Source organism: Cyrtonyx montezumae, unplaced genomic scaffold, assembly GCF_038088225.1.
Source record: "Cyrtonyx montezumae isolate F1298 unplaced genomic scaffold, pur_monq_1.0 scaffold_10, whole genome shotgun sequence".
In the NCBI taxonomy this organism is placed as follows: Eukaryota; Metazoa; Chordata; class Aves; order Galliformes; family Odontophoridae; genus Cyrtonyx; species Cyrtonyx montezumae.
In genome coordinates this window covers 1,287,506-1,429,259 of record NW_027071826.1, presented here as the reverse complement: position 1 = coordinate 1,429,259, position 141,754 = coordinate 1,287,506, and the positions used below count along the sequence as shown (strand labels likewise).

General features: G+C 41.2%; 6 protein-coding genes and 1 non-coding gene across 11 annotated transcripts in view; 5 read left to right on the top strand and 2 right to left on the bottom strand.

Annotated features, from left to right (window-relative positions):
- Positions 1-1,372, top strand: part of ACTR10 (actin related protein 10) — an 8,398-nt gene extending 7,026 nt beyond the window's left edge. The window contains exons 12-13 of the mRNA XM_065747769.1: positions 1-121; positions 1,139-1,372. The exon at positions 1-121 is cut by the window's left edge and continues 81 nt beyond it. Coding sequence (XP_065603841.1) covers positions 1-121; positions 1,139-1,320 — 303 coding nt within the window. The 3' untranslated portion in view covers positions 1,321-1,372. The remainder of the gene's footprint in view (positions 122-1,138) is intronic.
- A 528-nt stretch (positions 1,373-1,900) lies between these two features.
- Positions 1,901-1,973, bottom strand: TRNAK-CUU (transfer RNA lysine (anticodon CUU)). The gene has a single exon. It is a non-coding gene; the product is annotated as a tRNA-Lys (tRNA).
- Positions 1,974-2,099: 126 nt separating this feature from the next.
- Positions 2,100-11,368, top strand: PSMA3 (proteasome 20S subunit alpha 3). Its single transcript, XM_065747936.1, has 11 exons — positions 2,100-2,171; positions 2,410-2,492; positions 3,600-3,723; positions 4,156-4,257; positions 4,389-4,462; positions 5,211-5,283; positions 6,169-6,234; positions 8,287-8,333; positions 10,429-10,496; positions 10,633-10,697; positions 11,190-11,368. Exons 1-11 carry the CDS (start codon positions 2,151-2,153, stop codon positions 11,232-11,234), a joined length of 768 nt encoding a protein of 255 aa, XP_065604008.1. The 5' UTR covers positions 2,100-2,150; the 3' UTR covers positions 11,235-11,368.
- A 10,217-nt stretch (positions 11,369-21,585) lies between these two features.
- Positions 21,586-62,609, top strand: ARID4A (AT-rich interaction domain 4A). 5 transcript variants are annotated; one of them, XM_065747861.1, is made up of 25 exons: positions 21,586-21,705; positions 22,255-22,326; positions 23,439-23,549; positions 25,906-25,971; positions 26,829-26,919; positions 35,856-35,935; positions 36,040-36,134; positions 36,751-36,883; positions 38,157-38,236; positions 40,058-40,134; positions 41,650-41,816; positions 48,368-48,440; positions 50,557-50,651; positions 50,800-50,897; positions 52,337-52,565; positions 53,566-53,816; positions 55,759-55,956; positions 56,804-56,888; positions 57,060-57,255; positions 57,463-57,525; positions 58,346-59,473; positions 59,657-59,761; positions 60,117-60,332; positions 60,858-61,004; positions 61,556-62,609. In XM_065747861.1, the coding sequence occupies exons 2-25, from the start codon at positions 22,321-22,323 to the stop codon at positions 61,657-61,659; spliced, it is 3,894 nt and encodes a 1,297-aa protein (XP_065603933.1). In that variant the 5' UTR covers positions 21,586-21,705; positions 22,255-22,320; the 3' UTR covers positions 61,660-62,609. The 5 variants fall into 5 exon arrangements, with proteins under 5 accessions (XP_065603933.1, XP_065603898.1, XP_065603916.1 ...); XM_065747826.1 differs by lacking the exons at positions 21,586-21,705; positions 22,255-22,326 and adding an exon at positions 22,539-22,715; XM_065747844.1 differs by lacking the exons at positions 21,586-21,705; positions 22,255-22,326 and adding an exon at positions 22,540-22,715 and having other exon boundaries at positions 57,060-57,186.
- Positions 62,610-68,391: 5,782 nt separating this feature from the next.
- Positions 68,392-71,123, bottom strand: TIMM9 (translocase of inner mitochondrial membrane 9). The gene is made up of 3 exons (XM_065755648.1): positions 70,907-71,123; positions 70,499-70,594; positions 68,392-68,580 (listed from the first exon to the last, which is right to left on the bottom strand). Exons 1-3 carry the CDS (start codon positions 70,943-70,945, stop codon positions 68,446-68,448), a joined length of 270 nt encoding a protein of 89 aa, XP_065611720.1. The 5' UTR covers positions 70,946-71,123; the 3' UTR covers positions 68,392-68,445.
- A 4,053-nt stretch (positions 71,124-75,176) lies between these two features.
- KIAA0586 (KIAA0586 ortholog) lies at positions 75,177-106,948 on the top strand. The gene is made up of 26 exons (XM_065747375.1): positions 75,177-75,215; positions 76,377-76,452; positions 77,524-77,590; positions 78,264-78,441; positions 78,811-79,044; positions 79,306-79,474; positions 81,139-81,259; positions 82,134-82,278; positions 83,279-83,320; positions 84,020-84,246; positions 85,005-85,077; positions 85,393-85,653; positions 86,066-86,240; positions 91,606-91,791; positions 92,502-92,689; positions 93,592-93,696; positions 94,930-95,010; positions 100,057-100,253; positions 100,456-100,574; positions 101,138-101,322; positions 102,055-102,214; positions 102,784-102,997; positions 103,528-103,769; positions 104,230-104,297; positions 105,061-105,195; positions 106,757-106,948. The coding sequence occupies exons 1-26, from the start codon at positions 75,198-75,200 to the stop codon at positions 106,946-106,948; spliced, it is 3,858 nt and encodes a 1,285-aa protein (XP_065603447.1). The 5' UTR covers positions 75,177-75,197.
- A 2,019-nt stretch (positions 106,949-108,967) lies between these two features.
- On the top strand, positions 108,968-136,084 carry LOC136055893 (TALPID3 protein-like). Its single transcript, XM_065747763.1, has 3 exons — positions 108,968-109,101; positions 113,571-113,652; positions 135,902-136,084. Exons 1-3 carry the CDS (start codon positions 109,000-109,002, stop codon positions 136,045-136,047), a joined length of 330 nt encoding a protein of 109 aa, XP_065603835.1. The 5' UTR covers positions 108,968-108,999; the 3' UTR covers positions 136,048-136,084.
- Positions 136,085-141,754: the final 5,670 nt, after the last annotated feature.

Genomic DNA, 141,754 nt, shown 5'->3' with positions numbered 1-141,754 from the left:
AGACTCATGGCTGAAATCAAGCACCTGGTAGAAAAACCAAAATACAGAGAAGTCCTTGCCACTAAAACCTTCAAAGTTCACACTCCACCTGCCAAACCCAACTACGTGGCGTGGCTGGGAGGTAAGAATGAAAACAACTTTTGAGACACGGGTACAAAGTGGAAAAGAAGCTTTCCAAGCAGGATCTGTAATGAATAAGTAGCAGTGAAAGTTAAGTGAACTATTGGAAGTAAAATGCATCCGACCTCTGTGGAATGAAGTCCTCCTGGAAGAAATGTCACAGACTGCAGCTGCCTCAGGGGCGTTCAGGTGCAGAATGGCATCACAGGGTTTGGGATCTGTAAACAGGTGACTTGCAGTTTGAAATAGCAGTGTGGGAGCTGGTGCAATTTGTGGCTCCTGCCATGGGGTGGCACAGTATAGAGGAATTAGAGGAAGCAGAGACCTGCTGCGTGCACAGCAACCTGCTTGTTTGGAGTGCTCTGATTACTGATGGGGAAGGCTGAAAGCTGTTAACTCCCCGTGCTGTCCCAAAGTGGAGCAAATAGTTCAATTCCACAATGGATTTTAGATGCACTAATGACAAGGTAGGGGAAAAAAGTATGGTCAGAAATGGCTTTATGTTGGTAGCAGCTTCTTAGGAGGGCTCTCTTTCTGGAAAGAGCTGCTTTTCTAAACTTTTCGGTAATGTGTGATTTGTCTGAGGGAGTAACTTTGATTATATTCCCATATGCTGTTGCAATTTAGTTACACAACTTAGAGTTTCATTTTAGGATTAGCAAACAGAACTAGTTGGGTGCACCAAGACGCTTGCTGTCGCTGGCTGTGCTGGGCAGGCTGCTGCGGTGTGGATCTCCTCACAGCTTGAGTGAATGTGGTTATTGTGGTACACTTTTCTATGGGAGGAAATATCCAGAAAATGGTTCGTTTTGATTTTAAACAGTTGAAGCTTGTAAGAAAGTTTGTTGTGGGGTCGGGAGGGTGGATTTTGTTGTCAGTTGTGGTGATTTTTTTTGTTTTCAGTTACTTTCATGGGATGTAAATGGGAGCAGTGTGGTACAAATGGGGCTGCTGCAAATGAAAATAACTAGATCCTTTTGTTCCTTTTAAAGCAAAACTCTTTTTTTCTATAACATAGGAGCCATTTTTGGAGCACTTCAGGACATTCTTGGGAGCCGATCTGTGTCCAGGGATTATTACAGCCAGACAGGGCGTGTTCCTGACTGGTGCTGCCTCAGTAATCCTCCACTGGAGATGATGTTTGATGTTGGGAAGGCACCCCCACCGCTGATGAAGAGGGCTTTTTCTACTGAGAAATAAGCACCTGAATGCTGCTCCAGGATTCTTCTCATCTGTTTCAAGTATATATATATATATATATATATATATGAATAAGTAGGATTTTTTTGATATTAATTTGTGTGTAATGCCATTAAATATAACTGATGTGGATGTTTTGGGGGGGGGATTGCAGTGGTAGGTACTAACACTATTTAAAACTGTTCATTAATTGCTTAAAGAGTCACTCTGTTAACTACTATGCTACTCTGTCATCTTGAAGGCAGTGGTTGCAGTCAGCAAGCTTCAACTCGTGAGTTCTGATATTTATCTGTGCAGTAAATGGTATTGTTAAAGTCTTTTGATTTAAGACACTGATTTAAAGTATTCCCTGCTTAAGATGCTTTGCTGTTAGCACTGGGGGAGCCGTTGGGTAGCTGGCAGGCTCTGTGGAAAAAAAAAGGACTCTGAGGAGCCCTGTGGAAAAAAAAACAAATGCACTTCAGTGCAGTTCCGTGGCCCGGAGCGCTGCAGCGGTGCTGGTTTAACCGCGGGCCGGTGGGATGAGCGCAGGAGCAAAAGCAGTGCCGGCGGTTGTGCTCCCTGAGAGCAAAATAACTCCCGCCCAACGTGGGGCTCGAACCCACGACCCTGGGATTAAGAGTCCCATGCTCTACCGACTGAGCTAGCCGGGCGCTCTAGCATTAGAGCTGAGTTCATTCTAGCTGACTTGCGCAACGGCCGAAGCCCCGCCTCCAGAAAACCGGTTGGCCCGCGAGCGGCCAATGGGATCGCGCGTTGTTGGACGGTCGTGAGCGCGAGCGAGGCCGGGCTGGGAGGAGGGGGCTGCGTCCGACTGAGGCAGCGCCGCCATGAGCTCCATCGGCACCGGGGTGAGTGCGGGCTGCGCGGCGGCCGCGGGGCGAGGCAGGGCGCTCCGGGGCGGCGGCCGCGGGCTGTCAGCTCCCCTCGGCCGGAGCGGGGCCGCGGCCGCTGCTGAGTCACCGCGGCCCGTCGGGCCGAGCGCGGCGTGCGGCCCCTGGAGGCTGCGGGGTTGGGGGCGGCCGCGCGCCGCCGCGTTGTGCGCGGGCACTCGGTGCGCCCACGTCGGTAACAGCTCTTCTTCTCCAGTACGACCTGTCGGCGTCGACGTTTTCTCCGGATGGCAGAGTGTTTCAAGTGGAGTACGCCATGAAGGCCGTGGAGAACAGTAGGTGAGACGCGCGCCTGCGCTGCTCTTTGTTGGAGGGCTTTCCTTCGTGGCTTTGCGGCTGGAAGTCGTTTTAACGGCGAAGTTCGGAGCGACAGTGCCACTGCCCTCATTTTCTGAGGCTCCGTATAGAGTAAGAGCAGTGCGATAGCTTGGCAGCTCGGAAGGAATGTTGTGAAGGATGCAAAGCAAGGCTGTGATCTTACCCCTGTGTGATAAGGCAGTGCATCCTAGGCTGTGGGGCAAGACCTGACTGCAGAGATGGTTACTACGTGTAAGCCCTCTTCTGCTGAGGGAGGAGAGCTGTGGGAGTACCTGAAAACTCATCTTGTGGATGTGCTCAGAGCCACGTTATAACTTATGTGCAGTCACTGAGAACCTGAGGATGTCTGAGTTCAGCTGGAGCTGCTTCAGCTTCTCTGAGCATCGTTTTTCATTCACTCATACCTGAGTCAGGCACAGCTGTAGAGCAAACATCCCAGCTGTGCTGTAGTAACTGCAGTATGGCAGATAAGGAAGGCAAGGACTGGCTCACCTGTGTTCTCATTGTGGCTGCCAGATGAGGATCAATGAACTGTTTGGTGACATGGTTCGTATCATACTTGGTTATTTCTGCCTGACAATGCACATCTGGAGGGTTAGAGGAAGAACTGTCACATCTGGACCTATTGTGAATCTACAGAAGATAAAGTTAAGAAAAATGTGCTTCTCTTGTTGGTACTGGTCAGGGTGGTGGAGGGGCAGTGGCACTGCAGTCACTACAAACAGTGCTTCCACTGCATGCGTTCTGCTCTCCATTCTTTGGGTAAGGACTCCTCAGCCTCTTCACCTTTGATAACGTTTATTTGTGTACTCCATGCCCCCATTTGTTTCCTTCAGGCACAAAGTAGAGTGCTGTAACAGGGCTACTTTGGTGGACATTATGTCATTGTATCATTCAGTGTAGTGGTTGGCAATCCAGCCCTCACAGACTGCTGGAGCTCAGTGATCTTAAAGTCCTTTCCAACCTAAGCTGCTCCATGATTCTGTCTGGTATTGTGTTAATTCTTTGTTACTTGCCTTTTCAGTTCTATTCTGTGTAAGAGAAACTGCTGTTTATCTTGTCTTTCAGTACAGCAATTGGGATAAGATGCAAAGATGGTGTTGTCTTCGGAGTAGAAAAATTAGTTCTGTCCAAGCTCTACGAAGAGGGTTCCAATAAACGGCTCTTCAATGTCGATCGACACGTTGGGATGGTGAGCTGCTGGTCCTTCAGGGAGGAAGGGGACTTCCTACTCAAAAATAGGAACATACAGATCTGGGAATCCATAACAAAGAGACTGTGAAAGTTACATTAGGCTTTCTGCATGTGTAAAACACAGAGTTGGTTGGTTGTTTTTTTTTTTGGACTGTTTTTCTGCAGTTCTTTTTGACTGCACACACACAGGATTTCAAATTTAAATTAGAAGACATGCACGTATTTTGAAGCTGTTTAAAATTTCTTGGAAGTTGTTCAGACTTTTTATTGGTTATTAATTTTCCTAGAGAAAAATTCACTAATGCATTGGTACCTTATACCAACATGTTGTAAGCTGATGTCTTCACTTGTGAAGGCCTTGATTAAGCCATGTGATGGGGCTGTGTTTATGAGCAACGTGTGCACTGGCTGATGGCAGTTCTCCTTGCAGGCAGTGGCAGGACTGCTGGCAGATGCTCGTTCGTTGGCAGACATAGCTAGGGAAGAGGCTTCTAACTTCAGGACTAACTATGGCTATGATATTCCACTGAAGGTAAGAAGTGGGTGCTGTTCACTTCAAGTTTTCAGCTTTCTTAATCCTGACACTGATCGTTAAATTGAATTACTTGAGGTTTACTTAATTGGACACCTTTATTTACAGAAATACTCTTTTTTTCCACTCAGCATCTTGCAGACAGAGTGGCCATGTACGTGCACGCATACACGCTGTACAGTGCTGTCAGACCTTTTGGTTGCAGGTAGGTCTTCCCAACATACACTTGTGTGTAAGGACCTTTTGTTTCAGAAGTGCTGGGGATATTGATGTTTTCTAAAGTCATTTTTTCAGTTGAGTACGGGTAACCTAGAAGTCATCTTGGGAAGAGATTACTGTTTTGTTTTTTTTTAAATTGTGTGTGGAAAACTAGGTGAAAAATCCCCATGTGTGTAAGTGTACACTAGGCTCTGCTCAGATCACGTGCCTATCCCTCAGTTTTAAAGCTGTGTTGATGCTGAATGCGTGTCAGTCTTGAAAGCAGAACCTTTCACAGAGTTGCAGAATATCCTGTGTTTACAGGGACCTCAAAAATTGAGTTCCAACCCCCCTGCCGTGAGCAGGGTCACCAACCACTAGAGCAGGCTGCCCAGAGACACATGCAGCCTGGCCTTGAGTGCCTCCAGGGATGGGGCATCCACAGCCTCTCTGGGCAACCTGTCCCGGTGCTTTTCTCTGTGATCATCCTTTGAAGAATAGTTAATAACTGCCACACAGCTGTAGTACAGAAGGACTAACAAACCAAGACCTGCTGTCAGGTTATAGATCAAATAAAATGTTCCTGGCCACTTGCAGATCCTCAGGTGGTCACAGTAACACTTAAGCTCTTCAGACAAACTTGCTTATACAGTGTAGCAGGATGGGAGGAATGTATGAATTGTGATTTGATGTAGCTGTTATCATTCTGTGTGGGTCAGTGGAACAAATGCTTGATTTCACTTTTTCCCACCCAGTTTCATGTTGGGGTCCTACGATAATGATGACGGTGCACAACTGTACATGATTGATCCATCAGGAGTTTCATACGTGAGTCTTCCCAAAATATTTCTATCTTGCAGTTCCTCTTTTAAAAGTTCCAAATTTGGAAAACAGTGCCATTCCAAAAGAGCTGTTAATTTTTGCTCCCTTCACTGAGAGGATCTCCAGGGAATCACTGCTGCTGATGAGGAGAGCTGGGCTTTGGTTGCTTACATGACTTTGTTCAACACACACTGTGCGTTTCTTAGGATTCTTTCTATGAAACTAGCTCTTAAAGCTTGTCTGTCAGAAGTTTGGGAGTTCACTCCACCTGGCTGTGCCCAGTGAGGAGTCCCATATATTGCCACAGAGGTGTGAGTGCTGCAGTGATACTCTGTACACAGAACACTTGGGTACAGAGGTTTAGGTAAGAGGGCTGCTGACAGCAGTTCAAACCAAAGTAGATATTTGTTGTCTTAGTGCTCCCCCTTCAGCTTTGTGTAATGCACAGGGTGACACAAACACACTCCTGCTTTTATTATTTTTATTTCAACATGTCTAACACCTCTTCTGTTGAATTAAAGTGTTGAGGTTCATGTGCTTATACTTCAAAGTATTTTCATGGTAGGGGGGCTGTTGTGTTGTTTATTTCTTTGTGTGTGTTTCGTACAGAACTTCTCTAATTTTAGTTTGTTTTTAGTTAGAGTGAAAGATTTATTGCAACAAACTGAGCAGATATGTTTCTGCCCAGAGGAACTACTGAGCACTTTTCTGTTAAGGGTGGTAGTGCTTAGGCTAGTGATTTGAGAATCTTGTCTGACAGAGAACAATACCAGTGTTTGCCATGTATCTGCCTTCTTGTTACAGGAGTGAAGGAGTTGTTACATGCTATGCAACAGTAAGAAATGTAGAGGATTTAATGCGAGTTTAATGAAATACTTTTTCTTTTTTTAGGGTTATTGGGGGTGTGCCATTGGTAAAGCCAGGCAGGCTGCAAAAACAGAGATCGAAAAACTTCAGGTAGGATGTTTTTTGCATTGCTTTCAGGACAGATATTTCTACATTATGATACTACGTTTTTGGATGCCTTAAATACACAAAGTACAAGAGAAGCAGTAGTAGTATTTCCTCATACATCATCTTAGCCTCTGCAGTACCTGTTTAGGTATCCTGTTGTTGGCTGTAACGCACCCTCCAAAAACATTTTACGTCTGAAAAATGGACTTCAGTGCTGAGAATACTTGGAAGGATGCAACTATATGGCACACGGTCACTGAAATCCAGAAGAGCAGTTTCTGTCTGGCATTTCTTTTTTGTCCAATACTGTAATTAATCTTCTGATGTCTTACAAGAAATTCTGTGAACGAGTGCACACTGAGAAGTTGTTCAGTAGCCTTCTGAATGAGCATGTAGGCATGCAAAACCAAGACATTACTAGGCTTCTCTCCATGTCCAAGTGTGCCTAAGGCCAACTTAGAATTAGGTTAGAATCCTGAAAGACTGCTGTCCCTGTGTGTTATAATATCTGAAACACTTGGAACTGGAGACAGTTAGCATGGAATAACCAGACACCTGGCCTGGGTCACTTAATTGTTACTTCATACTCCACCTGCACCTTATTTACAGCTTTCACCTACATACAAACACCACAGCTGTGCACTGACAAGCTCAGTCCATCTGGTAGACTCTTAAGAGACTGGTGGTGGTGGTGAAGAATCACAGCTGAAAAATCACAGGAAAAGCTAAAATAGAAGACTCAAATTTAAGTCTTGAATCTGAATTTCCATGTTTGCAAATTGACATAAAGATACTGTGTTGGGTAATACCTAATTTACCAAAAAATATTTTCTCTGCAGTTCTGTAATTTTTCAACAACCGTATTTTTTTTTTTGGTAGAGCTAGTGTCTGTATTCCTTTAACTTTATAGCAGGACCTGTAAAGTCTGGTAGGTGAGAACAGGAGTGTGCTGTACAGTACAGCTGCACTGATCTGTGTAATGGTGTGTTTGCAGATTGCCTTCAGTGTGATCTTGTCAGAGTGCTGAGGAGCAAGCACAGTCTTGCATGCTGATGCTTCTTGTTAACTGTAGGCTGGACAGGTTCCCAGGTCAGAGTTGATTTTGTTCAGATGATAAAACTGAAATGGGAAGAAGATGGAAAAGCAAAGGCTTTTGTGGGGTGATACAGCTACTAGGCAACTGTAGGCTGTGATTCTGTCCTGTGAGATGACTATGGATGGAAAGGAGGAAGCAGGCTATCATTGTGACCTTGAAACCTGTCTGACAGGTACTGGATGTGGGAGGGGATGCAGTACACAAATTGATCACATCTGCTGCATCTTCTGCAAACGTTTATCTTCTGTTGCGGGAGAATCTGTAGTCATGTGGACTTCAATCTTTTCATCTCTTCTACAGTGCTGCTCACGTTATTTTCAGATACTATTTAAAACTTTTTGACCTATGGACATAATTGTAATTAACTCCTGTGATTAAACCATTACAGTGTTTCCTATTACTGTCTGCAAAATTAACTAGAGAAAAGAAGATAAATTTACTTCAAAGCTTTGTTTTGTAAACATGCATGACAGTAACAGACTTTTTGAGAGACTGTTTCACTACTAACTTCATATTCATAAATACACATAGCATCTGTGTTTGTGTGACACAGATTGAACTTTCAAATACAAGTCAGTGCTGTGTTATGGATTGAGTCACACATGTTAAGGGCTGGGACAACGTGTATCTGTTCAGGAAACTTCTTGGAATGCAGATGTGAGAGCATATGTACCTAAGCAGGTGTTTCTTTTTTCTGTGGCCCATTGCTTACTTGGGTGTGTGCCTTACAGCCCAGGAAGTAATGTGAGACTCAACATGAATAATAATATGCTAGACTATTTTTTCCACTACTGGCCTCATCAGTAATGACAGGTACGTTTTTGTGAGTGGAAGATGCATTGCAGGGAATAAATTCTGTTCCACTCCAGCTCGCTATGCACATCGCAGTCACTTGCTTTCTGACCTCGTGGAGATGCAAAACAGGATGTTCTCTTAAGCTGTGTGCTTTGTGTCTACAGATGAAGGAAATGACTTGCCGTGACGTTGTTAAGGAGGTTGCGAAAATGTAAGTCTCCACCTTGTCTTTCCAACTCAGCAAAACTGTACTGGTGAGCTCGTTATCAGTTTGAACTGAAACTACGTTCCCTTGACGTTAGGTACCAGGTTTCACTTTTTTAGATGAATGCTTGTGCTAACTCTAGTATGTTGTGCTATTACTACTTTTATTATGGTAACAGGACAAGCAGCTCAGTACTGAGAAATGACAAAAGATGCAAAAAACAAGATTACAGTCATTACATCTGTATCACAGAGCAGTTAGAGAATTAATGCTGAGATGGTCTGAATATAGTTGCTGGTTTTCCAGTATATAGACCTGGTGATAGATGGGGGGAACTCTTCAGCATGTTGATCCTGAAGTAAGAGATGCATGCTTTGTTGTCAGATTGAATGAACCAATGCTTAGACATGAAGCAGCAGGCCAAAAATGATGCTGAGATTGGACTGAGCCTTCCTCTTTGCCTAAAAAGATTCAAGCACTTCAAGGGTTATACTTCATTTTCTTCTTTTCATTTAAATAACCAAGTTCATACCTCATGAAAAGATAGGAAGTACTGAATTTATTAACCTAAGCAGATAGTTTATTTACTGTTGCAATTTCAGATGACACAGCGGAGACCTAATTACCAGAACTCTGACTATAGTGTACTTACAGGGCAAAACCATGTCATTCAGTAAATCATGTAGTAAGGGGGAAAAAGATACCAGAAGACTTCTGCTAAGGCTGAAAATAAATTGGTCAGTAGTGATCTTGAAAATACTTGGAGAATTAACATCTCTTCAAATAACTACAAGTATCCTTTCAGCATTTGCAATACTTAATGCTTTCAGGGATACTTCTGTGCTTGTCACAAATCTAATAATATGCAGCTGTAAAAATAATTTCTAGCCTTTTATGGCTGTTACTTAGAGGTTATAAAGAAGTAATAAATGCTTCCATCAATGGTGTTGCAGCAGGCATGTTTATTTATGAGTGTGTCAGAGGCTATCACGTTAACTGCCAAAGGAAAGAATGTGTGGGCTCTCCATTCTTGAAACCTAACAGGGACCTCAGAATAATTCTGAAACTGCACAAATGATGCACAAGCCTTCCAATGCTTAGAAACCTTCTGTTCTAATGTTCTGCCTCAGCTCAAAACTTAGCAGCAGCAGTTCTGTTTTCTTTGCATCTTAAGCCCAAGTCCTGGTAGCGCTTAACAAGATAGCATTTAAATCATTTCTTGATACTAAAACAATTTCCAGGTTCCAAAGTAATGCTGTTACAAGCCCCTGAAGAAATCATGTTGCTACAGCTTAGCACCTAACAAAGACCTGTAGATGGACTTAATCATCATTAAGTCTAGTCTAACAGTGACAGACAGGTTTCAGAAGGTACAAATACAGTATTTCTTTGGATGCCAATGCTAGCTTAGTTCTCCTGTATGTTTCACAATACCTTTATCAAACATAAATGAGAAGCACTTGCTTTTTCACTGAAGATATCCTTTCTACTATCCCCAGACTTCCTATGTTGGCTAGAAATAGCTGGTGTATTTCAGCTTTTGTCTTTTTGAAGGAACACTATCCTTTCAACACAGGCTGTAAGGTGTTGTAGGCAGAGTAGTCAGCTCTGGAGAGCTCTGTGCAAGCTGCCCGTTAAAAGACATTATGGTGTTTGGATTTACTCTCAGATATAAGCTAAAATAAGATTTGCAGAGGAAATACAGGGTGTTCCTGCCATGCTATGACTAATTCAGCAGAAGCAGGCAGTGATGTCAGAGCCTTGGTTCTACAGTAATGGAATCTTAAATAACATTTATTGTAAAGGTGATGTTCTGTATAGGGTTACTCAGCATCTCGCCTAGATCAGTAACTTGCATCTTTTCTGTAATCATACAATATACAGTTTCAATAATGCTTAACTCTAGAATATTCTCTGGTGTAGTCTTTTTCTCTTGAAATGGGAAGGACACAGAGGAAAGATTAAAGAGAAAGAAGGGAGGAAGCTTCTATTACATGCAAGAAATGGTATTTCAAAAGAGTAAGAAATCTGTGGAAGGAAGAAAGTATACTCTGCCTGTCAGCAGATCTGTTCTAACCTCTGCTCTCTCCCTTCTTTCCAGAATCTACATCGTTCATGATGAAGTAAAGGACAAAGCTTTTGAGCTGGAACTCAGCTGGGTTGGAGAAAGTAATGCATTTCTAAACTTCTAAGAACAGTATAGAAAGCTGCTCATTTTCTGTATTTAAGAAAAACACAGAAGGAATGTTTTACTTATCACAGTGTTGCATGAATTCTGCCTAACAGGTGCTCTTTTTATTTGCAGTTACCAATGGAAAACATGAAATTGTTCCCAAAGACATAAGGGAAGAAGCAGAAAAATATGCCAAGGTAAGGTCTGACATCACTGGTGTCATCTCAGTGCTCTTCTGGACAAGTCTGGAATAGAATGAATGAACAAAGGAGCAGGATTGTAGCACTGTGATGACTAGGAAAGGCACAGTCACACAAATCACTTCTACCTAGCTGATATCTTGAAGAGAGAATTGTGATCTCTCTCATGGAATCCAGAGATGGTTCTTACTTTTTAAAACAGTGCATGTCAGCAGGCTTGCCCACCTATCATTTCTCCTTCAGAAATAAGTGTATTAAAAAAGGCAGTTATGTCATGTTTAGTTAAATACCTTTTTAAAGGTAACCACGTGAAGAAAGTTAGTCCTCCAGGATGTGATAGCTTTGTATTTGCTTTAAAAGTAGTGGTGCCTAGTATTAAACTCTTAAGCAGAAACCAGCCCTGCTGAACATCAGTCTTTGTTTTACAATTCTGTCCATGTATACAATAGCAGAACTCCCTTTTTAATTAAACCTTTTTTTTCTAAATAGGAATCTTTGAAAGAGGAAGATGAATCAGATGATGAAAATATGTAACACATTGTTACTTCAAGACAGGTTTGACTTAGTACAGGTTCGTTTATAATATGTTAACCATGGGATGCTCCTGTGTACTTGCTGGAGGAAACTGAGTGACCAACTTGCACTAATAAATTTTCCATTTTACTGTCTGTTAGCTTTTATTTCAAAATAATTCTGAACCAACATAATCAAGAACATATGTCTTCTAAACTGTACTAATATCAGAACAGTCATTAAGATGGAAAGATTGTATCAGGCTGGTGTAGCTGCTTCTTAATACAGCACAACTTTTGAATCAGGCTAGACACAGGAAAGCCATCTGCCTAGGAATCTGACAGGTCTCTTGTTTACAGTTGTTCCTGGATTAACCAACCAGTGTCCTGACTTTCAGTTGTCATAGTAGTAGTTTCCAGTTCTTCTTAGCAGAAGAGATAACCAGCTCCTTTACAATTTAATATGTTAGCAGTAGAGTGATGTACACAGCTGACAACTTCAACCAGCCTCCAGGAAAGCACTTTAATTTGTAAGTATTATGCCCAGAATAGGACCACTTTAAAAATAATTCAAAGTAGTCCTTGTGATAAATGTTTACTTTTTGCTACTTTTTTTATTCCAGTTCTACAGCTTTACAGATCCCAGCTTTACATTTATCAACAGCTTCTCCACTGTAGCTTCCATAAATCAGTTCTGAATCCATTGTTCCCCTTCCGAGGAGCTAAGAATAATCCTTCATAGTTTCCTCTTCCTCATTCTTAGGAAAACAGGCTGCATTTAGGCTAGTCACTTAAAAGTCTTGAAATGCAAGGTACCAAACTCATCTGTTTACCACTTCAGAACTCAAAATGGAGGTCGTGTGCACATAACTAAAATTCTAATGGGATTATAGGACACAAGTTCTGTTTCTTTTTGGTAGCAAGGCAAAGGAAATGGAGATGGATGGGTCTCTGTCAGTGCTTAATGGCTGTCTCAGGCTTTAGCCTGGGCTAGAATCAAGCCACATGGAACTCTCACCTCTCCAGCTAAGCACAGCTGTCAAACTGCTACAACTCTCTCTCAGGCCTCCCTGAAATAAGATTAATCATGACTGATGAACAGCTTCCTTGAGTGTTGTCTCCTGAGGCAAGAGCACAGGTGCAGCTGAATCAGGCTTTAGTTTTGTGATGCATTCAGTTTGAATTTACTGCTGCAGCTTATTGCCAGTCCAGCCCTTTTGAGTCAGTGAAAGCAAGTCAGTAAAATAATCAGCAGCATAAAGCATTTCCCCTTGTTTTAAGCTGACAACATGACACCTTGATCTTAAACCTGAAACCTTGCCTACAAACTTCTAAATGAAAATAACCAGCTATCCTTAGAATGGTTACACCTTTCAAGCCATTCTGGACTAGGCACAGGAAACGTTAACAACCTTACAAGTCACATCACTGGGTTGAGAAAAGGGCAAGTCCAGCTGTATTTACGTAATACTTTCTTACCCTTCAGGATTAAACAGTATCTAGAAGTCAGACTTAAACTCAGAGATCAACAGCCAGCCAGGTATCTAAAAGACAGAAAGCTTCCATCCAGCTCCTGCAGCCTCACACCTAGGGCACATCTGGGAAAGGACACATGCTCAGCCTCTGCAGAGTAGGCCTGTTAGAGCTGCTACCCAAGGCAGAGTGCTCACATGCTTCCACCTCTGAACATGCCAGGTGACTGGGGCAACCAAATCAGGGCAACCAATTCAGAGCTGACTGAGCCTGCTTCTGTTCCAGTGTGATAAACTCAACAGACCTAACAGTAGCACTTTGTTACAGTGGCCTCTGCTTCTGCTGAACCAATGTCTTCCTAAAGAAATAGGGCTCGGATCCAAGGGAGCTTCTAAGGTTGGCTGGGAAATGGTTGTTTTCAGTTGAGCTTGACACTGCAGTGTAAAAGTTATCATGCTGCAAGGCCAACAAACATGCCCTTAGTAAGACAGAAAATGTCTGAATAACTGATTTCAAGAAAAGTTGATTCTTAACATTCATTTTTATTATTTCTGCCAAGAGTACTGTGAATTTTTAGTTCTGAAGCTATCAGGAAGGCATAATTAGCCCATTAACCATGGCACCATTTCTTGCTTCAGGCTTAACAAGTTAGTCTGGGCTCTGGCCATTTATGGGAATACATAATAGAACAGAAAGTCACATACCCACTTGGAATGCACAAGTGCAGTTCTTGCCATGCTGGAACACAGTTTCTAAGTACTGAAGGCAAATACCACTGCTTGAGACCCAAAGTACATGCTCTTACATAACACAAAAAGAAAGCTGGTCTATACAATTGTTTCTCTCTTAGCTTGAAGAGATTCTCCCCCCACAGAAAGTTTTAAGATATACACAAATCCAACAACAAATAAGGGTAAAACTTACATTAAAATCTTCCCTCTACCCAGTCTCACTCAGCCACTGATAGTTATTTAGCAGCTGAATCACTACTCAGTAATATAAACACACACACACACACACATATATAATATATATATATATATATCACATTCCCTGTTACCATTATTTGGTTACTAAGTCCATATATAGAGGTGTTATTCTAGAAAAATCAAAAAGAAGACTAAGGTAAACCTCAGTTAAGAAATTAAATAATAGTCCAATATCTAGTTTATATCCATCTCCATGACTGTACTAAGACAGCTTTTAGAACCTGCAGTGTTCAAAAAGAATCACATTTAAACTGCAGCATCAAAGTAATCCATTTCGACAGACTACACTGCTTTTACTGTATTTTGGATCACATTTCATTCAAAGTTACAGTACTAATTGAATTATTTTTATGATCAAGCTGTTTGAATATCACAGAAGTAACCTGTATGTAAAGTTTCTGGTGTGACAGGTAAACGTAAGGATAGCTCTACAATAAATACTACTCATCTGTAGTTGGTGCTGACTCAAAGGAAGCAGTTCAAACAATAAATTCCAAGATCTCAGCTATGCCAAGCACCAGGTCATATATCACTTCTCATAACCAAAAGCAGCTTGATGGCCTATGGTTGAAAGTCTCCCCCCATGCAGGGTCCACTGCCCAGAGATGCTGTTAGGGATAATAGCCCAGGTCAGCTCTAAGGAAGGGGCTGTAATACAGCTACAAGTGATAGCACTTTTCCTTAACTGTTAACAATAGAAAGGTACAGAAAACAAATACTTAAGATACACTGTTGAATTAGCAGCAAGAAGGTGAGATGATTATAACCCTAGACTGCAGAACTTCAGGACTCTGAAGAGAAAAACAGAATTTTGAGTCTGAAACACCACCAAAAAACACAGTGAAGAGACTCTTCTTTCTGTTGCATGCAATGACTAGGATGACTGGTTCTTACTCCACAAGCCAGTTTTTCCAAGTTGTGTGCAGTAAGGAAGTTACCGTTACCTACAGAAGGACAGCTATTTTCAGACATTTACTGCCTCTAACTTTCCTATTAGATGAGCTCACCATCTCTTATTTCCAATTACACAGAGTTGCAGGAAACAGGCTGTAGAAGAGGTAAGGCTGTAGCCTTACTGTCTGTCTATTAAATAGATGACAGTATTTGAGAACACAGGGTCTACATCCAAGCTCAAACCGAGTCTCATTTCCAGATGCAGCACTCTTTCATCTTCAGAATACTGCTATTAAAGGACTCTGAAGCAGTTGTTTAAAAATGGTTCTTAGATTGCTGTGCAAACCAAAAATGGACAATGAGAATAAAGCACACAGCAGCCTTGCATAGTTGGTAGTTCAAACACATGCATGTAATCAGATACAGGAAAAAATTAAATCCCCTGAAGTTTCTCCTAAAGGTAGTGTAAGAACTACCCACAAAAAAGTAAATTCACACAGAAGCCATTCCAAACACACACAAAAAAGCAGCAATGCCTAAATTAAAACCAGAGAAAGTTTGAATGTAAAATGTGTCCTGTTTGCAGGGATTTTAGAAAAGCAGGAATCTGCTACTTTCATTATTTGGGGCAAGGCTGAGACACATGAACAGGTTTTGGCAAACACTAGACGACTCTAACATCAAGCTTACATAAAACACTATCTCAGCTCTCTGTGTGTTTCTGTACTCTGCAGAGCGCCACTTCTGGAAGTGGTTTTTCCCCCAGATCTATTCCTATACGTACCAGGAATAGAAGAAACCTGAAATTCTGTCTCAGGAAGTGGAATCCAAGCACAGCATAACATGCTTCCAGTAGGAAAGTCAGTTTAAAAAGTAACTTCTTTCCCCAGCCAAGTGAGAGTAGAAATGATACTCATACCAGTTTGTTACTCCATTTTACTGCCTGCAAGAAAGAACACACTGCCCCCCTTAATAAAAAAGGGCCTTTCACTGATTCAGAATAGTTGTAACTTGCTCAGAAGACATGCATTTTGTTCTGGAAATAACAGAACACCGCTGTTTGCTGTACTATTGAGGAAACAACACACAGAAGAACTGCAGCTCCTGACAGGAAGAAAAAAACCCAACAAAACACATCCCTGAAGATACAAACCTCCTGTGAGCAGGGCAGTCTTGCAACTAATTCACAGCTTGGCTGTGCTAACAGTGCCAGCTGGTCAGCTGCTTCACAAGTGGGCAGAGAATCAGCTACCTGTAATAACAGCCAGCAAAGAAAACAGACATAAAAAGTAAGTTTTAAAAGAAGGCTTGAAAGTAGGAAAGAGAGTCAGGATGCAGTCACCAACTAAGCTGTAAATTCTTACTAACAGCAGCTGTTTATAGCTAATAACATTTACATCAGAAGACTGAGGGCATTAATGCCTTCAGAAATAATCAATACCGATGAACTCCAGTCTTGTTGGCTGAGGCTGAGAAGTAAATTAACTGTAAGTAATTGAAAAAATTTAAGACAAGCAGAAGCCCTAGAAGAAAGATAACCACTGCCCTCACAAGTCTCCTTTTGCTGAACATCCAGCTTTGCTTTCCAGTGCTAGGCTGCATGTTAATAGTGGCACACACATTGCTTCTGGCAAATGCTGTGTCTCTACCACACTGACCTGGGTCATGCTGCTCTACAACCTGCACCTTTACCAATCCATGGTTTTAATTAACAGCTTATGAGCACTGACAAGCTTGAAAGTGACAGCTGTGCTGTGGGTGAAACCACGTTCAAGGACTCAGCGTTAGAACAGTATTTTCTTTGTCTACAAGTAGGGAAACATGTCTCAGTACTAAGATGCAAAGCAAGCAAGCCAGCTATGAGCATCTCAAAAAGCCACCATCCAGAGCTGAAACTAGACTTGTTTAATTTCAAGTGTTTACCTGAAGTTTTGAAAGACAGTCTGATCACTTCATTTGTGGTAACAGCAGTCAAAATCTCACACACGAACTGTAAATACTGAACTTCAGCTTCTGTAGTACTGCACTACTGCTTTCCAACAGCACACTGAGGACAAAAGAATCTGCACCTGCTTCCCTAGTATAGTTGTAACAGCCTCACTATCATCACCAAGAAGAATTTAGTCATTAAAATACAGAAAATTAAATGGATCTGTAATTAGACTCTTTGCTAGGTAAGCTTTTATATCCAGATACTGTAAAAGCACATGACAAAGTATGAAAAAATTGGCTTTAAAATCCAGTTTGGTCAACTCTAGCAACAGGCACCCTTCAGCAGTTGCTCTTGTCACAGAACTTTCCATGCCAGAAAAAACAAAAATCCCTTTGAATACAGCTCTTACAGTGCCCAACCATGACAGTACCATATCAAACCTTTAAAAAAAAAGTTTTACATCTGGAATTAAAAGATGGCATGGCAAATACCAAAACACCTCCCCTGGGCTAACAGCCTAGGCCTAGGATGAGAGCAGCACTTCTATCACGTGAAAATTAAAACCTCTCATAGCAGGCTGCTAAGAATTGCAGTTGTAGGGGTTGGAAGGGACCTCCAGAGATCACGGAGTCCAACCCCCTGCCAAAGCAGCTCCCAGCCCAGGGTGCACAGGTAGGCATCCAGGTGGGTCCTGAACGTCTCCAGAGAAGGAGATCCACCACCTCTGTGTGCAGCTGCAGTGCTCCATCACTGCACTGGGAAGAAGTTCCCACACACAGTGGTGCAGATCTTCCTATGCTTCAGTTTGTGGCCATTTTCCCTCGTTCTATCACCACACACTGCTGAGAAGAATCCGGCCTCATCCCTTTGCCTCCTGCTCCTCAGGTATTTATAGACAGGGATCAGATCCCCCGAGTCCTCTTTTCTCAAGGCTGAACAGCCCCAGGTCTCTCAGCCTCCCCTCATAAGGGAGATGTTCCACACTCTTCATGGCCCTCTGAAGGACTCTTTCCAGGAGGTCCCTGTCTTTTTTGTACTGGGGAGCCCAGAATTGGACACAGTAGTCCAGGTGAGGCCTCACCAGGGCAGAGCAGAGGGGGAGGATCACCTCCCTTGACCTGCTGGCCACGCTCTTTTTAACACGCCCCAGGATCCTATTGGCCTTCTTGTCCACCAGATCAGTTCAGAACAGATCAGATGATGCACTACTACTTCCTGCACATCTTAAAGCGCATAGACTTGTAGTTTTAGGAACTGCAGTTGCATCCTCAAAGCCCAGACATCATCTATTCTGTAAGAGGGGGACTGCTACTCAGACAAACTAAGCATTCATCACTTCACTCTTCTTACTGGGAGAAGCAACTACAGGCTGAGCACAACTGTCATGCACAGAGCTAACAGGAAACTTGATTCTCCTCATGCAAAGCACTACATTATAAATACTTTTGTGATTACTCATATCCATGCACTGCTGCAAAACATACCCACTCCTGGTTTACAGAGCTACTACTAAAATGCAGGGAATCAAATGCACTAATTCATTTTCCTTAAGGGTTGCTACACTTTCTCCAGCAACACTTCAGGAAGTGCCAGAAGCAGCATGCAGCCATGTTCAAATAACAGCATCCATCTCTCTGAACACAAGGACAGGAATATTATGGCAGCACTGGGAGAAGTAAGCACTAAGCAGGGATGGTTTTCATTTGGTTTTAAATACACACTTTTTATAGCTACCTCTATTTATATGTAAATAAGAAAATACAAAGGCACTTAGAGCTGAGACTTAGCAGTAAAGCACTGACTAGGACAGAAGAATTAACCTTTTGCTTTTATAATCTTGCTGTTACTGACTGAACTTTATGTTGTCAACTTCACATTTCTCAGGCTCTGTTGGTTTTGTTTTCCTTTATACTGGGGTACTAAGTACTTCAAAACAACCTGACACTCATTTGAGCAGTTACATATGAGAGTTCCACAGCAAGCACACACCTGATGTTCATGTGTATGGAAACATCACATAGACATATGCTGAACCACAAGGCAGATGTTTGCTCAGCCACCACTGGAAAAATACTGCTTAATTCCTGACAGAACAGAAACAGCAAGGGGAGGAGTATCTGCAAAGGCAGAAGTAAACATCAGAAACAGGAAATAAGAGAAACATGAAGTCTCCTGAACATCTGAAGTCTGACATAAAGCACCACAGTATTTTATTACACACAAAGAAGCTCCACCGCAGACCAAGAACTGCCTCATAACTTAGTACTGAATGTTTGTTTTGTAAACATGACAAAGTGGTTCATGACACAGTGGCTCCCAAGAGGAAATTCTGCTGCTCATCTTTTTCACTCATGACAAACGTTCCCCTGTAAGAGATCACATTCTGAGGGAAGAAGCACAACTGCAAGGATCTGAAATAGACAAGCTATCTTTAATTCTCAGAGCTATTTAACACCAAAGCCAAATTTCAGTATCAGTGCAACCCCGAGTTCTGAAGTTCATGCTTCAATGAAAAGTTACTTTAAACCAAAATTAGTAGTTGTCCATGGCTTGCCAAGAATACAGCTTTTTCATTCCATTATAGCACACATCATGCCCAAGTTGTGTGTGAATGTTTACGCTACTTGGTGTGCTGCTCAGCTTGACATTCTTAGGTACTTTAAATGCCATAAAAGAACAAGTCACCTCTCCTGCTGACTCAGTATGCAGGAAAAAAAATCCTTTTGCTCATAGCAGTTAGATGAGTGATGCGTCAAGGACTTCCTGTGCCAAGAACAGCTACACCCAGATGGACAGATTTTTTCTACTAGAAATCAGAAACAAGACTGATTAGTTTTGTCAGGAACTAATATTTATTGAGTGGTATGCTATTTCATGCAGAGATACAAACCAACCTCCAAAATCCCACAACCTCAGTCACGATTCAACTGTTACATCCCAGAGAGAGATCATAACTTGATGTTCAAGCAAACTTTGAGTTTCACTAACTCCAAGGTTAAGTTCAACATGTTCTAATCAGTTTCTTCTTCAGTTCATCCACTGCACCAACTGCAACTATAACACAGAACTGAAGTTAAACCAGCATTCAAACAAGCACCTCAAACCTTAATATATCTGATACACATCTTAGCATTCACAAAGGAGACCCAAAGGCCAGGGGACTGCAGCTGTGCTTTATGTCCTGTGCTGCACTTCCAACCGTGTCCTGCAGTCAGCTGCAAGCATTCTCAGCATACATTAACCCTGTGAGAAGTAGATTGTGTTTTTGCAGTGGAAATCTCCAGTATTTCTGCATGTAGCATGAGTAAGTTGTCGAACAGAGTAAAGCTGGATATGTAAGTTGAAAGATAACCCTCTTTTCCACAGTGATAACATCTCCTTGGTGTCTGCCTTGGCTGTGGGGGGTCCAGGAAATGACCTCCCCACCACTGTTTCTATTACTCTGCTGGATTTCAAAAGCCTTAGAAAATTTCTGGGTCCAAGGCACTGCTCCCTTAATTTCTAAGATTATCATTTCTCAAAACTCCCTCATACAATTCTGTCATTGTCATTATTGCCATCCCATCCCTGGCCTGCTAATAGGTACAGCACTCCAGCTGGGATTGCATCGGGACCTGGAGGGTGCCTTTTTTTTATTATTATTTTTCCATTCTTGCATGGCAGCTCATCTAATCATTCCTCTTTCTTCCCTGTTAAATAACATACTCAAAATGGACATCACCTCATCCCATGAGTACAAATTTGGACCCAAAAACTGATCAAGCTACTCTGCTTATCCAACAAGATCTTCCATCTGTGAAGAAAGATTTAATTTCCCTTTTACAATCCCTTACCTCCCCACAACCCTCCCTGAGGATATTACTTCTGCAGAATCCCTACAGCTGTCCCTTTGTGCACCACTTCTGAAAACATCAAGTTCAGTACAAGTAAATAATTAGAAGGACAGCAGCTCGAAGTTAGATTTCACTTGGCGACTAAGGTGAGCATTCGCTTCTTTCAAAGAAACATCGACAGGTCTGAAAGGATAGATAAGCTAAAAATTCATCTTGCAGCTGGAAAGGAGCTACCGAAATCAGCTTTCCGTCGCTTCGGAGAAAAACAACGCAGCAGCGCGAAGCTCAAACGCAGACTAAGCTTCGAGGACAAAGCCAAACCCTCGAAAGCGCAGTTAAAGGCCCCAAGACGGCTTCTTATCTCCGTCAGCGCTGCCCCGCAGGGCCGCGGCCTGCTCGCGGCTCGGCTCCTACCTGCAGCCCAACGAGCCGCCCCAGCGCCGTCCCGGCCCGAGCGCTTCCGCCGAGCGCCGCCAGAGGGCCCGTCCGCCAGCGCTCCACTTCCGGGGCCGCCCGGGCACGCTCCGCCATCGCGGACCGAAAGCGCGGCCGTCACCGCCATCACTCGAGGGGCCGCGAAGACGAAACAGCGCGCCGCCTCTTCGGAGCGCTGCGAGAGCATGCCGCGGCTGTGAGGGCTCGCTGCCAGGGCGCGGCCCCGCGGTCCCCCGCCCCGCTGCCGGGAAGGAGCCGAGCGCTGCCGCCGCTTCCCTGCCGCGGCCTAAAATGGGAAAGCGCCTCACACAAAATGGCGCCGGGAGGCTGACCGCCGCGCATGCGCGTCGTGCTCCTCAGTCCGCCCCCCACTCTCCACCCCCCCTCCCCTTCGCACTTCCCCTCGTCCCCGCCCCTCTGCGTTTCTAAGAGACGGCGAGCGCCAATAGCGTTACGCCGCTGCTCTTCCTGACCCCCGAACGTGGCCAATCGACGCGCTCACGGCTACATCCGGATCCAGCTCTCGCCAATCAGAGGTACGGTAGCGCTGACTTCACTTCAACCGCCGCCAATCGACGGGCGCTTCAGCGGAGAGCCAATCAAAAGTCTTCGTGGCTCTACCTGCGTCTATGCCTGACCAATCGCTTCCTCCTGGCTCTTAGCGACCAATGGCGACGCTGTCCGCGGCGCCCAATCCGGGCGGGGCAGAGCCCCCGGGGCGTCACGAGGGGGCCAATGAGAGTTCGAGCAGGACCGATTCTGCTCAACAGCTTGTTATTGGGCTCGTCGCTGGCGATCCGCTGTGAGTCCGGGCTGAGAGGAGGGGGCGGAGCGGGGCCGCGCTCAGCGCCGCCGCTCCCGGGGCTGTCGTCGTCGCGGAGGGGACTGCGGCTCCGAGCCGGGCCGGGCGCTGCCCACTTCGCTCCGACTTTCCAGGTAGGAACGCAGCGAGGGCGGCTCAGCAGCCGCAACTCCGCCGTCCCGGGGGAGCGCCCCGGGCCCCGTGAGGGAGGGCCTGGGGCTGAGCGGAGCGGGACGCCCGCCTCTCCCTTCCCCCAACCGCGAGGGGGGCAGCGGGGACGGGGACTCCGAACTCCGCCTCCGTATCCCTCAGTACGAGGGGAGGGTGCGTGAGTGTGTGTGTGTGTGTATGTATATGTATGCATGCGTGTGTGCGTGTGTGTGTGCGTCCCGCTCCCCTCCGCCACAGCCGCGGGTCCGGCGGCCGAGGGGGGCGGGGAGGAGCGGCTCGGCGGGCCGCGGAAAGTTGCGAGGGCCGGGGAGGGGCGGGGAAGGCGGGAGGCAGGCCGGGCCCCGCCGCCCCTCCGTCGGGAGTTGCCGCCTCGGGGCCCTCCCCGCCCCGCAGCCGGGAGCGGGAGCAATGGCGACGTGACGCGCACCGAGCGGCCCGGGACGGTTGGAGGCTCCCGCCCGCCGCCCTCTGACGGACGCAGCCCCTCAGCCGCTCCCGTTCTTGTGTTGCAGCGCTTCCCTGCTTGGCTGCGGCGAGGAGACGGCTCGGAGCTGGAATCCCTCACATAAGCGGTCAAAATGAAGGTAGGAACTCTCTCAGCTCTTCCCTTCCGGGAGGTCATTTCGTTTCTCACCGCCTCTCTAGCTGCAGTCGTTTGGAAATGCCGTGTCTGAGTTGCTGTCCTCGGAGGGCTGCCTTTAAATGCTTCCTGCATCAGCAGCTGCTATTGCAAGTTTGCAAAACCACAGCTTTTGTCCCGCCTGTGCCGCTGCTGGGTTTTTGTTGGGTTTTTTTTGCAGTACAAAGGCTCGGCTTCAGTGGGGTAATGCACAAAAGGGAGAGAAACTTTTCTTGCCTTCAATTAAACAGCAGCGAAACAGTTCCTCAATGTTATGCGCTGATTTCCTGTCTCGATGAACATTTTGGCATGGTGGTTCTGTCCTTGTTTACCACTTCGTACACGCCCTATAAAGTGAGGTTTTAAGTAATAAAGTCCAGATTAAGGAATACACGAGGAGAAATATTCCTCTTAGCAAGCTTGAGGCAGTTCAGCTTTCATAAAGTATTTCAAGAAAAAAAACAGTACTTAACAACTGCTCAGAAGATGAGAGTAAATCTGTCTAGAGGTCTCCGTTTGCTCAGCAGCAGGAAAAGGTCCTATATATAGAATGCTATAGATGTAATTGCAGGTATTGGTACAATTGCAGTCACAAATGCTTGAAATAATCTGCCCCACTGAATTACTTTCAACAGGAAAAAGCGCTTTTACCTTTTATGCTGCAGTTGAAATACTTTCCTTTTTTAATTCTTTTGAATTAAGTGTCATTTTTATTGGCTATTATTACCCTTTTTCTAACGAGGCGCTTTAAATATGACTAAAACACTCCGAGAGGTATGCCAGGCATACCACAAAAAGTAAAAAGGTGTTTTTTGTTGGTCCTTTGCTCTGAGAGAGTAATTAGGCTGACAGAATCGGGGGTCAGCATCACTGTGTGAAACAAAGCTTCCTCTAACTTGTTTCTTAGCTCTTTTAATTTTATTTTTTTAAAGAGCAAACTCACTGCAGTTCTGAATGCATATGTTGTTTGTCACATAGTGATCAATAAGTTGAGATGAAAAATCAAATGTACGGTGTTATAGCTGTAAAAATAACTGAGAACTAAACTTTGTTCCTGTTTTTTTTGCTCCTTAATAGGCAGCAGATGAGCCTGCCTACCTGACAGTGGGGACGGATGTCAGTGCCAAGTACCGTGGTGCCTTCTGCGAGGCAAAGATTAAGACAGTGAAAAGGCTTGTGAAAGTCAAGGTAGTACGCTCTGGTTTTTGCTGGCTTTGTTAAAGCGCTGTGTTGAAAGATCTGACAGAGAAGATCAAAATCCTGAAGATTAGGGAATGTTCGTTGCCTAACTGTTTGGACTTTAAGGCTGTTTGAATTTTTGTGTGGTTATGATTTCCATGTTTTTATTTTTCCAAATTTTTGTTTAGGAGGATGCTGAAACAGGACTGGACTTAAGCATTACCTGTTTGTGCTGCTTTCTTCCTGATTACAGTTCTCTCGTGTTTGTGAATGCATCAGCTTTACAGCAATCAGTTTGAAGATTCTCACAGAGGCTTATGGCTTTACATGAGTAATAAGGAATAAGGGCAGACTGTTCAGGAGCAGAAATTCCCTTTCGTTCCAGCTGATGTTGCCAGTTTTACTTGAGAGGCGATGCCATAGTAAATCACAGTAAGAACAAAATAGATGGCAAAAGAAGCTTTTCAGGTCAGGATTTTGGAACGTCCAGGACAGCATTTATTATTTTTCAGCATCTTGCTGCTGCTTCCAAAGTAGTGTGCTTAACTGTAGCTAAGTTTCTGTACAAGTGTAGTACTGACACTTAGCATTCATTTATGTTTATAGGTCTTATGACAAAAGAAGCAAAAAAGAAGGTTGTTATTGTCATCACACCTATAAAAGTTATTTCAGTGCTGCAGTTCTATTGTTAATGCTAATGTGCGAAAACAAGAGTCAAACTTAGTTCAATAAAAGTTAAGAATGCAAAGTAAATACAGAGCTTGCTTTTGTGCTTTGATCCCTTAAGTTCTTTCCACTTTGTACTTTCTAGACAACTGTCCAGGATATGTAAATAGTGCCCTAGTGACACCCAAAACCTTACTAAATAGAGGTGAAAACTTATTTTTATTACTACACATCTAAGTTCATGTGCTTAGATCAAATAGAACAAGCTATCAGCCTCTTCAGTTGCATATGTAGAGCACATCACTTTATATCAGAGTTCTTGTCATGATTTAAAAAAACAAACAATTCAGATCTTTCAGTCTTTTCTCCTGTTCTTAGTGAGTACTTCTAGAAATCCATGCTGTTACTTGAAATTTGTGTGAACGAGTTGCTTTCTAGAAGCCAGTGTGCTGCCCTTTCTAGTCTAACCTCCTTGAGACTGTTTGTAGGTGTGAGTTCCTTTTTCTCTACCAAATGATGTGCTTTATTACTCTGTGATAAGACTTGTAGATACATGAGGCTGCTCTGACTTGGTGGAAGTTCCTGTCACTGTGTCTAAACTGTAAAACAACAATTGAAGTTGTAGCAGTAAGCCTGATATTTTAATGAGGAGTGTATGGGCACACCCCAGACTTCCTAAGTGCAGATCAGCCATCAGTATTTTCCTGAATAGCAGGACTACTTGTATTCATCTCAATACTGGTACAGAATAGTAAATAAAAACGAACTGCACCGTGTTCTTGTGAATTCATGTTACTGCAGACTGCATTTTAGCTTGCTCCTAGTTTTTATAAATGCAGCTGCAGTGCAGGCTATGCCTAAACGATATGGGAGCACAAAAACTGGACATCTTTATTGGTGGAAAGGAAATTCCTTGAAGTTTTCATTCCTCAAATGAGTTAGGAATTTTGGAGTTTTTGGTTAGTACACCCTGGGTACTTAGGTCTTTTTGCTATAGAAAATGGCAGTGAAACAGTTAATCCTGTTAACATCTAAATATTCATCTTTTATGTTGCTAAGCTGAGTCTGTGCAAACTCAGGGATTCAAGTTGCACAGGCTTATGTTCATTCTGTACCATCATTCTTATTCTCTCCAACATAAGATTTTAAAGGGAAAAGTGTTTTACTTCCTCTTTGACGCTGTCCTTATTTTAATCACACTTCTAGTGGTCCACATCTTTACCGTGGAAACTTTCTCTTGTTCCTGTTAGTAGCAGTGATGGTATTGTGGTCTGTTTAGTGATTTCTAGGTAAGTTTTTAACATAGAGAGCCTTGTATTTTGATTGCAGTTCGGTACTCAATGTGTTGTTAATGAAGTGCTATTGGTAGAGAAAATGCACAGCATCTGATCTGCAGGCCCAGTTCCAGGTGTACTCCGGTTTGCATCAGTATCTAAAGTCACATTAAAAACTGAAGTTCTTTTCCTTGGAACACCTGATGTTTTATTTGCCCTCTTTGCTAACTACAGTGTTTCAGGTTGAGTGTTCAGCATCGTACGTGGGGCTTCCTGTGAACAAAACCATCCACGCCAAGGGTTTTGTGTTCAGTAGTGTTTGATGGAGAAAACCTTTACTTTCTGAGTTACTGTTACTGTTCTTAGACTTCTAATGTACCATTACAAATACATAACACATAAACAAGTTTATGAATGTCTTCCAGGTGGTCCTGAAAGGGGATAACTCAACTCAGTTAGTTCAAGATGATCAAGTGAAAGGACCTCTAAGAGTATGTATACTGCATGCCTTTGATCATTTAATCACATAGTAGATCAGCATGAGGAAACCTGTTGCTTTTGGTCAGATTGATCCTGCATAGTTAAGTCTTAGCTCTGGTAGCTTTTGCAGGCTCTTTGTGCATCTCCATGTAGCATGTTTCATATGCCAACATCACTGCACATGCTATTTTTGAAACTTCTTACAAGTAATGGAGATCCTGATTCTGAGAGGGTGAATTCATTCCCATTAGACAATAATAAAGATGATTGTTCTAGAAGTGTTTTTAAAGTAGTTGATGTCTTTTATATAAAAATACATGTTGATTTGTTTTTACAATAGCTGAAAGTTGTCTGCTAAAACAGCTGCATTATAGAACACTTATGCAGATAGACCTTTTTAGAGATGATCTTTTTCTTTTCATTTTAGCTACTGCGTGAACACTGTCTCATGTTACTTAAAGTCTGATCTAGCTGATGGTACAACAATACATAGAAATGTTTAGAAGTGTTTTAAGGTGTAAGAAACAGTAATGATTGTACACACATCAATAATGAAATGAGTTACTTTGAATAGCTGAATATTTATTTCCAATTTGCGTTCTATTATTTCTTGTTACAGGATAAGTCATGCTGAAATTAGATGCTCCAAGATCCTTACTACTGTATTGTCTAACTAGATTTCAACTTAAGAACCTTTGTACTTGACAGCTATGTAACTACATTTCACAAAGTAACATTTAGCTAAAGTGAATCTTAAACAATCCAAATAAAAATCCTAGCTTAGAAGAAGAATTAATGCTTACGTGAGTTCTGTCTCCCTTATTTGTGTTCTGGATTATGTGTAACCTTGAGATGCTCCGTTCTGCAGGTTGGTGCAATGGTTGAAACCAAAATGCCTGATGGATCCTTTCAGGAAGCTGTTATCAGCAAGTTAACAGATGCCAGTTGGTATACTGTTGGTAAGTAGCCACGTGTTTTCGTTGACAGTCTCTAATCTTTGAATAATACGTTTCTAATTATAGATAATAATGCAAGTAATTATATTCTGTTGTGTAAGAGCTGAGGTTTTGTAGGGAACTTTAAGTCTTCCAGATCTTGTTTCCTTTTCCATTAAAAATAGAATAATAATTATTTGATGTAGAAGGGGGCTGTAGCAAAGGGCTCCATGTCCACGTGCTGATGGTGGTTTCATTCAGTGGAATGGGTTTTGCAGGTTTTAAGACATGAACTTCAAAATATCACTTCTGGCTGAGTGTGACACGTATTGACTGACTGACTTGCAGGCATTCTTTCACTGTATGCAGTCTCATCAAAACAGCAGTAGCACCAGTAGCTTCTGTACACTTGGAAGTGATTCCTGTGTTTTGTGTAGAGCTGAGGGTCGTGTTCTGCATGAAGTAACAGAAGAAAGGAGCTGTTTTGTTTTTATTTTGGATAGGAATTGCTATTACAACTAAAAAAAAAAAGGGGGGAACTTTTTTTGTAACTTAAAATCAACTGTTGCCTTAAATCTTTTTCAAATAGTGATTCTTAAAGTAAAGTAGAAAACAAATTTGCTTTTTCTGCAAGAGGCTACATTTTTTAATTACTGACACAAACCTCAGAATGCAAAATCATCAAAATTTCAGTGTTGTATAAGGATTCACTGCGACTTCATTATTTTGAATAAATGGAGTTGCTTGTTCTGATATCTAGAGTTTTCTGAAATAGCTTTAGCACTAGAAGGGCCAGCAACATTCAGGCAGTACTATATAAGTAAACAAAAACACCCACAGTAACTGGATCAAGCAGCTTTGCAGGTATCCAACTTGGAGGAAACACACTATTCTTAATTATACTGTGTATTCTGCCATTCTACTCCACTGCTTTTGAGATTGGTGCTTCTATATTTGTTTCTTCTTACCATCCTTACATACAGTTCAGGTTTTACTTGATGTTCCTCAGTACCCTGCTGAAGAGTATAGCATGGGATATCAATTACTTTTATTTTGGTTTTGTGTTGTTTGTTGTTTTTTTTTTTTTAAGATAGAAGGTCCTTTCAGTAATCCAACTTTTCCATTGTGAGTAGGTGAGATTATTTAGTCTTTGGGATAAGGATAAAACTGTCAATGGAAATAGTTTTTTATCACTAGACGTTTATCATTATTGCATGCTATAAATACAAGCTGGTTGATTTTCCAGTTGACATTGCTCACTGCTCTTTGCATTTATAATTTTAATTGTCAATATATCATTAGCAGATATCAGGAAAAGCTTATTTGTTGTGCAGGTGACAAAGCACTGGCACAGGCTGCCCTGAGGTTCTGGGGTTTCTTCTTTGGAGATCTTCAAAAGCCATCTGGGCATCCAGCTGTGGGTGGCCCTGCTGAAGCAGGGCTTACACCGGGTGACCTCCAGAGCTCCTTTCCTACCTTAACTATTTTGTGATTCTGTGATCTTTTTTTTCCTACATTTCAAGTATATACATTGTTCTACAAAAGTTGTAGTATTCAGGTGGAAAAGGCAGGCTTGTTTCTGAGTGCAGAACACGCTCAGTCTCCTTGGCCTTACACTATGATGTAATGCACTTGATTGAAGATCTTTACATTTACCTTTACATTTTCCTTTTTTCCCTCATGGTATCTTTAGTAAGATAGAAAAGAGGAAAATAAGATTGTGTGTTTTTCATGTGCAAATCTATTAAGGCTGCTAGGATTCTGTAAAACTTTGGAGCTGCTGGGAGTGAGGTTGGATTTAAGTAATTCCATGATAATTAGCATGTAATATGGCATAGATGCTATAGGTACCTATCCATCTGAAAATGCAATTGTTACACGCTGGAATTGCATTTAGATCTTTCTAAAATTTTCATGAGTAGTATGTGGTGTCATGTTTGTTGATACTGAAAGCAGAGGTAATACTGACCAAGGTAAGCAGATTGACAGTTTTCTGTCTCTTATCTATTTCTAACTTGGCTATTTTAACTTTCGTAGCTGTGGAAATGCTCTAGCTTGAGTACAGGAACATTGGAGTGTAACACATAAGCCTTATTTGTAGCCTGCTTTTCCCGTTGTAATTTTGTAGAAAGCTTTGGATAAGTATGGAGTGTATGTTTATGTTGCTGTCAACTAAACGAGAGTTGAATGGGTTCCTCTTTAACAGACGGTGGCCCTGCTCCTTGGCAGACTTACTGACTGATTCAGTCAAAGCTAAAAAGTTGAAAGGGAAGTGGATTAAACAGCTTTTCCAGTTCTAAAATGAACTGTGGTCAGGCTTGAGTTGGAAAGCACGAGAGAAAGCTTGCTATTAGTATGTGATTTTCCTGTACCATTTATTTTCTGTTTATGTATCATCTCTTTCTCTGTGATTTAAAAGTACGACCTATGAGGGTAGAGAAATCAGTAATATATGCTGGTTAATAAATAAATAATGATTTGATTTTGTCCCCAGCATTACAGAGCCACAAAACCTATTTTAACAGTTGTTCTCCTGTCTGTTAGTGACGTTCATCTCCCCAAAATGAGTAAGGATCTTTTTTTAGCTGCTATGGAATTGCTTTTTCACCTGTTACTACCTATAGTAATGGTGTTATTGTAGCCGTTTAGTTGTGTTGAAATTTTCAACTGCAGTATTTGAAATGCCTTCAAAAATCAGCTCTCTGAGAGCATGAGTATGTGAAGAGACAAAGCTGTTAGAAGTGAAAGCTTACCAAAGTCTGGAAAACTCAGTTGCACAACTCAGCCCTCTCATCTGCTCGACTGAATGTGAAGAGAAATGGTAGGACTGGCAGTGTAAGTTCTTCATGTAACAAATGGCTCAGTTGTGTTTTTGGTTTTTTAAAAAGTAATTATTTTAAATGAACTTACAATTTTTTGAAGTGCTGCATTGATGCTTTTGAAGGGCTGGGTATACTGCTAAGTGATAATTACCTGGCATTAGAACAGTCTGTCAGATCTGTTTTCAGCTGAGCCGTGTTTGAATTACTGCTTACTTAGCATACATCCACCTGATTCTCTGTTAATTTGTAAAACAGGTCACACGTAACACAGCACCGAGTTATATTTTCCTTCTGTAGTCTTCTCTGGAATTTTACAACCATTACCAGAATTTCACAAAACAGAGATCCTTGTGCATAAGTTCATTAAGGAAACTCTTCTGTATAACTTTGTTTCCGAGCTGAGAGCAATATGGTTTCTATGTAAAAGTACAAAGCAGTATTTCAGTTCTTTGGTCCGAAGAGTTGCTGTTAAATCAGTCTTGTTTCTTGCCTCATCAGAGCAAATATCAGCTTCCTTTTGATAAGGCCAAGAACCTGAAAGCTTAGATCACTTGTTGAAGATGTGCAATTAAACCACTGCTACAGCTTTAAATGAAAGTAAAAGCAGACCATATACATTGAGACTTATGTCTTGTCTTTTGAAAGATAAAATCATGGAAAAGTTCTTACAGAGAAAGAAAAAACATAGCTCACATTAGTCATTTTACCTCTGAAACATAAAGGAAATATAGAAATTAAAAGTGTTGGTGAGCTCTTGTGGTTTCTAGTAGACCTTGCTGTCGCAGTAGAGCTTATTATACCGTTGGAGTGAAAAGGAGGGTGGTTTTTTATTTCCCTGAGAACTATGGCTTTCAGGCTTTTATGTAAGATACCTTCTTTTATAATTATCTTGAAATGGCAGAATATTTTAGTATAAATAGTAATTAATCTTGCTCATTCTTTTCAGTGCAGTGTAAACTTTCAAAGCCAACAGGGTTTTTCTTTTTGGCTCCGGTGCAGTGTTGTACACCAGCATGGCCCATCTGATTGTGCAGTGGGCCAGACACTGCTTGTGAGACCTCTGTGAGCTCTCTGCCCTTGCTTGGGCTGCCCTGCAGATGCACATGGGGTAATTTCCTCCACTCTTGTGATCACTGTGGCAGTTTGCAGGGCATGCTGTTACCTGAGTGTGTGTGCTTGGGGGGCATTTGGTCAAATCCCTGTCTGCTCGTCCAGATGCAGGTGAAGCTTGGGCTGGCCTGGGTTGTTGTGGAAATGAGGTGTAGTCTTGGCCACAGGTTGTGTCTCTTTGGGGTATCACATTTAGGAAATGATGGGTAGTGCATGTTTATGCTGTGTGGGTTCTGAAAATGTTTCTCATAAAGTGAACCCACAGTGGTGCCCTAGGACTTGCAGGAATAGGATTGCTAACAGGAGCTGTTTGTAGCAATATTTTCATATTGTAAAATACTTTTATCTTCTGATGTTTTGTGGGGATATCACTGCTTACAGGAAAGAATCCCTTGGTCTCCAGCTTGCCTTATTCCTGTCTGAAGAGTGATAGAGGCTGTCAGTCACTTGATTTCATCCATTCCAGGGGCTTGCCTGTTTGTCTCTATGTCAGCAGCAGGCTTTTTGTAGTACGTGCAAGGCTCGAGTCATGTTTGTGTGGCTGGTTGGACCAGTTCTTCTTCCCAGCATCCTGTTGAGTTGTACAGGCCAGAAGCATCACTTCATCTTGTTCATGGCTGTGTGTGTGCGTCACCCAGGAATCCTAAAGGACAAGTGTGACAGGGGAACTGTCCAGTCACCCCTGCTTCCCTGGTGCTCCAACCTTCCCTGTCAGTTTCTTTTTGTCTCTAAAATGTTTCTTGCTTTGATTTTGAAGAAACCCCATATTTACCAGAATCACTCCATGGGACACATCATGGATCAAGCATGCCTGTGGCACACACAGAAGTGTGCCAGAGCTGTGTTGGTTGCTTGCTGAAGAATCTGGGAAAAAAAAAAAATGAGCAGCTCAGGGTTTTGTGCTCAGACAGCTGCAGGCAGAGGAGCACATGTGGGTGGGGAAGTAGCCAGCTGAGCCTTGTTACAAGCCATGGCATGGAGCCTTTGCTTGTAAACCATCTTTGTTACAGTGTAGACAGCACCTTACAGAAAAGTTATTGTGTATAAATAACGGTGTAGAGGAAGTCTTCTTTGCTGAATGAAGGGAGGTATGTTGGGTTCCTTAAAAATCTGTGTAACAATAGTCATGTTACTATAACATCTCAGAGAAAGGCTTTCAGACAGTAGGCTTTTATGAGGTGTACTGGAGGAGTCTCAAGGTTCATTCTTTTGTGATTTCAGCAATATTTTGTATATTCTTAAGCAGAAGAACAGTTCCTCTAGCATTTTTTTTTAATCTCTAAATAACAGCGTAACAGATCACCGCATTGTGTGGTCTCTGGAGTAGCACAAAACATTGCAGCATCTCGTTACAAAGATGAGTCAGTGATTGGTGCAATTCTTATCTGCAAGGTTATTCAACAAGTTGAGCCTGAATCCTGGAACTTTCTATATTGTTTCCACAGGTGAAAAACAAAAAGCTTTCACACATTCATAGATGTATTCATGGATAGCATCTCTGATAGCTTGCAAATTACACCTTAGGCAGCTAGAGAAATAGTGACACAGTTTTTACTTGTTGACATTTACTTTCATTGTCTTGGTAGACTTAGAATAGGAAAGGGAATAAAATAAAAATGTTTGCTTGCTATGCAGAATTGAACCTCTTTTGGGCAAGGACAGTAACGTAACTTGTTGGATTGGAAGTTAGCAAGATGCAGCCTGGAGGGTTGCTTTCCGTATTCACTTGTCTATTACAAAACTGCCTTGTTCTGGTAAGACTGATTGCTCTGTGTTCAAGTAATGTAACTATTACAAGGATGTTATCACTGCACTCCTGCTTTGTTCTCCTTTTTTCTTTTCTCTTTTCTTTTTTTTTTTTTTTTTCTAAACTTGGTGATATATATGAATAAGATGTTGAGCTGACCTGCAGTAGCTTGGGGTGAGTTTCTCCCAAGTTTTTAAACACTCTTTGGGTTAGTTGACTCTTTGATATTTCTTTTAGAAGTAAACAAGAAAGGATGTTGAGATGGTATTTTTGTGAGGACAGGGTTAGGATTAGTGTTACTTTTGTTAATAGTTTATAGAGACATTCACAGGCCTGCTGCAGCCAGGGGATGGAGGATAACAGCTAATCCATAGTGAGTAGGAAGCTACAGTGTTAAATGCCTATTTGATGCACTAAACTTTTAAAAGAGTATTTTGAGGTTTTTTTTCCCAGCTCACTGGAAGTACTGCATTGATTCCCAATGGAGAATTTTGCTTTTCTGTCATAGCTTTGACTTGCCTAAGCTTCCATGAATCAAGTGCATCCACTTCTGTTGGTTACCTGTTGTTATTGACGAGGCTGGGCTGCAGTGAAAGTCTGAAAGTTTCCATTTTGTTTCTACTGTTTAAGGGTGCTGTATACAGAACATATTGAGCTCCATATAGAGCATTCTTGGGAATAGAATGAGAACAAACAGAATAGAGACTGTTCCTCCAGTCTGTGCTGCTTAGTCATCTTTATTCTCCTTCTGTCAGTGTTCTTGGTTAAATAACATGCCTTGGAAGAAAGGCCTCTGGCCAGCTTTTCCTCCTGTCATTCCTACTTTGTCAGATTGACTCTTAAATAATAGAGTTAGTTTCCTGGCTAGGAGGTATCACTCTTTTCCCAGAAGTATTTGCTGAAGCAGTCAGCTGGGACATGGCTGTTGCCCCAACGAGCACGTGCCCAATTCAGCATTAGGCAGCAGTGGCACGTAAAGGGCTTCTGCTTCTATGGAGAGATAGGATTGTAAGTTCCTCTTCTATGATAAATATTATGATGCTCTGAATGAGTCTTTCAGTGGCTGAATTACTGTGTATGGTGAGAGCCCTCCCTGCCTTCCCTGTTTCCTTCCCTCCTTTAGGAAGGTGTGTATCTGTAAAGGTGCTAACAATATCAGTGCATATTTCTGGTTGAGTCGGATTCCTTCCAAGAGGTGGAGTTGTTTTGTTTGTGGGAGATATAAACTTATAAAGGTAATACTCCTGGAAGTAGGGTAAGGTAGACTGATTGTACTTTTTCTTTACTGCCAGCTATCAGATTCTGTTTTCTGTTTCCAATAAAGTTACCTACTGCTAATCACCAGCCTTCTGTTCCCTCAAATCACGTTGGTGAAATATGAAGCCTTTGACTTCAGTTCTGAATGTGTTTAGTAAAGCATAATGATGATGATCTGCTTTTAAACCTCTTCAGAACAATGACAAAATAGCAAGCACTTGTAGGGTGCCTAAAAATGTACCACTGAAATATTACTATCAAAGTATGTGTATGAATAATATGCACAGATTGGGTAGTGATGATCAAACATCAAAGGGCTGGAACATATATAAAAATGTAAACATCTGGCAGTGCTGAGGAGGAGACCTCCTTCTTTATTTTGCCTGTTAGTCCAGAGTGTATCAATACTGATTTCCTTCAGCTGTAAGCCAAACTAGAGGATTTGGAGAGTAGTGTATTGACACTGAGGTTGACATGTCTTCATGATATTCATATTTTAAAAGCTTTGGAAAGGTTACTGACAAATATGACTAATTAGGCATTTATCTCTCTGCTGTTCTTAAAATGTTAGGGTTCAGGAGGGGAAAAAAGTGATTTGCTTCTTGTGTACTACATAATGACATAAGTCATTGAGATAATTCAGTATTGGAATGTACCACAGCACTATCTCTACTCTGAAATTCTAAGAATCTCAATGCTTATCTTATCAAGCTTAACTAAGTTTGTATTCATATGTTATTATGTAGCTGTTATTGCAGTATTATCCCAGTCGGAGGTTTTAATCTAGGATTCAGAACGTGACTGTTCTGTTCAGTTGACAAATGAACTAAATGCTTTTCTTGCTGTAACTATACTGTATTTTTGCTAACAAATCACGTAATTGCATACGTGTTTGTTTGTTTGTTTTTTAACAGAAGTATGCCAAATCGCCACATTGATGAACTTAAAACTTTCTTTTTCTTAAAACTTTTCTTTTGCTTGAAGTTTGTTGTGGGACAAAGCTCATGTCAAATAGTTTAAACACAGAATTGTATTCTGCCCTTTGACCCATACGAATAAACTTTTACCTTACTGGACTGTCAGACTGTAGCCACCTGGTCTCTGCTCTTTGAAAAAAGCCTGCTCTTATGCTGAGGCAGTGGGATCTGAACCAGAACCTGGGAAACCAGGATTGCCAAAATATTGTGTGTTCCTTAAAATACAAGCTATTTCTGCGATGTACTTTAAATAAAAGGAGTAGTGTTGCTGACTACAAATTGTAGGTACCAAACCATTCAAAGTAAAATTCAGCAAGTGGGGAAACTAGTAACTTTTCATACCTTTTCTTAAAGGAAATCTTGGTGAAAATGTTTTATTTAAACTGACCAAAGAGCAGATGTTTTCTCAGGCAAAACTTACAGTGATCTCAGAGTGCCCTAGACTTCTTCAGCTGCATTTTGGAAAGTGGTGGAACTTCCTTGCCCTTAAAATCTTTATTTGTCTATGAACTCTTCTTTCTGAATTGGTTAAACTTTCCAAGGCATGTTTCCAGTACTCATGGGCTGTTGGTAGCGTGGTATTGATGGTGTAGAAGAAACCACGAGACTTGTACTTCTTTCCAGTGATTTCTCTTTTTGGGGGGTTGTGTGCAGCAGGAGAAAGAGAATTAAAAGACAGGGAATAAATGGATAGTTTAAAAACAAGAAGAAGAAAAAAGAGAGAACGCTGTTAGATAATAGTAACTTGGTATACAGGCAGTAGCTGTGGTTTGAAGAAGTGCAATGTACTGGTAAGATAGACTTCTAAACTAAACTAAAACTACGGCCTCCAAGAGCCTTACTGGGCACTGATGTGAATTTGAGTGAATCTGTTACCTCTCCTGAAACCTAGTCTTGAATACCTCCCTTCCTTGTTGACGTGAAGGTCTTTGAAATCGTTTTTTAGAGAGTAATCTACGTTGTATGATAAACAGTAGACTTGTTTTGTCAGTTTGGCAAAGAGATCTGATCATTTTCTGCTAATGTGTTTTCTTGCTTTCGATCTAGTTTTTGATGATGGTGATGAAAGGACCTTGAGGCGAACTTCATTATGCTTGAAGGGAGAAAGGCACTTTGCAGAAAGTGAGGTAAGAGGACAGGCATACATTGAAAACTAGGTAGTAGAAGGCTAATTCTTTTCTTTTCATATAAGAAACTGCAAATTAATTTTGTTTCCTCTTCATTCATGTAGACACTCGATCAACTTCCACTAACCAACCCAGAGCACTTTGGAACTCCAGTTATTGGGAAGAAATCTAATAGAGGGAGGAGATCTTCTCTTCCTGTGTGAGTTTTGTTAGTGCTCTGTTTCTTTCTTTTCCTTTAATGTCCTTGCTAAAATTGTACTCTAATGAAAGCTGTAACAGTTTGAATGGCTTATCATGAGAGCTGCATACACAGATTATGGACTAAGAAGTTCAGTTCATGCATACGTGTTCATGCTTTAGCAGTAATGTGAAATTGATGTTTTATCGTTGCTGTTTCTGTCCCTTGTAGCAGCCTTGAGAATGTTCATACTTTCAGATATTATGAATTCATGTCACAAAATGTAGGGTTTTTAGGCTTCTTGATGAAGTAGGAAAAAAGGTGCTTTTATATTGTAAGGGTAGAGATTCTTTCCCTTTGTTTCATGTCAGCGCAGAGTCAAATGCTCATTTGTGTCTCCAATTCCAACGTGATCCTGTGGTAAAATACTACTACTTGGAAAGAATTTCTATAAGAGTCCTTTAAGTCAGTGCATTTATTATTTAGGAATATTTCCAGCAATTTCAGTTCTGAAAATTATAATTTTATTTCTGAGTCCTTGCAGAAAAGCAGGAAAGATCTGGCTGGAAGGTATTTTTGCTTTCAAATATTCACCTCAAGTGGAAACTTTAAAATACTGTATGTTTTAATAATTCAGAACTGAAGATGAAAAGGAAGAAGAAAGTAGTGAAGAAGAGGATGAAGATAAAAGGCGTCTCAATGATGAGCTGCTTGGCAAAGTTGTGAATGTGACTTGTAACTCTGAGAAGGCAGACTGGTATCCAGCTTTGGTAAGTTGTTTAAGATACTGAAACCTTGAATTTCGCACTGTTGTTTGTTTGATTTTTGACAAGAATATTACCCAATTTTTTGCATTGTTCCTACACATTGCTCCTGTGGTTCTCTTGGGTAGGACAGTTTGCACACTTCTGCAGCAAAGTTATAACCCTAAATATCCAAGTGTTCTACAGTGACTGTGAATAGTAGGAAAGCAACGACGAATATTTGTGTATAACTTCCAGTTTAAGGGCTTTTAAGTCTGCCTATTTCACTGTTTTCATTTGACTACATTGATTGATCCTGGTCATTGCCTTTTCTAACAATAAATATTGAATAAATTCAAGTGCCTAGGCTTGTACTATAAAGGTAGAAACTTTATAAGCCCCCAGAAGTTCTACAGATACATATCAAAAGTTAACTTTCTTGAGCAGACTTTTCTAATATTAGACAAGCTGAATATGCATCTTCTTTCACTCAGTAGAGGTACAACTGTTTGGGGAAAAAAAATATATTTGGAGCATTGAACAGTGGGACAAGTTTTGTTTGCTAAGTTTTGCAAATTTAATTTAGTCTGGGATACGTAGTTGACTCTGAATTAGCCAGTTTTACCTCAGTTTAAAATGTGAAATGGTCTACTGCTGTATGCCTTCTCATTGCTGTATATTGCTTTATGGATGGCAGATTTTAACTTCACGTGGTTCCAGGTAGGGGATTACCTTCCTTAGTGGCTGTGTACCTGCTGTGTTTTCTGTAAGCTGAGGAACAGTGATGTCTTTTTGTGGTTCTGCCTCGTCTGAATGGGGTGGTACACCTTCCCCTCCACTGTATGCTGATAGATCCTGGAGTTTTTCTGCAGTCAGTGTGTTTTTGTCCACCTGTATGGTGTAGAACAAAACCTGAGCTTGCTTGTGGTAATACAAATACTGCAAATGAATTTGTATCAGCTTTTTAGACTTCTGGAGTTAATAGTACTGTGGAGGAAAAAAACCTGAGTGCGTGCATAGGATTCTGCAGTGTCAGCTCTGCAGAGGAGTAGTTTGAGTTTACAAATGAAATAGTAAACTTTTCCAGCTTGTATGTGACAAGTAGAGTAAATAGCTTGAGATAAACTGCTGCTTGAGATTTGTTATTTTTGGCCCTGATATTATCAATTGGAGTATGATTCTTTTCTCTGAACTGAAAGTTATGCTAGAAGAAACAAGGAAGCAGCTTTTTTCCTGCTGTCATTCCTTTCTATTTCATTTTCTTTTCTGCTTAAAAAAAGTGTTTTATTTGAAACCTCAGGTTGTATCTCCCAGCTGTAACGATGATGTCACAGTGAAGAAGGACCAGTGTTTAGTTCGATCCTTTGCAGATTCCAAATTGTAAGTAATAGCTTACTTTTATTACTTACTTTTTCATTCTTTTCCTACAGAAGATATTGCTTCTGGTGATGCTAACATATTTTTCTAAAGGTGCAGGGTCCAACTTTGCTTGTGTGCAGTTGCTGTCATCAAAAGTGCAAATAAATGAGTCTTAAGAAAAACACTTGCAGTACTGTACATTTTGAGTAACATGCATAGTTACTGCTTAATTCCAACTTAAGGGAATTTATAGATATAGTTTTTAACCTTTGTCATTTGTAGTTCAATTCCAACTAATTTCTTCGTGCTCCCTCTGTTTCCCCCTTTGCATTGTATTTGTACTACGGATTGGTACAGAATTTGGTGTCTTCACAGAGGAAAAAGAAGCCAGCAACTTCAACAAACAAACAACTGAATGTTAATTTCTGGTGATTCCTGTTCTGGAAAGTGTCAGTTTAATGAAATATCCTTAATGTCTTAACTATTACAACTTTTACGTGTTGCTATTGCAGTAGTTTTAATGCCTGATTGACCCATTACCTCACGTGCCCAGGTGTCCTTTGCAGTTTAAATAGCAAAGCTAAAAAAAAGTGTTGAAGCAACTCTTAATTTTTTTTAAGTGGATGTTAATTGACTGTTTAATTAAAATATTTATATAGTTTTAATCAAGAGCTCTGGGAAAAGAAAGAAAGGTCCTTTTAACCAACCTTTTCTTTCCTGCCCCTGTACTCCCTTGAAAAAACTGTTGGTGGGTGAGTGGATGGGAGGGGAGAGAGAGATGTGTGTTACTTAAGGAAAAATATATTCAAAAGTATACCAAGTTGGTTTTTCAAAGCTGTTTCCCCTTACTTGTCATCTTTCTCATGCAGTTCTAGTGCATCTGTGTCAGTATGTTGTAACCAGAAACATCTTTGCTGAAGGCCACCTGTCAGCCTTCCTCAATTTCTGAGTGCACAAGTTGTGATTTGTAGTAGCTGTGATGCTGACTAGGGTATGAGTATTTGGTTACTGAAACACATTTCAGGTAGCAGAAGGCTGTATTCAATTTTGCTTCTTAATGTGGATGTATAATCAGCCTTCTAGATTAGTTTGGCTCTTTAAATAGTGAAGGTAGAATGTTGTTGGAAAAACATGCAGCCTTGCTCTGTTTTACTCTTCTTTTTCCCCATAGTATTATGGCTTTAACTTCAGAAAATGGCGGCCTCCAATTCCTGAGGTTTTACTCCAGTTTTTCTGAATATAATGAAAGAAGAAAAAAAATCTTATAATAATAACTCACTTGTAAGGCTTTCCTTGCAGGTTGGTTAGCATTTCTATTGTAGTAATTCAGTAACTGACTATCTTTTTATAACTTTCAAATAGAGCAATTTCCATTCATTTTGCACTGAGGACAGTTTGTCAACCATGTATCAGTGCAGATCTGTGAGTTTGCCTTGTTGTTCTGTGCTGGTAGAAGTGTGTTTTGAAAATAGGATGCCTGCTTCCTTTTAACTCAATTGCTGTTCTGGGTAGCAGCTATTGATTGGTGTCTTTTATATTTAGAAAATATTTTTGGCCTTTGTAGAGTACCTTAACGTTGCAGATGTGTGCAGGCTGAACATCTGACACATGGAAACTTCACATATTTTTCTTAATCATAAGGATTCCTTAAGCCTCTGAATTTCAGATAATGAGTATTGGAAACTGGTTCTAAATCTTGTATTAGTGCCCACAGTGACGAGTGCCTTACACATTTACTTGTTGGAAAAGGTCTTGAAAGTGAATGTTTAGAAATCTCTATTTGTATCAGTCAAATACTTTTTCTCTTTTACAAAAATAACAAAACTTTTTTTCTTTTTTCAGTTACTCAGTGGCAAGAAAAGACATTAAAGAACTAGATGCTCTAAACTTACCAAAGTCTGAGTCCTCCCCTAAGAAAGGTAAATTTGAGTAAATTCTAAGTGTTTTAAAAACAGTCTCATACAATAGCAGTGTTAACTTCTGCAAATGAACTACTGTGTGTTGGTTTGAAGTGAATGCTCCTGGCTATCTACCCTGCAAACAGTTTTAAATGTGATAAATAAGAGAAGCTTTGGATGCAACAGCCTTATTAATAACAGCAACTATTAGAAGTGTTGCTTATGTGGTTCTGTTTCCTACTTTCATTCCACACCAAATTTATGCAAATTAAAAAGATGACTTTGAAAGTACAGTATTTGAAATGTCATTGAACTATGGCATGTAGACTTACATCTCTCCTAAAGCCAATGTTTTATGCTATGGTTGGGACGTTTTTGTCTTCAAATGAGAAGTACCTGGACATGAAAGTGTAACCTTTATTAAAACAGCTTATGTCAATAGCCTGAAATTAATGTTTGATTGAAGAGTATCATTACAGAGGTGATTTTCTGAATGGATGGATGTGACTGCAGTATTGTTTTTCTTCAGCTTGTGAAAGGCCAGTTTCTCAATGTAAATAATTCTTAAACTTTTAGTGCTTCTCATCCCAGTCAAAACACATCATTTTTAAAGGAGAGATGTTAAAACGTTTATTTAAAAAACAAATATACAAATGAGAAAAAAATACCACCAAGAGTTCCTTTGTTTTGAGTAATGGTGTGGAACAGCTTCTGTACAAGTAAGGTTTTACTGTAATGCAAGTGAAAAAGCTTGAGGTGATTCTTATTAAGGTTTCCCATATACTTCCTTCTTATTAATTATTCCAGAGTCCAGGAACTCCACCAGCAGTTATTAGGTTCTGGTGCTTTTTCATCTCTAGCACCGTTGTGAATTGTGTTCATTGCTGTGTGTCCCTCTTTTGGGGTATTCCAACTGCACAAGTGTGACTTTTCCCCATACCATTGCTCCCTTATTCATTAGAGTAGTTTATTTCTGATCCAGACATGAATGGAACATCTCCTTAGGCAGCTTTCTTAAACAAAAATATTGGTGATGGTTGTTTTTGTTTTTACAGTGTAAACTTTATGATATGAAGACCTTTGAAAAGAAGAAATAAATTCATGGTGCCTTAACTGTGATGGTGTGGGGGTTTTGTTTGTTTTTAATTGGTTATACTGCAGTATTTGTCACTCTCATGCAGGAGCACAACAGCTTCACAGTTGTGTGGGAAATATGGATAAGTAAAGGCCTTTGGTAATGAGTAAATAAACATTGCAACTCAGTAGTGTTCTTGAGGACACATATCTAGGGAATGTGGATGGATGCTCTCAAATCTAAGCTCCTTGAGTTTCTGATACTCAATTTTTAAAATCTTATCTTTAAATATATAGTACACAGACTGAGTGTTTAAAGCTGAATTATCCACTTCATCACTTACTGTCATTTTTGGTTTAGATTGCATTGTTAATTTACAAGAGTATGGAAACACAATTGAAAATGCTTTCTGTTTATGAATACTTATGAATGAGGTAAAACCAGGGCCCTTTCTTCTGCAGGGCTTCAGGAAGCAAGCACGTTTCTCAGCACAAAGGTTGTGCCTCGGAACTGGAAGATGGACATAAGTGAAATTATGGAATCCTCTAGCAGTGATGAAGAGGATGGAGCTGCTGCAGAAACAGATGAAGAAGAAATAAAAAGAGAAGAGAAAAATGAAGAAGTAATGGTAAGTCTGGGCAATTTCAGTTACTCTTCAAAGATAACAGAGTACCATGAATATCTAAGGGTATTTTGCTTCATAAATTTTGCTTCTGACGACTTAACTTGTTTTTTTAGACCTGTGCATCCTCCTTTGCTCCTAGTCAGAAGTAAAGAATTCAAGGCAGAAAAGAGTGATGGAAAGAATCTGGGTGAAAGAGAGAAATGAGCAAATGGATGCTGAGCCAAATAGCAGCAATCCAATATTCTATAAAAATAACTTTGTACTTTTCTTTTGAACTTCCTATGTAGTTTACTTTCAGAAACAGGCTTTCTTTGTAATAGTTTGATGAAAAGACAAATTAAACTACTAAAGCAGAATTACAGGGCTGACAACGTGTGAGGTAATGCACAATGCCTGTTAGAGCTATTTGCTGCCTAAGACACTAAAAGCAGTGCAGTACTTATCTTTGTGTGTGAGTCACAGCATTAGGGTTTTTTTGATCACTGATCGGACAGGTTAGGATTGGTACCAAGAGGATGGAGGGCAATACTCAACTGAAATCTATGGCAAAATGTCAGCATTATTTTGAGTGGTTCCTTTTCCACAGAGTGAGGCAATTTCTTGTCATCAAAAATGTGCTTCTAATTTTTCCTTTTATATCTGCTACCTGTTTTTAGTGTTGATGTGAAGTTAGTAATAAAGTTGGAGATGGGGTGGGACTGCTGGTGGGATTTGTTTGTTTTTTCCTTTGTTTTTCGCCATCTTCACGATCAGCTTGGCGACGTTTGGCTCTTTATGCAGAAAAATAAAGTGAAGTTGGTCTCCAAAGGAAGGTCAAATATCGTTTCCCTTTCACTTCCCCTGCAGCAGTGTGGTTTTGTCACACCGAAAACAGAATGGCTGTTCATACTTGGAGGCTGCCTACGGTGTTGCCACAGCAACGTTCTGTTGGCGTGGAGTGAGCATGCTCCAAAAGAGAGGAAGATTTAGCAGAGGCTTGGCAGCCTGCCAGGGGAGGCTTGCCAGATGCTTTGAAATGGGCTGTCTCTTTCTTTGCCTTTCATGTAATGTCTGATTTTATTTTATTTTATTTTTTTTATTATTATCTTATTTTTATCTTTTATGTGGAAGAGAATGTAAGTAATGCTGTATAACTGCGGATGCCGTGCGGTGAAAGAAAACAAATATTTGGAAGTCAGGCTGAGATGTGTCCAGGCACTGGGCACGTTAGGCAGAAAGGAAATAAAACCATTTAACATTTGAAAGAATGCAGCTCATAGGTAAGGACTCTGTGTTTTAATCTGTAACGTTAGTGTGTTTGTTGGGAATGTGGATTCGAGGTGGATCTGTAGATTTCTGATCTGTGAACTGTCTGGTGGAGCATGCAACCAGGCTAGAGCTTTCCACGTTAAAAGGACAATAAGAAGCTATTTTTAGGTGTTAATTTTATGGCTTAGTAACTGTTCTGGAAAACAGAGTGGATATCTTTATGAAAATAGTGGTCTGATGAGATAAATGTAAGGCCAAGTGTGTGTGGAATATAAAATCCTTTGGGGTTTTTCCTCTGTTTCCAGTGAAAAGGACTGAATAGGCCACATTTTGCAGGGTGTGAACTGTTGCAGTCTGTATTAGTCTGTTTGTATTAATGTTGCCTAAAATTGCTGAATATCAGCACTAAAAATTAAGAATTGATCTACTGCTTTTTTAGTATCCTTTTTTAATGGCATTTTTCGTGGCTTTTGCAGAAAAGTGCTGTGTGTTTTAAACAAAGAAGGGGGAGGGAGAGCTTGTTGGTTTAAAAAAAAAAAGGAAAAGGAGAAAGAAAAAAAGCATTCCTATAAAAGAAATAGGACTATTTTTAAGTAATAATCTGAATGTAAAGAGGTGAAGCAAAAGATTACAGACAGGCAGATGTGTTGGTATGAAAAGCTGTGGAATCCATTAATTCCAGGTGACAGGTAGAGAAATAAAAATAAGGCGAGCATCTTCATGCTGAAGCTATGTAGCAGAGGAAAGATAGTAATCTATTTTGATTGTCTGAGCAGAATTATCATTCATTATATCCAATTTCTGATTTGACTGTTAGAATATATACTTTGTTTTAATTGCTGGCCAAGCTAGCTACTGCAGTTAGAGAGCATTTAGAGAATATCATTTCTCCCTTTTTTTTTTCCCCCTCAGAAGTGGGGATATAATAGTAATACTATTGGCAGATATAAAGTAATAGTAGTGGCAGAGAGAATTGATGAACGAATGATGCTGCCTTGCTGTCATTTCACTGCAAATGTTGAATTGCTCAGGTTTTGCATTTACGTTCTGTAGAGCTCCTAATTTAATAGTCAAGGTCAAAATAGCTTCTGTGCACCCTCTGCCAGGATACCTTCACTGTTTTGTTTTTGGAATGCAGGTTGTTGTATTGCTGGAAATGGGACAGAGGTTTACAAAACGATCCTTTTTCTTCCACACCCCTCAGTCCCATGTTCTGAAATGCAGAGTAGCTTTGCTGTCACGGCTTGGCCTGCTGCTGACCTGCTGCGATAGGCCTTCCTTAAATCAATCAAATGGCCTCAGACCTACTTAATATGTAATGAAAGTGTCAAGTCAGTCAGAAGAGTCTAATTCTGAGGGTGAAAGGGATTCTATGTTTCTGAAGTAGGATCTTTTATAATGATAAAGGAGCAGAGACCTGCTGAAGTTAGTGAGGATAGACCCTACCATTTATCCGATAGCTGAGTTAGAATCTGTGACTTTGTTTTGACGCAGACTGTCTTTCTAATTATGCTGTCTTTCATCAAATATTATAGCACAGTTAGAATTACTCTTTTGGGGGTTTTCATGGTTGTTCTGTGACGTCTTTCACACTCTGAGGAATGGGAGCAGTGTGGTGGTGGTGAGATGCTACTCCTCATTGCTGGTAACTGACTTGTGTGGTCCTGAGTTGGTTGTAAAGGAGGAAAATGTGGAAACTGCTTGTCACTGACTTCAGCAAAGGTTGTGTTGGACTGTTAGCTCAGCATGTTCAGGTGGTTGGATTTTTGGCAGCAGGTTGCAATGGGTAACACAACATGGAGTTACTTCTGATTCACAAGGTGAGGTTTGAATAACAGAATGGATGTTGCTTGCATCACAAAGGATGAGAGAAATTAGGAGATGCTGTAGAAAAAGATTCTCTGTCAAATGAAATGAACAAAAAAATCACTCCATTGGTTTGACTCCACGTAAAAGTCTGGATATTTCTTTTGGTTTTTATCTAATTTTCAACATGACAGAATGAGATGACTGTGATTTAAGGGTATGTTTGGCAGTCAAAGAACATAGTGCAGTGAGAAGGAAGGAGAACAGAATCTCAAGTCCTATATCTCCACAGACAAATAGAAGCTTTTCCTGTGTTACCTAACCTTTATTAAAAACCTCATTATGTATACTGGTGTATTCATTTGTATTTCAGTTGTTCTGTGAGGGGTGAAATCATCCCATGTTTGCTTCTCAGGATGAAATAACCAAATACCTGCAGTTTCACAGGAGAACATGTGGGCAGTGTTTGCTCCTTTCAGTCTCCCTGTGTAGACCTTTCTGATTCTGAACAAATCAAGATTTCAGTGTGCAGTTGGTTGAGATGTTCTTGATAGGTATGTTAATTGTGAGGTCCCAGTAAGAGCAAGGAATTTGCTTTTGGTTGGAATTTTGCAAGTGTAGAGGGGTTTTTCTCTTACTGGTAGAGATGGCTTTAGTACCATCTTTGAAAGACCCCAGCCCTTTATTCTTCTACTTTTATTTTCCTCCCTAATCAAGCATGCAAAACGTGGTCAGAAAAGAAAATCCTAACAACTAGTTAAGATTAAAATACTTCAGTTCTGCTACAGAGTGATGTGCATGCCTGTAAGCAGTCCTTGTTCCTCTGTGCTCCTGCTCAGCTGTACAGGACAGCATCCACAGAAGCTTCAACATTGCTCTGTGGGGTAAACCATGAGTCAGGATAACTGAGCTGTACTCCTTCTAAAGACCAGGCAAAAGATAGAGGGGAAAACTCATGGTAACTCATGGGCTGGAAAGCAAATGAAGCAAAACCAGTCAGAAGATTTCTGCAAGTTCCCAAGTTTTGTGTTCTGCCAATTTGTGAGAGTGACAACCACCAAATAACGTGTGCAAAATGTGTAAAAGTACTGTCAGTATTTTTGGAAAGGTAATATGACATGGAACTGGGAGACCCATCATACAGAACTCCTGTGTTCATTGCTGCTTTTTACTGTTTATAGTATTTTCTAAATGATGTGACCCGCTCGTAACAAAGAAGAAACAAGATCTCAGACACCCCCGTGGTTGGCTTTTCAGTGATAAGGTGTAGAGGGCATTCTGGGGCTTTATTTGTTTATTTTGAAAATGAAATCCATTGCCTCTCCCTGAAACAAAGCACATTTTGTCACATTGCATCTGCTTCTGGCTGTTGGATGGACAAGAATAAAGGTCTTGGGTTTGAATTCTTTGCACTCATATTGGTTTGCTTCTCATTTGAACTTACCTTTGGTACAGTCTCTTTTCTTTCAATCTGTTGGTATGGAAAATGAAACGGAGGGACAGAACTGTCTTTAAGAAAGCTAATTTTGAAGACTTCTCTCTTATAAACTTACTTATGCCCAATCTAGAAAACGGGCATAAGTGTCTGAATACAGAAATGAGTTTTCAGGGGGTATTGTAGCTCTCCATTCCCTCCTTGGTGGTGACAGCAGGTTGTGGCCTCAGCATTCTGTGTGTCATATCGAGGTCACTTCTCAGAAGGAGTTGCTGCCTTCCCTGGTGTGGGTGCCAGGCACGATGCAGACTCTCCGTGTTGAGAGGTGCCAGCCTGACTCACACACAGTCCTCAGGGAGAAGTGGGTATGGAACTCGGGATCTCACACAGGTGAATGAGCATCGCAGTCAGGTTTCCTGTCCCCATTCTGTGAGCACATAAAAGCTTTCGTCTTTCCTTTTTGCATTTTCTTCAAGTGGGTGTCAGTGAAATGGTTAACGTTCTGTCTGCAAGAGTGCTATTTCTAACCTACATTCTGCTGTTCTGACCTACAGTTCTGGTTTGGCATTCTGCCCTTGTAAAAGAAATGCTTGGAGTGCAGCTCTTCAGAAGTATTCCTGAATGCTTAGTGTTATTCAGATCAATTTGGTTGGTATATAGAGACGTATTGACTCTAATCAGTAAATATGACAGTAGGTGTTAGAAATTTCTCGATCGTGAAGTTCGTGATTTAGCTTGTTAAGAGAGGAAAAAAAGCTGTGGTTTCTATAGCAATAATTCATTTGCTAACCTGAGAGGACGTAATTGTATAGATAACTGTTCCTCTTTATATAATCCCTGTAATATGCAACGTGAGGAAATGTTGTGATTTCTCATTTAATTTCCTGAATTATTTCCAAAGAAAAAAATGGGAAAATACGAAACAGATATCATCTCTGTCTGATTGTAGGTGATCCCTGTTGGGCTTTGAAGCCTGGAATTCACTGAAGCAGACAGGGCTGAAATTCATACTGATGCTTGGCAGATTGCTTTCTGGTTAACAAGGGAGTAGCATACACATTTACATTTCACTGCCTGTCTTCCTGCTTCAAGTTTGTAGAACACAGAGAAGGCTGAAATTGAAATCACTTCCTTCTGGAGCTGTGTGTGACTTTTCTGGGTCTTTTTGTTTTTGCTTTTAATAATGTAATGGTAATATTTTTGACAGGTACTGTAGGTCTTTCTCTCAAGACAGCTGCGGTCTTCCCTGCACAGACTGCCTGACCAGCAGTCCTGTGATTACCAGGCTGGCAGGAAGGATGTGGCACGCATAAAGTGCTGCAGGGAAAAGATTTGGTTGGACTCTGCTAGAATCTCAGAATTCTGTGAAGTTTATGTAGATGCATAGAAATGGATTTTTCTCTTTCCTTCCCCCCAACCCTCCCCCAGATTTACTTTATTTTCACGGTAAAAAGAAGGAAAGCGGTATTATATAATATGGACTCTTACCATCATGTTCCTAAGTGTTTGTCTTTCTAAGAATGTAAGTATTACAGATAAAAATAAGGAACTTATAATAGAAAATATGGGAAATATGTGTTTATGGAATCGTGGAAGTGACCGTAAAAGCATTTCCAAATGTGAGTTGAAACCAAGCAGTGGTGCTTAATCTCAGAAGGAACTATGTCTTGTGCGTCAAAGTAGGAGGAGTTGGAGAAAGCATTGCTCACCAACCTCAGCTGCAGTTGGAGTGAGGAGGATTAGTGAAAACCAAACCAATACCAGTGTTCCTGTGAACTGCTTTGGACTTGCACGACAGATCTTTTCTGTATCAGAATGATGCATTAAATAATTAATATTTTCGCTTTGAGGATCACACCTAATGCTCTCTTGCATTTTCTTTTTCTACTCTTGAGGTACACACTGCGACCCCCGAGGAAGGTTTGTCTTCTGGATGTTTCACCATTTTAGGCATGTAGGGCCAAGTGGAAAGTGGTTTGGGTTTAGTTTTTGCTGTTAGCTTCCGTACGAATAAAGTGTTCCTTTGCATACTGTGTTTTCATGGTGACTGCATTTGTTTTCACAGCCCGAGGAGGAGCTTGATCCTGAAGAGAGGGACAACTTCCTCCAACAGCTCTATAAGTTTATGGAAGACAGAGGTAATGCCAAATGGATTTTCTTTTAATCTTCAGTCCGCTTTTCCAATGGCTTTTAAATGTGTAGTGGATGTTATTACAAGCACGTTCTCACATCAGTGAACAGGGATAACAGTCTGGACAAGGGAAAACACTTCCACCCATTTTCATATGGCAGATCTGCTTCAAGTTCTTAGAAGCACAATGCACAAAGAAAATTCTCCTTGAGATGTTATTGTTTTGCTTCTATAAAACCTTTTTGTGTGTGCTAACAGTCAGTGTTAAATGAGCTCTTGGTTGGTTTCTTGTAACAGCCATGGCTGGGAACTCTGCTGCTGTTAGTCTGAGGCTGGAACCTGAGGAGGCTATTGGTGGATGGTGAAATTCAACCAGCAGATAATGAGAGAAGTGCCATCCTCAGCCTCTTGTCTTAATCTTGCACAGATGTAGTAGTGATACTCACCTGAAGAGACGCCATTCTGCTTTGCCCAGTAGCTAGAACAAGAAAATGGCTTATTTAAAATAGTTTTCCTTACAGAATTAGGTGAGACTGTAATGAATTGGATCAGTTAAAGTCCTGGGGTGAGACATCCATTGGAAAGTTGTGTGCTACATTTACACAGTCAGCAGGTACACCTGCTCTCTGGAGAACTGTTGCATAAGCCATTCATATGTGCAGGTATTAGGAGACTGATACTATACGTGGTGTCAGAATATTTCTGTTATATCCTTTTAATGTTAAATAAAAAATAAATAAATTTGGGTTTTGTAGTAAAAATATATTAGAAAAAATGAGCTTACCTTTTGTTAAAGGTGCCCTGCATTACAATTAATTAATGAGGTGTGTTTTTAGACCAGTGAGTCACAAGAAAACGTTCCAAGTCTTTTCAGTATTGCCAGTGCTTATCACAGGCTTAGAAACTGATCAAGTATTGTGGCAGTGTGCTGCAGAACAGCCAGTATCATTTTGAGCCCGTCTGTGTGGAGCTAGTGTTTCTACAGATAACCTGCCTTGGAGGAGTAAGAGGTTCTTAGTGAAAAAATAAAAATAATTAAAAGTTGTGGGAGTAATCCAAATAGTTTCACTTTTCTTGTTGCCTGGTTCCTCCCCCTTCTGTTTTCTTCCTTTCCTTCAGCTCTCTTACTAACCTGCTGTGAACCATGAGTAGAGAGGATATCAGTGACTTGCACAGGAGGTGTTTGTGCACTTAATTTGAAGACCCAGTCCAGTAACTGTTCCTTAATCCGTTGTGTTGACTGGGCAGCATAGAGGACTTCTCAGGATGGTCTTTCTCCCTGCTTTTTGTTTTTGTTTTTTAACCTGTGCCCTTATAGCAGTATTTCTATTCTTGCCAGATTTGTTCTATCCTCTCTTCTCTGACTATGGATGCTTTCATTCATATAATCATGGTAGTATTCCTGAGGTCCAGTGGAGTTATTTTCATGATTCCGAATACAATTGCACAGTGATGAAGGGAGATGAGAAGCAGCAGGGAAATGGGGTGATACCCTCCACGCTGGGAGGGATGCTGTTCATGTGCAGCCTGTAGTCACTTTGGTTTTTCCTTTTGTCATTAATTATTCTTTATATCATTGCCACTCATCTGAATGAAATTCTTTCTTTTTCCCAGAGCGATCCCAAATATTCATGTCCTATTAGGAGCCTGTGTTTTTCACATTCTGATTATTTGTCTGTGTGTCTTTCTGTAATGCAACATTTCAGCCTCTTTCCCATTCCTTTCAGACCTCAGTGCTTTGAGTTCATCTCGTTGCATGTTGCTATATTCCAACATTCATCAGACACTCTGTAGAGCTTGCTGCAATTCTGGCTACCCCCCACCTCCATAGAGGAACAGTGGGATGCAGCCAATTGGATAAGGGATTATTTCTCAAATCATAGTTATCAGGGAGATGCTGCCAGCATGCTAATCAACCACCCAGAAATTTGTGATGTATTCAGAAGGGGGTGAAACCTTGATTATTGGTGGGAAGCTGCTGACTCATGACACATCTTCAAGTTATTAAATAGAGATGTTAAAATGTAGAAGAGTATTAGTTACTAAATATGTGGTAAATGAATGGAGGAAGCAGGTTGCTGTTCTGTGTGATGATATTTCATTTCTATTTTTGTTTTACTTAGGTACTCCTATCAATAAACCACCTGTTCTGGGCTACAAGGACCTTAATCTCTTCAAACTTTTTAGACTGGTATATCAGCAGGGTGGGTGTGACAATGTAAGTGTCGGGTGTTCCCTGAACTAAATATGTCTCATTGTTCTTAAAGGCTGTGACTTGTGTCTGTGTTAAGTGTCATTCCTTAATGTTCTTGATTAACAAAATGTGACAACTTACATCTTTTGTGTTTTTTTTTTCTCCCCCAAAGATTGAGAGTGGTGCTGTTTGGAAGCAAATTTATATGGACCTTGGCATTCCTATTTTGAACTCGGCTGCTTCGTACAATGTAAAAACTGCTTATAGAAAGTAAGTTCTGTTGTGAAATGCTGAAAACATTGCTATTTTTTTCTCGTTGCTGTTAATAGCATGTACAATATTAGAGCAATTTTTGATAGTTTAATGGAACAGTAGTCAACATTCTTCAATTAATTAGCAATTTTGAGCATTTTCCAGTGCCAAGGATTGAAATGATGGAGGAAAGGAGGAGTGCTCGGGGCTGCATTAAAATTCTGCTCATTTTCTTTAGTCAAGGAGCATTCATTTTCAGCATGTGATGATGCCATTTCAGCGTACAACAACAGAAGTTATTAAAAAGTACTTCTGATACTTTTGCAAATTCAGCTCTGCAATTGGTGTTTATTAATCTGAGTTGCATGCTGGTGAAATCTGTAGATGCTGCATACAGTGAGCAGATTTTGTGGTTTTATTTATCTGTTTCTTTGACTTCCTCACAAATGTTGATAGAGAAGGATATCAAACTGTGTATTTAAATGTCATCTGTGTTTGAATTGTGTAAAGTAATAGATGCAGAAGATAATGACTGTACGTTGCTGTGGTGGTTGTGACAGTGTTGCGTGGTAGAACTGCTGTAATAAAAAACTGCCTGAAATTTTATTCTAACACCTGGTTTTGTGTTTATACTTTTGAAATGGAAACCTTTGGGGATTTACATTTTTTGGGCTCACTTTCTAAATAAAGATTATTTTTATTATTTATCCTCCTGAAAGTTTGAACAAGAAACAATTGGGCTTTTTGAGTAAAAGGGAAGAATGAGGTTCTGTTGACTCGAACCTAAGGAAATTTGGCTGATTGAATAGGGATGAATGACTAATGACTCAGCTCATGTTAATGTTGATGAAGATGAAAATGTACAGACTATCTTCAGTGGCATTTGAACTGGGCACATATTTAAGGTCTGTATTGTACAGAGAAGAGTATGTATCTTTAAAAAAGTAAACATGTGCTAGGTTGCTGTTAACATGAAAGTAATTGTTGTATGGACACATGACAGTGTGTTGTGATTTGCATTTTTATTCTGTGAGGGACATGCTAGGTCACATTTCCCTCACCTGTAACTGGATTAGTGTGTGTACTCGGGCAGTTAACAGAGAACAAGCTGATGCATGTCAGTTTGTTACCATGTGGTAACTTGTTTCTATGCCCATATTCTAATACTAGGCTGATCTTTGCTGTCACTCTGTGTTGGCAAAACTGTGTATATGTTCTTAGGCTTCACTGTCACAAGTTCTTATTTGTAGAGGGATGAGGTTAAATTTGTGGGAAGCACCTTTGTGTACATGCTGAGTTGTCTCCTTTCACTGCTTGACTTGTTGTTCAGAGTTGCTTTATTTCAAAAGCTACTTGTTACTGTTTTTCCCTATGAGCAGGAAAACAGTTTTCTTTGCCCTTAGATAAACAAAAATAAAAGCTGAAATGTAAATGGAACTCTTACTTGTTTCTTACAGGTATCTTTATGGTTTTGAAGAGTACTGCCGTTCAGCAAACATTCAGTTTAGGACCATTCATCACAATGAACCAAAAGTAGTAGAAGACATACAGAAACACGAGGAGCCAATGGAGGAGAGTGCGAAAGAGGAGCAAAAAATGCCTCCAACAGAAGTAAAAAAAGAAGCAGAAGAAAATTATTCCAGCAGTGAGAGTGAAAAAGAAGAAATAGAACTAAAATCCCCAAGGGTGAGTAGTTCAGACGAGTTTCTGTTTAGTACTTAAGCCCTTTGTATATTGAACAGTTTACATAAGGAGTTTTCCCTTGCGTAGCAACTGTACACTTGAATTTGCACTCTTAGAGAGCAGCATTCAGTGAACAAGAGTTGGTGTTCAGCTGTTAATTATGTTTTGATTATTTCTTCACTTTCTAAGCCTTCCGCAGGATTTGCTAAGGCTGTGTTGGTTGTTGGTTGTGTTTCTGTTTGAATATGGTTTGAGAGCTACTGAGCACTGTATGTCATCAGAACAGTGTGAACCAGGGGGATAGTGGGTTGTGGGTGAGAATTTCCACGTGCACGTGGAACATGGAGCTTTGTGTTGAGAAGCAGGCATACCAAGGGACTCTTAAAGCCTTAAGAATCAAAGTAAAATCCGTTTCTTACCACAAAAAGAGCTGATTTTTATCACAGTATCTCTCTTCTTAAGTACTTACATGTTCTGGCTGCTGTACAATATCCCTATCAAAGATATCTTTAGTAGTAAAATGGTAAAACTCTACTAGATGCCCAAGAATGAAATGGAGGAAGTCCTAAACAGCAGTTGTCCCACTGCTAAAAATGTCTTTAAAACATTCAGTGTTTCTAAAGCTGACAGGTGAATTCAGTGAAGTCAACAGGTTGCTGTTGGGACTGGTGACACTAAAAGGAGGCTGCCTTGTCTCTGTCCTGTACAAGCACTTGAATAATAGTGCTGTTGTTGTCAGGGACAACTGACCTTGCAGGTGTCCTGAAATTCTCCCAGAGGTTAACCACAACCTGATCTTCTTTATTCCAAATCAAGCAAGATTATTTTGCTTACTTTTTTCCCCTTGATAACAAAACTGCTTAAGCTAACATGTTAAGATTTTAGAATATTTTGCATTTGGGTATTCTCTCCAGCCTTTCTTCCATACAGGAGTGTGTATTTGGAGAGCCTGTACAGAGAACAAGTGGCAGTAGATTTGAACCAGATTTTATTTCTGTTTTAGGGACGAAGACGGGTTGGCCGTGACACAACCCCTGCTAAAAAAGATAGTGAAGATGATAAAACACAAGACAAATTAAAAGACAACAACAAGGAAAACAAAGATATAGAGGAAACACTTGAGAATGCTGAGAAGAAAGAAAATGAAACTCTACTAGGGAGGAAAAGTACACCAAAGCAAAAAGAGAAAAAACTTAAAAAGCAGGAGGAGTCTGATAAAGAGTCAGATGAAGATGAAGAGAGGCAGAGGGAGAGGTAAGCATTAATGTGTATCACCTTCTTAGCAGTGTATCTGTGTCAGTACAGTATGGGGGTTGCTCCAAACAAGGGTGTCCACAGAATCTGGAGATCTGACTAGTTTCTCAAGTGTGAAAATCAGAAACCTCATTCACTCACCTGGGAAGGAAAAGGAAAATGCTATTTCGTGCTTGTGGAGTATATTATATCTTAAGGAATTACTTTTTTTTTTCTGGTAGATGGCAGGCAGTATTTTTCAGTTCCATCTCCCTGAAGGTCCTTGACAAGGTCTTGTTTTATCACACTGCTATATAGGCAACCAGTAGGACAGGCTGCTGTATGGATGCTGAGCAACTGGGCAGTTCCTCTCTTCTCTGGTTTTAGTGATGGCTGGTGAAGGTACAACTCACTTGTTTTCATTGTTACTTAGTTGTATCACTGGTAGACAGAAGGTCAGCTAAGAAAGCAAAGGAGAAGAAAAGAGGAAGTTTGAATGAATCCTGAAGATGGGTTGAAAAGTATTGGATGGAGAGATGTAGAAGTGCAAAGACAGACTGACTGAATAGTGGATGGGTGAGGAAAGAGTAAAGAAACGATCTTCACAAGGAAAACACTTCCCAGGGACAAAGTTTGACAAGTTGAAGTGGATTTGGTCAGAAGGAAGCTGTGACCAGGTGTCTTATGTTATTAACAGAGTAGATCTCTTCTTCACTAACCCTGGCTGTGGTTAAGGGCAGTATCTTAGCTGTTTAAGCTGGCCTTCGTGCCTTGTTTTCTTGTCCATGTGTCTGAATTGTGTGGGACACAGCTGATACTGAAGAAAGCCTGCTAGGGCAATTTCATGTTTTCTTTTGAAGAGGTTTCAGGAGTGGGAGCAGCACACAGTTATTTTAATGTAAGTGTCACTGGGCAGCCCAAAGAGAAATCTTTCAGCAGACCACAGTATGTAAGAATCCTTCAAAAGGAGGTGCAGTGTGGGTGTGTGGCTGGTTGCAGAGTTATGTCAAGTGGCTAGGACATCAAAGATAGTTTTCTTTTAAGGGATCCAGGTGGTGCTCATCATCTTCATTTTTATTCTGTTTGCCACAGCAGGATTGTTCATATTTTGCTGAAGGATGGCAAATACATTTTATTAAAAGTCCTTCAAGATTTCCTCTTTTTGTAGTTTAACATTCTTCTAAGTTCACCCTAACAGCAGAATATGATTGTTGGAACTGTGCTTATGTATTGCGTTTCAAGGTTGGATATTGCAATAATGGTTTTAAAACTAAGACAGGAGATTTATGTTAGATATTAGGAGGAAGTTTTTCACTCAGAGGGCGGTGATGCACTGAACAGGCTGCCCAGAGAGGCTGTGGATGCCCCATCCCTGGAGGCTTTCAAGGCCAGGGTGCATGTGCTCTGGCAGCCTGCTGTACTGCTTGGCAATCCTGCCACAGCAGGGCTTTGAAACTAGATGGGATCCTTTTCAACCCAGGCCATTCCATGACAGCTAAGTATAGCTGGAAGAGTCGTGTAGACAGCTCTGATCTTGGTTAAAAGTGTGGTAATCAGTATTTGTTTCACTGCAGTGGTGTCTATATCTGTGAAGGGATCACTGCCCTCCCAAATTCCATGTGCTCTTATTAAATTTCAGGCTATCAAGCACTGTGTAGAAGAGAATATATGTTTTTTAAACAGTGCATCAAAAGCAATTATATTTTAAAAACTGAAGTTAGTTTTTCCTGCCTTAGTTAAAAACCAAACACTAAGTTGATTTATTTCTCTTTCTGAATTACCTAAATTAAAAATTCTCACCCTGAAAAGTCACGTTCAGGCTGCCTGCAGAGGAAGGGTGTGATGCAGAAAATGAACGTTTTTGTTGCAGTCTTTTTTTTCTTTGGTAGCAGCTTGGCTGTGCCAGTTAAATGTTAAAACTCTGTCACTAATTAGTGGATATTTAAAATACATTTTACTGCAGGGAGGAGATTGAGAACAAAGGAGAATCAGAAGGTGAAGAGGATGAGGAGGATACAGAGCCTTGCCTGACTGGAACCAAAGTAAAAGTAAAATACGGACGTGGAAAGACTCAGAAGATTTATGAAGCCAGTATTAAAAGCACTGAGACTGATGATGGAGAGGTTTTATATTTAGTGCATTACTATGGTTGGAATGTAAGGTGAGGAGCATGCATCACCTTTCATGTCTTGATTTGTTAAAATGATTATTGCTTCCAAAAGAGATTTTGTTTTTAAGAAAAAAGAAGAAAATAGTCAGTGGCTTGGCTGGAAGTGAAGTACCAACGTGGTAATATTATCTGGCACTTATGTTTTTCAGTGGTAGTAATTTTGGTCATGGTACGATGCTGTAGTATTGAAATCTCAGAGTGCATCCTGCTTACAGAGCACGATCCTCTCTGCTCACTGAAGTATCCCTGCAGTCACTGGGAATAGTGAAGGTGTCTGCAATTAAAAGATACACAGGCACTGAGATTTTGGCTACAGAATTTATTCTTGGATTCATTGTTCCATGTGATTATAAAGAATGGTTGTTACATGTACTGAGGTTAGGAGAGAGCCCAGCAGCAAAGAACTACAGAATAGAAATGATCAAATGCTTCTCTTGGCAGCCATGTTTTCTATTCAGTACAGCTGTAGGAATTGCTGGGTTTTGTTTTTGGGTTTTTTTTTTTTTGAAAACGTTGATTGCATAAGCCAAAATAGCACAAAATTAATTTCTTATGCTAAAAAAGCTTTATTAAAATATATAACTTTAGATATGGTAAGCCCATGAATTTCTAAGTAAATTAAACACGTTCCTTTTTGAGGCAACGTGAAGTTTGTTTGTGAGGTTGGTATCCTCCAGACTGCTGTGTCCCTTTGTGTTGTTAACAGATAGTTTATTAACTAAAGGTCTGTGCTCTACTTTGCTACCTCTCCTTCATAAATGCTTTCTGTAATTCAGCCTTTTAAACATTGTACAGCAAGCAACCTTTTTATACGTAATATGTTGTGACTTGCTTTTAGATACGATGAATGGGTGAAAGCTGATCGGATTATCTGGCCTGTGGACAAAGGAGGACCAAAGAGAAAACAGAAGAAAAAAACAAAAGTAATATTGATTATTTCAACAAGTGTCTTTTGGTACCACGCTTAGGACTGTCAGTGTTCCTTATTTCAAAAAACATTAGATGATTCAGTTTATACTCCAGCTTCCTAATAAATGCACAGGGATAAAGGAGAAGAATCTGCACGTTAATAACATGTTAATTTTCTCCCTCAGAATAAAGAAGACGGTGAAAAAGATGAGAAGAAAGATGAGGAGAAACAAAAATCGAAGCGTGGGCGACCTCCTCTGAAATCTACTCTTCCATCCAACACATCTTTATCCAAAACACCTAATAGTGAAGGTAAATCAGGAGCCAGAAGTGCACGGAACAACTTGTCAGATTCCCCACCTTTGCCAAATGGAACAGAAGGTACATCTGATGCACTCTTGTTCTGGCATGGAAGTGCATGTGAACAGTGATGTAATGCTGTGCATTAACACATCTTCAGTGAACAGAGTGCTTTCAGAAGCTTGAAAGTCCTGCTGAAGCAGTCAGTGTACAAGCAGTATGACAAAAACACGTTTTTGGTGCAGGTTTGACTCTGTGGAAAATTAATATTTTCAATTTTGATTTTAGCAACACCTCGCAGGCAGACAAGACGTAGCTCAGGAATGTTTGATTCTGATAGAGGATCAAACGGTGAGTGACCTCAGTCCTGTGTATGTTTTTGAGGGTTTTTTTAGTACCTTTCTCGAGAAGAGGTTTGATTTTTTTAATTATTATTATTTTTTTTATTTTTAATTATTATTTTTTTAATCTGCCTGTGAATTTCATTGAGGAAGTAGGTGAACTGAAGCTGCTGGAGGACACAGTTTGCTCACAGGAAATCCATGGCACGGAAGTGACAGGGCAAGTCATCTCATATTCTTTAGCCAGGGCCTTCCAGTCTTAATCCTGAACGGACCTAGTGGAATAATAATAGTGTTTACAGTGGAAATTAACTCCTCAGCCTCAGTACTACATCATCCAGTAAAGCAGTTAATTATATACAAATGACAGTGATATTTTTGGTATTTCTGAGCCTTTGCAAATGAGAACTGAAGTGAAATTGCCATCTCGTTTTAGTGCAGGTCCCCAGATAATCTTCTGGTAACACAATAATGCTAAAGTTTGATGTGGTGTGTGTGATTCATACAATAATTCAGCAATGTCCACGTGGGAATCTGTAAAATTACTTTTGCTGCTAGAAACTGTGCTACAGTTATAGTGGATAATTTAGTGCTAAGCAGTGCTACCTTCACTACTACTGTTGAACAGGGCTTTGGGATTGCAGCAAGAACTGCAGTGTGTTTCTTAATGTGGGTTTTTTGGTGTTGCTTGGGTTTGTTTATTGTCAATTGATTTTAATTGCAGAGATTACTGGAAAAGAGTTTGTGTGTAGCTGGAAAAAGGAGTTGTTCTGTAATGAGTGACCTAGGGTGGCGTTCCCTTCTATTTCTTTATCTCAAATTTTTTGCAGACTCTGGTTCATCCGACAGTGAGGCAGACGAGTCATCTGAGAAGAATTTGAATGAAGAATTTTCTCCAGAAACTTCAGAACTGGAAAAAAATGAAAAACTAAGCGATGAGAAGCTAGATGAGGAGAGCCCAAAGATTCCTCACACGCTGAGAGAGAACGACAGGACTCAAGCACAGCCTTTGGAAATCCTGAAACTGGAAGTTGAAGAAAGTGAACACATAGTTCAGATTTTTGGAAATAAAACAGAGCAAATGGAAGAAATCAAGAGGGAAGCTGAAAAATCACCTAAAGGGAAAGGGAGAAGGAGCAAGACAAAAGATCTCTGCTTAGAGAATGCAAGGGTTTCTCCGGGAAGTCAAGAGGTGGCTAATGAGTCTCTCACAGAGAATGAAAGATTGGACATGTCTTCCTTGGATTGCAGAGATATTTCTAGCACTACTGAAACTGAAACAGAACCTTCCCCAAAAGATAAGAAGCTCTTGAAAAGGAAAATTTTGGAGCAGGCATCTCCTGAGAAAATAAGCCGACGAGAGAGTGAGATGGAAGTCCCAAATATTGTATCTGAAGAGAGGACCAATGAATGTACTGCAGCACAGGAATGTAGAGGGCTGAATACTGAAGAGTCACTCAGAACTGAGAATGAAGAAATGCCGTCGCTCGTGGCAGAATCGGTTCAGCACAGACAGGAGCTGAGGGGTGACAACCTCCAGTGTCCGTCCGTAGGGAACGAGAGTGTTCCCCTGAAAGATGAGGACGACACAATGCCTCAGATTGGTCCTGAAACTTTGCTCTGTCACGAAGTAGACTTGGATGACTTGGACGAAAAGGAGAAGAGCAGCAGTGAAGATACCATGTCAGAAAAGCCAGACCCTAATACTTCAAATGCTAATCCGTCTGCCTTGCCCACTGCTGCCCAGTCGAGCTTCTCAGTGGCCTCACCTCTCACACTTAGTCAAGACGAGTCCCGCAGCGTCAAGAGTGAAAGTGACATGACTATTGAAGTGGACAGTGTGGCAGAAGAATCTCAGGAAGGGCTCTGTGAGAGTGAGTCTGCTAATGGGTTTGAAGCCAGTACTACATCCAGCAACTGTAGTATAGCAGCGCAGGAAAGAGACGTGGGAGAGAAGGGTGAGTGAGTGCTGTGGGAAGTCAGTCTCTGCTCTAATGATTTCTGGTCGTCTTTAAGTCTGGTATTACACTGCTAAAGCTCACTAGTTTGCTTTGCCTTCTTGCTTGTAAAAAAAAGAGCTGCCTAATAGCAGAAAGACTTGAGGTGCTTTTTTGTTTTGCTTTTTCCCCTACCTGAAATAGGTCAGAAAAGGCCCAGTGACAGCACCAGTGGAACACTGGCAAAGAAACAAAAGCGTACTCCAAAGCGAACAAGTGCTGCAGCCAAAAATGAGAAGAATGGAACAGGTACCTTCCTGAGGGAGATGAGGGGGAGGTTGTGCTGTCATATAAACGTGCAGGGGGCCTGCTGTTTTCATTGTGACACGTTATTCCTGTTAGAACTTGTGTTCCCATCGCTCATTTTTGGTGATTAGATCAAAACTGAAAAGGCTGAATTGAATGAGTCAATGTATTTAGGCACTGCAAGAGCATTGTTAAAGTTCTGAAATACCGAGCTAAAATGGTAGTGATCTCACATGAGATATTCAGACATATTTAACTGGTTGTGTGGAATACTGTAATTACTGTGGGAATCCACAACTGCAATTGTAGAAACTTGAGCATATTCATTTGACGTTCAAATACATTTTTCTCCCTGCAGGACAGAGCAGTGACAGTGAAGACCTTCCTGTCCTGGACACTTCCAGTAAATGTACTCCTGTGAAACACATGAACTCATCAAAACCACAGAAGATTTCTCGATCACCTGCAAGAGTGATTTCACCTCACATCAAAGATGGAGAAAAGGATAAACACAGAGAGAAACACCACCACCAGAATTCTTCGCCTAGAGTATACAAATGGAGTTTTCAGCTCAGTAAGATTATTGCTTGTTTGTTGTTCTTGGTTTTTTTTTTTAATATCAACCAAAATTGTGAAAGACAAACTTTATTGAGGCATTGGACCCTTGGTGTTTTAGCAGAGCTTCAGCAAAGCCTTCAGAACAATCCTGAAGTTTCAGAGCTATGTTCACTATTTCGTTTAAAATAATAATAAATTATCTGATTTTTTTTTTCTTTTTGTTCAACCATTTCTATTATTTATTTTACTCCTACCCCACTCCCATGTTTCTCTGTTCATTTGATCCCAGAGAATTCCTGTCCATCTTTCAGTAAATTTGGGATTATGGAGCCACCATACTGGAATCCCAAGCCCCCTGTGTTCCTCTTAAAAGCAAACACAGTGTGAATTTTGATATTGTAAATTAAGCACATCCCTTTTTGGTGTAGTGTTAGAGAAGTGTGTTGTCTTTCATGCTCCATCCTGTATACTCGAAGAGTCGCATTCATTTCTTTAAGATCACCTGGATGAAGCTGTTCTCCCTTTTCTTCCTACTTTTAAGATGAACTGGACAACATGAGCAGCACTGAAAGGATCTCCTTCTTGCAAGAAAAGCTACAGGAAATCCGAAAGTATTACATGTCTCTGAAGTCAGAAGTAGCCACCATAGACAGGAGAAGAAAGCGGTTAAAAAAGAAAGACAGAGAAGGTAACCTTCAGATTTGCTTTATGGCCTTGGATGGTCTCCACAGGTCCCTTCCAGCCCCTATTATTACTCTCTGTGATTCTCTGAGTGCTTCCCCTGAGATTTCCAGCTTTTTTCTTGATAATACAGAATCTGAAGCAATTAAAATTTGACAAGTGTTTTGAGGGAGAAAAAGTGTTACCTGTTCCTTCTGGTCACGTATATACACATTTAGAAAGAGCATCTTTGACTTTTTGGAGAGTGAACCTAGCAGAAACGTTTGCTAACTGTATTATAATTGCCCACTGGAGATTGGGACTTCTGAGGGAAGTCAGGTGAGGGTTTTGAGTCAGCAGAGTGTCCCATCTAACTGGTGGTTGCAGTTGGTCTGTGATGCAGGAATGGTAAGGTTACCCATCCAGTTTATGTGAATGTAGCAGTGGAAAGAGTGGGCAAAAAAATTCGCATCTGTGAAAAGCCAAATCTCGGAGGCCTTTTTAATACGTATTAAGTAAAGCACCTTCATTCACACACGTACTTTGGCTGTCTGATGCTGATGTGTTCTCTGTATTCAGTGTCTCATACAGGAGCATCCATGTCATCTGCTTCATCAGACACTGGAATGAGTCCGTCGTCGTCCTCTCCTCCACAAAACGTGCTTGCTGTAGAGTGCAGGTGATACCCGTTGCTCTGCCTTGCCAGCAGCTTGCTGCCATGGACTTCAATCCTGACATTCAGCCACAGAAAGCACTCAACTGGTTTGACATTGCCAAGTACATCCTGTACACACTTCCACTGCTGGACTGTATCTGTTCTCCCCTCCTACCCTCTCTTTTTTTGTTGTTGTTGTTTTGTTCTAAGTTCCTGTTCGGAGAAACTAAGCTCACTGAAGGTCTGTAGGCACAACGTGACATGCTTGTCATTGTGTTCGTTTTCGTTTTGTTTTTGTTAATGCAGAGCAAGGGCACTTATCAAATTCGAAAAGTTCTGTCCAATGAAGCATTCAGGTGTTCTCGGGTAATCTTAGAAAAGCAAGTGCACCAGGTAGAGACCTCAGAGTGTCATCCAGATGAACTGAGCAGCTGCTGCGCTCCCACCGAGCTGAGCGTCCCCTCGGTGAGGAGTTCCTCTTTGTGGAAGCACTTGCATTTCAGAACTGCCAAAGTACGTGTTCAGCAATGTGCCCAGTTTTAAAGGTGTAAATGGGACAAAATAAATTGTGAAAGGAAGTGTAGTTGACTGAAAACTACCGTTGTAATAAGTCTTCCACTTTTTATAGGATTTTTGAGCACACGATTATGCAAATATTTTAATGTTTATTAATGTTTACAGTGGAATTGTGAATAGGTTTTCAGTGGACTATCTTATCCCTTGACAAAAATATTTTGTCTTTTTTCTATGTAATTTCAGAGTTTTTATTTTGTTACGAAAAGACGAAAAATGAATATATAACAGCAATGAAGTTATTTAACAAGATTTCTAAAGCTGAAATTTTTGTGTAAAATAAGGTATCTTGCAACTTGTTAAATATATTTATTCAGACATTGGATGTTGTATTTTTATGTATTTTTTAAAATATTAATAAAATTGGAAAAAAAAAAAAAACAACAAAAAAGAAAAACCAACCAAGCAACCAAACTAGGTTAGTTCACTCCTTCAATAAACCATCCCTGTCAGCTGTGGCTCTCACGGGAGGACTGAGCTGTGCCCCCTCAACGCGGGCCCTGCTCTGCGTCCTCCACTGCACAGATGTGTAAGCGGGCATCTGGATCCAGCTAGGACTTTGGTTGGAAACTTTGGCAGTCCTACTCGCATTGTTTTGAGGAACAGAATTGGTTGGGTTGCCCTTCAGATGCTTTGTCACGAGTTCTTCTGTTTGCTGCGCTGCCGAATGAATTTCTATCTCCCAAAGTTGAGATGCAACGATAACGTAAAGCAGCTGTGTATGCTTTGTCTGTGGATTGTCCCACGGGCAGGTAGTCTGTAAATAACTCTTCCAAAACCATGTATTTAAAGCAGTCTGCATATACATTATGTATAAAAGTGATTTTTTTATCGATTTTTTTTATCCATGTTTGTACATTGGAAGGGGCTCTCGGCCCCTTTTTCTGTGTTTAATATGCTGTAGGCTAATAACATAGATGCTCTAGGCTGTATATCGGGGTACTCTGGTTCACACAGCAGGAAGTCAGAACGAAACACTAGTGATGGAGTAGCATTACTAAAATCGATGTTTCTTAATCTCATTTTACAGCATTTGTCAACTTGTGATTCCAACTCCTTCCATTTTTGCAGAAAATTAAAGAAAAAGTACTCTTGTAAATGCACTTTTTCTGTCTTTTCTTAAGCAAAGCAGAACTGTTTCGATGTAAGATAAATATGGAGCTCACCAGACAGCATTAATAAAGGCCATGTTTTAAACATAGGCTTTACATCCTATTTTCATTCAAGTGACTGCTCTGTAAACGCCTGAGCTTAACCTGGACAGGAAGGTTCACCTCCGTTGATTGTTGTGAAGCCTTTTTTCTTTTCAGAGCTAACTTTGGCTGTTACTCTTCCAGTAGCTGTGGATAAAAAAGCAATACCGATCTCAGGAAGGAAATGGGTGGCAGTTTTTCAGGTTGCCTTCCAGGAGTGCTGCTGGCAGTGACGATCTCTCTATTCACATCAGGTCAGTTTTCTGATGCAACAGAGCACGTGGAAGTGATGGATGAGCTCTCAACTGTCCCTCTTTCAGCAGAGGTTCTCTGACAGCTTCTCCTCATCTCCCTTAGCAACATTTTGCCTGCTTCCCTCCCCCCACAGCTCCTCAGTTAACGTGACTGTCCCTGCAGGGAACGGATGACCTCCTGCCACGCCTGGAGTGTGTTCCTGCCCTCCTGCTTCTGTCCTTCTGGTAAGTAGTACAGGAATATTTTTAAACGCTGTTAGCAACTGCAGTGAAAGGAGCACTATACAGCATGGTACTGCACTGCTTTAAAATTGAAATCGACCGGGGTCCCTCGAAGGCCTTTTATTTCTGACTTCACAATCCCCTCATTTCTGTGCTGCTGCCATAAAGCTAAAACTCCAGAGTGCCTTTCAGTGCCTTCAGTTACCAATGTTCTGAATTGGGGATGTTTTTTAAGAGCGATTAGAAACCATGTTTGCAGGAGCAGTGAAAACCAAAGCACCCTCTTGGCAGACCCCCCCCGCCTCCTGAGCTCCAGGTTGTGTCAAGACAATAAGCATGATTTCAAGCTTAGTTGGCACGTAAAATAAGTGGCAGGGGATGATGGGAGGAGGAGCTGAGGAGCTGGGCTCGAGGAAAATTCAGACCTTCCCCTGCCACCTAGAGTTGATAGGAAGAGCTGTCTGACTCCGGGCAGGTGTATTACTTGGGGTTGTGTTTGGTAACCTGAGCATTAGAAAGCAGCAAGGTCTGTGTGCGAGGACATACGGTGAGGAAATATTTGTGCCCTTACTTGTTTTAGGTTCATAGAAGCGTACATCAGCTGTGTGTGTATACTGATGAGCTTTTATTTTCTCTAAGGTGTAAGCGAAGCAACACGTGGTTCAGTCTGCATCTGAGGAACCTCTGGGTCAATCAGTGCTGCTTCTGTCTTCCAGAGACAGAACGATAACAAAGCATTGCTTCAACAGGAGCTGTGTAGAATCACAGCAGTAATTAAAAGCACAAGAGCAGGTAAGTCACATCCTCATGAAGCACTTTCTCGGGGAGCAGTGTAGGCCTTAAAGCTGCAGGGTGGCAGAGAAGACAAAGTGCACTCAGTCCTTCACTGTGTGGTACTCTGTGTAAGTTCCCCTCAGATTCTGGATTCACTTTAACACACAGTGACAGGTTAATCTGGGCAGCAGTTTTTGAGGTGGAACTGCACAGGGTGGGGGTGGGGAGGACGCACGGGCTCTGAGCTCACGTGTTGCTCACTGCTCCCTCCTGAGTGCACCTCCTTTCTGCAGATAGCTTTGTCAACCAGATGGAATAAGTCAGTGTCAAGTTCTTCTAATAAAATGTTTTCCTTTCCCATGTTAAAAATGTTTTCAGCTATCTGAGGTGCTCAGATGGGTTTCTGGGCAGCGTGTCCTGGAATTCTTTTACAGCTGAAAGTCTGAGGAAAGCGGTTCTGCTCTTTTTTAAGAGCACGTTTGGTTTGCTCACTTGGACACAGAGCTGACAGGGGAGTGATTTACAAGCTGCAGCAAACGAGGAGCACGTTAACAGAAGCATGTCGAGCTGTTGCCTTCACAGTGCATTTTGCAGATGCACTAAACCTCATTTGGCTTTAATTTAGCCTTACAGCTCACCCGTTATGACACAGAAGCATTGCAAACCTTACGTACCCCCTCTGCAAAACACAGTTAGCCAGCACAGAAAACCAGCAGCTGTGGCAGCCTGCAGGCCATGGAGCAGCCGTGCATTTGCTTTGCTCACGCTGAGCTATGTTCTGGGCGGGCAGTCACTGAGTGTTGTTGGCTCCATCTCTCTATTTCCCAGGTTTTCAGAGTCACGCAGAAAAACATTGCAGCCCCGACAGTTTCTTCAGCTGTTTCTAAAGCACTCCGTTGCTAATCCCTCATCTGGGTACAGCTTGACCCAATTTGCACCATCCTGGTTATGTAAGGAGGAGCAAGACACGGCGTTTGTTAACACATAGTTTATGTCATGCAGCAGCCAATTGTATCTGTTCAGCCCCCACTCCTCACTGATAAGGCAGTTCCATGCACCTCGGGGCTGAGGATTGAAATCAGTCAGCAGCAGCTCCTGGTGTGCTGCTGGAGCCCACTGTGCACCTGCACACAACACAAGCTGGGGCAGAAAGAGGGGATGGGGTCCCCAGCTCCACCTCCTAGTAAGGTCAGGGTCTGTCGAATACAGATCTGGATTTCTGCTTCCATTGTTTGAAGTCTGGCTGATGTCCCCTTTGCATCCCAGAAATGTCAGCAGGGAATGACTGCCTTGCTATGTCTTTAGTCAGCCTGGCTCCCTCAGCACTCCTGCTTTCCACCCGCAGGCAGTTCCAGCTTCTGAGTCCAGGTATTAAAGCCACGCTCCATCTCGTGGTGTTAGGCGTTCGGCCCCTTCTTTTCTTCATCCTTTGCCTCCCAGCCACGAGCCCAAGCACTCAGCAGGACTTGGAGAAATCAGACCTTGCTCTTATCCACGAGTTAAAGAAGCCCCGGTTACAGTCTTCCCACTGATGGATGTGATGGAGGCAGGCCGCACGCTGTGGGAAGACGGCTGCTGTCTTTGCTTCCCTGGATAACAGTGGGTTAAGGTGACTGGAGTCTTGGAAACCTGAAAGTAATTTATTAACTAAGTCTCTCTAATACTTGCCTAACCTTTAGGACAATAAATCTATTCTAACAAATATTTACACTCCTTGCCCTCTAAGCCCAAAACGTGAGGGGGGAAAAAAACGTTTTTTAATCTTCTTCAGCCTCAAGGAGCTTGGCCCAGAAGTCCCATCCACTCCCATCACCTCAGCTCTTACAGTCACTCTTCGAGTAACTGTTCTCTTTGAACATCTAAAATGCAATGGAAGAACGGGAGCATTTCAATTATACATTACCTTTATGTGATAGCAAGAAGGCTGTTTTAAATAAAGCCTTAAATATCTGACATGATACCTGACTTCTGAGGGCTGGGAGTAGCTGTGGTCTGACTGTAGAAAACAATCTGGCTGTTACAAGTGTGTTATTCCTTTGAAGAAAAAACCAAAAACCCAGGCCACTGCAGACTGCTGCCTTATTTGGGCACTTTTTTAGCCTTTGCTATTTTAGAATGAGCTCTTAACCATCTCCAAGGTAACGAGGCATGGGGGTACGTAGGAAAAAGCAGCCATGTGGGTACTGCAAACACGTCAACGGGACCATAGGAGCACACTTGTTTCTTCCACCTCTGAAATCCACGGAGGCAGATCTGTGTGGGGAGCTGGGGCAGCTCTGAAGAGCAGCAAGCAGAGCAGAGTCCAGTGGCAGGTGTACTGGCTGCAGCCAGTAACCCACACCCTGACAAGGGTAATAAAGGAAAGCTAAGCCAACAAGAAAAACAGAAGACAGGTTTTTTTTCTCTTAAATCACTGCTGGAAATCAAAAGCTATCAAGAAGCCAACAACAAAAGAGCACGTGGGCTCACCTCCTGCTGTTTCTGTTCCTTACTGCTGCTTCTAACAGCAGCTATTTCATCTCAGCTGCCAGGTTCTGTTTCAGCCCTCGCTGCTTGGTATTTCAAAACCTGCATGCTAATCCTGACATCCAGTTCCATTTGTGATGGTATTTTATTAGTCAGAACTGAAGTAAAACGTGCATGTTAGCTCTCAGGGCATCACAGTGGTTACTGATGCAAGCACACTGTATTTTTCTCTACTCTGCATTCCAGAACACAGCTGTTGGATAACAGAACAGCAGTGAGGTGGCATTCCTCTGTACCAGCAGTCTGAGTGCAGGACCTCAGCTATCAAGATCCTTTCTAAAGAAGCATTGTTTTTTCCTGAGCCAGAAGTACATCATCAGAACGGTTTTCCCAGACTTGGCTCTGCACTCATTCAGAAGGCACCGCCTTGTACGCCTCGCTCGTGCTTCAGGGTGGGAGTGCCAGCAGAAAGGAGAAGCCTGCCAGCAAGCTCAGTGCTCTGAGCAGCAGTGCAGCCACCTGTGCAGAAGCACTGAGTCCCTCTCCCAGGGAAACAAAGAGGGCAGAGAAGTTTGCCTTTGCCAAAGGTGCTGCTGACACATTCCTGTCACTTGGGAATGACCTCGTGAAGCGTGAGGCAACGTAACCTAGGGATAAGCTGGCAGGCACCCCTGCCTACCTGAACTCATGAGTTACAGCAGCTGACTGCTGTTTGCAGTACTGTGGTGCTCCAACAGGCAGCAGCCAGCACTCCAGGACAGTCAGAACAGCTGGCAACGAAACAGAAGTCCTTCCCAAGCTGAGACGTAATGCGTTCACAAATCCATTAATTCACTCATCTATCCATCAGCAACTTCAAGCAGCAGGGAATGAGTAAGACTCTGTAGGAGGAGGATGAGGAATAAAGCTGCAAACAAAACGTGGCTGTCACGCAGCATCCTAAATTATCTTTGGAAGAAAGCATGCATACAAGTGTACGGCTCCATTTATTTTACTTGAATTAAATTAAAAAAAAAAAAGCAGATTTCCATATTACACTCCTAACAGAAATAAAACTCTCCCACTGCCCTGAAATTTAAACACAGCAGTCTGTGGGCCCTGAAAAAAACGTGTGTTGGTATTATTCCACCGTGGAGTGATGAGGAGCTCAGAAAGAGACCCCTCTGTCAGTCAGCACTCACTCACTCTGCATTACCCTCCGTGGTTTCCAGTTTCCAGACAGCATCCAGAACAATCTTCAGAGCTGCTGGACTTCATCTTGACAGTTGAAAATCCAAAGTGTGCTCCTGCCCAATGAGCACTGCTTATGGAGTCTGAACAGGATGCTCTTGTCTAACGAGGCTGGCTAAGCAGTCCTGCTTTGGCTGCCAGGGCTTCGTTCTGCTGGATATGGTACTCCTGAAATCTCATGGAGATCCTCTGTGTCATTTTCAAGTACTTCTGTAGGCAGTGTTCTGAGCAAGTTATCTGGAGGGAGAGGAAAGCAGACGGCTTCAAAGGGTGATGAAAACACCTTCCCAAACAGAACCCCGAGTGCAATCCAGGTATGTAAGATCAGACAGCTACACCTCACGCTCCGTGTTCAGCTCAAAGCTCTGGACCTAATTGCTCACAGTCCCTCTGTGCAGTGGAAAATGGGAAGCTTGGCTTTTGAGGAATGCATGAAATGTCTTTTAATTTCATTCTCATAAAGAAGTCTTGAAGGAAAACATCTTAGAGTCAGGAGATACTAACATTTCATCCTTGGGCTGCTCTTGTGAAATGGAAGTACACGCAGGATTTTATTTCACAGTAAATCCTAAACCTAAGAGAGATTTTTTTGTCTTTCTCCCCCTCTCTTTTTCTGAATCCTGCTTTGCAAACACCTGCTTCCGACAGCCAAATCTGCTCTACGTGCGTTAGCTCAGGTTAGTCTTTTTTTGACCCTGTTCCTATTAGCTCCAGCAGTCATCCTGTAGCAGCCTGGTTCACCCTCACACAACTACCAGACAGCTTGCTGGGTCGGGGCAGGAACAGCACGGCCTATCCCACAGCTGCTGACCTTTTTTTTTTTTAAATTGAGGGTATTTGTACTTTTTTTCCTTTCTTTCAATAATTGTAGAGAAAAAGCTATGAGGTCTATTTGGGAGTTACAGTTCTACCAGTCGGATATTCTGGTTGCAGACCTTTCAGTCACTGTGAAAGTCACCACACTTACACACAGAACGGAGATGACCACTTTGCACCATTACCAGAAAACCAGAAACTGCTTTGATTCTGCAGTATAAAGGGAAAGCAGAGGGGCTGGAAGAGAAGAAGACAAAGAACCTGCAATTGCAAGCTCTCTCCATTCCACTCTCTCTCCCTGACCTGGCATCAGTTACAGTAAAACCTGTTAAGCAGCAGTTAAGTCTGACTGGGAAACAAATCCTGCTGAATTCAAGAAGCACCCCAAGCCACATCTCCTGGAGGGCGTGGTATTGTGACACAGTGCCTGGGGAAGTCTAGACTTGCAGGAGAGTGCTGCATGCAAAGAGGTCAGCAGCTGCTTCCACAAACATCGAATCTCAAAGGAGATCCATGAAGGCATTTGTCTTAATTATTAAGAAATTACAACATGAAATAGGAAATTAGGATCAGAGCAGACAGGTCATCCATCTAGACCAATATTCTGTATCCATGGGGGCCACAGCCAGGTGCTCTGCAGGAAAAGCATCTTGTACGGGTCAAGCAGTTAAAAAATGAGTTGGTAAAAGACAGTGGCAACACCTTATTCTGAGCAATCAAGAAAACGTCCAACAAAGCAAACACAGAGAATATCATGGGAATAAGGAACATTGTCTTGGGAAGTTAGGAGAGCTTGGTTCAGTGCAGCAAAACAAAAGCTGAAAGGAGAGATGATTTTTGCCTTCACGCAAGGGCAGCTGTTAAACTCTAAAGAGGCAGAAAATGCTCAAACACAATGATTGGTTTAAACCTTTACGTGTGCTTTGGTTTCTTTCTTGTTATTTTTTCCTGGTAGCAGGAAAGCTGGAGTTAAGCAAAGTCATTAAGACTTGTAACCAACGTGACACGATTCTGAAACAGCCGCCCAAGAAGCGATGAAAGGCAAAGAATTCATCCTGAGCCTTTTCTAATTACTATCACTACTTTTATTTTTGCAGATGAGAACATGATGGAGCTCCCTGCAATGCAGGCAGCTGGACTGCACAGCCAGAGCTTTGGGGGCCTATGTTTCCACTAGCACACATCCTTTCTCATTTGGAAGCTGCATGCCAGAACACCTCCACTCCTCCAGGGAAAGCTAACTGAAAAGATCTAGACTTTCTAAGTTGCTCCTGAAATGTGAGCATTAAACAGAATTTCCACCAAAGGGTAATTAAAAGCATGGGAAACATTTACATACCTCTTCTGGTTTAACTTCTCTGGTAGTGAAATCCCTTATACAATCCATGAAGCAATTTTCTGTAATTTTATTATATGTTCCCAGGAACTCCTTGAACTGCAGTAGAAATGGAAAACACCCTGAGTATTAAGATATATGTATCTCCATTCGTTTTTTCTCACAGCTCCATGAGCTGTTTGGTGATGTTAGCAAAGGATAACTCAGCAGAAAAACCTTACTGTCCATCAACAGATTCAGCACAAAATGCTGTTAGTGCTCAAATAAATGCAGTACTGCACGGGAGATGTGTAAGTGTTGCTACAGAACTGGTCTCATCCCCGAGGACGACGTGGACAGCTCGTCCTCCTGCTCTATGTGACAGAGTAACACAGGAGCTCCCAACTCAGTGCTCACAAACACACAACTCACCTGCTTGATCTGATCAGTTTCTGATATTTGTCCAGCCATATTCTGCTGTCTGTGGTTCTGTCACCTGTTCAGAAGATAAAAGTTGAGTTCTGCACAAAAAGCCTCCATACAAACCTCAAAATGTTTAAAGAGAGCAAAGTTTCACACGTTCCCAAAGCATACTTCTGCACAATGTTGCCAGCAAACTTTCAGCCACTCCAAGTTATCTGACACGTATTCAGCTGAAAGATTATCCAAGTTAGTTCCAGGTACTCAGTTCTTTCCAGATCCACCTGCTCACTGCTGTCCTTTAAACACTTCATAAGCATTTGGAACAGCAAAGATGGGCGGGTGGGGAAAGGTGTGGAATTTTCAGACAGGCTTTCAAATACATAAAGGAAAACTGGAGTGCAGGAGAAGCAAGCAGTTACATTGCCTAGCCTTCTCAGTCAGTGAGTTTAGGTGTCACCTGAATAAAAGAACAGTACCAACTCTGAATGAAGCAGCATGGATCAGAGAAACAGATGAATGGATTCCATGCAGCTGCATTCTCACCAAATGCTTAAACTAGAGCAAATGTTCTGGTCACTGAATACAGCAAATCCAATGCAGGAAGTCTGAACAGAATGAGGACAGCCTTAAAGAAAGCAAAACAGACAAATAAAAAGGGAAGAATGAGCAGCCAGGGATCCAAGAATTTAAGCAACGCATTAGACAAGGCATGCATTCCTCATCTAACACCATAAACAAGCTAAGGCTTGAAAGTAAACCTCAAGGCAGCTTTCAAGAACAGCAAAAGCACACCTTCCTTTCCCACACTCGAGGCCTATCACTGATGGCAACGTCAGTTAATGTTACACCTGGAAGAGAAGATGATCCTTCTGTTTTATTAAAGTAACGCGTGGAAGAAGAATGAGTGCCAAAATATAATGACTTTGTGAAAAAAGCTCATTCAGCCCTCTAGCGAGTGCAGCTGCTAACTCTTCTCGGTCAAATTTCGAGTTAGACACCCACACTCTACAAAGCTCTCACTATTGCAGTCTCTCAGCAGGAGCAGGGATGAAAGGAGAGGGTAAGCAGGCCTTCTGAACAACAGAAAGAGAAGGAAGCAACTAAAATAGCACTGTGGAGCTCTTGCAAGCGTGCAGTCACCCTCCCCCCTCCAGCAGCAGAATAATGGTAACGTCTGCCTCGTAAAGTTACACTTCATCACTGCGTAGGGAGTTTTGTAGGGATAGAATTCAGGGATTGAAGATAAGGATCCCCTGCGATTCCTGAATTTAAGATAACCATCCCTGTGACCAAGAATTCCTCACAAGTCGACAGATTACAGTGGTCCTCTTTTGAGAAGAACCTACAAAACGTGGGAAGTGAGAAGAAACAAAGCACTGCTGAGGCTGAGGGAACCTCTCACTTGCTCTAGGTGGACACACTGTCATCTGGGGGAACAACTGCTGAAAATGGGTGGCAGTTCCACTCCCCCATTTCTCTGTCGGTTAAAAGAAAACCAGCAGTGAGAATGCTGTCAATCCACTTCGAGTTGACGATTAAACAGACAGCTCAAGCCCACAGGATACAGAAAAAACTTTTGTCCTCTCTCAAGCACAGAAAGTGAAAAGCTTCAGACCCTCCCAGCGCCTTTATCTCACACTCAGTATTGCTTTGCTGTGTTTGTTTACAACAAACCTGAAGTTTTCCTCTTCTGTCACTCATCTGACAAGCTTAAAGTTATGCTCACTGAGCTGCAGCTCCACAGAGCTTTTCCATTGGCTCTTGGGAAACAGCTCTGACTTAAACCAACCTAATGGCACCATCCTATTTTACACGCCTGAAGCAGCAGTCCCTCTGCAGGTCCTTTCTGCACCACAGGCACTGCAGTCACACGGCTTTAGTGCACATTTTCAGTAGCTACGTACAGGCAGTTGCCTCAGCATGTAAAAACACAGTGCCTGCATGTTTCCAGCTGTGTGCACATCTGGGTTATTCTTAAAGGGCATTATGAAATGCATCGTTCCAAGTTTTCCTGTTGTTTGTCCTCCTCCCTACGAAACAAGTGATGGAAGTTCAAACTCTGGCACGCCACAAGGAAGAGAGCCAGGGAGGGCAGGTGGATCTGGGCTCTCCCACTGCCATCACTCAGGTGCTCATTTACTGGTTCAGGCTGTGACCAGGCAATTCCATTGCAAAGATACAGCTCAGCTCTCAGCCCTGTTGCAGAATCTGAAAAATGCTTCTTATTACGTTCTGTGCCACTCTCAGCACCACAGAAACTGGAAACCAAAAGGCAGTCACAGCTTTTCCAAGGTAAAGCGATTTTATACTGTATACATGCAGAAACACGATGGAAAAAACACAGCTGTACTGACAGCCCTTCAGAAGCAGAGGGCTCAGGAATCACAGGATGGCTTGGGTTGGAAGAGATCTCAGAGATCATGTAATTCCAGCACCCTCACCACGAGCAGGGTTACCAGCCACGACATGGGCACCAGCTCAGGCTGCACAGTGCCCATCTGTGGCCCCGGGCACCTCCAGGGATGGAGCACCCACAGCTCTGGGCAGCACTGCCAGCGCCTCAATGCCTTCAGACTGAAAAACTCCAACACGTAATCCAAACCTTCGCCCTATTAGTTTAAAATCACTCCCCCTCATTTCACTGCTCTCAGACCACGTCAAAAGTTGCTTTCCCTCCTGCTTACAAGCTCCCTTCGAGTACTGCGAGGCCTCCACGAGGTCTCCTCGCAGCCCTCTCCATGCTGAACAAGCCCAGCTCCCTCAGCCTGCCTTCATAGGAAGGGCGCAGCGTGGGGGGGTGCTCCCAGGCCTGCCGCGCGCTTTTTACTCGCGCTGTGGTAAAACCTCCTCGCTCTCCTCCCGCATCCCTCAGCTCTCCCCATCAAGGGCACCGTGGGCTCCGTTCCCGCGCTCCCTCACAGCTCCGACCCCGCACTCACCGCACCACCACGAGTCCGGGCCGCGCGGGACGGGAAAAGAGAGGCTCGGCCAGCGGTGCGCCGATTCGCCACAAAGCCTCGCCCGCTCTGTGCGGCGAATCAGCGAGCGCGGGCTTATCGATAGCTTTACCTCGTGAGGCCCGGGAGCGGCGCGACAGGAAGTGCGTTAGAAGAGCGAGCCTAACGGAGAGCGTGAGCCGTTGCCATGGCGGCGGGAGCAGCCCTGCCTCACCCGGCCGGTAGAGTTTGCCGTTAAAACACCGCTGGTAACGGCTCCCCGCTATGAGATCCTCATGGAAACGGAGAGCAGCGCCAGCCAGGACTCTCTGGGCAGCCTGACGGCCGGCGATGTGCTCGTCCGCTCCACCAGTGTCCGCGCGGTGAAAGCCGCTGGGGGGGCCGGCCGCGGGAACGCCGTTGCCGTTTCTGTAACGAAGCTCTGCGAAGCGGTTCCTCCCCGCCAGGCTGCTCTGGGCCACGGGGAAGCACCGTGCGTGCCTCCGGGCTTGTCGTCACGCGGGGCTTCGTGCGGTAGAGCCACCGATGTCGCGGCCCGCAGCGCCGCACCAGGTATTGTTTGTTGCCTGTTTATTTTTTGTTTACTGCTCACGCTCAGGTTAAGTTTAAGGGGTACCGTTTTCAGTTACAGAGCGCTCTAACTTCGGAAGTTCTGTCTGTGCTCTAATACTGCCGACACTGGGGTTTTTACAGCACTTTCCCAATGGTTGTGTTTGTTTTCTCAAACTTCTGGCCGTTGGCCCGGGCAGAGCTCTGCCTGCAGGCTCCTCTTTGGATTCCCAGTGCTTAAAGGTCATAGAATCGCAGAACATCCTGAGCTGAAAGGATCCTGCAGGGATCACCGAGTCTGACTGTCAGCTCCACGCAGTACTGCCCAAACCCAACCCATTGTCTGAGAGCGCTGTCCCCACACTCTGGCACTCAGGGCCATGCCCACTTCTCTGTGGGGCAGAACCTCTCCCTGAACCCCCCCCCCCTACACTCCCCCAGCACAGCTCCATGCCCTTCCCTTGGGCCTTGTCGTCATCACCAGAGAGAGAAGGTGTAGTTACCAAGGCAGAAAAATTGTGACCATCCGCATGAAAACCATCTGCAATAGCATTAAGTAAACCATTTCAATTTTATAAGCTTCAGGTAGATGACTGCAATCACTCATGTCATGAAAGTCATTATATTTAGGTCTGTATTGGGCAGAGAAAAGACTGCGATTTGGGTTAATCAAGGGACAATGAAAATCCTTTCAAGTTCATTTTAACTAGAGCAAAATTGCTTTTATTTTAGGAGTCCAGAGTACTAAGGGACACTCAGAACATCTGCTTTTAGTGGAAGATTCTGTGGAGGCCATGTTTGTATCGGAAATGGTATGAGAGTCACTGTTGCTTCCCACAACCCTGAACTAAGAGATCAGCATTTTCCTCAAGAAGTTGCAGCTTCTGTAGAGGCACAGATCTTGAGCTCTGCTTCTGCACAATAGATACCTAGTTGCTGCTAATGTGATATTTGTACTGAAGTGTTTGGAGGGGATTTATTTAGTGTACTGCTGCCTGTTGCATGGTTAATACCCAGGTGTGTTTGTAAATTCTAGTGCAACTCCTTTTTTGAAAAAGCTGCTAACACATTCCTCAGTATTCATGAGGAAAACCTAAAAGTTTGTGTTTGGTTGTTGGATTTTTGTTTTGTTTTTTCCTATTCTCATCGTGGGTATTGAAATGGATGTTGATTTGTATAGAAATATTTAGTACTCACCTGGAGTACTGTGTCCAGTTCTGGGCTCCCCAGTACAAAATAGACAGGGATCTCCTGGAAGGAGTCCAGCAGAGGGCTACAAAGATGATTAAGGGTGTGGAGCACCTTCCTTATGAGGAAAGGCTGAGAGACCTGGAGCTGTTCAGCCTTGAGAAAAGAAGACTCAGAGGGGATCCAATCCACATCTATCAATATCTAAAGAGTGGGAGGCAAAGGGACGAGGCTGGGCTCTTCTCAGCAGTGTGTGGTGATAGGATGAGGGGAGATGGCCACAAACTGAAGCATAGGAAGATCTGCACCACTGTGTGTGGGAACTTCTTCCCAGTGCAGTGATGGAGCACTGGAGCTGCACACAGAGGTGGTGGATCTCCTTCTCTGGAGATGTTCAGGACCCACCTGGACACGGAGCTGTGCACCCTGGGCTGGGAGCTGCTTTGGCAGGGGGTTGGACTCCGTGATCTCTGGAGGTCCCTTCCAACCCCTGCAATTCTGTGTTTCTGTGACTTGTTTATAGTGCCTTCCATACAATGGAGACCTGCTTGTAGGGCATCCATTCTCTGATCAGAACTATGATTTTAGTTTTGTCCCTAGAATGTAATGTAAATTACTGAGTGCAAAGTCTGTGGTAGTGGGAAGCCTTAATGTATTTTGTTCAGCATGTTCAGTGTCCATGTGTTACTTCACTGTGGAGTTGCTTACACTTGTGTATTCAGCAGTCCTGGCTACTGATACTGCAGACTTTGATATATGCTATTCTGCTCTTCCTGTTTTTGAAGGATTATCCAAAAGAAGCTGCAGTTTATCCTAAAGAACATTGTTCACTGCTACCAGAAGACAACAGAAGACCTGAAGGTAAGACAAATTGACATACTGCTACAGCTCTTTTTTCATAAGAAGACTGATCAGAGGAAAAGCAAGCTTTCATTTTTCATAGATCCTCTTCTTCAATATAGAAATTCCTGTGTGCAAGTATTCAACAGTGTCTTTGATTTAAAAGAAAAGAAATAGTGGTTTGTATTTTTAAATGTGGCAAATTACACTTTTTTATCTTTTTGTCCTTCCTGTGGGTTGTGTAGTCCTTGTGATGATCTACTAGCACACCAGAAACGTTGAGATTCATTCTGTTAATTGAACTAATTCACATTTCTGAGTAAAGACTTTCTATGTATATGTTTAATCATTTACTTTGTGGGCTTTGTTTATATGTTCTTTTCTTGTTGTGAGAAATTCTGCTTTACTTCATCACTTTCTTTAAGCAGCCTATGCCATGAGAAGTATGTTTTAAACTTGTAACAGTCCAGGAAATCACATCTCTCTTCCCTGTAACATGTGACTCTGCAGTCAGTTTCATTCAGATTTGGGAGAAGTAGCAACTTTTAAATGAAAATACACTTCTAAAGGTTTTCTATTTTGTTTTTGTTTTTTTTCTGGATTGGGAAAATACACAGAAATGGCTCCTTTCATTTAAGGCAGGAAGCAATAGCTTGTCTTCCTCCTCTGTGGCTCAGGGAGGCAGCAGCTGTCTGGCCTATCAGCATAATGTTCAGCTGGCTAAGTAGCAACAGTAAAACAGTGAACCCACCACATCTTGGATCAGTTTCACACAACTGTTTCATAGCTGCTTTTTCAATTACATTTACTTCAAGTTGAAATTTACAGGGTTGCACTGAATACATTGTCTGAGCTCAAGTTACCATTTATATGACAACCTTTTTCAGATGTTATTAAGGTAGAGTGATGTCATGGTCATTTGCAAGGCATGCTGAAATTGGTTTTATTGGTATCAACATTCAATACTATGCTAAATTGTGTTAAATGAAACCTTGTGTTTACCTGTTGAGTCTATAACTCTGTGTCTACTTCTAAAATGGGTGCTTTGTATTAGTTAACCTGACAAAATGTGGTTTATATCCTTCCACACAGATGATGTTTTAATTTCTCGGTATCCTGCTGGCCAGAAAGAGGCTTTGAGAACAGTATTAAAGCAGAAGTAAGTCTGTGGTGTTGTGCCATTCTGTTTTTATGTTAATATTAGGTACTTCCTCAGGTTCTGTCAAAACAGTAAGGATAAAGTATTGTTCTTGTTAGTATTCTTTTCCTGTCTGTGAGGGCATTTTCAGTTTAATTTGACATTCAGAGCTCACCAAAATATCCTGTTTATTTTCCATATTTTTGTAATTTCTGTAAACAATCTGAAACAATAATTTAGTTAGGTGAGCCAGGCACATAGGCTGTTTTTAAAGACCAGTGAGGATATAGGCTGTTCATCTGTAGGCTGCAAATCTTCAAGGTGAAAAATTATATAACAGAGCTACTAGTATGCTGAACTTTGCAAAATGCAGCCTGTTCAGTGTAGTTTTTGCTGTGGCCATGGAAATACCACATGGAAATACCTTTTTATATTGAAACTGTAACATAGAATTGTAGAATGGCTTGAGTTGGAAGGGAGCTCAAAGATCATTTAGTTCCAGCACTCCTCCTGTGGGTATAACCCAAGAAACCTCTAGTGGCATACCAAAATATGAGAAAATATTATTTTGTGGGCATCAAAAGGAGTCGTGCTTATATACACGGTGATTCCAATGTTAAATGTGGGAAAAGATTTGTCTGGAGTGGATTTTAAGAAAGCAATGCTGTTTACAGGACCTTGTTTGTTTTCACAGAATTCGAAGTGCTCCTGCATTTAAGGAGGTGAAGGTACAGCTCTTAGGGAATGCTTCCACAGAAAGAAAGGAAAGCATTGGTCAGGATCCCAGATCAATGCACAGGGAAGCTGATTCTGCAACAACCATTGCAGCAGCAACTGCTGCTGCCATCACTACCACAGCTCCACTTCTTCAAGTGAGTAGTAGCTTGTGGTAATGGCAGTTCTTTGCCACTTTGAAGCAGTAGATCTAAGCAAACATGAAGTGATTGGTGGCAGAACCAAAATGGACTGAATATCTACGTACTGTTTTCTGTGCTGAGATGTGCTGACCTTCTCAGCAGAGAGAACTGCTAAGGATTTGACTAAATGGGATGTGGCTGCCTATGCATGGAAACCATTTGATTTATCTCTCAGAAGAATTTCATAGTGCTTCTAAGCTACAAACATTAAAGCTAACTGATATTTTGTCTGTCTTTTGGAAAACAGATCACCCCGTGATGATGGGAGGGTGTTGTGTTCTCTTCATGCTTGCACCCCTTTTGCAGAAAGGTTTTTTCTTTTAGGTACAAAATGATTTGCAAGAAAAAGTTAACTCAGTTTCAGCGTTACTTCAGAAGCTAAAGGAGACTGATAGACAACTGCAGCGTGTTGCTGAACAGCAAAAAAATACAAAGGCTCAACTTGAGAAGCCCCACTGTCACGAAAGAGTCAGTGAGCTTGAAAAACAGATGAATGCTTTTATGCTGCAACGGATTCACCATTTGGAAAAGCTACAGGAGCATCAAATGAATATTCAGGTATCTATGTGAAAAGGCAAAAGCTTTTTCTTAATCATTTGTTCTACATCCCAGCGTTAATGATACCATTATTTGCTTTTTAAAACTTAGATTTCCAAAACTAAGATATAATTTGGGAATTATCCCCACTGTTATATCTTTTTTTTTTTCCCTCTCAAGAACCATGTCAAAATCTGCAATTACATGGCAAGTGTTCATGTTTAGAGTCTTACATAGATAATGAATGGGAGCAACAGAAATCCATTGTAACATCTCTCTTAGTCTCATTTCATTAGCTCTGCTGTCAATATGGGTGGCTTGCAGCAATCTCACATGCTGTCTTCTGGTTGCGTGACAAAACAATCTGAGAAGGCAGAACAGCAGTTGTTTAATAATGAAGTATCATCATCTCAGAAGAATCTTTTTCCTACCAGCGGTCCCCCTGCACAAGGTGAAGAAAACTCATTAATATGTCTTTTTCAGTATTAGTTTTGTCTTGATTTTGATTCATTAATATTGGATTGTCCACATTAGCAACGAGAAGTAAATATTTCTCCTGTAAAATTATTTTTACTGTGTAACATACATTAGTTGAAATTAAAGAGAGAGTTTGTCACGTCCTGCATAGTCTGCATCAAATTAATTCCATCTGGGGTGGCGCAGACTTAGAAAAATATTTCTCAGTAAAATTAATCTGTGGAGAAGCTTGTATTGAGCTAGCTCAAACTGCTCATTTATTTTTGACCCTTCTATAAAAGCACTCAGAGGTATGGCATTGCCTTTGTGTTTTTTAATCTAGTTGTGTCATTTGGCATTTGTGATACTTTCATGATGTTGGCATGCACGTGTGTGTTTGTGTGTGTGTGTGTATATATATATATATATATATATGAAAATTCTTATATATACACACATTTGCTTGAATATTATTTTGCCTCCCTCTGAAGCATATTCTAGTCAGTTTCAGAGCTGTGGCATTCGTACATGAAAATCTCATTTAATGACACCAGTTCCATGGAGATGTGCTCCACAACCTGTATAAAAAATGTGAAAGCTTCAAGGAAAGAAAATCCTATAGTAGAAAAGAGAAGTACTCCCAAATCCACATATGAAGGTGGAGGGATTAAGGTCCCCCTGTCCTCCACTGACAGGAACACTGTGGTCTGGGGTTTATTCTGTGTGCTCCCCCCTCCTCAGAGCTGTTGCTTTGACACATTCATACTTATGTTCAGAACTTGTGAAAGTATGTCTGGGGAAGTTCATAGCTGGAAACTTCTGGAAATAAGTCAGCTACTCTCAACCAGGACAAGACTTCATGACAGCACTGTGCTGTCCAAAGCCTCCAAGTAGATTTTCTCACTGAAATGTTTTGTGAGATGAGAAATTAAAAACAGTGGCCATCTATTGCCAGGCTTAAGGGAGATAATATAGGATCATTTAAAATAGGGGAACTACTCAATAACTTGGTTGTCATTGTCTGAATAAATTTCTTTACACAAATACATGCACAAAATTCCTGGGTTGCAGCAAGTGCAAAACAAATATATTAATTTACTATTTGACATCAGTTTAGTGGTATGTAACTTGTTTTTGAACATATTATCCCCCCAAAAAAAGTAAATACTCCTTTTCAGTTGCTTGTGTTTAGGAGAATTGCTTCAGGACCAAAGACAGAGGAAAAGGCTTTAAAAGATCCAGACATTGTACTTTAATATCCTGGGCAAAATGCTTCTCAGTGTCTTCATTGGAATGCTGCTTCTGCCTTTTCAAAGCACGTTCTCTTTATGCTCTGGGCCAAGGAATAAATGAAACCCAGTGAAGGAAGAAGAATAAATCTGTAACATTATGGACAAAATATTTATCAGTGACTCAATCACTTGCTGTGGTTTCATTCATCTGTTTGCTGACTTTGCTAACGTAAAGAAATCCTAGTAAGAGAGTTCAGTGTGAATGTTTTTGAGTTGTTGTCTCTGAAGTAACTATATAATGTCCAGTTATGTTATTTTTTGCTATCCTTAGTAAGCAATATGGAAAAGAAAAACTTGGAAAGGAAAAGAAAGCTCGTTCAATAGATTTCATACTTAACAATACTTGTGACTTTTTTTTCTGCCTTAGGTGATGAGAGACATCTTGAGCATATTCAGAATCCTCTAGTAGCTCCACGGAGGCAAATGTTGTCTTCTGAGAAGACAACAGTAACTGATGATAAAGTGAGCTGGCATTCTGAGAAAGAAAGGTAAACAAATACAACTATCCAAAACTGAGATAGTGTTTTTGTTGTCATTAGTTAATTTTAATGAGAGATTGAGAAAGATGCATTAGATAGTGGTAGTATGGCAGAGTCACTGGCTTGGTTCTTGATTCTGACAAAGCTGTGTTTGAAGTAAAACACCAGGGCACAAGTATTTGTATGCAGCTGCTGTGTTTTGTAGTGCTATGAACTGAAGGTAGAAGAAAGCTGGTTGGTAAGGGCAGTTTGTAGCACCATTCTCAGAGGTCAGTGGGTATCACTTGGAGTGCTTCTGTCTTCTAAATGTATTTCCCCTATTGTAGTGACTTAGGGTGTAGCATCAGAAAACCACCTGTGCAGGTGCTGTATTAAAAAGGAATTCTCTCATCAATGAGACTCCAGGCTGTCTGCTTATGGGAGCTATATGAGAACACTTTGTTAGGGAGGAGCAGCATCAGTTTCTAAGCTTTAGATTAAAAATTTTCTAGGCAATGCAATCTGAAACATATTTTCCTTCAGGCAATAATTTGATAACATAATTTCACTAGTATGTGAGAAACAGCTACAGAGATATTTCATAAAATACAGACTACGAATTATTTTCAACTGAAAGGTTTTTAAAGATAAAATGCTGCTCTACAAGATCTGAATTTTAAATGCAGTTTTGCTGTTGCAAATACAAGGATGTGGCTCAAAGTGCTGAGTGACAGAGAAAACTCAGTAAGCTGCCTATAACCTCAGCTGAAAAAGCAAATTCTGTTTTGCATAAAGGCTTGATATTCCTGAATTATAAATCCATGTTCAGTGTGAGAGTCAGTGACTTCTTTTGGGCCACACTGGTAACTGTGAAACTTATAATAGAGGGTATTTCTCCCATCAGGCCTACTGCTTTGCAAACAGACTCATGCCCTCCTTTGGAAAACTCCTTCCAAAATTGCAATTCCATTGAGAAAACGGTGACAAAAGTAGATGATTTGCTTCAAGTTCTTGGCCAGTTGAGACAAGAGATGCACAATGTGCTGCAGGTAAAGTTTGTATTGTCAGTGTGAGTAGAGTTTCAATAAGAGGTATAAAAAATGCTGAGAACTTATCAGTCATATCAGTAAAAACATTTCCCTTGCTTCTACTTTAGTAAGAACATTGATAATTTACAGTGATTTGGAATATTGAAGGCTTGTGTTTTGTTTTGTTGTGTGTGTGTGTGTGCGGAAGGAATTTGGCTGGAGTATTGAGGCTCCTTCTGCCCTTCTACCACAGATATAACAGTAATAAATAAGGATGTTTTCTTTATTTGTTTAATTATTTATTTTAAAGTATTTTGGGGGTTTCTTTTCTGCTGGCTCTGTTCCTGTGATACTACAGCTATAGAGCTCTAACAGAGCTGATGAAACATTGCTTCTTGGGAAAGAATAATGTTCTACTTAAGTACATTCAACTTTGTTTTATGATACTTCCTTTCTTATAAGTAATATTTCATAGATTTTTGTAACATATTAGTGGATTGCACATATAAGTTTTCTTCTTAGTAAGACAACAGATGTCATGCTGCATTTACACAACAAATATTTGCACGCTACTATTGCTAAAAGCTGACACTGAATGCCATACCCTACCTAGTACAGGCAGAATGGAATGAGATGGAGAGAAGGAATAGCAGGTAAGGAGTTGACATAAATGATCTCAAGCATTTTCCTTCTTAAAAAAAAAACCCCAATAAGGAGACAAAGGTGGTTAATTCAGCAAATGTGGAGTTCAGTAGCAGCTTCACTGAAGACTTTCCATCATGCTTGAGAGCTTTGTAGAGTGAGAGAGTAAATGCTTGGGATGAATGACCACCAGTTCACCACAGACATCTGAAAGATCTGAAGACTGAGATAAGTGGAGATGGAACTGAAGGTGGTGCTCTAACCTAAAAGAAGTGCACAGTGGGGTTTAACAACTGACAAAAATGCGTCCATTTAAATTCATCACATATCCCCTGTAGCCTTTAGATAAATTTCAACAGCTTTTCTTCCCTACTTTTAGGAAGCAAATTCATGGAAATCAGACATGAATGAGCTCATTAAGGTATACTTTGAAGTTTATTTATTTATTAATTATTTTTAAATAGTGAAGTATGGAAATGTTTTGAATTTCATTACAGTGAGATAATGCTATGGTAACTACTGCATATCTGTTTATTTGTTTGGGGAAAAAAGTTATTATGTACAGAATACATTACTCAAAGTAAAATGGAACTTGTTCATCTTAGTCATAAGGAACCACCATGAGGGAATAATGCAGAACTCAGACAGCACAAATCCTTCTCAGGTGTAGTTACCATTCCATGCTCTATGGGACTGGCAAGTCTACGCCATTTTAAGATTGAATGTGAATGTGTTTTTTGTTTGGTTGGTTGTTTTTGTTTTGTTTTACATTTTCTCATGAATTTCAGCTAATTAAAAAGCAAATAGTTGCTTTGTTGTTTCTTTGGAGAAGTAAAAACCAGCAAAAGAGAGAGAATCGTGGTGGTGTGGTGTTACAGTTAAAAGTAATATATATTTCCTGGAGTTTCTTGGGGCCACAGTGGCAAATGAGGATATATATTTAGAGGATTCTGGTTTTTGCTATGTATTTAATTACTCTTCAGTATGGAATACTGAATACTTCATACATGAGGGTTTACATGCAAATCTATACAAGTGCCATCTCCTCTTCACACACATAGTGAGTAGAAAATAGATTACAATCTCTGATTAAAGTCCAGTGTTTTTCTTTCAATTGTAGTCAAAACCAACTACCATTGCATCTGATCTTCCTGAGCATAATCAACTCGTTAAACCCTCCATCCTTCAAAACATTAAAGCACCGAAATCCATCCTGAGTGATGCAAAAAGGGTTTTGAGGGAAGTTCAATGCAGAAAAAAGGTTCTTGAAGAAAACTTGGATGCTGTTCTTCGTGCAAGAAATAGAGGTGCCATGTCTGCTTTCATAAGTGCTGTGACTACAGACAGGTTAGGCCCTATTCCTCACTGCTTCAAGGGACTGTTCCACTATGATTCTGTGATTTTATTCCTTCTATGTGCTCACATATTTATTTATTAACGTAAATCTGAATTCTGGGACTATCAACTGGATCTGCTGTCAGTAGCAGGATGCACTGAGCTTTTTGTAGACAAAAGTGCAGCCGTAGAAATACTATATGGCAATGTCATCATTCAGATCTAAAAAGGCTTTGTAAACGTTAGAGTTGGTTGTTGAACAGCAGATCTTCTGGTTTTTGAGCTTTTGCTTGGTTAATCAGTTGCATTAAATGTACCTACTTCATTCACAATTGTGGTCATCCTATTAAAATATTTTTAAGCTTGTGTTTTCTTTTCATGTAATGATTTTTCAGGCATGATAGCTGCTATTAGAGGAAGTGATAGTCTTTATCATCTGCTTATTTTTGGAGTTGGAATATATTTTTGTAGACCCATTTCTTCAACATTTGATGAAGGTAGGAAAGGGCATGTGACTGCCACTTAGTCAGAGATGTTTGCAATCCCATTAGTATGTATCAGCAGGAAAAATTTTGCAGGTGGCATTATATAAGAACAAATTTAGGTTTGGGAAACTTGATTGAAGTCTCCACAGTTTCTTTTGGAGAGTACAGATGTGCATAATCTGTGTTCTGGGTTTCTGTTTCCATAGAGTCCCACAGAAAGGGGCCCTACTTTCCCAGGAATGAATCAGTGCAATTTCAGACCTAAAGTAGTTCCTTCTGTTTCAGAGATGCATTGGAGGTGATTCGTATCAGAACGGCCGTGGATGAGCAGATTAAGGCCATTAGTGCAGAAATCCAGGTATGGCTGGAGGAGAAATGAGTTCTGTTTTTTTGCAATGTGTTTTTCTAGCTCACAGTATTCTTTCATGTTGATAGTTAAGCACAATCCACCCACAACCTGAAAACATGAAAAAACTGCTTTATTTAGTTTGCTATAGAAAAATATTTACATCTATTCTAAAGCTTTCCTTGCTGAATGCAAATCACTTGGTCACAGCTGCTGGCTAGCATAAAAAGCATAGGCCATTTTTTAAAACTTCAAAGTTATCCACAGACTCTTCTGATAGCCTTGAAGATAATACCTCCTTTTACTATGTCTGTGTTTTATCTTTAGGCTGAAATGGCAAGAAATGATATGGAACGAGTCAAATATGATCAAAAAGTCCCATGGTTCAAGAGAGCCCAGAACATCAAGGCTATGAAGAACAGTAAAGAAATTAAAGCAAAAACTCAGAAAATCCAAGGATGCTCAACAAAAAAGCCTTTATATGCAGCTAAGTCAATGCAGAGTCAAGCAGAAGATAATATAAGCAAACAGAGCTTTAGGACTTCTTTTTCTTCTGAAAGTTTGCAGAGGATTAAAGAAAAGACACATGTGAGTTCATAAGTATTTGGTTTCTTTTTGCTGTGCAATTATGCTGTAGACTGGGGGATTTGTGTGAAAAATTGTATGTGAGACTAAGAATTTCACATGAAAATGATGGCCCAGTCCAGTGGACTTTTCTTGTGAAAGTTGTACTTATTTTTATGTGCTTCAGAAGCCTCTGTCTAAGCATGCATAGCAATGTTGAATTCACTGGTGTGTTACAAGTTTGACTTAGGATGCACCTGCTGTTCCCCCCACCTGCTGGTGAGCACCTCATACACATTCTATGTGCAGAAGCTTTCATGTGTGCACGCAGCATATAATTACTTTTGCAAAACTGTCTTTTTCCCCTAGACTTCTGTAATCTTGTGTTGTGTTCAGACATGAAGTGCTCTAAACTTTTGTTTGTTTTTGGTGATAGGAGCCTGTGAATCGACGTGCAGTGGTACAAAATGAAGAGTATCTAAGCAAAGTGTATGGGAAACCAATTTACCAGGGCCATCGTAGCACTCTCAAAAAAGCACCCTATCTGAGATTCAACTCTCCCTTTCCTAAATCTAAACCTCCAAGACCCATAGTGATAGAGCGTGTTAGAGGTAAGTAGTTCCTGGATGTGAACTAAGTGTTCCTTACCAGTTTTCTTTTTGGGAATTCCTTGTGTTCCCCTGCCCTTGTGTTTAGGGCTGAAGCAACTGCAGGGAGGGTTAAAAGATGCTCCTTTCAAAACTAAAAAAAACACTAGCAGCTTTTTCATTTCTCGCTTACTTTAGGTTGTTGAATTCATACCTATTTCTGAACCTAATAAACACAGGTGTGTATATTTCTTATTGCTCAAGTCTTGAAGTTAAGAGATGGAATTGCTGGAAGTAACTGCATAAGCACCTGTAAGTTGTGTGTGTTGAAAGACTAACCCAGGTTCTGAGGAAGGTCACTTGTCAGGCTTACCCAGCTGTGCCATTTAGTAGATCAATTCTGCTGAGACTTGAAAAACTAAGGAAGCCTGATGTTTCTTCTCCTACCTCTAATATGCAAGTTGAAAAATGAAAATGGCAAGAAGGTGATGATATCTATTAACTTGAAAGTATTGGAAGACATGTTATCATTGGTTCAGTTCCCTAAATGAAGATAACTCTTCTTTTGTTACTCAAGTTTAAATGCAGAGTAGAACTTTTTTTTTTTTGTTACTAATTTGTTAAGGTTGTTTACTTGATAAAGGTTATTAACGAACTCATAATAAAATCTATTCATGGGTTTTGCAGGCAAAGTGTTAAGACCAGTAGTTCCCAATTTTTAAAATAATGAAAGAAGTGAAATTAAAGCTGGCATAGGTGAGTGGAGATGAACTTTATCTTGAGTTAGTAGAGAGGAATGGGTGCTCTAGTAACATTTGTCTGTTCACTGAATATCATACTAATGAATATAGTCTTTGTTAAGGAGGTAATTATAAGGTATACAAAGACAAATCTAAATTAAATTTGATTATTTTTCTCTGACTCGAAGTAAGTTAAAACTGTAACACAGGTTCTAAATTAGTCCATTCCATCAGTGAAGATAATTATTTTAAAATGTTGTCTGTAGGATGAGTAAAGAAAGAGACAAAGAAAAAATGCAGCTGTGTGAAATAAGCACTGTTTGTGTGTGGCACTGCCACGATGCTTATGAAAGCAAGTCAGGATTAAAGTATACATTGCTAACTATGGAACTTACATTGGAAAACGAATTATATTGAAAGGCACAGTCTTGATCTCATTTCTGTTTTAAAACCCAACATATAAAGAATAGAGCAATTCCATGCCTAAGTAGACGTGCTGAAAAGCATGGGTTTGAATTTGAAATGGATTTGCAGAAGAGCACATGCTCCTATTTTGGGCTGTGTCAGGGGCCTTTTGCCCTAAGTCTTCTCACAATCTGTGATACATCCTTGGAATGTTCTCAGTATTTTGGTGAGCCTTTCACAAATTGTGAATGGTGTGTTTTGGGTTTTGTTTTTTTTTTTTAATTGGATTCGTTTTTATTTCCTGTTTACCTTTTCAGAACTTACTGATCCCAGACCCTGCTTTGGCAGGGGGTTGGACTCCGAGATCTCTAGAGGTCCCTTCCAACCCCTACAATTCTGTGATTCTCCATAGATAAATTAAGATTCATCTGTAATAGATCTGTCAGAACAACTGACATACATAGGGCTAAGGGCAGTTTTAGAGGTCATGACTACTGTTACTCTTAATAACTAGAAAAGCTCGTTATGAAAAATGAAATTTAATCAAAGGAACTTCTAAAGATGTTGCACTATTATTTTCATTATGACTGAAGTAGTTTGGAGACTGCTCTCCTTCCCATATCCACATAGGAAAGAGTGTATTCAAGATAGCATTTTCCTTTGTTGAAATTGTTTTATAAGTTTTGAGGAGGTAAAAAAAAAAAAAAAAAAGCAAGAACTGGAAAATCTAAACAAAGAAAGCAACAGTGGAGTGAAGAAAGAAGGGGAAAAAAAAGCAACAAGGGCTCTTAGTCTCACTGCAGCAGGGAGCGAGTAAGTTGATTGATAAAAGATAGTGATCAAGGGAAAGAATGTGTTTGAATTTAAAGAGGCAGTGAAAGTGTTAGTAGGCACAGTCAAGATAATAGAATGAACACTGGTAGAAGAAGAGTGCAGTGTTTATTAGCTGCCTTTCCTCTTCACTTCCTGAGCTTGGAAATTTTTTTAACTTATGACTTACATCCGTAGCTGCAAATCAGTGCAGGCTTTGGTGTTAAGCATAGAGTTGTCTGTGGTTCTAGCACTCTTCCTATGGCTGCTCTCAAGCCCTGTCATGATCCACAAAGAATCAGTCTTACTGCTAGAATGTGTTTCCAGTTCTCAGAACTCCCCTGAAAATGTGATCTATAGTCCAGGTAAAGATTGCGTGTAGTTTTGCTTTGACCTCTCTTTTTCTTTTCTGCTTTTAAATGCTGGGATACTTGTTTGAAGGATCACTGTGAGCTGCCATTCTCTTGGCTCTGCTGCCAGTGCTGACCACCTATGATTTCTTTTTTCTAATGTTTTTTCTTTTGGAGTAAGATGTGTGTTTGTTAGCACGTAGTATAGCTGTAAGTACAATACAGTCACCTCTAAGATTTAAAAACAGACTCTTTAAGTATGTTTTAATTAGCAGCTGTGCTGTTGCTGAGCCCTAAATGACAGTTTGTTGTCTAGATTTAGAGAACTCTTCTCTTTTGGAGAAGGTGACAAGCTTTCCAGGGAGGCCAATTTTAAAGTTTCAGAAACAAGACCTTGAAAAGAAGTGGGTAAAGTGTGTTGTCCTTGTGTCCCTTCCTTTGCCTTTCGCACAGATCTATCTTTTCTCAGCAGTAGATGATAGGATATTTTAATGCTAACAATTTTCTACTGCTACCATGTTTAATTTAGTGAAATGTAAAGGTATGAAGTTGTAATAAGTTTGTCCCATGCTTTAGCTTGTTTTCTGCTGGGGTGAATAGTAAATGAGAAAGACAGCATGGATCCAGTACATCATTTTCTATAATCTTCCAGAACTCTTGAGTGTGACAAATACAGCTTAAAAGCTATTTGCCTTGAAAACAAAATGAACTCTGGATAGGCTTTACCCAAATGGATTCTCTTCCAAGTCACTAAGTCGTACTAAAACAGTAGAGCAGCATGTGTGTTTGCAATAATGAAGCCATCCTAACAATAATTGCCCTATTTCACATCAGACTGCAGTTACAGAAAGTTACACTTTTGTTTATATCTTGACAGCTTAAGGTAAGACACCTTTGTATTCTTCTCTAATGGAAGAAAGGAAGATGGATTTTTAATTTTACTTTATTTTTTTCTTTGCTTGTCACTTAACATTAGCATTTCCATGACTATTTAATCTGTTTTCTGATTTTAGTGGCTCAGCCTTTGTTTTGATACTATCATGACAGGTCTTTCACTTCTCCAAGACAGTTGATCAAGTTGCTCAATTAATGTGCTTTCCTACATCTCGCCAGTGAAGTGGAGAAGTAATTATTCTGTATTGACATGAGTCAAATGATGACAAAATTATTAAATGTTTTTGTGGGCTGCTGTTCCAAAAGATGCAGTTACAGCAGGGAAGTATAACCAACAGAATTAGAAACAGATTCCTACTCCTCTGCTAGGACTGTGAACAAGGAACCACGAGGTTCTTAAAAGAAAGGAAGAAATCTAGCATATATTAGACATGGTTTCATCTTTCCTTCATGCAATTGCACCCTCAGATTCCCTTACTGGCTGTTATGTACCAGCTGATAAGGGCTTTCAAATGATTGCTAACAGTTGGCCTTGAGTTTGATTGGCTGAAAAATGGATTCTTACTTCTAAATGATTCCTTTTTTTTGTTAGAGCAGTCCACTGAGCTTGTTTTAAGCTAATGTTAGAATAAGCATGTCTAGTTACGACTGAAATGGCCATCTGGAGAGTCTCCTTTCAGTCATTTTATAACCTTCTCAACCATTTTCTTTGCAAATAAACTGTAGTGACTAATGCTCGGTTTCTTCTGGGAAACTGGGGGGAAAAAAGTCCAACTATTCACACTTTTATGGGCAAGAGAGCATTTCTCAAAAAAAGTTATTTTCCTGCATAATTTGAACTAATAAATACATGTGAAACGCCAGGTTTTTAAAACAAAGTATAATTAAATGTCCAGTTTCTGCCCAGTGCAAATAAACTTTTCAGGGAGAAATGAAAAGTTGAAAGCAATTAAAATGAGGTGCTGTGTGTACACAGTACTTAATCATTCTTGCTGTGAGAACCTTGTTTTTACAAGTTGGCAGTATTGCAGATATGTTGCCAATTTCTGCTTTTACTCAAAAGTTCAAGGCCGGGGAGGCTGGTAGATTACACAGTGTGACCTCTTCTAAATCACAAGCCATTGAACTGTATCTGTTTACATTACTGAGTTTTGTAATTTGTCTTTGACTAAAGAACAGTATTTCTGGCTAATCTGTGCTTTAAAAAAAGGTATGTGCTCATCATTTAAAGACATGAAAAATTCTGCCCTTAGTTACTTCTTCCTGTTGTTAGGTACCTTATGGCTCAAGAGTAAATGGCACAGTTCAGAATTTGTAATATTTAGAATATTTATTTTAGAATATTTAGAATTTATAATAAGCATTTGGCTTCAGTTTACAGCTTCTTCATTTTCCAAGTAATTTTCCTAACAAAATTAAAAGACTCTTTTAATATTCAACTTATTTCAATATTTATGGGGGTGGAGAATTAGAACTGGATGTTGTCATGCTATAGAAGCTTAGTCTTGCTCTACCTTACTGCTGTCTTCTTGAGACATCTGGATGCTTGTCCACTTGACTGCAGCATTGTGTTGTGGTTTCTTATGGCTTTGCTTATCCAACATGACACTGAGTCCTTTCTTAGAGATGCTTCTGTCTGATCTGCATTTACTAATGGAAGATTTATGACCTGCTATTTTTGTTTTTAGGCTTATAACCCATAATTTGTTAGTACTAAAATGCCACTTCATAAGTGGGTTGGCTTACTTTCATTTCTGCATTGTTAAAAGTCACATTATCAATCTTTATTATCCCTAAATTTTATAATCATTGACTCCCATTATTCGATTAATTAGGTAGCTGTTAAATACAAACAGAGCTAAAAAGAGTGTTTGATGCCATGTTAATGGGCCATTTATATGTGAAGGGTGATGGCTATAAACAACAGAGGTCTAAGATAAAATTTTATATACATATTTTCATAATGTAGAGTTAGTTGCTCAAAAATTGTCATTTTAACTCCTTCCTTACTGTCAAACTGAGACATCTAACTTGCTGCTCTTAGAGTTTTGCCATCTCCCAACCTCATTCAATTTATCCCACAGCAAAAATTAGAACCCTTGCTGTTCAAAGGCTTGATTTAGTAGAGCGTGACGTTACTGAATTTGTATGTGTGTTGAAGGTGTGCAACTTAACTGTCACTCATTTCAGGTACAGTGGTGAAGTCAGCAGGAACACAGACTTCTCACACACAGAGTGCAGTAATCAGCTCAAAGAAGCAGCATCCTTTGTATGCACTTGCTCAAGAAAACCAGTATTTTTTTAGTCCCAAGAGAGATGTGCCTGATGACTGCAGTCTCATTGAAGGTCACCTAATTCCTATGGCTGTTCCACTAGGTAGGAGCAAATAACCTCTGGAGGGGTTGTAGGTTGATACCTGCTGCTCTGTGGAAATGCAGCTCCAATCTTGTCAAGTTGGTGATTTGCCCTGGTCCGTGAGGGCTCTTGTTCTGGCTTTGTTTGGTATCTGTGTCACTGATCACCAGTTTCTTGGGCCTTGGATTCAACATTTATAGTGACTTCAGCCCAACAATTTCAGCAGGACTGCGGCAAACACACTAATAAATTTTCACAGTCTGAATCTTCTATAGAACCTCTATATAGACCTTATTGGGGGAGGGTTATTATTTAAAGATGATAATTAAGTAAAAAACAAGAGGGGTCTCAAATCAAAACTGAAGGGATGCTATACTAAGTGTAAGAGTATTTGGAAGATAGTTAAAAGGATCTCAGGAGGAAGGAACATGGCATGTTAGAGTGGTGAAGACAATGTAGTTATGCTTGTTGTCAGCACTAGGTGTCACCCTAGCCAAGTAAACTGAATAATTTCCCAAAAATGGCTGTTTTTTGCAGATTTTTGCTGAGAAAATTTACTTGGTGAAGTACAGTGTTTTAGTAAGTGGTGTGAGAATAAAATGCAGTCTTAGTCTGTAATTCTAATAGTCTGTTTCACGTAAAACACAGACACCCAGAATTTAGTCTTATTAATTTACTGCCTTGTTTTGAAGGCTGATAGATATCTGTAATTGGTTTAAAATTTTCTTTAGGTCATACCCAAATTGCTGACCTTTCAGTGCAGCCTGCAGGAGTAGTTATGTGCAAACCACACCCTGTTACGGTCACAACTTCTCTTCCCCAAGTGCCACCAAAGCCTCCAACTGAAGTAAAAAAGCCAAATGTTGCTGTAATAGAGATGACATCAGAGAAGAAGGATCCCCCTCAGCTGTCTGTGCAGGTATGTATCAAGAGTGGTGATGTCTTGTTTATTTTAATGAATAAATGCTAGCTATAGAGGTCTCATCCACTAGTATCTTAGACATCAGTAGCTGTTAGAAACATTTAGAATGGAGGGACCAAGAACAACTTAACAGTATTTAATCCAAACAGAATAGTCACTTTTTCTGTAGGTAACTGTGTAAGGTGTTTGTAAAACAGTTCTGTGTCATACAGTGTTTCACTTTTTTGTGTGTGTGTGAGACACTTTTGAGCCAGAAGAAACTTGGAATAAAAAAAGTATTAATGTGGATGTCAGTTTCTTCAGATGAATGATTTTGCCTTTAAGATTTCTCTTCCAAGCATGATATTCAACCCAAGAATTTCACTCTTTATTAATCAGCTACTGAAGTCCTTGCCTAGCTTTTTCTTATTTTCATAGTCTGTTGTCAAGGAAGTTAATGGTTCTTACTTATTCAGTATCATGGATTCAAATTGTTGAGAATATACACACTCCTACACACACCTTTCAAATATAAATGGTAATGGATCTTGAAGTTAAATACAGGTTGAGTTTGTACTTTGTTCCCTTCTCTATCACTGCCCACATACCTTTTACTTTACCAGATATATGACAATGTGAAGCCAATAATCAGCCTTACCCATGGCTTGTAGGCCAACTGAAATGAACTGAATGTCAAACACTAGTGTGCTCTGTAAACAGCTATGGGCCTGCTCACCTTTCATCACATGCAAGACAAAGTTCAGGGAATTAGAGAGCAGGAGAGATCAAGTAGCACAAGAAAAAAGGGATAATATTTCATGACTGAGTAGCAGTTGGAAGATGATAGAATATAAAAAGTTCAACAACAGTGGCTGAGCTAATACATAGATTTTTCAGACTGGTTATTTGTTCTTGCCTAGGTGTTACCAAATATCGATATTGACAGCATTTCGAGTGGCCATGTGAGTGTAAACCATGTGGAAGAACCTGAACCTGCACTTTGTCCTGCTGATGCTGTAATACAGGTATTGATTGGTCTAAATGTGTGTGAATTTAATTTAGAAACAAAAAACGACAAAAAAAAAAAGATCAGTTTTGTTAAATTACTGCCATGTTATTTCATTTTTTTTGTTTTAGTTAGAGAAATTAGACATTTCCAGGAAAAATGATGTAGTTACTTCGAGGAATTTACTATGAAGGATTTATTTAAAGAGTATGAAAAATGACATGAAGACACTGTACTTCCAAGATTAAATAATCACCACATAACTGTGGTGTTAAGAGCTGTTATCCCATACTGGCCTGTAAGATGTCTGCCCTGTACTGGCTTCAGAGTTTCGTCATGAAGACTGTGGTTGTTTTTCATTCCCCTTTCTGTTCCTCGGCCATGTGATAGACATTAGTGATGTGCATGTGTAGCCTGTTCATTGGTAGCCTGCTGTGTGTAGATAGATGACACACAATAGCTAGGCCACGGACTCAGTCCCCTCTGATCTCCTTCCATATACCTTTTTGAAGTGTTTGTTTTCTTATCATCTAAGCAGTAATGAAAGCTTTTGTGCAAATAAAATGTTTACTGCTGTGTATTGCAAGGTAAGGTGGTGAAGTAGGGCCCGTGTTTACAGGGTGGCATGTTGTTTTTCCAGTGGACTTCTGTATTGTGCATGGCACAGTTTGGATAGTGTGAATTGAACAGGGCTCAGAGATGCAGTGATTATTTTTGTTTGGTTACTGTACCTTCTGCTTCCCCTGTGTCTCAGGGCTTCTCTGGCTTAGGTCTGGTTATGGTCAAAAGAGAAGTAATGAATAAGAGAGAGCCCAGTGACTAAAATAGCAGCCATTATTTATAACTAATGTCTTTAAGTAACTGTAGAAATTGCACATTAGTGAATTGCTAAAGATGCTTTCAGACTCTGCGTACTGTTTTATTTTCCTCAGTGTTTTGTCTTACTGATATATTTTTTTTAATATGAATTACAGGTATTGTCCTGGAACTGCTGATTTTGTTTTAAGTTTTGATTTCTGATTTTTGTTTTAATTGTTGGTGTACAATGAGGAGTTTTAATAAGCTCTTTTTGTACTATGCAGAGAAGTTTCCCCTCACTTTTAAGATAGGTAAATCACTTGTCTTGGATTCAGGCTGTTGACAAATTGATGATATGACTGCATTCTTGGCATGAAGTTTTTCTGCTAATGCATTTATTTTCTTTACCTCCAATATGAGATATCTAACAATTACCATCTGTCTTTACAAATAGGCTCCAGAAGATATACAAAGCGAGGAAGAAGACATAAAGTTTCCAGGAACTAATTTCATTGATGTTACTGATGTCATGCAGGTAATTATATTGCAAAAATGTCATTTCCTTAATGTTTTTTTTTGTTTGATTTCTATTATTCTGCCATAATGGAAGATGAAATGTAGAAAATTCGTTTATTTTGTGAGTAACTTCAAAAAGATCACATTGAGAGTAATACTAAACTGTTCACAGTATTAAAGCAGTGTTACTGTGTATTAGTAAAGGACCTTTGGAAAGTTACAGTAAAGAATTAATACTAGGTTTTATTTGGATATATTAGAATCCAGTAGGAATAAAAGTAGTTCTCTTAGCACTTAGATTTCACCATTTTAAGCTCTAAATGACAATCTCCTACTTACTTAATGGAGCCCACTAAGAGGTGACAAGGTGAGCTGGCTGTTGTCTTGTTAGGGTAGCTGTGCCTCTTTAACAGTGTCGTTGTTTCTTTGATATAATGGCATAGGTTTATAGGAGATGCTCTTTTACCATGTAATCTCCAGGTAGCAGGTACTTTCCTGTTCTTGCTTGTCAGGTGGAGTAGGGGCTGGCAGACACACCCAGTTCAACTTTGGCGAACCAGGCTGTATTTCACCTCTCTAGATGAAGAGCACAAGCAGAAATTCAGTGGTAGCTGGGAAATGCTGCCTCTGAAGGAAGCAATGTCACCTGGATGCTGTGCAGTATCTTGCCTCTGTGGGAGATGGCAGCTCCTACCTCCTGCTGCCTTTAAGAATCAGTGTTATGAGCACAAATATGCTGTTATTTGTTAGTGTTCTCCTGAAATGGTTTTTTTCCTCAGAATCTCCCCCAGCTTTTTTGTGTGGGGTCTTTTCTGTGGGTCATTGTTGGTTTGTTTGTTTGTTTTTTAAGGTGTGATTTACCTAATAAAAGTGGGGAAATGGTTTTATTTATTATTTTGGTTCCAAACCATATGTTATTGGAGGGGAGGAATTAAATCTGTTTGGAAAACTTCTATTTGCACAAAAAAAACTTTATCTTATTTTTATAAGTAGGAAAACTATTTAAGAAATCATTTTGTGATCTAACAAAAGAAGTCCCACGACATAAATTTTTTGATGTAACAGTTTTTCAGCTTTTCTTGTTTTTCTTCTGGATTGCTTTTATCATTTATTTTTGGCAATGAAATGTATTTTAACCGCAGTACCAAAAAATGTTCCAAGTGAAACACATGTTTGGCCTATGACCATGCAGACAATGTTCTTAAAAATGTGCAAGACAAACAAAATGTGGAAGCATAAAATCAACCTCTGGAGTGGCAGGAATACTGAAAGCATCAAAAGAAAGACTTATCACAGTAACTTCACTTCAGACGGATGAAAGAATGTGCAGAAAATGCTATGCAGGGAAATAACTTAGTGCTGCCTGCCCCCCACACCCTCATTATTTTTTTTTATAACAACTTAATTCTATTAAACTGAAGAGGGGAAGGATTTTTGTGAAATAGCTGCTTTTTATTATTAGTTTTTTTCTTCCCCGCTTTCTTCCCTGATGGATATTGCACAAAAACTTCAGGACCTTGGCTCTGATGTTTCCTTTTCTCAAGATTTGCTTTACCTTTCCAGCATTCAGCACCAGTAGGCTGATCCTGTTCCACTCTCTGGCAGCTCAGAATGGAGATCTGGAATCTATGTGTGTTTGTGAGTTTGTATGTACAGACAGAGGTGTCTCTGTACATATGTATGTACGTAAGGATTTGTTATCTGTCCTTAGACAGTATGTCCAGTGTTGGCCCTGGGACCCTGCCCTTCCCAGCTCTGGGAGCTGGGCAGGCAGTCTCAAATCATTTGTCCTTCTGAGTGGCTGCTTTTGGCTTGATGTTTCATGCACTGATATGCCTGCATGCACTTGCTCCAGCTACAGCACCAGGGACGCTCAGGCCTTACTGGGTTGCTACTGCTTCTGCCTCCTTATATGCACTTAGGATGGAAAGCTCCTTTCTCAGGAAAATAATCAGAAATGGAATTTAGTGCACAGACAGGACAGAGAGCATTGAGCAGGCAGGGGGCAAAGCCTGACAGTGCACTGAGCAGCCACTTTTTACTTGCAACCAGCTCCTTTTATCCCCTTATCCATCTATTTTCTCTTAATTGCACCTCCTTAAATGACCTTGGTCATTCCTTTTCCAAATCTTTGGTTTCTCCTCGTAAACACAAGGTTTTCTACCATCCTTAATTCTTCTCCCTACTCCCCCAGAATATCCCAACTGAGTCTTAGGAAGGGTGCTGACAAGAGTGCCCATCAGCTCATCTTGCTGTGTTTCATGCCAGGATGCTGGGGCTATCCCCTGAAAGAATCCTGATTGGGATGTTTGAGTCTTATAGACAAATGCATCATGTCCCAACTTGTAACATGCCTGCCCTGACACAGACAGAGGTGATGGACCTGTTCTCCCATCACAACCTTGCCATCTGTGTCTAAAGACCCAAAATTCTGTTTTCCAAAGCAGTGGAGTTAGGTCCCCTTAAGATCAGGCAGGCTTCTTGCTCTTTCAAAACCTTGCCTCAGTTGCAGGGTGGAGATTTGTTTCTAAAATACATTTTGCTTCCATTTTGAATGCTGCCCCAGAATGCCTAACATGCAGAGATGAGGGTAAACACGTCGGCCTCAACTCTGTTTTTTGACAGGTGCTTTCTGAGTCTGTGTGACTGTGATTCTTTTACACGTAATTGTTCAGGCACAACTTCACAGGTGACACCTCCAGTACGGTCTGACCTTGTTTTGATAGCTGTAAAAGTCCACAACTGAGTTTTGGATATCTTCAGTAAGAGACTATGCATTACCTAATCATTTAAAAAACCAAGTTAATTATCTGGTTGTAATTTGGGAAGTAGTTGAGCTTGACACTTTGTCAGAAAGTGCTATGATTAATATTCCACTCGTATCTGAAAGACTTTCTAATTAACGCCCAATCAAAATATGGCATAGTGATAAATATTTTTTAACAGCTTCCTGGAGGTTGAAGTGCAAACTTAAGGGCAGATTATTCAGGATCAGTCTACAGTGATATATGTGCAAGTTCAATCTGTATAATTAGGCAGTGAATATTCTCTTTTTTATTTAATTTCTGGAGAGACTATAACTGTCTTTTGGATTTGTGCACTATTAAATGTAACACATTTTGTGCACGTAGTTTAGAAATGCAGGGGAACTGTGAAAGCTTGTCAGAGGTTACTAATTATAGGCAGGATTTATTGCATGTACTTGGTTTATATAATCCAGATGTTTGCATCTTGCATACTTTCAGGGAAAAAAAAAAAGATTATATTAAATAGGCAACATCAAAGGAAATGTATGGAGTAATGCAGTCAGAAGAAAATGCATAATGACACGCTGGGTAAAGACATCTTTATGTTTGCTGTCAGAGTGAATTATGGTTATGAATACCTTGATCCTAACAGAAGGCACTGCTTATCAGCTCGGAAGTCATCCGGTGCAGTTTTGAGTTTAACTTTACCATCTTATTTCTGAATGAATGCAGAAAACTGTGGGATCTTTCTTTGTGATTCCCCAAATACACATATTCTCTTCTGCCTACTTTTCTTTGGAAAAACATACTTCCATTTAAAGCTGCAGAAGCTCTCCAGTAGCAATCTGTTGTAATATTCATCATGGATCTATCTGACTTTTCAGTTTCATAGTGTATATACAGTAGATGCTGGCTTGAGGATGGAAAGAGAAAAGTTGCTGTCTTTTTTTAATCCATCTCCTTTTTTTCATTGATAAAAACATTTTTTTTTTTTTTTGAGGGGGGGTGGGGCTGAAGATAACTGATTAGAAAGGGAAAATAAACCTTTTTCTCTTTTCATTATGTTGGAAGTCATTCTTACTAAACGGAGATCTACATTGAGCTACCTTTTTTATGCAACATCGTGTGGTTCCTGCCAGTAATTTAGGGCTCAGCTCCTCATCATTTTTTCAGTATGCCCAATTTTCATAAACTTATTTTTGAGATGGTTTTAATTTTGAGTGAAGGATGGAGGTTCTCATCTATCAGGTACAGTATGATGGGCTGGTGCTTTTGGAGATATACAGAGTCATAGAATCATTAAGATTGGAAAAGACCTTTAAGGTCATCAGTCCAACCTTCAAACCATCACCAAAATGTCCATTGAACCACATCCCTCAGTGCCACAGCTCCATGGTTCTTTGACACCTCCAGGGACGTTGGCCCCACCACTCCCTGGGCAGCTGTGCCACTGCATCACCACTCCTTCTGTAAAGAAATGTATCCTAAAATCCAACCTGAACCTTCCCCAGTGCAACTTGGGGCCATGACCTCTCATCCTAAGTGCTGTCTAAGTGCTCGGGAAGCAAAAGGAGAGTGACATCTTCAGTGGCAAACATTGTAAAGCACACAGATTATTTAGAGGACTTCCAGAAATAGTGCATTAGGATTCAGTGCAAAGAGTCTCTGAGGGTATCTCTTTTGAGCTGATTATCCAGAAATGGCTTCCAACTTTTCAGCAATTGAAGTTAGCTGTAGTGTAGATGTACACGTAGCACGTGTGTAAGTTGTTAACGTCCTGGCTTCAGGGATGAGAACTTTATTAGAGTTTTGACTGACCGTGCACTTGTCCTGCACACTTCTGGGAATGTGTGTTTCAACCAGCTTGCTTTTTTAAAATACAGTCTTAATTTCTAAAAAAGAGAAGAAACAAAAGCAAAACATTTCTCTATATCAGCAAATGAATGTGAAAAAGCTTCTCAATATAAATATATATTTTAAGGAGACGCATTTCTTGAGTATATATTTAATGAAACCAGAGTTATGTCACAAGTAAATTTCTCATGTACTCATATTGCCATTGGCTCCCTGCCATGTGCAAGGAATATAATTCAAGTCATTTTTTACCCAGCCGTTCTTCTGTGCTCATACCTCTGCAAATTTATGGTTTGCTAGGTTTAGAATTGTGTCAATTAGCTTCCACATATTAAGAAGGGAGAATGTGGTTTGCGTGCCCTGATGTGATGTAGCTGTTTCTTGAAGTAAAGCATCCAACAGTTACCTCAGTTATGTTGTTTTCCAAAAATACCCTATAACTTAATTTACTAATTATTTATTAGGATCAAGAAGAGGAGAGGGATGAAATTCCAGAATTTACAGAGCCTCTTCTAGAGATTAATGGACATTGTAAAGTTGCTGAACCAACATACAATGGTCCTCCGTTTCCTCCGGTGGCTTCTGCTCCTCAGCAGTCCTCTGATGTTTTGGATGAATGGATTGAAAGGAGAGAAACTATAGAAAACAGACTGATAAACTGGTGAGTTAAGGTGTAACGAAACATCAGGAGAACGTATGTGAAAGAAGGAATCTGAAGAACACCTTTCCTCTCTTCTTCTCCCTTTCTCTCCCTTCTCCTCTTTTCCTTAGAGCTTCCTTACATCTTGTGTCAGGAATGCTCTTTTGTGCACTTTTAGGTGTGTGGGTGCTTACTGATAGCTACAGATGTTCTCTTTTGCTAGGGTGGAACAGGAAATAATGGCAGAAATTATCAGCAAGATGTACCCAGTTCAGAGAGAAACTGTGCCCAGTGTTAGCATGTTAGAGGGAGAAGACAGTGAGACTGTAACCTCTGACATTGGTAAGTAGAAGATGCTGTTTTCAGCAGGTAGCTTGTTTCAAATATAGGCTAATTATAACGTGCAAGAGTGCATGCTTTAATTTATTGCTGAGACTGAGCAGGCATTATAAGATCCTTGAAATAACAATCAAAAAAAGAAAAGGAAGTGCATGAAAGGCGCCATTGTGCAAATCCAATTTTGTTATTGGCCATCTAAATGAAATTTTGGATTCATGTGGCATTTTGCTAAGGTTGTAATATTAATTTGCTTATCTTCTGTTAATAGATATTTAAACAAAACTAATTTCCTTATAAATCTGTGGGAATGGGAGACAAATACAATTCTCCTGTGATGTCACTGCACTTCACTTCCTCTTTTGTGATCCGGAATTGCTTATCAATATTCTTTCATAGGATCATTTGTTGTTTGTATATATACATATTCTTTGCATATGAACTACAAAAATTACTTTCTGCAAAGGAATGTGAAAACGTTCGTAGAGGGTAAAGTGCACAGCTGCATTACAGTGCACATGTTTAAGAACTGAGGCCTGGACGTGTGCTTTGTGTTCCTTCCTTTCCAGTTGAAGCTGCAGGTGGGGGAGGATTTCAGCTCTTTATTGATGCTGGTGTGCCAGTGGACTCAGAAATGATCAGTCAGCTAGTCAATGAAGTGCTCAGTGAGACAGTTGCAACCATGATGGGTAACAGGCAAGCTCAGGAAGCAGTTCCTGCTGCAGATGTTCTTCCAAGTACGACAGCTGTGATGGTAAGGGTCTGTTTTATTTCAACTTTCCTACTGAAGCTCTACGAGATGATTTCTTGGTAGCGTGGTGGTTCAAATATGTGCAAGGCAAAGGTGTCAGAAAAAGACTGAAGAGTTCATTGTACGTGGTTTTCATTTTTTTTAATTATTCTTTATTATACCTTAGCAAGAAACAAAGTAAAACCTATCTTATTTTTTACGAGTTCCTTTGTGCTGTAGACAGCATGCAATATTTATCTATTTATTTATTTATTTATTTCAAGGCTGAGCACCGAGCTCATTTGTAAGGAAAAGAACAAAATTTTGTGCTATCCAGGCTTTTGTTGTGTATTTTTGTTATCATTTTTCTGTGAAGTTCAGCTCAGCTTCAGCAGCCCAATCAGTACAGATTTCGTGTTGAACTGCTCAATGTGCTCGCGTGCTTGACTTCCATTAAGAGCTGATAATACAAGTGGTAAGTCTAGGATTTGTTCTGTGGAAAAGAGCCTGGAGGCCTTCCTCAGCCTGGCTATTGGATTTTCTTTACAAAGCATCAAAAAAATATTTGTTTTGGTTTTTGTTTGTTCGTTTTGTCCAGGCAAACAATTTAGGCTGGTGCATCTTTATGTTTAGATGGAGGAGTCATGAAGCATATATAACCCCTCTCTTCCACCCCTCCCCATCTCTCAGCCCTAACTGTGGAAGACAGGAGTTTTGCATTGAGATAAGAACTGTGGTTACAACTCTTTTCCTCAGGAGTGTCTTGTGCCTACTCCGTTGCCAACACCTCAGGCCACACCACCACCAACACCACCTTCAGAAAAAGAAATGCTCCCAGTCAAAACTCCAGAGTCTTCTCCATCTATCGCAGAGCTGAGCAGGGATGCTCATGCACAAGAAAAAATGAAAGCAGCAGGTAGTGAAAATAATTATTGAACTTTAGAAGGAATAAATATGCTTTAATCTAAATTTAGTCTTTAATTTTCTTCTTCAAAGAAGTGTTATCTCAGGATAAACATTCTTGAGGCTATGATTCAAGTGAGGACTCATGTAATATAAGAGTTATGAGATAATCTGTAGAAAAGAACAAACACCTATCTGCTCACTGTTCTGTTTTCTTAATGCACACTGCTACAGTCTGTGTGATTTCCATCCCGCCTCCTCCTTCCACTTTTCACTTCAGAAAAGTAACTGTCTTTTGCTCCTTCTTGTGTTTCCAGTGTTAATTGAACCAAATTTACACTCCCCAGGTTAAGCAGCACAGTTTTTAAAATGCAGAGTAGTTTCCCTTACTGAAGAAAGGAATTGAGATTGTATTCTGGCCCCTTCAAATAAAAAGACCATTCTTAGAAGAAACTAATCTTCACCTCATCTCATCATGACTCAGAAAGGCACCACAAACATTACAAGTGCTTACTAGGAGCTGAGTAGCTGCCTGTCTTCCTGTTTTTCTTTCTGATCTGAAATTTGTCTTCACACCTGCAGGATCTGATATTCCAGCTGCTGTTAGTTGTGTTGGCACTCCTGTGATTACCCCCGTCAGTACCCCTCCTAAAGTAATCACACCGAGCCCTCCTGCCTCTGAAACTGCCAGAATGGAAAATCCAGCACCTCCAAACCCATGGGATGATGCAGAACTTCCTCTGGAAGAAGAGAAACCCAGTCCTGCAGCTGAAGAATCATTCAATCCCAAGGCTGTGTGAGTTTAACAAGCTAGGTGGTTTTGTCAATTCTTTATAAATAAATATGTCCTCGTAAAGTCAGTAGAGAGAGCTGCTTCAAGCATATGCCTGGAGGTACTGAAATAAACCAGAATTCTTCTTTTCTGAATTGCTTGATGTATATTTTGAGGGAAAGTGTGATGTATGGACGTTTCTCAGAATTGCTATGTCCATATTTGTTGTCATCCAAATGTGAAACCAATAGCATTACTGACTGTCAATAATAAATGTAGTGACAATGAAACACTGTACTGTTAGCATTTTATTTTTTCAGTTGTCTCAGTGAGAATACATTTTGTTTTTTAATTAGGAGCTGGAAATTCATTACTGTTATTTAGGTGTGTCATTAATGTTATTTAGATATGCTGATTTTTGGACTAATGAGTAAAATGCTGTACTTCCACTTGAACCATTACTTGCAAATTCATTTCAGCATTGATTTAAGACTTTGTTTTATTCTATTCAATGCGTTTTTGGTATATTCACAGAGCTTATTCTTGCATTTTAGTGAGATGTCAGTGGCTAATGATGAGGAACCAGAAGCCTTGATTTTACCATCTTGGCAGTCATCACCAAGGCCCTTTCAGTCGCTTCCTTGTGAACCACAGGTTTCACCAGCTGCACCTACAGACAGTTCTGAGCAGTCCACACAGGAAAGCAGTCTCACCCCCACAGAAACAGAAACTGCAGATGGACCCATCTCAGAAGGGGAGGTTCTCTTCAGCCGTGGCCAGATGCTGGCTGCGAGAGGTAACAAACGAAACAAACCTGTGGAAATTAGAATTTGGACATTTTCTTTATAGAATTCTCTTCCAGCCTACTGAAATTACCTTTCATACTCTGTCAGATAAAACTGTGAGCCTGACCTTTAGGTTTCACTTCATGCCTCTGGATTTATTTGATAAACATCATCGCTCTTCTTCTTGTCGTGAAATGTTGTAAAAAAGAAAAAAAATCTGCTATTCAGACATAAAAACAACTAGGAAAATAATTTGGACTGTCTTGCACTAGTCCAGTGTGGTTGTAAGTTTTTATTGAAAGCAAAGTGTAAGAGTGATTGTTCTGGATATCTGTTTTACACTACACATCCAGTAGTGAGAATTTCCAAATGTACTGAAGTTTGGTATTGTGATTATTGAAGCATTCTTTACTTTTATATAACTGTTATGCTTTAGTATTTGTAACTTAAACTATTTTTTAACCTTAACAGAAGGAGGACTGCCTTTTCCAAACCTCACTGAAAGCTTAACGAGCACTTTACGGGATGCCAATGAAATGGTAAGGAAATGTTGAACAAGGAAGCTGATTTAGTGTGATAATCTGCCTTGAGCAGAATGGTAAATTGGATGTCTTCAAGCGTTTTCACTCCTGATGTTTTAAAATTTACACTTTTAAAGCTGTATACTTAACAAATATGCTTGGAATTTCAGAGCTCCTAAGAAAAAAGCATGTTGTGCAAACTATCTTATTTAAAAAATAAATTAAAGTACAATTTATATACCTCCTGCCAGTGGGTGAGAGGTGGCTAATATGCATTTTCATTTCTATTTTTTTTTTTAACTTTAAGACATCTTAAACAGAGTAGAACATTGCCGTGCTCTAAGCTGTTTCAGCTTTGAGCTATCTTTTAATTGCTTGTGTGCTTAGTTTATTAAAGTAGGTTAATTGAGACTGGAATTAGCTAAAGCTGCTTAAAGCATTAGTAGTGTTTTTCTTCTGACATGGAAGCTCCTGAAGTCGAGGTATTCTCCATTTACTTGACCGTTCTCTGGACTTGAAAACTTAAAAGCAGACCCTTTCTTTCTCTAAGTATGCCAGTCATATGCATCAAGCTTTTTCAAAGACCGTGCATGTCTCTGAGTAAAGAAAGGAAAAAGCAGTGTGTCAGTTGTTTTCAGACAAAAGATCTGAACGTGGAAACTGTAAGAACTTCTTTTGTGAATGAAAAAAGCTTAATTGGGGGTTCTAGTAAGAACGATGCAGCTTCACACAAAAATAGTTTTGGGTCATGTATTATGTGGGTTTTGTTTCTTTGTTCTAGGATTATGATCCTCCCAGTGAAGGGCAGGTGGTGAGAAGAAGGCATGAAGGCTATCATAGGGATCCTGTTCTGGCTCTTCTGGCCAAATTAAATCAAGCTCCTGTTGCTGTACAAGGGGGAAGGTACCATTTGGAGGTAAGTTACTGTCCTTTTCCTTGCAGCAAACATGTGAGTTTTGAAGGGATACTTTCTGATTGAAAAGTAAATAAAATTACAAGCATATGAAATCTCAAGCTCATCCTTAGTGTTGACTATAGAACAGAATCATACACTTTGATCCTTGCTGGAAGTGATCCCACTTCACTTGAGTCTCTGTTTTCATGTAAACCTTTTAAAACCACTGAAGGTAATAAGTTAGCTGTGCAGAGTATCACACATAGCTCATCTGCAAGGTGTGTGTTTGGCTGTTTCACTGCATCAGTTCATCCTTCTGAACATCAGGGAAGTTTTCTGTCAATTCAGCAGTGCAGCTGGTATGTGCAGCATTACAGGTTCATTGCACGTACCTGCCTGAAACATTCAAGTGGCTGCTATGAAGAATGTCAGCAAATGTTCTCGTGTGCTTTTGCATATGTTGTTGATATGATCTTGGAACAAAACCTCAACACATTCATATTTGCTTGGCAGAAAAAGCAGACTAACAGAAAAATATAACTGCAGCACAAAGAGCAAAAGTCATTTGTTGTAACACATCGAGGCATTTTCAATATTTAAAATGGTACTTTGGATTGAGTGCCTATTCTAACTGACCTAGCTGGAGGAATGTTTAAAGGAAGTGAGCTTTGAGTACAGCAAGATAGTTAAAGGACAACTTTGTTTAGGACAGATTTCTTTCATTTTTATTGTAGTGATGCATATACAGTTTCTTCCCCCTGTCCTGGTCAGTTTAGTCTAAACAATTGCTAACTTCCCTCACCTCTGTAACTGTTCCTTTATCTGTCTTTTTTTTTGTTATTTAATGAGCTCTGGTGGGTGAACTTGAAGAATGGCTCTCTACAGTGTCAGCTCTGAGTCTGACTAATTGCAATGACATTTTCTCATCAGCACTGCCAATTAAAAATGCATCTCTAATTTGCTTGTTGGCTTTCCCATAGTTACAGACTGCTCAGTCTGTCCACACAAGAAGCTAATAAATTTCTCTGCAGATTCTGGCAAGCAGTGTGCAAGCATATGTACCTATTAGAGCAGAATTTTCTCCTTGATGTTGCAAGTATTGCCTTAAAATGAGCCTGTGCATGTGTGTGTATGTATATTCAGCCTGTTTGTTCTCCTGCATAGAAGCTAGTTAACTGTTTTTTATCTGCAGTTTTGCAAGTCAGAAACCAGAGAACTGCCTGTATTTTATGTGCCATCCAAACCTATTTAAAAATTAAAGTTTTAATCTAGCATGCAACAGTTTTTAGGTTCTTCCAGTGTTACGAGATCTGACAGTTAACTGTGGACAGTGAAGGCTCTGAGCCAAAATATAACTTGTGTCCCAGCGTGGCAAGAACCTAGCTAACAAAAGAAGTGATGTTCTTCCCCTGTGGTTATTTTCAGTCCAGTACTGATCAGTGTAAGTCCTGTTTTCAGATCCAGTCGGATGATAGTTGTAGCCATGTTTATTCATCACTAGTTGAGACTTGAGTTTGTGTGCTTTAAGGGTTAATGCAGTTTTTAAACAGGCTGTTCTGACGTTGCTATTGTATTGTTGTAGGATTCTGATGATAGTGCTGGGGAGCTCAGTGAAGGTCAAAGACCTCGGCTGACCAGAGCAGCAGAGAGAATCCTAATGGGACACCCAGCAGATGTGGACCATGCAACTGCTCGACCTTCTGAGGACAAACCGTACCAGGGTTCCCGTTCTCCATCCCCAGGGCAGCTTACCCAGACTGCAGGTGCAATGTGACTGTTGTTTATTCTCTGAGATATTTGCATGGGTTCTGAGGACTGAGGATTTCTGTAACGGCATCTGAAGTAATCTTAGAGAGTGTGCCCAAAATACAGCTTTAAAAACTTAACTGCAATGGGGAGAGGATTAGCATTTTTATTCGGAGAATTGGATTGGTTTGAGTGTCCTCATTCTTCTCAATCTAGTCTACAATTTGAAAGAAATAATCATGCTAAGATGCTAAGTACTCACTTGCCTTTGTAGAATTTGACTAGCAACTACTATTTTATTCTCTGAAGTCAAATTCAAATCTCAAAAAAGAGCTTTCTTGCAGTTGCCTTCCATAGGGTAGATATTAACACTGGCAGATCAACTGATTACTCTGTGTCCTTACTGCTTTTATCACACCTTCAGGGTGACTTTGCAGTGTCTCATAACCTGTAATAAATTTAAACTCATCGTGTTCCTATTACAATATAGAAATTCTTTCTTTTTCCCAGATGGGTAACTGTAGCAGATGCAGTGCATTGTTCAGGGTAGTGTGGAGATACTTTGCTGTGATAAAGCAGGGAAATTGATTCATTTATTTTCAGTTGAAACTATAAGTAATGGTTCATCCTTCCTCACGTTCACCTTTCTGTCCCAGACTCTGCATTGTTGTCTAAGAATACCTGAAATGTTTTATACTTGCTTGGTTAACCTGCTGCAAGCCTGTAGAAGAGGTGTTGTTGAATATGGATTTATGAACGATTAAACTTAAATAATTATTAAGCTGTATTAACACAGATATGATTGCACTGATGCATCAAAAGTTACATAACCTGAATCATTCAAACAGTTGTTTTTCTTCTCCTTTAATTTCCACATCTATTGATTGGACAAGAGAAGCACTTCTCATGTTATTAACCCTTAACCATTAGGAGATAGATTGGGAGTGAACATGTTGAACAGGTGGCAAAAATGATCTCAGAGTAGTAAGAGTATTTGTTTAGCATTGAATGGATTCACGTTTTATCTTTTTGTACCTCTTTGGTTTTTTTTAATAGCTATGTCATTTAATTCACCTTGCCTGTTGTCTGTCCTGTAAAATTTAGTTTCAAGTCAGTGCTGCCTAAGAAATAAGCAATTCTTCATGGGGGCAGGGGAAGATCTGCAATTATTTCCACTTTTCTTCCAAATCTTCTATATCTGCCCTCTGGGTTTGCAAGATTCCATATCCTTCAGTCTAACAAAAGTCAGGACCAAGTGCTCTGTCGTGATAACCGCAGCAATTGCAATGAGAGTCCAACATTTTATTTAAAAGTTAGGTTTAGGGATAAAATGAAGTAATTAATTGTTATAGCAGTGTGTATAGAAGCTGATGTTTTTTACTGGTATCTCTGTCCATGTCACCTTTCAGTGGATTCCTCTGTCAGAATGAGTCACTTGGTGAAGCATCTTGCAGCAATGCTGGGGATTGTGCGTGCATATGGTTATCTTCAATTTTATGTTTTTTTTATTATTTTTATGGTAACTTAATGTCAGTTTTTAGGTGTTGTGTACTTAGGTGTGTAACAGCATCTCAATGATCAGTCTTTCCTTTAAACATCTTTGTTCTCAGTGCTTGAAGTTATGGATATGAAAACCAATGCACGAATAGAATGTGATACATGTGGTCTTAAAGTGAACAATAGTTACAGTTACTTCAGCAATAATCTTACTTAGTTAGGCTTAAAATTCCTTTTTTGGCTCTGTATGATAGCAGGCTAAAATTAGTTCATGATCTGTCAGTGTATTTTTCATAAAGAAGTTTTGCACACTTTCAGACTGCAAAAAATGCTAAGTGCAGGATTATACAGTAAATTATCACTTGAGGATAGAGGACGTACAGGATTCTTTTCATTCACGAAGAATAGTGACATGTTTTCACAAAGACACCTCTATACTCTTTTCCTCATACGTGTGGTGAAGTTCACTGAGCATATCATGGTTATGGCTGTGTTAGAACTCTGCAGATGACAAAACATTTTTCTCTTTACTTTTCTCCCTCAGCAGAAATTCTTGGAGATGCTGATACAAGTTATGGCCCAATGCTTGTGGCTGAACTGGAATCACAACCCATTTCAAATCATGTTCTGCAAGCTGCCCAGCCAAGCTGCAGAGTGACATCTCTCTCAAAGGGTCCCTGTCAGGTAAACTCAAGAAATCTTTTCTGTTGCTAGTCAGAAAGTGCAAACTGGAGCCTAGAGAAAATAAGATTTCATGTTTAATGTGAAGACTGTCACAGAACTGGTGTGTTTGAAGTGGCACATTCAGCTGAGAAGCTGAAGTCCAAGGTGCACGTGTGTAATAAAAAGTGATTCTGTGGTTTTTACTGTGTCAGAATCCAACAATTTGCTTTCTGTTAGGCTCAGACCCTTTTCTGTACTTCCTCACTGCTTTGCAAGTCTCACAGGACCTAATAATGTCCAAACTCAGTTAAGATGGGGGTATTCCGATGGTGCAGTACTTCAAATACAGAAAAACAATGTGAAATACATGGGAAAAGTAATAGTAGAGGTTTGGTCCCTCATTGTAAAACAGTGATTTAGTGTTTCAGGAGCTTTGACTGTCATAGCAGGGGGAGCATTGGGAAGGCAGTAATGATTATGTACTTTACAATACTAGAAGGTAGAGAAAGATTCTGTTGATCTCTGCTTGAGACATATAGAGTTAATCCTTTGCTACTTATTAATATGAGCTGTTACCTAGAGATGATGGCTTTCTTGCTAACTAAATGTAAATCTAAATAGCACGTGGCAAAAGCCAAAAACGATGAGGCAGATTGCTCTTTAATATATTAAGCTTCACAGTGTGCTCAAAAGTAATAATACACTTACTATGGCTGATGCATATGGATGCATTCTGTCCATCCTTGACTCTATATTTAAAACAGCCAAAAGTGTATTCACTGCTCTCTGGTTTTATATTGCTGAGTTTTGTTCTGTATTGTGCTGCTGGTTTCTAAGCAATTCTTAAATATGTCATCTGATGTGATGTGTTGCATCTTCAAGGAGGATTTGACATGGTATATGATCTTCACTTTGAGATCAGCAGAATGTTTTTTTTTTTTTTTTTTTTTTTTTGAGTAATTGTTCACAGCCAAGACTGGATTCTGTTAAGCAGCAGTGTCTGCTGGGGTGAAGTCTGTATTCCTGTTAGCTTTTTGCTAGCCAAAAATAACAGGCAGAGAGTGTAAGGGGTTTGTTTCCTTCCTTTTAGTACCAGATAGGGATGCCAGTGGTACCTGCTTCTCATACACTGAAGAATTAGCTAATGTGATGGATTCTTGTTTTCCTGGGTACAATCAAATGGTCAAGTGCCATGTGTAAGAAGATCCATGTTGCATAGTCTCACCTATGCAAGAAATGTAAAGTGACATGACCTAGTCTCTTTCATAGAGAGAAAAAGTACATACGTTCATATATTATCTCTAGAAACTCCATTTTGCATCTGAGCCCTTAGGGTATTGTGGTTTTTCTTGCCTGCTGGCATGTAAAACTCACCCTCCCTTCAAACCAAGCAAACAAATCCACAGTTTGTGTGTGTGGTTTTGTTTGTCTTATTCTCTCCCAACTGAAATACTCTCCTCCTAGATGTGGGTGTTCCTGATATAAGGCTCTAACCCACATTTCTCTCATGGGCTAGATTTTTAGCTTTTCTATGATGTGTACACCTAGAATTGATAACCAGAGTAAACATCTGCCCTGCGTGGGTAAAACCATGCTCTGTGAGAACTTCCACTAGATCTGTGCATCCTTCTCTGTACTAGGTAGTATAAAAGCTTGTTTCAGCATCACCTATATACCCTGTAACAGTGATGAACCTCTTGCCTGGTTTCTCTTAGGGTTGACTTCTGTCATATAAATAGGTTTGTTTTTCATCTCTAGGCAGTGGCTTGCTTTCTTTGACTTAAATCTGTATTAGTTATGTATGAAGCAAGAAGACAGATCCATTTAGGAACAAAACTAGGTTTTTCATGATGTTTGTGAGAGGCTTGAGAAAGTACATATTTCAGGTGGCATCCAGCTGGGCCTTGAGCTCAGTACAGCTTTGCTCTGATTTATCTTGGAGTGTTCTTCCTCAGTGTTAGGATTTACTATAGCAAAACTTGGGCTATTTTTGTAATCTGTCTGAACAGGATGTGCATCTCAGAAAGGCTGAGGGCAGCACTGTGGGGCTGCCGTACACTTACCACTTCTTTGCTTTCTGTCACAGGTGTCTGGGTCAGATCCTGACCAACAGAAAGAGTGTTATATTTTCATGTGGGATGGCATTGCCTTTCAGCCATGAAGAGGGAAATCTACATGGTCACTCCAAAATAAATGGCTTAAGTCACACAGGAATTTTCTTATCCACCCGAATTCCTTGTCTGCTCCTCCATTTCTGGTGCTGGACTCTCATGAGATTTATATGTGCTTTTAGCCACCGTTAGACAGGATGTCAGACTAAATACATCTTCAGTTTGACCCCTTCTGGCCATTCCTTTGTAGCATTACAGGAATTAACTGCTGTTAGTGGCCACTTTACCCCTACGCCCTTACTCTAGGGAGCAGCAGAATGACTAAGATGAAATTGGGCTCCTCCTGTTCTAGATAAATCATTCTGTGCTAATAGGAGGGACACGAGCATTGAAAGCAATGTTTGTATGGCTAAGCACTTCAAAAATGACAAATCTGAATTATTCCAAGTCCCCAGTTTGTTGTTAGAAAGTCAATTGCAAAATACTTCCATAATGTTTTTATATAAGCAGAGATGTTTTTATACAAGCTACGTGTTTGGAGTGGGATTATCACTTTGGTATTCTCATTAGCTTTCATTCTTAGTATTTCAAAATAAATAGTTTTTTTAACATTCCAGGAATTCATAATTGTAGGTTATGAATGTGCTCTCTCTCTACTTCTACTTGCACCTCAGTTCAGCTTAAAAGTTTTTAAAACAGAACTAACAGTAAACCAAAACAAAACCACTTCAAGTGGACACTTGTGAGTATATTTCAATATTTAATGTTCTGTAACACTGATGGCCTTCAATCACATTTCCATGAGACTTTAAACTAGACCTTCCTGCTTTCAGAAAATGATGTTTTCTTCTCTCATCTGCCTTAAAGTGAGCAGAGCAGGTCGTGCTGTGTAGAGGTGCCTGAGTTCACAACAAACCGAGCTGCACTTGGTGCTAGCTTGATCTCAGACACACATATATTCATTTGTATTAACTTCAGCTCACCCCCGTGTTGGTGAGGTTGCATTTATGCTTGTTACAGAGATGATGTCCACTACTGTAGGATGCTCCAAGTTTTGTGCACTGGGGAGTGTAAATGTGTTCACACAGCCAGTGAGGAACAGAGAGTGACCGAGTACTTTTTCTTCCTTCTGATTCCTGCCACGCTGGCTTAGATGATCATTAAGTACATGACAACCACTGCTGATATTCCCCTTATCATAGGAGATGGGTTCTGGCTGAAAGGAATGGGAAGCCTTGATTGCATGGTTGACATCATGCTCATTGTTTGCCAGAGAAATATTTTCTTATTTTCATCTACGTTTTTGGCTGTCTCTCTCACTTGTGGCTTCTACCGTGGAAAGTTTCTCTTATGGAACTGAGTATATTTTCCCTTTCTTGTTTTAGCTTTTGGGGAGCAAAACACCACTATTACTTGGTCATCAGGTCTTCAAGATAATACCCGTGCCATTGCTTCTCAGAAGTCAAACAGCAATTCAGTCCTATGCAAAGCATCCAAATGCTCAGTCCAATATGCAGAAATTTATGATCTTTCCCACATTTGTCCTTCTTTAAGAATCTTTGTTTAAAAATTCATACTCATCTGTAATATCAACAGAGTTAACTGATGAAATCAATTCTGACTGTGCTCAAGAATGCTTTAGTCTTCCAAGTCTCTGTGAACTATTTGAAGTCTCACAGCCTCAGTCCCTTCAAAGACCATGAACTCTATCCCACACAAAATCAGGGCAACTTTTTTTTTGCACTTTTCTTGTTTCCTGTGGATGTGTAATGGAATGTTTTTGGGACACAATTTGTTCCAGACACACAACGCATAAGGACCAAGAGTATTTGACCAGTGTGATTTTTCCTTCTTGACACACAGTGTTTGTTGCTGTTTTCCCATGGGCATTGCTGCAGACATACATCCTCAAAAGAATGTAAGAAAGACAATAAAATAGTTTTTAAAACATTTTCAAAGAAGCATACTTTATACTTGACACACGTTTTGCAGCCATGCACTGCAATCTTTTTTCTTTTCCCTTTCAACTTTCCCTTTTTATCCAGTAGGTAAATACCCATAGAGAAGTCTTGGGTATGGAAGAAAGCCAGAGAAAAATCTAAGTTCTTTCTGCCACATTCTTTGAGTAGGAGTTAAAGGACTTCCCTATATCTGCAGGTCTAACTGGCACTTTGCCATCATCTTTCCTGAGACATGAGAGTTGCAGTCAGCTAATTCAGGTCTGAATTCTTTTGAAGCTGAAAGGAAGTAGAACAAGTGCATAACCTTTAATGAATCTTTAAAAACCTCTTTGGTTGTTTCTTGAAGCTCCACATAATTTTACTGTGCTTTTAAATAAAAGGTTGATTTTCTAATGTGATGTTCATGTATGTTATGTAGGAAAAAAGCCAAGGAGATGCACGGGTTGTGCGACCCCGAGTTGTTCATGTGAGAAGCAGGTCTGAAGAGATGCAAGAAGAAGGTAAATTGTCCATAAGCAAACATAGTTCTTTCGGTTAAGCACATTGCTTTTAAATTTTGTTGTTGTATACTCACATGTAATGAAGATCTGATGTTTAAATGTTGTTTTTATTTCGATGAAATCCCCACATTTCTAAATGTTTATATTATGGTGTATGCAAATCCAAATTCCTAGTTTTGGTAATTGCTGGGGTGCTCTGATAAGGTTGGAAAGGCATCTGTCTGTATATGTCATCAGCATCCTTGATTTCAGGCATTTATTTAAACTTTCCTTTGTCAAGAGCTTTGCGATGTGCATATTATGTCATCAACTGAATCATTAATTGCTCTTCAACAAAGTTCTCACACTGTGGTGATAGATGGCAGCAGTTCATGTGTGTAGAAAATGCAGGAGGACTGGAGGCGAACTGAGAGAGAGTGCAAAGTGTTAGGGTCGTGCAAACGTGGAAAAAATAGAGATTTTCAGCATTAAAATGGCCTGATGTAAAATGGGTTTCTAGCTAGCATGTAACAGACAGTGACTTTATTTTCTTAGGGATGCTATTATCTGTGCAGAACCTTTCTATTTCTAGAGATTATTTGACAGTGTTTGTTAATAGTATTAATTACATGAGAATGTTTCTTGCTTTTTGTAGTTCGAGGCAGTGTTAGAATAACATGAGCTGCATGTGCTACTGCAATGCTTAATTATTTTAGCAGATAATAAGTTTGTGGAGGTGGTAAAATGAGATGTAGCAATTTTAATCTTAAGTGCTAAGAGCAGGAATCTAAAAACCTGCAGGTCTACTACTTGTGCAATTAAAATTACTCCACCCTCGTATAGACAAATTCTTCCTGTGAGCCCTTGTTAAATAATTCTTTGAACTTCTTCCATTTGGGTTTTTTGTTGGTTCTTTTTTTTTTCTTTTAACATCCAATAGAAATGTAATTCTGATGGACTTGTTATGTTTCAACTATTTATAAGTAGGAAGAAAAGCTCTCACCCAGTGTCACAGTTGTGGGTCTGGGAACCTAATTTCAAAACCATGTATTACATATAAAGAATGGTATGGGTAATGAAATATTTGGCTTCAGTGCACAAATAGTGGGAAAGCTCCCAGAACTGCAGTGGTACACCTTAGTGCATGGATATGGGACATCTATAAGCATATGTTTTTAAGCTAGTGGGTAAATAAAGATTTTATTTACTAAATAGAAGAGTTAACCTCCATTTTGCTTTTAGTATTGATTTTTTTATTATTGACTTCATATTGCCATATGAAGTTTCCAAAATAATAATGAAAGCTGACTTCCAAATATTTAGACTTCTCTGATGAGAAGAAATGGTTGCTGTGCTCTTCAGTAGGGGAATTTTATGTGTCTTCCTCTGAATGAATGCTGTAATGTCAGAAAAAAAATAGCTGGATATTTATGAAATCCCAACCATGATGAGTGTGGCAGGCTGGTGGCTGCACAGATCCTGCATGGGGATTGTCAGTGCTGCAAAGGGTTGGTGGGACCAAGTCAATGCTCTTGTCACTCTATGAAATTAAACTTTGATTTGAGCATACTTGTTTTTCCTAGTAGCATAGGAAGCATAGGAGCGGTTCTGCACAGATGTGTGTAAAAACTTCTTCATGGTAAGGGTGACTGAGCTGCACAGAGGCTGCACACAGAGGTGGTGGGGTCTCCTTCTCTGGAGACATTCAGGGCCCACCTGGACTCCTACCTGTGCACCCTGGGCTGGGAGCTGCTTTGGCATCGGGGTTGGACTCCATGATCTCTGGAGGTCCCTTCCAACCCCTACAGCTCTGTGATGCTGTGAAAGTGTTACAGTAACCTTCTCTAATAGGAGGACCTGTACTTTTCCTCAGTCTCTCAGAAGTTCAGAATTCTGTGAGGAAACTGAATTTCCAAGAAACCTCTTAAAATGCAAAAAAGGAAATTGCATAGCACATCTGCCTTTTTTCCCAGCTTCAAAAGCAGTCTTCCTTGCTTAGTGGTTCAGTTACATCTTCCTATCTTTTTTTTTTCTTCTTCCCCACCACTTCCTATTAAGCATCAGAGAGGAGCAGAGGGTTTGGTGCTTTTTCTGGACACTGTCCTTCATGCCTTCACACCTCAGCTTTGGCTCAAAGCCCTCACAAGGCTGCGCTTCTGGTCTGTATCTTTGAGTAGAGCATTGGAGACAGCTGGAAAAATGGAGTTAAATATTTTTATCACATCCGTTACTTTCTGAAATACTTATCTTTAGAAAATAATAAAGAAAATTTACCCGTACTATACTAACAGAAAATATTTGGATCCAGTCCACGTGTAACTGTCAGATGAAAGCATTTAACCACAGGATGGCAGTAGTCAATTTTTCTTTGCAAGGAACAAAGCAAAGAAGTTGATCTATATACAAAGATAATTTAAATCTCGTTTGTAATATGCATATTTAATGAGCCAATAAAAATGTAGAGGATTTACAAATGGAAACAACTGTCTGTCAGATTTAAGCGCAGAAGGTCTTGCCTGTGTAATCTTTACCACATTGAACTTAATCAGTCAAAAAGTTGAGGGTAAAATTAATGGGAATCATTTGAAAGAAAAAAGAAAACTTGCAACTTGATAAGTATACATGGGTTTCAGTAAATACAACATCTTAAAATTAAGTACATCTGTTCCTGTAAGATCAAAGCCCCCTGTTTGTTAAACTTCATGTCAAACAGTTGCCTTTACTGAGATAGCAAGGGACAGTGAGTATTTGCTTGCAAATGGAGAAGCATTGCAGAGGCACAATCATTTGGGTCTCTCTTAAAGCTTAAAGGATAAGTGGTCGCCTCAGTATTAGAGTTTAGAAAATCCAGAGCCCTGAGATGAAGTGTGAATTCAGAGTGTGATGAGAAAAGAGCATTTGCTGCGGACTTAAAATTTGTTTTACACAACTGATAAATACATGACAAGATCTGATTTATCTTCTGTGTGTGGTCACAAGTACACTCACAATTGAACTTTCTTTTGTTGTTCAAGAATGTTCTGTGGTCTACAATGAACATGTGTTTTTACTGAAAGAAACTTGATTGATGTCCTTTAATGAAAGTTGAAGTTCAGTAGGGCTGTTACAATATCATGCCTGAAAGGGTAATGTCTCCTGAAAGTTACAATTGAAAATAAAGCCAGAATGCATTATTAATTGAAATGTGTGCCTCCTCTAGACATAGTGGAGACAGTGGTTTGAAAACATATATTTGTAGCATATAATATACGTGCATGTTTATTTCTGGCTTTATAATAACCTTTAATCTTTATACCAGTCTTTCATATATCTTCATAAAGTTAATATGATAATGATTGTCATGGTTAGTAAATGCACATATTTCCAGAATACAAGCGTTTTTCGGGTTTGCATTAACATAATTGAGGATTCTTATATTAAAATGAAAGAACAGGTGGCAATGTTTGGCTGCAGACCATTTTTAAACTTTAATTTGAGCTGCTCAGAACGAAGAGGTACACGTTTCTTAATAACTTTTCTACAGCACAGGCACAAAACACGATCTGGCGAGCGTAACTTCATGATAATAATTCCTTTTTATCTCCAGCAAGTGAATTATATTCAGGCAGCCATAAGTACATGGGAAAGTAATATTGGAAGACGAAGCAATTGGCTTTGTTGCCACAGAGGGATTGCACAACTGCTGCGGGAGGAGATGATCTGAGCAATCAAGGAATAAGAGGGCAAGAAGTCATTAAACAACTGATATGAAAACAAACAAACAAAACAACAAACCAACTTCCAGAGTCCCTGCTCAGTTCTGAAAATGGGCCTCTGCTTTGTTCACGCTGGAAAATATATCCAAATAGTTCTTTGTCTCTCTTCTGCAGCCAGAAATTGCTTTGAGTTGGGTTTGAGGGTTATTTATCCTTCAAACTACTGTGGCATGAGGCAAATCTCCAACAGCTGCTTCAATAGGAAGGGAGAAGATGAGCACAAGGCCAAAGGTCCCTATTTTCTCCTTGGAACTGTTTTGGTCAAACACTCAACAACTGTTCTGCAGAAAGTTTACTTTCTCTTTAATTCCCTGATGTTTCTTTTTTTGGACTGAAAATCTCACAAGATTTTTGCTGAAGACTGCCCAAACCACCCTGAAAACAGCAGCTAGTGAAGCAAAACAGAGCTGTTCTTCCATGATATAGGCAGAGTACCACCACAACCCAAGAAATTGAAGTAGTTTGCATTGTTCCTTGAATATGACTTTTGGGTAATTCCACGTGGCTTAGAGCGCTGGTTCTCAGCACAGACGTGGAGGACAGTAGCTTTGAATGGCTTTGCTCTGTAAATGCTATCTAGCTGTTAAGTGCCATTTATATCTACGTTGGCTTTTTTTCCCCATTGAGCAACTTCAGTTATTTTTCAGGCAAAAGGCACTTTAATTAATATAAATAATCAGAAGATAAATAGAAAATTAAAAATGTATATAGTTTATACTTAAGGAAAATGACCAAGCATGCTTCTATTGCCTTGAAGTGTGACAGTTTGTTACTGGCTGATGTGCCTAAGAAGAAGATGCTCTCCTCTGCAGTTCATTTCCCCACAACACATTACCTTTCCCTTCTCTCTTTGATGTACTTGCATTAGATGTTTGGTCACTTTGGAATTTTCTTCAGCTTCTAAGTGGTTGAAAGTTACTTCTGAGAGTTCTTCTCTTACTGCATGCATCCTTAAAAGGCACAGAGGTGCCAGGGCACTTCTTCTGACCTTGTGCAGAGGCTTTTGCCTTTGCATACACTTCCCACTGCAGAGCCTTTTCAATCTGATACCTTATATCCATCAGGAACTCTGCACAGCTTTCTGTGTACTCAAGTTCAGATGTGCTCATCTCTCCCTTTTGAACAGATATTTGTGTTTAAAGTACGCATCTTTTGTTGAGGTTTGGGAGGTGTTCCTGTCCCTCCTTTGGTCTGTATGCAGCTGAAGGGATATATTCACCAACATTCCAGCACCAGGTGGGGCTTTTCTGGTGAAAAGGAAAGAAAAACTTGTTCAGCCTGACCTCATCACTTCCTCTGCAGCCTGTGAAATACGTGGATTTTTACTTGTCTTTTCTCAGATTTATTCAGGATTCTCTTCTGATTCCCTCCTTAAGCTTAGATGTTAAAAGGTTGCAGGTGACCTCATCCTGTGGTAACCCCCCCAGGTACATTTTATATATCATTAACTGAACGTTTATGGCACAAGCAACATCAAATATGGTGTTTCACTTGCACGTGGGGTTATAATGTGCTGGTAATAATGGACACTTCATACTGGGAAGCTGGAAATCCATGGAACTGCTGCATCAACCATCCAGTGCACCTTGTGGATTTTGTATGCCCTATTTGCCTCGAAGCATCACGTGGTACCCAGTGCAGTACCTGCAGAATGTGATGTTTCTGTCAAGAACAGACTTTGTTTGTGGGGTTTTTTTTGCATCTTCTGCCTTCAGTGGCCAGGCAGATCCTAGGCAGAATTCTCTGTAAGTGGAGAGTACCTCTTTGTGCTGCATATCCACTCCTACTTGTTTCTGTTTGAGGGCCTGAAATTTCTATTTCCATTATGGTATTTTACCTTTGATTTTTTTTTTACCAGCTCCACTTTCCATTGTATAAATCCACCTATTGTAAGCCAGTCTAGGAGCAAAGAGGGATTTCATGTAAGTAGGTTACAGCAGCTTTGCTAATTTCCCTGATGCTCATCTGTTTCTTTTGTGCATGGCTCTCCTGTGGTGGTGAATCTGCTGGAGTTGGCGTGCGTGGCAGGCAAGGTATGCTCTTGACAGCAAATATCAGACACAGTCTGAGATCTCCTGGATGCCAACATGCTCCTCACCAGGCTATCCGAGTTGTTGTACCAAAGCAGTCTTTCTCACAGCCTGTGGAGGATTTGTAAACACGCTGGGATCTGACTGAAGCAGCTTTGTATTGTGTATTATGATTTGTGTGCACTTTTACAAACTCACAGTAATTGCTGTTGCCTCCATTGTAAAGAGCAAAAAATAAATACACACAATAAAACCCCCTAAATGGGCACTGATCCCACTGGCACTGATCTTGAGTAACTCTGAATAAAAGCAGATGGTAGCAAGCCGACTGGGCTGACCTGCTTTCCCCTTTCATACAAACACTGCTTATATAAATGGGGGACACACACACAAATTAATGGGCTCGGGCAAGCCACCTAAGGACAGAGACTCCCCACGTACTTAATGCTTACATCAGCCTGAGGGCTGTTTCCAGTTAGCTCTTCTCTGGAGGGAGAAGTTTCTCACAAATTAGTGGGTCCACAGCTCTGTGCATGGTTTAATAAGAAGGAACTGATGTACATCTAGAAAGTAAGCACCCTGGGCTTGTGTGTTGCAATAGGTCATGGAAGATAATCAAAGAGTCTCTCCTGAACTTGCTGCTCAGTTGAATTCAGAGCGAGAGGTCTCTCTACATACCACCTTCTCCTGTCTTTATGTTGCAGAGGAGCATTAGATTGGCGTGGTCTTGTACCGTCTGTTCCTCAGCAGTAATGACAAGTTTGAATTGAGTCATTATTGCAAAATATGCTATGAGGAATGACATTAAAGATAGAAAGGGGAGGTTGAGGTTAGATGTTAGGCAGAAATCCTTTACTCAGAGGGCAGTGAGGCCCTGGCACTGCTGCCCAGAGCTGTGGGTGCCCCCACCTGTGGAGGTACCCAGGGCCATGGATAGGGCCCTGTGCAGCCTGAGCTGGGGAAGGGCACCCATCCCATGGCAGGGACTGGACCTCAATGGTCTTTAAGATCCCTTCCAACCCGAGGCATTCTGTGATCCTATGAATAGTGCTGTGTTTTATTCAGCAGTGCGTTTGCTTGAGGTTGCTCTGTACCCAACAGATCTGCTAGAGATCACAGCCTGCAAAGGAAACGTGCTGATGGCACCCTCAGCCCCTGCAGTTTGCAGCCTGGTACATCAGTGCAAGCTATCTCAGCTGGACCTGCTGCTGGCTCTGAGTGGCTTCAGCTGGCAGATCCACTGTAGCATCTTTAAGGACTGCCTTCCTGGATTGGCTTAACAGGCATTTAAGACAGTCATTTAAGAAGGCCTCTTATCTCACATTTCTTTTTCAGTGTGAAAATTGCATTTCTTTTATAAAAAGCTTCGGTATCAGACCAGGAAGTCTTTGAGGCCGGTGACAAATTGCACGGGTACTCTATGGTGACAGATGAAGACAAGGAGTATTACAAGCACATATTTCAACTTGAAGAAACATTTACGGCACGGTGATAGGAAAAATGTAGGCTTTCTGTCCTCAGCACGCACACTGGGTTTGTTTTATTTTGCTGGTTGGCAGGGAAAGCAGATGTTGCCCTCTATAATTTAGTAGCTTGTGCATGTCTGAGGGCAAAGCAACAGAAAGAACAGCTTCTGCCATCCTGGTTGCACTGGCTGTGCTGATCTCTGGCGGAGGCAGCTGGACACCCTTCAGCTTTACCTGTTTGTGGAGGGCTCTCATTTTATCTTGCTTAAGCACTGCAAAAAAATCCAAAGGAGCCAGCTGTTTGTGTAATGCCTGCTAGAAGAGAAATTACCAGGGCGACGGTGTGTGTGCCATGTGGAGGGGGCTTGATGTGAGCGATGAATAATCCACAGTCTTTGCTTGCAAACCTCATTTATAAAGGGGAAGGAGATTTACAAATGCTATCATTCTCAGCCATTAAACTTGTTTCATTTTCTTTCTTAATGCTTTGTGCATTTTTGCACTGCTCACAGAGCAGAGGCGTAGCTGTGAAGCTGTTCTTAATAAAATCTACCGAGCCAATAAGGTGGATGTTGAGATGATTGCTATCCACAGTCAAATTGTAGCATTGGTTTGTGTTTTTTTGATTTTACTGCTTATTATATTGTGAGAGTGCATGACTTAACAGCATTTCTCGTGCTCGTGAGCAGTGTGGTTGGCTGGTTATTTTATTCACTTGTTTTCCTGAATCCTCTAGGAGCGAGCAGACCTCGTGCTTTGTGCACTGAACAACAGCCAAGTTTCTCTGGTACCTTCATCTTGCTGCAGCAGTACAGAGGCTGCCTCTAATTAAATACTGTTAAATGCTACAATCCTCTTCACTGAAATACCTGCTGCAAATGTGCTTCTGGTGGCTGCGATTGCAAGAAGCAGTGATAAATAATGGAGGTGGGTTCTGTTTTGTCTGTGGACAACTGTGCTCTGGTTTTCATCAGGAATGCTATCACTCAGGGGAAGAAAACAGAAGTAAACCTAGAAAAAAGTAATTTAGATTGAGAACCTTTGCATGTCTTGTTGTTTAGAGACTGACTTGCTTCTCTAATCTGAAACTTTTGCTTTGCTTTTAGAGCAGGAGGAACTACTTTAAGGGCGGGTCTGAACAACTGAAGTGAAAGTTGCCAAGTGTGACGCCAAATACACAGCAGTTCAGTGAGAGGCATTTATTTGCCAGCACCTTGGCTGCAGGGAGGTTACTGTTTCTCTTTGTGTATAGCACAACTTTGGCTCCCTGTTAATGCTTTCTGTTTTAGGGTCAGATAGGTGCCTATCTTCAGTGCAAAACAGCAATCAGCCATACACAAACAATGGAAATGTGCATCTCACAGGCCACCCGGAGTCTGGCAGGAATTTCATGCATGTTTTGAATCAAAAAGATGCATTCAAAGCAGGTTTGACTTAATATGGCTTGACCTGCTGACCTCCATCCTCCTCGTTACAGTAAAGCAATAATCTCAGGGTTGTGCATCGTGGCCTCATTTTACGCGCTGCACCTATGGCAAGATTTAGGCAGGGCTGTGGATGTTTTAAAGGCAGTAAAAGAGCTGCAGTTTCTGTTCCTTGTCAGGCCACTGGATCTTCAATAGAAATAGAAGGCATGGAATTTGCTGGCGCTTGCTCCATTTCTGTTATTCAGTTTGTTTTTATCGTCGTAAAACCGTAATTGCAGATCTCGAGAAAATTATTTTATTTACTTAACAGCTGCCATTGTGCCCTGTTATGTAAATCACAATTAATACATGGGAAATATTTACTAGCTGGTGCTGCAGCATAGAGACACGATTAGCTTCTTTAAAGTGCATGTTGCTCGTTTCAGTAATTGGAAGCGATCCTGGAGACATGCGAGCAGCGAGATTACACAGGGAACGCTTGTTTCTGGACAGGGAGCTTCCTTCCTGAGTGAAAAAAAAAGAGAAAGAAGGGGAAAGAGTTTCCTGTTGAGAGTCCTCACTTAATGGACAGGCGGCCGTGCTGCCTCTGTGGAGGTGGTTTCTGCCGAACACTGCCTAAACCCATTTTTACCAAACTCATTGTTACAAGAGCTAGAAGCACTGGGGACTGCATCGCGCAGGCAGATGTGGGATTTAAAGAGATTATTGCTCCTCTCCTGTGTGCTTTTAAATGCAGGGCTAAGACGGGCAGTATCTCTGTGGGTAGAGTCTGATAAGGGCTGTTCTGTTCCTGGGGTTTGTAGTGTAGCAACAGCCTGTCGAAGAGACTGAGCAAAGTTTCAGCTCTGTGCAAAAAAATGTGCTCTGACCTCGATACATACGATGTGAAAAATGAATAATAGCAGCACTGCAGGCAAAACCTTCTCTGCCACGATGTGACAACCCACCCCTTCATTGGAGGTTTCAGGAATTTGGCTGTGCTCTTGGAAATCAGCCTCACGATTCTGCTGGAGAGATGTTTTCGCTCAGACAGAGCGCGGCACACAACAGCTTTGTTGAAGCGTTGGCCCTGTGCTCATGGCAGGAAGCTGAAGAGAAAATGCACTTTTCTACCTACGATCTGTGCTGGTTGTTTTGGATGCAGCCAGGGCAGCATGCTCACAGGCACATAGATGCAGTTAAGACAGCAGATAGAGCCTGACTTTGTATTTCTTTAATTCAGCAGCTCTTATTCGAGGTCAAAGCCTCTAGCTCTGTCTGCCTCTTTGCAAAAAGCCTTTGCAAGTGAAGCACTTACAAAGTAGAGTAGACTCCATGCATAGCCATCGTTGGCTGGTGGCTGGACTTGGTGATCTTGAAGGTCTTTTCCAACCCAAGCGATTCAGAGTGGTATCTTTAGGAGAAGTTTACAAGGTACAGCCCTGCTTGGCAATCTGTCAGCTAGCAGCAAAGCTCAGGGGACGTGTGCTGGAGCTGACAGGCCCCAGGATGATGTGATTTCAGAAGGCATCGGGGACGTCTGCGTGTCACTGCGATTTGTAGGTGTGCCAAGTCGGGCATCCCAAGTGTGTGGCTGTCCTTCAGCGTGTGCCATCCCACACGCACAGAGCACTGCAGTGCAGAGCTCACCAGAGAGAACATTCTGGAGCGTATGCAAAGGAAGTTCAGATGTTTTCAGTCTTGAGAGTGAAATTGCAGAAGGCCCTCAGTGGTCTGACTTATTGTGCAATCTCTGTAAGCAATTTGTAATCAAAATACCTTTGCACATGTCACTTTTATATTTCCTGTAATAAAACAGCAAGAGCAATTAAGATTTCGGGCCATAATCTTCTACGAGAGTGCTTCTAAAAGGGACTGGGTTGGGGATTTTTTTAAGTTATGACCGAAATAACCAATTTTAAGATTTCTGGTTCCTTCACAAAAGGTTTAATAATAGCTATTTTAACAGACTTCCAACTGTAGCCCGACAAACAAAGCCGTTATGTGGTCACATAATTGATCTGATGTTTACTTCTGAGAAAGTAAAATAAATAAAACCACAGAACTGGGAGACAGCTGTACTCCAGTTACCCAGCACATGGCCTAGCGGGCTTCCTTTGCTTCAACTCGGAGCAACTCGGTGACTATGCAGCCATATCCATGCAAAGGTTTCAGGGTCTGCAGAGTGGTTCTGGCACAGCTCTGACAGTTGTCTGTGCTCTCAGCATTCCTCGGGAAGCGTTAGATTCCTGCGGCCTGCTGTGCCCTGTCATTTTTTGGGGGGGGGCTAAGTAGGTGCGCGGAGGCTGGTGCTGCATAAATGAATTACACGGAAGACTTTGGAGGAAGAGGGTGCTTGTAAAGTAGACTGAAATTAATGAATATAAGAATTAGAAATCAAAACTTTATGTTTAGTCTGAGGAGAAACAATTCCTTAAACCGTAACCACATGGCTGTTTCTTGTTTGCATCAACTCTGGTTGACTGTTATTGTCTTCTGTTAATTCTCTGGGGCAGTGGCCTGACTTTGTTGAATGAGCCAATTGTTTTCCTTTGTGTTGCCCATCAAGCAAGTCCCCATCTGGTTTGTATCAGACTGTTTTCACAGCCAACAACTGCTGCCTTTTCTATATCCTGACACTTAAGGGCCCCATGCTATCAAAGCATTGCTGTGATAGCCTGTCTGGCTGGGCCTATACAGCTGTGCCTTGCAGCTTGAAACTATTACCCAAGTAATGGTAACTTAGAACTTGAACTGGCTCTTATTCCCATTGGTGTCGTGTGTACAGTGAACAGAATACATTTTTTGTTGAGCTCGGTCCTCAGTAAGAATTCTTTAAAGCTCTCACTTGAGTTTATGTGATCGGTCAGTTTTTATTTTCCAGCAGCTTCCTGTATCTAGAGGTAGTTACGTGTTCTTCTAAAACATTAATGAGTACAAGACAGGCAATATTTATTTAAGGCACTCTTGTTATTACTTACTTTTATGGTACATTAAAGCTCAGTAAGTGAAAATTAAACAAGCAAATGATTCCTAATGGGGACTTTTCTTATCAGATGGAGAAAATATTTCCAGCAGTGGACAGGAAGCTTTCTGAGTGTGATAAATGTGGGCTATGTGAATCATGCTACACCTTGGCTACGACTCTGCTCGCTTTCAGAGTAGCTCTCTGAAAATACAGAGCAGCAAGGCTGCGTGAACTTGTTGATTTCTGTCCTGAAGGGAGAGGGATTGGACAACTCGCTCTAACTCGGGCAGTAAAACTGCATGACAGATTGCATTTCGGATCCACTGAGAGGCCGCAGGCGTGACCCAGGCTTTCCTCATTGTAGAAGGCAGTCCTGCTCTGAGAGGCCTTGCAGCACACGTTCTCTCCCTCACAGACAGTTAAAAACAGCCTCATTGCATCACGTAACAGTGCCATTCAGATGTGATGATCTTTAAGCATTTGTCTTTCTGCTCTTGCATAGGCTGTAGTGTGACATAACTCTTAGTGGCAGAGTAATCCCGAGGAGAAATATGTTCCCAAATGTGTGCTTGTATTGAATTGTTAACTATTCTGGAATCGGTTCTTTCATGATAGTCCGTATTTAAGAGGAGGAAACGGGGTCAGAAGGAAAAAAAAACGAATAATGCACTTTAAATTTTTGCTCCTTCTCTGAGGGTGCACAGAAATGGTGAGAAAGCACATTGATTTATCTAAGTGTTCCTAAGCTTGGGAGTGCAGAGGTATGTACAGAGTATGTACGTAATGCGAATGATTTTACTTCAAGGAAGTTACTAGGGAGCCACTAAATGCCATAAGCTGCTTTGTAATCTAATTGTTGAAATCCTCTTGGTTTATACCAGTAAATTATAACTACTTATGGACCAGAATGACTCATACATGATTTTATTCATCATTAAGGTTTTGAGTAGACTCACATACACTTGTGGGACCTATGTAGTTAAGTTAGATCCTAATTCTTCACCTGCAAATTTTGTAAGCCCAGGACTTCAGTTGCTGCCTTTGCACAACTGCATATTCAGTGCAAGCTCACTTCAACTTCAGGACTGCAGAGCTTCTTAGGACCTTTTTGCCCTTGTGCTTTTTGTCGTGTGGCACACTGGGTGTGATTGTGACAGACTAGGACTGCTGTAAGAAATTGGCTTAATGTCGTCGTCAGTTCTACAGAGGGCTTGCAGAAGGTGCTTTCTTAAGGAGCTCTCTCTAACTGCTGTCCCTATGAGCTGTAACCAGCTGAACTCAGGAGCTGCAGGATGTGCAGCCCCACAGACCTGCTCCATTCACCTGCCTGAGCCACACCACTGCAAGGAGCTGCTCCCACACATGCCTGTTTGAGTTCCTCTTGCGTTCCTTTCCACTGCAGATTTCCCCATATTGTACCCAGGAACATTTAAACTCAGACTAAGTGATAAATGAATTTCATTCAGACAGCTTACGAGCTCTATTAATCATGTGGCCCGAAGCAATGAAGAAAGCTGTTGGTGATCCGAGCAGAAGCCAAGTTTGGCACCAACACTTTGGGCTGGGAAGAGTGACTGTCAAAGAGCTGCAATGCTTCCTAGAGCAAGTTGGCTCTGGGTGCTACAAAGAATTATCACCATCAGTTAATGCTTCAACTTTTGTATATGTGTGTAATTTTAGAAGTAAAGAACATTCGTCCAAGTGAGAACCCAGTGTAAGTGGGACTTGCATTTCAGGCTGGACCGGCCTCTGAGCTCTTGATGGAGCTGTAGGTGTCCCTGCTCAGGGCAGGGAGTTGGACCAGATGGCCTTCAAGGGTCCCTTCCAACACAAATGATGCTGTGATTCTAAGTGGTTAATGCTTGTGTCCCAGTAGGCACTACCTGGCTGCTGCTTGAAGACTGCAGAGCAGCTCCAGGGTTAGCAATTTGTTGGTGTCACTGGTGCTGGTGGGGAGCCATTGGTCACTGCATCTTCCAGAAGCACAGTGTTACTGGGAGCAGTCTTCAGCACTTCTTTTGCTTTTTACAGCATCTGACAGAGGTGGATGAATGTGCTATTAAAATAAGCAGCAGTGTGCATACAAGGAAGGGGCATGTAGTGTGCTGAACTGGTGGCATAGCTGCAGAGCAACGTGTTTCTGCAGTTCATTGACTCCATCGATTTAAAGCTATGTGTGAGTTCTTTTACAGAGCTTTGCACAGGAATCCTGTTTTATTCTTCCCCATGTAACAGGCTTTGTTTTTTGTTTTGTTTTCCAAGGAGGAATCCTTATCAATACAAAGTTTAAACGTTCTTGATGTGTACAAATGTTAAAGAAAGAAAAAAGAAAATACATTTTGCTGTCAGGCATTTCCAACTCTCTGGTCCAGAGCACTAGTCTGTAGCCTACATTACTTACTATTACACCAGCTGCTCATTACAAGGGAAGGTGCCCCTTGGCAGAATAGAGTCTGAACTCTTGCACGTTAACTCTCTCTCAACACATCTTCTATTAAAGACTTTGAATGTTATCCTCACTTTAACGTAACTCTTACTCGTGTAGATTACTGCAGTATTCTTTCTGACCTAACAGAAAAGTCATTTGCCACTTGAAATCGCCTAGAATTGCTTATTCCTCGTACTTTTTTCAGAGTTAATTGGTATGCATGAAAGTTAAGGTCTTCGAAGGCCACCTTCTGCTGTTTGACATGAGCCTTGAAAGGAGATCTTTCTAACAAGTTTGTGGGCAGGCATGCTAGAAGTGTCCGTGTAGAGCTACAAAATGCAACTGCATAGGGCTGGATTTGTTCTGTCTTGTTTTGCTTTGGGAAAAAAATAATTCGTAATCTTTTAAAAGGGTGCAGTTATTAAAATTGAGTAATTGTGCTGTAACTATAGGCTTTTTAATATGCCCAATTTTTGTAGTGTTAGTGCAGTAATGGGAGTCTTGGCAAACTGTTTCCATATGGAGAGTCCCATGACTTTGAAAGTGAAAAATCATCAAAACAAATGCATAAGGTCCTGTGAATATTTAAGTTTACAGAATAGAGGATTACAGCTAGGTGACAGTGATCATCTAAAAAAACCACTTGTCATTTGAGCAGTTTTTTATTCTGAGTAGATCTTTTATAGATTTTTTGTTAAAAGAATGCAAGTAGTGACTTCAGTGTAGGTGATGAGTGACTTCCAGTGAGAAAATTCTGCCCTGCAGCACTGCTGGAGGGGCTGTGCAGTACACAAGGTTTTCTCTTTTCTTCCTGATGTCCATCCCAGAGCCTTCATTCTGACCTGATTGCTGCCATGGCTGGAGGGAATTTAACCCCCTGGACATGAAATCCTCTTGTCTGGTTGAGAGAGAGTGCATCAAGGACTCTCATCACGTTTTTAAGTGATAGAAAGTACTTCTTGGCCTCTCACTCGTGCACTGCAATTTGTTATCTTACATCCCTAACAATTGTTTTTAAAAGACTCCTAGCTGGTCTTAATAGATCAGCCGAGTTAATAGAGCTGGATAGCATGCAGTGTTTACTAAGCATATGCCATGCAAACATCACTGCTGAGAACGTGCTCAGTCTTGGCCTGCAACATACAGAACCTGTCTGATAAGTACAGATGGTTGTTTGCCTTGAACTGTGCGTGCACCCATCCCAAGGGATACGGACAACTGCACATCAAAGGCTGCATGAAAGCCATTGTACTTCAGTGCATGGGCCCACACTGACCCAAACAAAAATTCTGAGGCAGGAATGGATTCTGGAGTAACCAGATTAGGTCTTGTAGCTGGTGTGCTAACTCATAAAGAATGTCACATCTGGAATTCCCTCACTGGGACACCCATCTTCATTTCACCACAACTGGGAAGATGCTCATTTTCAAACCCTCTGCATCCCTGATTTGCTGTGAGGCGTTACTGAGTTTGTTTGTTCAACTCTTAACAGCTTGTGTAAATTATTGTTTAATTGTTTTGAAATAAAAGCAAGTCGTGTAACTTTTATGAAGGTGCTTTGGTTTTTTAACTTGCCACTCCCCGTGTAGGCAATGAATGCTATTATGTCTAGCACTGTGGCATGATGCAGATAAGCTGCAGGCAGTCTTACTGCAATTAATATGTAAAGATAGGACGTCTCAGAGGAGCCAAGCTTACTGCTAGGCTGTGCTGAATGACTGCATCCTGAGGGAGGTCTGCACAACTTCATTGTGGAGTTGAGTGTGAATTCCTGCTATTGGCTGTGTGAGTCCAGTTTCTTACAGAATCATGGGATGGTTTGGGTTGGAAAGATGATTTAGTTCCAACCCCCTGCTGTAGGCAGGGACACCTCCCTGCAGAGCAGCTTGCTCACAGCCCCATCCAGCCTGGCCTTGAGTGCTTCCAGGGAGTGGGCATTCACAGCCTCACTGGGCAGCCTATTCCAGTTCATCACCACCCTCACAGTAAAGAATTTCTTCCTGATATCTAATCTAAATCTATCCTCTTCCAGTTTAAAACCATTTCCCCTCGTCCTGACACTACCTGCCCCTCCTCCCCAATATGAAGTTCCTCCTCTTTGAGCTTTGTTTTGCTTTGGCAGCTGGCATCAAAATGCCTTTTGGATCCCCAAACGTGAAGGTGTGAATAACAGAGCTGCACATGTTGCTTTTATATGACTACCTTCCCATCCACTCACCTGTTAGATTTTGCAGAAAATGAAAAAAAAAAAAGGTCAATATATGGTTTTTAATGATCACTTGTCAGATTTTTCCAGTTCCACCAGCTGTTCACCTGGGTTCTCTTGTGGACTGAGAGGTTGCTCCCCCCAGGCCTTGCTCAAGATGCATGTTTTCATGGTGTTATTCCAGAGTCTCTATGCCAGTAATGGGCCTCCTCTTTCTGCTGTTTGTTTGTTCATTCTCTTCCTTCTGAATCAAACCCACTGCTTCCAGGTGTACTGCAGATGACCCCTCCTCTCCCTGTTCTGCAAGAAAAAGGTTAAAATCAAGAAACAAGCAACGCATACAAGTTATAAAATGACTATTCATTTCCACGTCCAAAAAATCACAGGCTTCTGCAAGGAGAATTGGAGCTGACGTTTAGTGTTCCTTCTTTGTATTAATAATCGTTGTAGTTACAGGGAAAGATCATTGCACATCTTCTGGGAGTGAGTTGCTGGGAAGCAACAGCAAGAGTTACAGCCAGGGAACTTCACTGTTGAACAGTGAGATATTCTACAGCACAAAGTATGTCAGATCGAAGGGAGGAGAGTAGATTTTAGTCACCAAAAGGAAATATTTATTTAGTAAACTCTGCAATCTCGTTCCTAGATGTTTTTGGAGCTGCTTTCTGTCTGCCCTTCCCTACCGGTCTCCAACAACTCCGTTAGGATTTTGAAAAATCTGGTTCCAGTTTATTTTATGTATTCCTAGTTTTTGTTCTGTTTAGTGTTACTATTGGTGGGAATGTAACATGTTTTGGAAAACCACTGAACCTTGAACTCAGACTTGAGAGGAGGAGAAATCATTTTCAAATATTCTGCTTTGTCAAATGCGTTAGCTGCTTCGCCTGGGCCCCACCCTCCTGTACTGACTCAGGGTCTGATTTATTTTCTTTTCACAAATGTTTATAAGTAGGATATACACTGGAGTTTAAACAAACAAACAAAAAAGAGAAAAGAGTGTGTGTGTACGCGTGTTTATTTTCTGTGTATATGTACACAGTATTTCCGTAAGTACACTGCACCATGTGAAGATGGAATTTGCCAAGTTTAGGTCAAAACTTCAGCTGAACTCACAGCGTTGAGTTTTCTGTCTCCTCTGGGTGGCTGCAGCCCTCTTATTTGATTTTATGAGTTGGCTGAAGCCTTCAAGAATGAAACTGTTTTTTCAGCTCAAGCAGATATCTGTCCACTTCTGTAGAATATCTGATGTGTTTTAATTGTAAGTCTATCCCTTTCACGAAAGTCAGCCCTGGAAATTTGGCCTCAGTTTGCCTTGAGTTTTCTGTTTGTCATGAAAGCATTTAAGTTACGGATGGTCTGTTTTTGAGATAGAGAGCAAAACTGCTCGCGTTTGCAGAGCATCTTGTTGTAACCCCACGGAAGCCAGAGATCTGACCTGCCATCAAGAGCCCTGCACTAAGCAATGCAGTGGCACCATGAGATCGGTCACACGTGCTTCTGGCTGAGCTGGGAAAGGCCATCTTCTCCATAACAGCATAAACGTGCATATGGATTCAAGGTGGAAGTGGGCCAGGGCTGGAAGAGTGGAGGACCTATGGTTTCTAATGAGTGGAGAGTAATTCTGTCCAAATGAGTGGGTTATTTGAGAACCCACTGATGGCTGCGCTCCCTTCTGAGAACGCTGTGTTCCTTGCCATCTTGATGCCATGTGGCCAGTTCCTTACCATACCAGCTTTCAACTGTATAAGCTATTACATTCCAGAAACATTGAGTTATGTGTTCACTATACAGGGTATAGCTTGACAGGGGACTTGACTGGAAATACTGTTTCTTGTAATGTAATTAGCAGCGTGGCTGACGTCCGGACTCTTTTCAGCAGCACGTTGGTGATAGGACGAGGGGAAATGGCCACAAATGGATGCATGAGAAGTTCCACACAAATGCTTGTAAGATTTTCTCCACAGTGAGGCTGATGGAGCACAGGCTGCACACAGAGGTGGTGGATCTCCTTCTCTGGAGACATTCAGGACCCACCTGGACTCCTACCTGTGCACCCTGGGCTGGGAGCTGCTTTGGCATTGGGGTTGGACTCCATGATCTCTGGAGGTCCCTTCCAACCCCCACAGCTCTGTGACACAGTGGAGTATTTTCTCTTTTCAGTTTAGCCTTCAGAACTGCTCACATCAAAATATGGCTCTGTATATCGAGTCATTAAGTGTGGAATAATCTTGATTTTGCAGGAAATACTGCTTCTTGCGTTGCCGTGCTTGGTAACTAGGTATGAAAATGAGTGGACAAAATGGGGGAAGGACAGAGAAGAAACTACTAAGGCACTTTCGTTGGAGGCTTTAAGATGCAGGTGCTGCACTATCCCCAGTGCTCTGAGCACTTGTGATAATGCCATCTGGAGGAAGTTATTTGTTGGGACAGGACAGCGTTTGAAACTTTGAAGTCAGTAATAAACAAAGTGAAGCAGCTGGAACCTGGCAGGAGAAGAAACAAGCCATTCATATCAACCCGTGCTATTAAAGGAACGAGAGTTCTGCAGTGGACTTGTTTTTTTCACATGCTTGGAAGGTTATTCTTGCTCTAGAAGTTAGCTGCCTCAGGTTTTGCATCAGAGACAGAGCAGGGGGAGGGTTCAGGAGGGTGACGGCTGTTTATAAATCTCAGGAAGTAATGTGCAGGTAATTAGAGTAATTACAGCTCCAGTTTTATTCTACAACAATAACCTGGGTCCTGATTCTCCCAATTTATTATCTATGAAGATAAGTCCTTTTATCAGTCAGATAAGGGTCTGATTTACCTCCTGATAATTTAAAATTGGAATCTTTATTTAACGTGTGGACCTCAAGGAGTTAAAGCACGTGGTTTTTATTTGGCTTAAAAGTCAGACTTGTTTAGTCTTTTTATTTTGCCAAATATAAAAATTTAAAAAGAAAGATTTAAACCTTTTGCTTTGTTCTTACTGTTGCCATATGGTATGAGTAACAAAACCTCCCTTCAGTGTGTTTAATTCCTTTTCCATTTGGCATACATTCACGATACACTTGTATATAGCATACTCTCTGTGTGACGGTATGTCTTAGAGAAAAACTCCCTTCACAGGTCACTGGATGGTTGACACACCATTAATTTTTATGTTTCTGTTAAACAAAGATCTGGAAATTTAGTACTGTACACGAATTTGTTACAGATTGCCAAGCACAGGAGAAATCCCTAATCGTGGCTCTGACATTTTCCGTCAGTGGGTCATCAAGATGTTTTCAGTCACTGCTGAGTTTCTGCCAGTCAGAGTCCCTTACACACTTAGGAAAGGTGTCAGCTTTCACAGTTTATACAGAAGTATTCTTTTAAATGGTGACAGTGAATTCGGACAAGTGGAGGTCACCTGGGATCACTCGTTCCGTTCACTGGATTTTAACAAGGAAAAGTTTTATAAATACATCTAAGTACATGATTACGAAATTATTTTGAATACTTCCAGAACTTCTAAAGAGAAAAAGCTGTGGAGATCACCAGTCGTCCTTCCCTGCTTTGTAAATAGAGGAATTTTCCCTATTTACAGCATGTCAGGTTATAAGCAACAGTGCTGTTTGGATATTTGTGACTGTGAAGAGTTCAGCGTGTAAGAGCAGGCCATCGTGGCGTTGATTGAGTTGTTCTCTGATGGGGGGAAGAAATAAAACGGCCTATCATGTAGTTAAGGACCTGGACAAGGACTGTCCAAGCTCTTTCACTGACGTACAACAAAAGCTCAGTATAGACACCGGAAAATAAGTGTGCTTAAAAACTCTCATGCGAACACAGAAACAAGCATTTAAGCCTGCATGCTTGTATTTGTGTATTTATCCACACAGACATCTCTGTGTGTGGGCACAGCATATGCCAGAGGTTAGACTAAGTGAGAGGTGATAATGATAAAGCCCACATGGGGGTAACATACCAGTTGCATCTTTGGGCCCACACAGTTTTCAGACCAGCAGCCTTCTGTCCTGGAAAGTTACAGTCATGGAGCAGAGTGTATTGAGTAGGTGAAATAGGATATCCATCGTATTTTATAGTGCTGAAAATCTAGGTTGTGTGTTTTCCTCATGTACCAAACGGAGTCAAGGACTTCAGATTCCTTTCTTTAAAGAAGTGTTAGCTTTGGGTATTTTTTAAACTTTTCTTTAGGGATATTTGGGTACCTCAGGACCTGCTAATTTCTCTGTTGAGCGAGCAGATGGAATTATTCTGTTGATTTCTCTGTCCTTTTAGCATTTTATATCTGTCCTGAAATTGAACTGTAGGATGTCTGTAAGATATATTAGAGTATGCGTTAAGAAGAATGGAGACTGATATCATAGGGTCTTTCAGCAGCCCGGAGTCAAATGCTTGCAAAGTTACTACAGAGCCTTTGGGATTAGGGAATATTCTTTTTGGGATTTTTTTTTTTAACAAACCTGAAAACAGCTGTTGAAACAATGACCTCATGGAATATGACATGGCTGTGGAAATTATTAACAACGTCAAGCTTTGAAAGCATCAAACTACACACAGGATTGAAGGGTTGCTTTGGTGTCTCGGGTGATTTACAGGACGTCCTTGGGCATTCCACATCCACATCTTTACTGTGTGTCAGCTTCATGTCTGACCAAATAAACGCTTTGCTTTTCCTCTGTTCCCCTTCTGAACAACCTATTTTTGTCATGCGAACGTGGTTACAGGCCAAGCTCGTGGAATTACTTCTGGACAAACAAGATGCATCTGTTACCTGCACATCCTCTTGGTGTTGCTGTAATGTGCCTTGGAATCATGTTCGAAGACGTTGGGTTTCTCATGCCATCTTACTGCTCGTGTGTTACGTTGGCTTGGGCCCATGCCAGTGCAAGCCTTGGCATCTGCACTGTGCTGAGGATTTCAGGAAGGGAGTGAAGTAGGCTGTCCAAAAAGTGAGGATGGTGGTCAAACTACGGCTATTGCTTCTTGCAGAGCACGTGAGCAGCTGTGGCAGGCAGGTGAGGTGGGTTCCCAGGGCTCACACACACAGTCTCGTGCTATTGCTGCCATCCCGAGGTGCAGGAGGCTCAGCTGGCAAAGGCTGCTCCGTGAACTGGCTTTCCCATCTCTGGCTTCATTTGTGTCTGACTTCCTAGGCTGTTGGCAGCTGCTCCAGCATGAAAAACACCCGGTGAAATTTTATTTTAGCAGTGGGTTTTTGTTATTTTAATTAGTCGTTTGGAGCGTGCTTCGCTACAAGGCAGATGAAAGCAGATTACCACCACAGTGACATAGTAGATAATTAAGTGGGGTGAAAGGAAGCCTAGCTTTCTTTTTTTCATTGAGAAAATAGTGTTTTAATTACCTAGCCTTTGATAGAGGAAGGGAGAATTGTTATAGCTCGCTGGAATAAGAACAAACTCCAAAAGAGCCTTTGCTGTTGAGCGCAGACTCCTGTATGTTTGTTTTGCTTGTAGCTGCTGCATTTAAAATAAATATCCCAAGGACAACTGCAATCTCAAAACACTTTTTCTGGTTCTGTGAATGCTGTGCCACTCATCCAATGCCATTTTTCCCGTCCTGCTTTGTACTGCTTCTGTAGCCTGATCCATGCCTTGCTCCCTCAGCTCCACGAGCTGATGCATCTCGTCTCCTCCCTGGGGCTAAGTGCAGCAACTTCTACCCATCTCTCTCCCCACTACCTCTGGTACCTGCCTGCAGGTGGTTTCCTCTCCCTCCAGTGCTTCCCATATGGGAACTGAGCACTGCTGTGACTTTTCACAGCACAGTATGTAAATGCAGGCCATCCTGTGTATGCAGTTATTCATCACTTTGTTGTCTTATCAAGAAAACTGCGATGGCTAAACCAGCACACTCTGAAACACCTCAGAACGGTGGACAGTGAGCGTGTCTGTGTCTTTGTATTCCCAGGAGGTGATGCACTATGGAGATGAATTCAGTACAGTGAAGTTGTGTATGTCGTAGACTGCAAATAACGTGGCTTTGTTCTGCTTTATTTTATTTCCTAGGAGAAGGTGATGTCCCACATGTACACTCACATGTTCCTGCAGAAAAGATGTCAGCAAAGCTGCCTTCTGTGAATGTAGATGACCAGACACCAAGTATAAGTAGCACTCATGGGGATTCAGATTCTTCAGGACCAGATACATTTTAAAGTGTATGGCTCTGTATGATGGTCACTGTCTGAAGGTTTTGTCTTTGTGAAGTTGTCAGTCTAATGTGATAGTCTGGATGTTTCATCCAAGTCTTCCAGAACTGTTTTCTACTGTTTTTCTAATGATTTTGTTACAGTTGTAAATTTAGGCCATGTTTGCATTTGTGCATATAACAAATGTTTTTAAGTGAATAAAATGCTGTTCTTTCAGAGTCATTGTGTTGAGAGAGTCAGTGAACATGAAGGTCCTTTAAATATTTATTGTATGCACGGATGAAGGTGAACAGGGCCAGCATTAACATCCATGGCAGTGGATCGATGGTGGAAAAAAACAACTGGCTCAATACGGTGTGAGTACAGTTGACGTGGGGAGACAGAGGAATGTGTCCATGAAATCAAAGTCCTTGTGTCAAAATTGCCCCTTGAGATATTTTCAGAGCTCGGCTCTCAAAAGCTGAGAAAAAAAAGACTCCTTTTGGGTTGACTTGTACCTCATTGTGACACCGGAGCATATAACTTCATCTGCACAGCTTCAGTGCATCACTTAATGGGAGACACTTTGTTGTTGCAGACACTCATGACTGTGAACAGTTTCCATTACTCTTATTTTATGGAGCCTGCACCGATTTCATCTCTCTGTAACACAGACATTAAAGTTCCTGTTGGCTCTATTTTGATCTCACTGACACAAGGTTCGGTTGATTTGCTGCAAAACCTGCACAGGGAAATGGAAAAAGAGAGAGCTTCAACTATTCAAGGTCACTAATATCCAGATGATTCAATTTCAAAGGAAGTATTTTGAGCACATTATAGAGTTGTGTTCCTGTCTGCCCTGACAGACATGTAACTAGCAGATTTGGTTTGGGGGTAAAAGCGTGGCAGGCTTCATGTAACATCACTCCAAAAAATGAAAAGATACCAGAGTGACAGCATTAGTGGGGGTTGGTTTTCACCATACAGTGTCCTGAGTCACAGGATCATTAAGGTTGGAAAAGACCTCTAAGATCATCTGGTCCAGCCACCAACCCTTCAGCACCATGCCCACTGAGTTGAGTTGCACTGGAACTACCTATGCAGGGGGGTATGGAAATGCAGTGGGGAGGGCGGGAGCTCCCTCACCCAGCTTTCCTACAAAAAAAATCCTTGATGAAGCCATGCTCCAAGTTCTCTGTCACGCTGCTATCTCTTTGAGAACATTAATATATAATTTAGGTTCCCTTTGTTGCAGCATAATAGGAAATGTGTGAAATGAGTCGCAGTGCCCAGAGCGGTCGGCCCGGATCAGGACTGCATTTTGCCAAACAAAGTACAGGTATTGAATCAAGAACACACAGACAGCTGTCAAACCAGGGGTGAGATGGGAGGCAGCAGATGGATCCACAGATGAGGAAAGTGCACGAGGAAGCGGTGAGACAGCCCTGGCTGGGGGAGAGGCAGTTGTCTCATACCAGGATGACAACTGAGTCGGGTTTTACTGCCTGCAATGCTGAGCATTGCACGTGTTTTTCTAATTGTCTTCTTTTTTCCTCTTCATGGGAACAAGTGCATTTAAGTCCAAGGTATTGTCACTGACTGAATCGTGTAGAAACGAGTTGTGTTTTCGTGTGAATACGCCAGAAAATGCCCAGTGAAGATCCATTTCAACTGGCTATGAAAATTCCATCTGGAGTTATGTACTGTCCCACCTCAGCATGGCTGATAAGTATCCCTGGAAGCCCCTGTGTGCTTGGCAGTGTGATTCGGGTGGTGTTGATGGGGTGGCTCTGTGGCAGTGGGATGTGCTAATTGTTCACCCACTGCAATCTCCACTTACCACTCCAACTGAACTGTGAGAGGTGGAGAAAGCACAAAGTATTTGCTTTTCTTTCCCCCAAACTTACCCAAAACAACATATCCTGCCAAATAAACATAAGGGGACCTCTGTAAATCTGGCACCCGTGCATAGATCGTATTACAAGGGACTATTTATAATCCTAGGAACAAACTAAAGGCTGTGTGGGGGTTGGGGGTTTTGCTTTGTTTTTAATCAGACTCTCATTCTTTTTTCCTTTGAAATGGGAAAATAAAACGCATCTTCTAGAAATTTATCTATTTCTTACTTTTGGATTCAGTTTTGTATTTCAGATCCCCGTAAATAGTTTTCCGGAGTTTGAAATGGCAAGCACATGTTCTGCAAGCACAGCCAAGCCGTGATAAGGAATTCATCTGTCTGCCTCTTCAAGTTCCATTTTGTTTCTGCAGCTTTTATGATTGAAAATGCACATTTCTCATGGGCACTCACAGAACTGAAACAGCATGATTTGCAAGCTCGCTAAATGGATTTCTTCCAAGCAAGTCATTGGGGTATGTCATCAAAGCTTAGCAGCATCAAATGGAATTCCATCCAGGAAAAGTATTAAAAACCCACCTCTACACAGCTATATTTTTCAGTTAATTCTCAGCAGCAGAGGGGTGGGGGGAGGAGGTTGTTACTGGATTTCAGGATTGCAGTGTGGAAACCAAAACCCTGGCTTTATATTTTGGTTCAGCTGAATTCCTGGTGAAGCACACTGGAGTCTAACATTAGGAAAGCACTGGGAGCAGGGTGTCTGTTCACAGATTGAACTCACAGTATACGAAAGCGCAAAGCTGAAATGTCAGAAGTGTTTCTATTTGCTGAAGTCATTTTCGGGCTTTGGTAAAAATCTGGCAGTCTGGAGGTGAGGTGCTCAGATTCCAATTTCTTTCTCCAGCTGTAAGTAATAAGAGATGTTGTGTGATCGGGGTGGCAGCAATGAGGAGAATGGGTGGCCGTGCAGGGACAGCAGGGGCAGGGAGCCCTGCTCCCAGTTGTCTGTCTGATGCCAGCGTCTCCTTTCCCTGTTCAGCTGATCTATCTTGGTTTTCAGTGTAGGAAGCAGAGCATCTCATGCACGTGATTAATCTTATCTGAGCTGGGGGAAATTGGATAAAGTGAGGCTTTTATTACTGCTGTTCACCTTCAGAGCTCGGAGGTGGAAGCTGTCAAAATCAGATGCTGAAAGTGTGGTGCTAACCTTCCAAGGTGCTTTACAGACTGGTACAGGATAACGTTTCTGTCCTGCCTTGGTAAAGATGTATGTGCCAGCCTTCTTCCTGAGAACTAAGTACTCAGATGTTTGAAATCACACACGTGCAAAAAATTGCTGGATCCCACACGGAAATGTGTCTGTTTCAGAGCTGGAACCCTGTGGCTGTTTAACAGCTCCCTGATAACACTAGACATGAACAGACAAAAGGCCAAGAGGGTTGCATCCTACCGTAGTGAAATGACAGGAGAAGTTCATCCTTTCCGTATAGGACCAACAGAGTTTTATAGGTGGGACAGGTTGCTCACAGCCCCATCTTACCTATAGCTGGGTAAAGAGAAACACAAGAATCTCAAGAGGTGAGTGGGTTCAGAGTAAGGACGTTTCACACTGCCTTGGACCAGCCACAGGCAGTGCCCCTGTGTGAGGGTGTGCTGCTGTTGTATCCATGGGTTATCCCTTGCTCTGCCATCTCAGTGTGCTGATTTCGTCCTGGCAGCTGAAAGACATTCCCTTGATTGACACCTGTTCCTTAATATATATAAATATATACACATTTGTGCTTAGCCTGCAGCCTTTATCACTTGGATAGCCCACTGTCTGATCACCCTATGAAGATCCTGCCACTGCAGCCACGACTTACAGCTTATCTTTAATGGGTTCCAGGAGATGCTCGTTGCAGCGAGGGGGGATTTTGCAGGCTGAGTGGCAGCCTGTCGTTCTTTCCCCCCTTATATTTTTACTCTGACAGCTTTGGGAATTGTGCCCTTGGAGAAGGGCGCCCAGCACCCCGCATCTGTCACGTAAATGCTGTCTTCCCTTCCGTGCTGCAAAGCCGTGCTCCTTCTCCACTGTGTTTCCTTAATCAGCACCAAAGCATGTGGTACTTGCTGTGAGACTCAGCACCTGCCTGCAGGGACCTCACCACAAGGAGTCTGCACAGTGGTGACAAAAGGGTGACAACCCCTCTTTCATGCTCGTGGCAGCAGATCTGCATCTTCTTGCTGCACTGTTTGACAGGTAACGGTCCCGCAGGGAAGCATTTATTTTTTCTGCTCTGGGTCAGTAAATACCAGGAAGGGACTGGTATCCCTGGCCCTCCTTATTATCTGAATTGCTCCGTTCTCACCATGCACACTCAATCTTTAAAGAAAATCAGAGCCTTAAAGCTCATTCCTAGAACTTGAGGAAATCTCCGTGCCGTTTCCCAGCGCTGCTCGGAGAACAAACCCTATCTCTCCCTGCCCCACGTAGCCTGACTTTCCTCAGGGATTATCTAAACAGCACCACGTGATCCATTGCTCTCAACCACCCTACAAATGGGAAAGCATAAATCATGTGTCCCTGCAAATAAACACAACTGGCAAGATGTTATTTTTCTCTGTCTGAAGTAACACTGGCTCTTTAATGTGCCGACTCCTGCAAGCACGTCTGCTCAGAGCAAGTACAATCACTACAATGCATACACAGTGTTCCTCTGCCACTTTTTCCTTGCGAGCTCTAATGGGAGCTCTATGCCAGAAGCATTTAAAGTGAAGCAGCCAAATGAATACCTCTTACTGTTCTCGCTTCTCTTCTTCGTCTTGGCTTTGAGAGCAAAGAGCATTCCTGCTCGTAAGGAAATGAACAGCCCAGCTAAGAAAGGGAAAATCCGAACCGTGAAACCCTGCTGCAGCTGGATTGTCAGACCTGTGACTTTCTTGTGAGCACCATTTTATGGTTAGGGGGTGCTGGGACATCATTAATTCTGAAAATATTCTTTGTAAACCGAGGGAAGGGGAAGTCCTTGCCTTAACAGCAACAACTCCGAGCTGAGCACTTAGAAACACTTCAAAAAACTGGAGATGTTTTTACAGTTAAACCTCGTCTGGAATTCGTTTGCTATAATCATGTTTACATGGAGGTGAATTAGTGCACCGAGCTCTGCCAATGCCACACTGCAGCTAAGGGTGCACAGCCAACACAGCACTGGTGCTGGTTCTGTCCCCGACCCTCAGGTTCGGGGAGGGGGTGGAAGCTGAAATCGCTTTAATCAGCGATGACCCTCGTGGGGATAATCCAGAGGGAGTAAGTGCTGGGGATATGCTTTGCTTTGCATGACAAACTGGTTGTGTGTCTGCACGAGGCAGCCTGTACAGCGTTCCCATTGCTGTGAGCACAGTGTGTGGTTGAAAGTCCCCTCCTGACCCTCAGCTCATCCCCTGCCTCCATCTGCAGACACTGCGGTGTCTCCGGAGGTGCTCTTCCTGCCCGGGCTCTCAGCCTGGGCCTGGCAGACTGTGCCCACAGTGGGGACACGTGGACCCTGCTGGGGATGGGATGTCACCTCCTGCTCACTGCCGTGCCTGCCCACTGCCCCAAAGAAACACAGCTTTCAAATGCATGCTGAAAAAGGCAGCGTAGGGTCAAAGGGAAGAGTTATGGATGATACCGAAGCTAGAAGGAAGACGGGGACAAGCACGGGATGAGTGTTGGCAGCAGAATGGCTCCGTGCTTGATCTTGGGGCTGCATGACCGTGGGAGGTGATTTCCCCCTCTACATTGCTCTCTCAGCCCAAGGAGAGCAGAAAGCTGTTGGACCAAGTCCAGAGGAGGCTCAGGGGGATATGAACACCTCTGCTATGGGGTCCGGCTGAGAGCTGGCAGTGTCCAGAAGACAA

Coding starts and splice junctions, on each gene's coding strand:
- PSMA3 (XM_065747936.1), top strand. CDS start 2,151: ATGAGCTCCATCGGCACCGGG. Junction 4,463..5,210: donor GTCAGACCTTTTGGTTGCAG/GTAGGTCTTCCC, acceptor TTTCCCACCCAG/TTTCATGTTGGGGTCCTACG. Junction 6,235..8,286: donor CAGAGATCGAAAAACTTCAG/GTAGGATGTTTT, acceptor TTGTGTCTACAG/ATGAAGGAAATGACTTGCCG.
- ARID4A (XM_065747826.1), top strand. CDS start 22,569: ATGCACAAAAGGGAGAGAAACTTTTCTTGCCTTCAATTAAACAGCAGC. Junction 25,972..26,828: donor AAGTGAAAGGACCTCTAAGA/GTATGTATACTG, acceptor TCCGTTCTGCAG/GTTGGTGCAATGGTTGAAAC. Junction 55,957..56,803: donor TACTATGGTTGGAATGTAAG/GTGAGGAGCATG, acceptor ACTTGCTTTTAG/ATACGATGAATGGGTGAAAG.
- TIMM9 (XM_065755648.1), bottom strand. CDS start 70,945: ATGGCTGGACAAATATCAGAAACTGATCAGATCAAGCAG. Junction 70,595..70,906: donor AAACTGATCAGATCAAGCAG/GTGAGTTGTGTG, acceptor TTTCTACTGCAG/TTCAAGGAGTTCCTGGGAAC. Junction 68,581..70,498: donor GAGAAGTTAAACCAGAAGAG/GTATGTAAATGT, acceptor CTCTCCCTCCAG/ATAACTTGCTCAGAACACTG.
- KIAA0586 (XM_065747375.1), top strand. Junction 81,260..82,133: donor TGGCATTCTGAGAAAGAAAG/GTAAACAAATAC, acceptor TTCTCCCATCAG/GCCTACTGCTTTGCAAACAG. Junction 100,575..101,137: donor GACTGTAACCTCTGACATTG/GTAAGTAGAAGA, acceptor CTTCCTTTCCAG/TTGAAGCTGCAGGTGGGGGA.
- LOC136055893 (XM_065747763.1), top strand. CDS start 109,000: ATGCTTGTGGCTGAACTGGAATCACAACCCATTTCAAATCATGTTCTG. Junction 109,102..113,570: donor TCTCAAAGGGTCCCTGTCAG/GTAAACTCAAGA, acceptor TATGTTATGTAG/GAAAAAAGCCAAGGAGATGC. Junction 113,653..135,901: donor TGAAGAGATGCAAGAAGAAG/GTAAATTGTCCA, acceptor TTTATTTCCTAG/GAGAAGGTGATGTCCCACAT.